Source organism: Dromiciops gliroides, chromosome 4, assembly GCF_019393635.1.
Source record: "Dromiciops gliroides isolate mDroGli1 chromosome 4, mDroGli1.pri, whole genome shotgun sequence".
Taxonomy (NCBI): Eukaryota; Metazoa; Chordata; class Mammalia; order Microbiotheria; family Microbiotheriidae; genus Dromiciops; species Dromiciops gliroides.
Window position 1 is genome coordinate 31,067,685 of NC_057864.1, and position 119,165 is coordinate 31,186,849.

A 119,165-nucleotide genomic window follows, 5' to 3' on the forward strand; every position below is an offset into this window, starting at 1 on the left:
TGCTATAACCCAGGATCATCTTTATAGAATAGGAGGGGACCTAAGAGGCCAATTAACCTAACCCCCTCATCTGACTGATAAGGAAACTGATGCCCAGAGAGATTAAATCATTTGTCCAGATTCTTGGAGGATGCGACAGAGCTGGGATTTGAAACCAGGTTCTCCAAGCAACATCCACAGATGTTTCTACCACTGCAATGGCATGTAAATTCCTTAAAAGCAGTCCTAAATTACTTAAAGTAGCTGTCATTCTTTTGTTTGTATCATAGTACATAGCACTTGGCACATAGTAGGGGATTTATAAATATTTGCTGAACGAAAGATTAAAACTATTTTACTGACGGGCAAACCAATAGTAGAAGCAGAAGATTGGGTCATTTCACCCACTCATGGATGATGATGAAGAAGAAGGAGATGATGATGAAAATGGTCATTTCTATAGTGCTATAATAGTCCAAAAAGCTTCTTTGATCTGGAAATCTTTCATTTCTTAAAACAAGCTGTCTCTTCTCCTTCTTTCTCCACCCCATTCTTCTAGAGGCATCCAGGTGTCGCAGTGGATAAAGCGCTAGGCCTGGGGGCTAGCTCTGTGACCCTGGAAAAACCACTTAGCCTCTGTTTGCCTCAGTTTCTTCAATGGTAAAATGAGGATATCTCCCAGGTATGAAGTGTGAAGATCAGATGAGATACTTATAAAGCACTTAGAACAATGCCCCTATTCCAAAACCCAGTGGTCTGGAACTCTCTCCTCATTGGTGGAGATGAATGTCCTGCCCTTCATGAGGGGTGGAGTGGGTGAGAGTGGAGCAGTCCCAGGCTTCTTCAGTTGCCTTGGAGATGACTCAATCTTGAAGTCTTCTTCAAGTATCCAATCACTTTGGGCTCCTCTGTCTTCTAATTTTGAAAGGGAAGATAGAAGAGGCCAACCCCAACTCAGGTTGCTGAAGAAAAAGACTGAGGAGATGTGAATGAAGCCAGCAGTCTCCATCAAGTCCCTATCTCCAGCTTGCTACTCCAGAGACTATGAAGAGTTTCCCCATAGTGAAACCTCTCTCTCTCTCTCTCTCTCTCTCTCTCTCTCGCTCGCTCGCTCTCGCTCTCGCTCTCGCTCTTGCTCTCGCTCTCGCTCTCTCTCTGTATGTGTGTTGAGTTGAGTTATCTCACTCCCAATGGACAAGCTTCTTCACTCTGTATTATCTAGTATATATTCTCTGATTTCTGTTTTGCTATGATTTGGATAATTATTTTTGCTATTCACTATGTGAATTTGTTGTGGCACTGGTATTAGGTAAGGAAGGGGTCAAGCCTTGAATATAGAGCATGAGGTCCTCCTTCCTCCCGCTAATGACACAGCAATCATAAGTTAGATTGAAGCTGACCAAGATGACTTCAGAAAGGCCTGGAAAGACTTGTATGAACTGATGTAGAGTGAAGTGAGCAGAACCAAGGGAACATTGTGCACAAAGACAGCAATGTTGTTGGATGAAGAACTGTGAATGACTTGGCTATTCTCAATAACACAATGATCAAAGACAATCCCAAAGGACTAATGATGAAACATACTATCTACCTCCAAACAAAGAACTAATATTGATTGAAAACAGACTGAAGCATTGTTTTCTTTTATTCAAGTTCCTTGAACAAAATGACTAATATGGTAATGTTTTACATAATCATGCATGTATAACCCATATCTGATTCTTTACCACTGCAGGGAGGGGAAAGGGGAGGGGGGGAAGGAAGGATAAAAATTGGAGCTCAAAACTATAAATAAAAATGTTTATTACTTAAAAAAAGATTGAAGCTGATCATATCCCCTAGACTGATAATATTTAAGCAAACAGATAACTATAATCCTAGCCCAGTATCTCTTTGAGGAGAACAGTGTGGCCTTTGGTCCCAGCTTCCTGCTTCTCATCCTGGTAAGAATTAGTGTCCCTTGAAGAAGGGTGGGGAGAGAAGAGGCTAGAGGTGTCCGTTTTGCCTCCCTTCGAGCCTCCCAAGGACAGCCCTTGCAACCCATGAGGCCTTGTCACACAGGCCTCACTACACTTAAGGTCTTCCTACATTATGTAGATGCTCATTCCCTGCTCTTCCCTTCTTTCTCAAAGTCTTTGCTTTCTTGAGTAACCCCAGGCAATTTTTGGTTTTAGAATTGGTGATGATGATTCAGGCCAAGTTTGACATTCTGCCTGGAAACCAGGAGGTGCAGAGAGAGAGGAAGGGCATCTCAGTCAATCAATAAGCATTTATGAAGCATCCACTCCGGGCCTGGCCCTGTGCTGAGCGCTGGGCTAATTGCCTTTGCTTCCCCTTAAACAGACAATCTAGAGACCCCTGTGTTGGTCTCTCCTCTCCCTTCACTACCTGTTCCTCCGTATCCTCATCTCCCTTCTCCCTCTCCCTCTCCTTTCCTCTCTTCTTCTTTTCTCTACCCTGCTCTCCTCTCTCCCCTTTCTCTTCATCTTCCTTTCCCCTTCTCTTCTCTTCCCCTTCATCCTTCTTCCCTTCGCCTCCCTCCTCCCCTTCCTCCTCCTCCTCTTTCTCCTTTTCCTTCTCTGCCTTCTCCTCTTCTCCCTCTTTGTCTTCTTTGTCTTCTTCTCCTTCTTCTCTTCCTTCTCCTTCTTCTCCTCCTCTTCTTCCTCTTCTTCCTCTTCCTCATCTTCTTTTCCTTTTCTTTCTCCCTCTCCTCCTTTTCTTCTTCTTCCTCCTCTTCTTCCTCTTTCTCTTCTTTCTTCTTCTTCTTTTTCTTCCCTCCTCTTTCTCCTCCTTCCCTCTCTTCTCCTTCCTCCTTCCACATACTTCTGTGGTACTTTACTAATTAACAGAAAAAAATGAATTGGGAGTCTTTTGTATTAGGCTGGAAGCCTCAAGCCCTCCATCTATTTGTGCTAAACCCCATAGAGCTATTCTAAGAGGCTCTCCATTGGCCCCTTCTATTGTCAGTTACTAGCCTGGGATGTTGGCAATTGGCCAGATAGTAGGAATATTATATTGTTCTCTTTTTTGCCAGGTAGAAGAAAGCCAGTTCCCCCACCCACTCCTCCCTACTGATAACATACCTAGCCAAACGAAAATTTCTCTGCCCTGGAGAGAAGCCCACTACAAGCCTGGGAAGAGAGGCATCATTGACTTCTCACCACTTGCTTGGTTATGAAATGTATGTATGTGTAAAGGGGTTTCCTTCAATTGAGCTTTAGTGGTACACAGAGCAGAAGTTAGGGCCCAACTTGGGAGATGGGAAGGAGCCCAAAGAGCCTTGAACAAATCATTTGAGTAAAAAGGACAAGTGCCCTGAATAGTCTGAGAGCTTTTCCATCTGATGTTCCAACAACCCGGCTGTCTGAGGAATGTATGTAGTGTCTTCTATTAGCCTTGAATCTCTATATTAATGCAAAAGTATTGCTGTTAAATAAGAGGCACCTAGGTGGCACCCTGGGTAGAGTGTGGAATTTAGAGTCGGAAAGACCTGATTTCAAATCCAGGCTCACCTTGAACAAGTCACTTAAATATCTGTCTGCCTCAGTTTCCTCATCTGTAAAATGGGGATAATAATAGCACCTACCTCTCAGGATGTTGTGAGAATAAAATAATGTTTGTAAATTATCTTTCAAACCTCAAAGAGCTCCATAAAGGAATGCTCACTATTGATTCATTTTAAGTCACCTTTTTAGCCCCTTCCTCACACCAGGAAGTGAGCAGTGTGGTCCTTCAAAAAGGCTGCTCAGTCACCCAGAGGGTTTACCAAATCCCACTGCTGCTTCAGTCCAGTGAGAAGAGGATCCTATGGCCTGGGTCACCTGTGTGAAGGGTTGCAAAGACAGCTCCCAGTGTATCTGCACCCGCTGCTTTTCACTTGCCCATTACCACAGGATTTGAGGTAGGTAAAAATGGTTTTAAAAAATGGTATAGGGGCAGCTAGGTGGCACGGTGGATAAAGCACTGGCCCTAGATTCAGGAAGAACTGAGTTCAAATGTGGCCTCACACACTTGACACTTGCTAGCTGTATGACCCTGGGCAAATCACTTAACCCTCATTGCCCCACAAAAAAAAAATGGTATAGGTGATGTCTTTTGATTCATGCATACATTGGATTTAAGTGAGGCAGAGTTGTGCGATGTCCTTAGCCTCACTCTTTCTTCCAGAGCCATCACAGTCCAGTAGTAAGACATAAGTCAAGATGACTGGCGATGGCCCAGGATGCAGTGGATGGCCGCGGTGTCTGATGTCTGACCAATCTTAAGAGCTCCACAGTGCCAGCTTTATTTGCCTTCATGGACACTGGAACAAATTGCTCTCATCCTCCCATTCCACAAGGGGAAGTCTTCACATACTTGGGGTGGACACCCCCTAACTCACCAATGAGCTTGAGGTTTGTCAGTTGCCCCTGGGTTAGCCCATGAGCTGTGGGGCATGTCCCCCCTGGGAGCCTTCCTCTCTGTTCTAGGTCTTTGTGAGGTCGTCGAGTTGGACTTTTTGCTATTGGAGGGTCTATGTGTTCAAGCATATTGCCCTGAGAATAGCCAACCTGTTGAGGGGAATGATGGTATTCCAAAAAAAAAACCAAACAGCCTTTCTCTGGTTTCTGGACTTAACCCTTCTTGAGATGGGTTATCTCTAATGTAAAAAGATGTCTACTCTTTTCTGGAGCTTCTATGCCCAAAACCTCCCATGATAGAAATGTCCATGCTTCAAGCTCTCTCACTAATAGTGGACTCCCCACCTGTGGCATCAGAAGCCAGAAACCAATCAGATGCACCTGCTTGAGCCTCTTCCCTTTCCTATAAAGTTCATGGCTGTCACCCGCCCTCCTGAGCAGCCCCATGGTGTGAATTGGGACTTAGGCATTCTCCATAAACTAGATCAAATGCCAAAAGCCTTGCTTGGCCTGAGTGCCAAGTCTGGAGAGTGCTTCTTGAAAGGTCATCCATCCTTTTCTTCTTCCTGCTATAGCCTGAAGACCATTTCACTTAAAACCTAGAGATCTCCTCCCCTCCAGCCACCCCACTGCCTTTGCAGAATGTATTACAGATATAAACATAGAATTGTAGGCTTTAAGAACTAGAAAGGATTTCCAAGACTATCCAATCCAACCTATCCATACCCCCCAAAAGGACCCCCCACTAGACCATCCTTAACAAGTGGTCATCCATCCTCTGCCTGAAGACCTCTAGAAAGGGGGAGCCCACCCTTCTTTTTTTTTGGTGAGGCAATTGGGGTTAAGTGACTTGCCCAGGATCACACAGCTAGTAAGTGTCAAATGTCTGAGGTCGGATTTGAACTCAGGTCCTCCTGAATCCAGGGCCAGTACTCTATCCACTGTGCCACCTAGCTGCCCCGAGCCCACCCTTCTCAAAGCATCCCATTCCTCCTTGGACAGATCTCACAGTTAGGATGTTTCTGCTGAAATCTACTCAAAAGTTGCCTTGAACAGAAAAACTGTTTCCTGTAGGTTATGCATGTTCATGCTGCAATTATTTTTCTTTTATTCTGCCTGATCTTCTCTAGGGGATCTTGCTTAGCAGCTGAATCTAGGCCCTTTCCTTCCTTCTCCCCTCACCCCACCCTTCACCTCTGTTATTAATTAAAATCCCTTAAAGGGTTTTAAGGGAACAGCCAGTATTCAGGACAGTCTTTCTGGCCTTCATCAAATTCACTCTGTCCTTGGACAAAAGCCCTTCTTTCCTGCATCTTACATCATGGACCAGGAAGCCAAAAGCCTTTCATACTACGTTCTATCCCAGCCATATCTTTATATCTATCCTCATATTTGCTTCCCATATCCTTCCTCCTCTGCCAAAGTTGCAGCCTTCACTGAGCAGAAAGGAGAAAAACATTGCCTCTGCTCCTCTGACCTTCGCTTCCCTCTGAAAGGCTTTGAAATTCCACAAGTCTTGCCAGTTCCTCCTGGTAGTAACTTTAATCCTCCTAAAATTACCTTGTGTGAGTAGCAGCCTCAGATTTGATGGATCTTGGGAGGCTCTCTGTCCTATTCTAAACATAGTGCCCCAGAGACAGCATACCTCCTGTGTGTTTCTCAGGTCTTTTTTCTGTCAGAGCAGCTCCTTCAGCCAGGAGTTAACCCAGCTGACAACAATCTGGCCCTTCTTCCCAAGTGGCCACAGTAGCAAGTTTGTAACCCTTTTCATCCTTCCATAGAGCATGAGAAGCTGCCTCCTTCCCTCAAAGCTGAGACTCCGCATTGCCAGGAAGAACTTGAGGCAGATTTCAGACTCACATAAAAGAACACTTCCTACTACTAGAGCCACTAGCCAAAAGTCTCCCTCTCCACCCTAATCCTGCCCTCATACTAAGCAACTTCAACCCATACATTGTTGCTCTCTCAAAGATCCTCATTTCCCACTTCCTCAAGCTATCAAATTCTCACGACCTGGTCCTCCACTCTGCCCCAGCTATATCCTAGGATGGTCCTCCTTTTGATCTTTCTTTCATTCACAGATGTTCCACTTCCATGATCAAGTACATTAACACTTTTTGATCTGTTCACAATCTCCTATCCTCCCATCTTCTCCTAAGCCTATTCTTTTTCCCATGAATGTCAACCATTCCATCCCTTAGTACTTGTCCAGGCCATCCCTCCCCACCCCCCACCCCCCACTCTGGTGATACTCTCCTAACTTTCTAATCTCAACTCCTTGGATAACCAGAAATCCTCCTGAAGCACAGATCTGAAACAAACTGGGAAGACTTGTCTGAACTGATGCAGGGAAGTGAGCAGAACCGGGAGAAGAATTTACATATTAATAACAATGCTGAAAAAAAACCAAACCACTTTGAAAGACTTGGGAACTTTGATTCAATGCAACAGCCAACCATGATTCCTGAAACGATGAAGCTTTCTCTCTACCTCCTGAGGGAGAGGTGATGGACTCAGAGTGCAGAGTGAGGCACACGATTTTTGGACTTGGCCAAGGTGGTGATTCATTTTGCTTGAATATGTTTGTGTAATGGAGCATCCTAACATTGAGACATCCTGCTTCTCTGCACTCCCTATCCCTTGGGGAAGAGTAGCCTCCTTTAATTGGCTACAGAGCCGGAGCAGGCTGCATTTTCAAACTGCTTACTGTTACTCTTATTTATCTCCAATTTCCCCAATGTGCAGCTTGTTTGTACCTGGTTGTTTACATGTTGTCTGCCCCATTGGACCAGGAGTCTCTTGAGATCAGGGACTAGGTTTTTGCCTTTACAGACCCAATATATAGCACAGTACCTGGCACATAGTAGGCTCTTAATAAATGCTTTTTGTCTAGCCAGCTTCTCCAGGAGAGTGCCCTTATCATCTCTACTCTCTCTTGAGTTCATCTATGCTAGGAAGAGGAGTAGGATGAAAAAAACCTGGGGCCTGCCTTCCTCAGATTTCTGCAGTGTTTTATCATTTACATTTGTACATATTAACATGCACCCACTGATACACTTTTTTCTTTTTTAATAAACATTTTTATTAAAAGTTTTGAGTTCGGGGGCAGCTAGGTGGCTCAGTGGATAAAGCACTGGCCTTGAATTCAGGAGGACCCGAGTTCAAATCCAGCCTCAGACACTTGACACTTAACTAGCTGTGTGACCCTGGGCAAGTCACTTAACCCTCATTGCCCAGCAAAAAAAAAAAAGAAAGATATGTACATTGAAGTCAGGATGACCGGGGTTCAGTTCTCCCTCTGACATCCTGGCCCTGTGACCCAGAATAAGTCTTTTCATCCACCAGTGGCCCAGGTAACTAAGATTAAAATTGACAAAGACAACTCGTCCACCTGTGACAACAGAGGAAGCTCCCATACCGGGAGGTCTGTATATCGATGGAATCACATGTACAAATTAAAAAAGAAAAGTACCAACAATCAGACCGGGACATCGTAAACCCATCAGACAGGTACAAGCAAGGTGTTCTTGCAGGCTCAGAGGGTGGAGACGGCGCTTCCCGTTGATGTGTAAGAAAAGGCTTTATGAAGGAGGAGGTAACATTCAAGGCTTAGCTTTGTTATAGCTCTTCTTGTTGCGTTCTAATTCTTGTGTTATATTATTGCATTGTATTATAACTTTGCATTGCTATCCCATCCACTCTTCAACTATGAGTTTCCTGAGAGCAGCCATTGTATCTAACTTAAAATTTGGGTCTCCTCCAAAGCCAGCCCAGGGCATGCATATGGTAAGTATGTAATGGTTGTTTGGAGTATCACTGATTGATTTGGAGTATACTGAGAACAGAATGGATCCTGTGTCTTAAACACTCCAGAAATGTTTTCTCTATTCACAGCTGCCTCTTGGAATCTCTGGCTCCCTTCAAAACCCAGTTCAGGGGGCAGCTAAGTGGTGCAGTGGATAAAGCACTGGCCCTGGGTTCAAGAGGACCTGAGTTCAAATCCAACCTCAGACGCTTGACACTTACTAGCTGTGTGACCCTGGGCAAATCACTTAACCCTCATTGCCCCACAAAAATAAATAAATTAATTTTTTTTTTTTAAGTTCAAATGCTAAATTCTACCTGGGGACTTTGTGGCAGCTTCTGGATTCATCTTCCCCAAGATTCCCTTCCATCCACTCTGTATGTTTCTGGCATGTACCTAGTATTTACAAGTTCATCCACCCCCATTCAAATGAAAGATCCATGAAGGCAGGGACTTTTTGCCTTTCTTTGTATACCCAGTGCTTAGCCCAGGAATTGACAGGCACATTAAGCGCTTTAAATAAAATAAATAAAAACAAACAAATAAATGGATGGATGGATGGATGGATGGATAGGTGAATAAATAAATAAATAAATAAATAAATAAATAAATAAATAAATAAATAAATAAATAAATAAATAAATAAATAAATAAATAAATAAATAAATAAATAAATAAATAAATAGAAGCTTGTCAAGTGACTGACTAAGGTATTGCTGCCATCTGGTGGCCATTCTTGGGATCGCAGGCAGCATCCCCAGATTTAGAATCCAATCCAACAAATCTTTATAGCACCATACTCTGGATACCAAGGCAGTCTCTTCCTTCTGGGGTTATATCCTATGACGAGAACAACATGTGCACGAGGCAACGGAAGGAGGCAAGGCAGTTAGGGGAGTAGGAAAGGCTTCATGTAGGACGAAGCACTTAAGCTCAGCCTTGAAGAAAGCTAGGGATTCCAAAGACTGAACTGAAGAGAGCGTGGATTTAGGCATTGAAGACGGACTGTACAAAAGCTTGGAAGTGGGAAATGAGTCTCACACGTGAGAAGTGACAACTAGGTCAGTCTGACTGGAATATAGAGTACTGGAAATGAAACAATGTGATATTTTCCTAGAAAGGTAGGATCCATACTGGAACAGGTTTTAAATGGCAAACTTCCTCCCTACTCCCTTTACACACACACACACACACACACACACACACACGCTATTCTTAGTTCTGTCCTCTAAGGTCAAGAAGAAGAAATAGAATCCTTCTTCTCTGTGACAGCCCTTCGAATACTTGAAAATATCTTCTGCATTCCCCCTAGTAAATCTCTTCTTCAAACTAAACACATCCGTTTCATTCAACCCATCTCCACAGGGCATGGTCTCTGATACCCTCCCCATCCCTGTTGCCCTTCAATGAATGCTCAACATGTATCCCAAAGTTTAGCCTTTGAATGGAACCCAATCATCCAGGTGGCTTTTAACTTCTTCCTCCTTCCTTCCTTTTCCTTCCATCCTTTCTCTATTACTCTTCTCTCCCATCATTTCCTCACTACCCTTATTCTTTTTCCTCTTTACAATACAGGAGAAGGAATGACACCCCCCAGCAGTGTTCTAGATTCTGATCTGTGGGATCTTTATTATAGCCAAGAGTGAAAGTGGGAAGCAAGAGAAAGCCCTAGTTGGGCAGGTAGACAGTCAGTCAGATGACTGGTACAAAGGGAGGGCTCCTCACCCTCTTCTCTCTGGGGTAGTGTCAATGGAGTCTTTTCAGCCAGAGGTGGATCCCATTCTGGGACCTGAGAACCACCTCTGAAATGGGCAGGGGAGGCTTCATGGTATCTGGCTTCAGCTCAAAAAGTAGCAGAGTCAGAGCAAGAACCACCTTCATTTCATTCATGGCAAACTTCTGTCCGATGCAGTTCCTAGAGACAAAGAGAAGAGATGGAGAGAAAAGAGGTTCCCTTAACCCAAGACCTAGCAGAGATTCATCTGGTCTCAGTCACCCAATCTAGCTTTTAAGATTTCCCACAACATGGTCCCAGATACAATTCCAGACTGACTGCCAGGGCCCTTGGCTCTGGACAGGCATGTCCAAAACTAAGGGGGAAAGACCAACAAGTGTTATCAGTTATGCATCTGACATTAACCTTGTGTCCAAGGTTATCACCACCAAACATTTCTGTATTTTCTTTGTGCAAGACATCAGACAACTCTTGGTGTGACCCAACACCCCAAGATGTTCCCAGTAACACACACAACACGGCAAAACACAACACAGACAACTTAGGAAAGTCATCTAGGGGCACTCCACCTCCACAACCACATTACTTTATCACAGGAAAGTCTTAATTAGCGCTATATATTTTCTTCCTTCCAAGAAAGCAATAGCAGTAAAGTGGCCCAACATAACAAAACCAGCAAAGAACCTCAGCCTTCTCCCTATTTTCCTGAGCTGGTTTCAACATTAGAGAGAGACTTGAGGCTAGTGTCTTCAGGACTTTCAGCAGTAGATATTTTCTTCTTACCCCCACAGCTACACTAAACTGTTTCTTATGGTGGAAACACTGAACTCGCATCACTACAACTTCATATCTTTTATGGCCCCAGTAAACCAAATAACAATAATTGCTGACATTTAAATAGTCAGCCAATTGCTAAACATTTGTTAAGAATTTCCTCTGTGCCAGGTGCTATGCTAAATGATGGTGGTATAAGAAAAGGCAAAAAATAGTCCCTGTGCTCAAGGTGCTTGCATATTAATGGGGGAGAGAACACTGCAAAGTACACTACATTCTATTTACATGTTTTAAACTAAAATGTATCCATTGCACTAAAACTACTCCCCCCCTTATAACTCCTATGACTCCCTCTACCTGTTTGGGAGAGTCTGAGATTTGAATCATGGGGCTTGACTGGGAAATACTAGTTTTGATGACTGATCTCTCACCGTACCTGTTTAATTGTGGATTTCTAGTTTCTAATTCCACAAATAGAATTCTGAGGTAAGAGGAGAGAATAGTAATCAAAACTAGTGTTTCCTAGTCAAGACCCATGATTTAAGTCTTAGATTCTCCCAAGCAGGTAGAGGGGCCAGAAGAGTCAGGGGGTATAATCAAGGGTAGTTTTAGCGTAATGGAAACATTTTAGTTCAAGAGAAATTCAATATATCTCAGGATGAAGACAATCATTCAGTCCTAGATATGAGAATGAGTTTTTTTTAAAACCTGCTTTTTGTCTCCCCTTTATATGTTGTCTTCCCTTGATAGAACGTAAGTTCATCAAGGACAAGGACTGTTTCTTTTTTAGTTCAAATAAAAAGTATGCTCTTGAGGTTATGATCAAAGCTTCCATAAGACATTACTAGAGTTCACATTAAGGGTTGAGTTTCCATCTTTTTCTTATGTCTTTAGGCTTTTGTCCAAGTTCAGAATTTCATAGTTCTGAGCCAGATTGATCCCAACCACATCTCTAAGTATAAATCCAAGGAAAATCTGGATTACGGTGATGGCTTATTTGATCTTCACAGCAACCCCACAAGGGAAAAATATTTCAGTCATTATTTTCCCCATTTTACAAATTAATAAACTGAGGCCCAGTGGTTTAGTGACTTTTGCATGGTCACAGAGCACAATAAATATCAAAGGGAAATCTGAACCCAGATGTCTCCCAGTCCTCTGCTTGCACCATTATGCCATATTCCATCCATAACTAAATTAAACAAATTACCATCCTCTGCATACATGACTTCCTATGTTCATTCATATCTTCATTAATACCTTCTAGAATGTCCACCCTCAAGTCTCACCATATCCACGTGGAAATCCTACCTATCCTTCAAGGTATAGTCTCCTTTGGAAAGCCTTCTTTGGATAATTATTTTACATGTTATTATGTCATTCAATTTGGCCACATGCAAAGGGGAGAATGATACGAGAGAGTTGGGGCAGGATAGTGGACCCAACTTGAGTGATTCAGCCCCCCAGATTCCCTGGTTTGGCCCTAACCTTGGATTTGAATGGAGCTTGTGGGCAGAACCAGGAAGCAAGGCAACCTAGAGAAGTGAAAGGGAATTGCAAGCAAGAGACATGAGTGTAAAGCCATAAAGAGCCTACTGTATGGCTTGAGGGAGCACAAGTTTATGCCTGTAATAATTCTAGAATGGGAATGAATAGCACAATTCAAGCCCCAAAGATCCCCTGGATGAAACCTGAACTGCTAATGGAGGACAGGACAGGACAGCACCACTGACACTTCCTCCATCCCAGGGAATGATACTGGGGAAAACTCAGCCCTTTCCTTATCCCTTCCTTCTCTCATTCCACAGAAAGGTATGGATCTACCCCAGGTTATTTGACTCATTTTAGATTCTCTGTTTCTCTCTGAACTCAAGAAGTGTTAGACTCTCCAATGCTTACTTTCTCTCTCAAACTATTCTCAGTGGTAGTATGTCTTTATATCCCTAACATCTGGCACAGTGTTGATTGGTTGATAAATAAATACTTGTAGGATCTGAATCAGAATTTCCCTGGGACACTGCCTGCAATCCAAAGAATGGCCACCAGGGGGTAATAAGTGCTATCCAATTCCTACGGCAGAGGGAATTCAAAGAAATTGCTTTCATCTGTCCAGTTGGATCTTAACAGCTTGAGAGTGTGCCTCAAGACATCTCAAGGCACCTGCTACGTTCCAACTGGTGCTGGAAAAATTCAGACATGAATTATCCCCAAACCGCTGGTGTTTCTAGAGACCTCACTATCATTGGAAAGACCAGCCTATCACTCCATGGGTGACCTCTCCACCACCACCCAACCTCCGTTCTTCTCATGCTGGTTCATTTCTCATTCATGCTGTGTTCAAACACAGACCAGCCCATGACTTCCTGAAGTACTTCCCCTTGCTCCCACATGAGAACCTCCCTCACCCTAAGCCTACTTTTCAGCTCCCTTTTGTGTGTCCCCATTCCAATGTAAGCTCCTCAAGAACAAGGACTGTCTTTCTTTTTGCTTGTATTTGTATTCCCAGTGCTTAGTATGGTGTCTGGAACAGAGTAAGTGATTAATAAGTGTTCTGTCATCTTTCTAACTACCTTGTTGTTGTTGTTGTTGTTGTTTGTACTTTGTTCTTGAAGAGGACCAATGACTTCACAGGTGATGTCCTGACTTACAACTGAATTGGATTTAAGTGAAGCAGACTATGCAAAGTCATTAGCCTCACTCTCTCCTCCAGAGTCACTGGGGTCCAGTGTGAAGACAACTGGCAGTGGTCCCCATCTATCTATCTATCTAAGACACTGGAAAAATGTAACAGATTTATTAAAATGTTGTACTGTCTTACAAAAAAAAAAAAGCTGTTTGGAAGCTATCAGTTAACAAGTGCCCATTCTGTAGCCCCTCCATCAGGTATGTGGGTCACATAGTGTCATAACAAAGCATGAGCACTAACTCAGAGAAGATGAAAGAACTTCTGAATTTTCCATGTCCCCAGAGCCTCTGAGGTCCAAGAACTTTTCTAGGATTTGGCAGTTAGTGTTACAAAATGTGTTAAGATCTATGCTTCCATTGCTAGATGACTGGATGGTTACACTCATCCATACATGATCGAAGAGAATTTGAAGCAGAAAGGTCAAAGCATTTAAAAACCTGCAAAGTCATTTGGAGACCAATGTGTAGATAATGTGAACATTCTTTCAAAGACTTTGTCACCTGCCTCACACACACACATGAGTGTTAGCCTGTGCAAATCCAAACAAGCCTTTCATCTGGTGTGTGGACCTGGGAACAGTTCTATCCCAAAGGAGTGTCAGTTGCCAGGAATTAGTTGCTTTTGCTAAAAGAGAACTCACTGAGAAACAGGGCCCCACACATCAACTGATTCTTTGCTTAGAAGCAGGTTGTAACTAAAAAGTTCAAAGCCGTATGCCTGGAATTAACCTTCCAAGTATGAACTGACAGCAAACCTCTGATCTGAATGTTGACCACATCAAGTTATACGCTGCTTGCCACAGATGGCTTAGCCATTTGTGACTTCATCAGACACCACTAACCAAGGAAGACTAATGTGGATGTAATTGTTCTGTCACAGAGATCATGAATAAAAATGAGGGTGTGATACTGAAAGAAAAAAACAAGTTCTATGTGACACCCAGGCAAGTGGGCCACAAATGGAAGCGTGACTGAGAGATGGAGATTTCCACCAATGCATCATCAGTAAGCATGAACTTTATCTCACTGAATCAGCCTTCACTACCTGTGTTGTCTGTAGAAGACAAATAGTTGGTGAAAGGCTATTAGAAGTGATCCCAAAAACAAAAGTATGATGCCAAAGGCCTCAGGTTTCAATCCCAAGCAGGAGCCCTCCTGTTGAGGCAATAGCAGGCATTGGAGCTGCTCAGTGGAGCCCTCTACCTGAATGTGACTGATCACACATATGGCACCAGGAAGCTGTTGATGCTAGCTAATGCATATCATTCTATGGCTGTAAATGTACTACATGAAGACTTCAATGTATAGGTCAAGAAAGGCCCCTGGAGTTACTAAGAAACGAATTTTACTGGTCTAAGATGTCCCTAAGAAGTGAGAGACTTGGGGCACAGAGTATTCAAAAAAATGCACTGAAGACTTTAACCCCAAGCCAGGCTTTAGACCTGAGCTGTGGAAGGAGACAGAGAAAACATCCATCATATACATTAGTATCAACCAATCATTTCACTACGGATGAGCAGGCATATCCAACCAGGAATGAGAAGCACCTGTGCTTAAGAGAATCTAATGTGTTGTGGGAGAGGTCCTATTCAGGGTGTGGATTCCCCACCAGGATCCACTCTAACCATAGCAGACATTGATAACAAGCTACTCAAAGAAATGTTAGCCTCGGCAGGCAGCCTGAAGCCATACCCTGCTGAAGGCGTGGGGAACAATGAGACGAAGACAGAAATCTCAAGGGAGTTAATATAACCTTTCTAGTCCGCCACCAGGAATGATGGCACAGGACTTACTTACATCCCGGCCACTAATATTGGAGGGGAGGGGGAGAATACCAGTCTACTGCTTTGTGCTCTGAAGTCTCAGAGGATGGAGGGATACAAACATGCATGACCAGTCCATCTGGTGACTAAGAGGGGCTGAACAAAGCCTACCACCGATCCATGCCTCCTGCTTAGAAAAGCTCTGACAGAAATAAACTGGCATGAAGGGAACAAGTCTTTATTAAGCACCAACTGTGTGCATAGCACTGTGCTCAGTGTTTTTAAAATATTATCTCATTTGATCTTCCCAACAATCCTGTGAGGTAGATACTGATATTATACCTATGTAACAGTTGAAGAAACTGAGGTAGAAGTTAAGTGCCTTGGCCAGAATCACGTAAATATTAAGTGTCTGAAACCTGATTTGAACTCAGGTCTTTTTTTTGCAGGGCAATGAAGGTTAAGTGATTTTTGCCCAGGGTCACACGGCTAGTAAGTATCAAGTGCCTGAGGTCGGATTTGAACTCAGGTCCTCCTGAATCCAGGGCTAGTGTTTTATCTACTGCACTACGTAGCTGCCCCCTAAACTCGGGTCTTCTTGACCAGGTGCTATCCACTGTACCACCTCACAGCCTTTGCAGGATTTGGTGTAGCTTCCCTTGCTGGTTCCTTTTTCCTTCAGGGGATAGAAGATGACCTACACTCCCCTTCATCTTCTGTGTCTGTCTCTAAGGGTCATCCATTCACTATTTCATTCATTCATTGCTCACTTATTCATGCAACACCTATTTACTCAGAAGGAACTTATGCTGGTCACACTGACTTACCTGGATCCTGCTGAGAAGGGCAGGAAGGCGTGGGAATGCTGGAATGCCTGGTTCTTAGGGGAGAACCGGAGAGGATCAAACACCTGCCAAAGGAGCACCTGGGTCAGTGGAGTTGGGCTGGGGGCTGGTCACCACACATACACACACCCACTCATACACATACATATACCATGCCCATTTGTGCTGCCTTGAACCAGCCAACCCAGGACAGCAGTCAACAGAGACAGGATTGCGGGACTAGCAGTCCCAGAGGGGGCTCATCTCTCCAGCTTAAGAGGGTCTTCCTCCAATGCCTTAAAAAGTCCACACATCAGATGCCACCTCCCCTGAGTCCCATTCCCAGCACGGGGCCGACATACTTCTGGATCTGACCACACTTTGGGGTTGTGGTGAAGAGCATATATGTGCAGTGAAACTGAGTTTCCTAGAGAAAGAGGAAAAAAAAGATAAGTAAGGGAAACTGTGAGCTTTGGGAGAATGGCAGCAGGAGACAGGAACAGAAGGCAAAGGTTGCCAGTTCTTCCCTTCTCTATCCAGGGTTGCTCAGTTCCTCCTTAAGACTTATTGAAGGGGGCAGCTAAGTGCTGCAGTGGATAAAGCACCAGCCCTCGATTCAGGAGTACCTGAGCTCAAATCCAGCCTCAGACACTTGACACTAGCTGTGAGACCCTGGGCAAGTCACTTAACCCTCATTGCCCTGCCAAAAAAAAAAAAAAAAAAAAAGACTTATTGAAGGTCCAAGGCAATTGACCTAGCCCAGCACTTTTGTTGTTTAGTCATTTTCAACTACGTCCAACACTTTGTGACCCCATTTGGGGTTTTCTTAGCAAAGATCCTGGAGTGATTTGCCATTTCCTTCTCCAGTTTACCAACAAAGAACTAAAAGATATCTATTTGCAGTCCTGAGACTGACCAGACAGACCCAAAAAAAAGGGTGATGAACACCTCTGCCGCTGCTGCCACCTTGGCCACAAGATGAAGGACCCTCAGCTGCAGATTACATCTCTAGCAGATTGTTCCCGGATGGTTTATTACAGAGAATGCACTGGACGGGGTTCAATTAGTATTTGCATAATTATGCTTATCTCCCAAATACCCCACTGAATCTTGGGTGACAAGGGCTTCTAGAATTTCGTGGGACTCATGTTACAAACAAATGGACAAAGTTAAGTTATGTGGGAGTTAGGGAAAATGAAGGGAATAAATATTTATGTAGCACCTACTGTTTGCCAGCACTGCGCTAAATGCTTTTATTTGCTTATTTGCTCATTTTACAAATATTAACTCATTAGATCCTCACAATAACTGTTTGAGATAGGTTCTATTATTATCCTCCATTTTACCATTGAGGAAACTGAGGCAGAGGTTGTTATTTGCCCAGGTTCACACAGCTAGTAAATGTCTAGAGCCAAATTTGAACTCAGGTCTTCTCAATTCCAGGAGAGAGCTCTACCCACTGTTCCACCAGCTGCCTTAGCTCCCTCACTGGGGGCTCCCAGCATGACAGAGATAAATGATAATCATTGCTATTGGTGCAAGGCTTTGAGGTTTACAAATGTCTATGCATACTTTGTATTATTTGACATGTAACAACCCTGTGAAGTAAGTGCTACCGTATCATCTCCAACCCACAGTCAAAGAGAGGTGTGCACGTTAGTGGCTCTGGGGCTTTCAGAAGGACCCTTAAGGAATAGACACTGGTTGGGGGTGGGAGTGGGGGAGGTGAAGATCTAAGTCCCTCCCCCACTCTAAAAGGTCTTTCTTTTGAGGAAGAAGAAAGTGCTCAGGGTGGACAGGATGCCTATAATGGATGATAAAGCTAAGACAGAACAGTTCAAGTCTTTTTTCACTTCTGTTTTCTCTGAGATGAGAGATAAGCTCTGAATTAGAAAGGAAGAAACATAAAGGACTGAGGGAGACTGGGGGTACAGGGTAACTGTGGGACATGTTTGGGACATGGACAAGTCCCTTTGACAGTCCCCTTCCCCTCCCTAGGTCTTGGTTTCCCCACCTTAAAAATGGGGAGATTCAACGAGATAGTTTTTATAGTCACTTCAGCTTTCAGTCATTTTGACTTGGCATTTACTTGAATACCACATTCCCTTTTTTCTCTACTTTGGTTCAAAAGAGAGGGAGCAGATGCTGTTGGCTAACCTTAGTGAGTTAGTAAAGAAGGGTAGGAGTTGGGGCCCAGTACAGTACATGGACCTCTCTGGGAATTCACTTTGAGCTTGAGATCCCCTTTGAAGTGAAGGGTAAACGGGTCAGAACATTACTGCCCCAAGTGTGACAGCTGTAAGGATAAAACAAAGGAGATGACCTCTCTCTTCCCAGGAGCAGGAAGGAGCTTGCCTACCTGGCAGGATTTTAAAAGAAAATCCGGCAAAAGATACATTCTATTCTCATTTGAAACTGGAGTGCAGCCTGGACCTCACGGTTGAGGAGAGAACCAGATAATTTTATAATCTTTGATCTCAAACAATCTCTTTTCAGAAGTGGGAGGGAACTCCGAGGTCATCACCTCTGACCTCTCACTCTTCAAGCAGGTGCCCACAAATATGTAGCATTAGTGAAAGGAGGAGACTTGGTACCTGCAGTTAAGCAGCGTCCATCTGGAAAGGTGATGGTCTCTTTGAGATTCCTAGAAATAGATGGCACAGGAGGATAGAGACGGAGGGCTTCTTTGATGCACATGGTGGTGTAGGGAAGCTGGCCCAGGTGATCCCTGAAGTCAAATAGGAGGTAAAGAAGGTGATAGGCCTTTCTATGCCAGGTACAGTGCTAAGTGCTTTACAAATATTATCTCATTCAATCCTCACAATGGCCCTGTGAGGTAGGTACTGTGAGGTATTATCTCCATTTTACTGTTGAGGAAACTAAGGCTAACAAAAGTTAGGTGACTTGCCCAGGGTCACACATAGTAAATGTCTGAAGATGGATTTGAACTCAGGTCTTCCTGACTCCAGGCCTACTGCTCTGCTGACTTCACCATCTAGCTACCTAGGATCATTGAAAGTCTGAGGAGTAGAGTCTATCACGGAATGGGGATTTGAGCCAGAGTGGTTTAAAGAAAAACAGGTTGACTTGTCATGACCAAAGAACATATATCCTAGGAGCCAACATGTTCTCAGTGAGTGCATCAGTGCATACCAAGGCTGGTCCTCAGAGAGTAGCCTACATCACAGAGCTTGCCATCCAGTGATCCAGAGCTTGGCCTTCAGTGCATTTGTCTTAAACTTCAGATGGCCAATGAGCCAGACCCATAATCAAATAGCATACATTGACTGGATTGTGTTTGGGAAATTGTCCAGAGATTTTACTGAAGCCCAAGGCATTTCCCAACAACAAAAGCAATCAAAGCCATCTTCTAAACTCTTTCTGGGGCTTTCTGCTCCATGGCTTCTCACAGTTTTTAATCCCAACATTTCCAGTAACCAGAAATTTTTCCTCAAACCTACCAAGGTCATGGGTTCACTCAAGTTAAACTTGAACCTAAACTGAAACAGTGACAAAATTTTACTTGAATGTTTCCTAACTGGGGGCTCTAAACCTTTAAAAAAACCTACCTTTAAAAAAAAAACCTCCATAAATATGGCAGCAGAAGGGATCACATGGACCTGAAAGGTAATTGTATTACCTTTAGGCTAAAAAACAATAATAATCGGGCAGCTAGGTGGCACAGTAGATAAAGCAGTGGCCCTGGATTCAGGAGTACCTGAGTTCAAATCCAGCCTCAGACACTTGACACTTACTAGCTGTGTGACCCTGGGCAATTCACTTAACCCTCATTGCCCCACCACAAAAAAAAAACAACAATAATAATCTAATTCTTGTATCAATTGTTGTGATTAAACATCCAGAGACTAGGAAAAGTAGGGAATAGAAGGTGGTAAAAAGGTGGTAAGGACCATTGGCCAACTGCACCCTTCACAATGACTAACCCACCATATCCAACAGCATTGCCATGGTCAACAACAACAATCACAACAAAAGAACAGTGAAAACTTATATCCTCCATCCACATATTTCAGTCAATTATGTGACTGTAAATGTGTTAGTTATTTTAAAATATTGTGTGTGGAAGCTTAACTTTTTCCTTCTTGTGCCTTAATCAAGGATGTCCCTGATATATAGAAAGAGATAGAGATAGAGATAGAGATAGAGATAGATCGAGATAGAAATAGAGATAGAGATAGAGATAGAGATAGAGATAGAGATAGAGATAGAGATAGAGATAGAGATAGAGATAGAGATAGAGATAGAGATAGAGATAGAGATAGAGATAGAGATAGAGATAGAGATAGAGATAGAGATAGAGATAGGTAGATTATTGTCATCAATATTTTGTAGAAATGGTAAGGAAGCAATTGGATTGTGAATTATTAATAGTTATTTAGTGGCCTTTTTTCCCTCCTAATATTGTCTGTGATTTTTTTCCATGCCTTAATTTCCTTGTTCGGGTATATTAATTTCTTGATACTCTCAAAATTGTGTTACATCTGGCATGGATGGATGGATGGATGGATGGATGGATGGATGGATGGATGGATGGATGGATGGATGGACAGATGCTAGTCTGGCTGCTCTTCCCATCTAGTTTTTCTTTGGTGCCATTTCCAATTTCATTATCAATAGTCAATAACTTTTTTTTTGTCTTTTTAGGTCTGACTATTGTGGAGATTGATGTAGATCAGTTATACTTCCTTAGGAAGCAGTGATATTCTCTTTCGATGTTCTTCTATCCATTTCCCATTTGGGGCATCAACAGATTGTTTAAGTAGGTCAAACTAGAATTATCTAAATTGTTTTCCATCTCTTCTCATTTTTGTTCTCTTGTTCTAATTTGGTATTGATTTTTATCTTTGCTCTAACACATTGATAGTCTGACTATATGCAAACAGCAAATACAGAAATTAATCCCATATCAGGGACCAGTTTCCTCATTGTATTATTATATTACAATTTGATCAAATTTTGTATAGATTATATAATAGTATATGTATTATAATATCACTTTCATTTTTAGAAATATTATTTGTATAAATTATATTATCCAATTATGTAAGTTTTTTATTAAGCACTTAGGAAGTATTAGTTGCTATCCTAAGCACTGGAAATGAAAAAAAAAAAGGCAAAGTCTAATCCCTGCTCTCCAGAAGCTCAAACTCTAATGGGAGAAATAACATGCACATAATTATATACAGTTAGGACATACACAATGTGAATGTAGGAGTGGTCGAGAGGAAAGGGCACCAGGAAAGACCTTCTGCTGAGGACAGTATTTGAGAAGCATCTTGAAGAAAACCAGAAGGGAAAGGTTAGAAGAGAGAAATAAAGAAATAAAGAGGAGAAACCTAAGCCAAAACTTCAAACAATCTTGGCCCCTGCCCAGCTCCCATTCAAGCTATATCAGGGAAAGAGGGGCTACATGAGAGAAAATGTAGAAAGAAGTGATACTTAAGGAGTAAAAATAGTGGAGGTCCTAGAAGAACTCATGGAGAGTCTTTGGCATGAGGGTGCAGGGGAGGGGAAAGGAGCATAGATTCTGATGGAGATCTTTTCATTTTTCCTGAAACAGATGTCCTTGACCCAACTATCCCAGTCTCTACATCTCCCAATACCAATGAACACCATGTCTCCCTTAAAATTGATGATATGATTTATGATTGTTTATTAGACACTGAAGTTTCTAATTCATTTTTATAAGAAAACCAGGTTCTGACTATACTTCTATTGGATCTTTTAATGCTGTTGGGATCTCAGGGATGCCTCAAAGCATCCCCAGATTGTCTCCCCATATGATAATTGAAATATCAGGGATTTTTCTATTTGATCATAAAGGTAATAGTGGTGGGGAGTGGGGGTGGGGTGATAACATGATCATGTCCATGCTTCAGGAAGATCACTTCAGTAGCTGAGTGAAGGATAAGACTTGAGACAGTGGGATCAATCAGAAAGCCATTGCAGTAGCCCAAGACAGAGATGACAAGGGTCTGAACCAGGGCAGGCGGTAGCTGTGTGAGAAGAAAAACCATATTCCTACCTCTTCTTTTATTACTTACACCGTAAGCTCCTTGAGGTCAGGGACTGTTTTCATTTTTGCCTTTGTATCCATAGCACTTAGAGAAATGCCTGACATGTAGGAAGTGGGGAATAAATGTATGTCCACTGACTGATTCATCCCAAAGGAGCAACAAGGAAATACATCTAGGAGCAGGCAGCATTCCAATCACGTCAAAAGACAGCTGCACTCAACATACCAGGTTCCTGTCCTGCCCCACGACAGTCACAAAAGTCGGACCACAAGAAAGAATCTCTTTTCTTTTCTTTCCTGAGTACTTACCAGGTGATGGAGCGCCCATCCCCCAGGACTTCCCTGATCTCCTCCCGACATCGCTGCTGATGTTCAGGATGTGTGGCCAATATATACAGGAGCCAGGAAATGCCACTGGCAGTGGTGTCATGGCCCTCAAACATGAACGTGTCCACCTCAGCCCTCAGCTCCTCATTTGACAAGCTGGCCCCGCTCTCTGTCTGGGTGAAGAAAAAGCCTTTCTGGTCAGTCAAGGTTAGGGACTTCAGGGTGACCTCCCGCCAAATTGAATTAAATGGGTGCAGCCAGCCTATGAACAGTGATGGAAGTCTAACATGAAGAGCAAGAGATGCCAATGTCCCATTCCTTCTTCCCTGGTAAAACTCCATCTAGAGCATTATGTTCAGTTATGGGCATCACAAGCTACCTAGAGAGTCCCAAGAAGAGCAAGCAAGGTAGTAAGGAGGACCTGATACTACACCATATCAGGGCTGCTTCAAAGAGCTGGGAATGTTCACCTTGGAGAAGACTAGGGGTGTAGGATATGGTTGCTATCTTCCAGTATTTGAAAGATTATCCTATATTAGGACGTAAGTTTCTCTGTTTAACCTCAGAGGCCAGAACAAGGACCGAAGGGTAGGGGTCACAAAGGAACATTTTTACTTGAGCGAAGGGTAAATATCCTAACAGTGAGAGCTGTCCAACAATGGAGTGAGCTGGCTCCCCATCAAGAGGTCTTAAAGGGGCAGCTAGGTGGCGCAGTGGATAAAGTACCAGCCCTGGATTCAGGAGGACCTGAGTTCAAATCCGGCCTCAGACACTTGACACTTACTAGCTGTGTGACCCTGGGCAAGTCACTTAACCCTCACTGCCCTAGGGGGAAAAAACAGGTCTTAGATTAAAGACCCAAATCACGTGTCAGGTAGACTGGAGACTAAGGGTCTTTAATCTTTCCTTGTGTCTCAGATCACTTTGTAATCTGGCAAAGCCTATGGACTCCTTCTCAGGATGCACAAAATAAAATTCAGAGGATTCTAAAGGGAACCAAACAGGAGTGAAAACAAAGATGTAATTTTTCCCAAAACAAGTTAAGACCCTGGGTTAAGAAGTCTTGCTATAGAGGGAGTTTGTGCATCAGGAGTAAAGGTAGGGTAGATGCTCTCTCGTGTCCTTTCCATCTCTGAGATGCTACAAAAACTAGATATAGATGTTTATAATGAAGTTAATAGGGCATGGACAAGTTCTGCCCCCAAGCCCTCCCCCATGGGATGAGCCCTCAGGCCCCATAATTCTCACCCTGGCACAGAGAAGGATGTCCAGGAAATCCAAATGTCTCTTTTTGGAGATGGATTCCAGTTCTCCTTTCTGTTGGAGTTGTTGTTTTCTCCTCTGAATCACCTGGTCTGTTCCAGGAAAGCAGATTCTGGTCATGGAAGAGGAATCCCCAAACCCCTAGGAGGTGACCATGCACGTCTAGAGAGCTTTGCCCTTCCCCAAGCTGCCCCACCAAAGGATAGGGCAGATGCTCCTTGGAGCTTCAGAGAGCTCAAAGTAGGATCAACAAGAGAAATTCCTAGAGAGCAGGGTGCTAAGTTGGAGCGACACCCCTATTGCTAGACGTGTTTAAGTAGAGCCTTAATTACCATCTCTGAAGAGACAAAACAAAGATTGCTACATGAGATGGGTGGCTTGACCAGAAACCCTCAAAGATCCCTCACAGCTCTTGACTTTCCAGACTTGAAAACCTTGTCTTTGCTGCTGTGTTATCTTGAAATGTCACTCAGCACCCAGGACCTCCTTGTCCTGGAACATCTACCCTTCCCTGTGGCCTTCTCACTGTGGAATATCCCTCCATCAAGCTTGCCTTCTCCCAAGGGTTAGTTTCTTCTGGGACTTCCATTTTGTGGAAATGTGTGAGCTTCCTGGCCTTCATTCCCCTCTTGTTCCTTACTTTCCAGACTTTAAAATCATTCCCCCATACCAGGTACCTTCATCTCCCCCTCCATCATCTCCCCCAGCTTTTCAGCTGCTTTTGGTGTGTTGTTTTTCCCCATTAAAATATAAATTTCTTGGGCAGCTATGTGGCAGAGTGGTTAAATCACCAACCCTGAATTCAAATCCAACCTCAGACACTTGACACTTACTAGCTGTGTGACCCTGGGCAAGTCACTTAACCCTCATTGCCATCAAAAAAAAGCTGTGTTACCCTGTCAAGTCACTTAACCCTCATTTCCCCACCCCACCCCACCCCAAAAAAGGAAATTTCTTGAGTGCAGGAAGTGTCTTTCTTTTTGCTTGTATTTATATCCCCAGAACTTAGCATAGTGCCCAGCACATAGTACAGGGTGGATCAAAAGTCACAATGTTTTGGGGGACTTTTGTTTTGTTTTTAGTTTTTATCGTTGTTGATGCCATTGGGTTAAATAACTTGCCCAGGATCATACATCTAGAGTCTGATGCAGGATTTGAATTCGGATCCTCCTGACTTCAGGGCTGGTGCTCTGATCTATCCACTGCACCACCTAGCTGCCCCTATGATGTTTTAATAACTTTTTGAAAAAATGTTTTCTTTATTTTTCACCATTTATGAAATTTGATTTTTCACATGTAATATAAATTCATTTCTTACACATACTGTACATGATGCTACAGTATTATACATTTAAAATAAAGGAGTTATTAAATATTGAAACCCCTTCATGACTCCTGGCCCACTCTGTACACACTTAATAAATACTTGTTTCCTTCCTTCCTTCCCTCCTGTAGGCTCTTACATTGCCTGGGGGTGAGAATGGTGGACCTCAGCAGCAGGAAGGGGAGCTGCCTGGAGAGAGTAAGGAGGAAAATCCTTGGTGTACAACAAGGGATGTGCCCATTTTCAGGAGGTGCTGTCTTACTCCTTGGTGGACTAAGGATTCCTTGTGCCAGAACTGGAGATTCTAACTGTTGGCTATTCCCTGTCCTGTCACCTGGGCTGCACACACATGTTTGTAAATACATGGGAAAGACTGACCACATGCCTGTGCCTGCTTGGTCTTGTATGGATGTACACGTTTCTGGATGCGTTGGTATAAGAGAGATTCTACAAAGTTCTGGGCCCTCCTCGAATCCCCATCTCCAGTGTTATCTCGGGGTACTTCAGACTGTGTGTGTTTAAGTGGGAGGGTTGATACTAAGAGTGGGTTCCTTGTGTTGACTTAACTTCAAGTCCTTTTTAAAACTCCTATGTGGGGCAGCTAGGTGGTATAGTGGATAAAGCACCGGCTCTGGATTCAGGAGGACCTGAGTTCAAATCTGACCTCAGACACTTGACACTAGCTGTGTGACCCTGGGCAAGTTACTTAAACCCCATTGCCCCACAAAAAAAAAACAAAAAACAAAACCAACTCCTATGTGAATAAATGGCCCTGACCAAAGGGGCAGAGGAGAGAGGAAGGAGTCTGAAGGAGATGGAGAGAGTGAAGAGGAGAGGGATGGGAAAATGAGGAATGGGTGGAAAGTTAGGAAAGGGGAATTTGGTGAAATAGGAAGGAAGAGAAAAGAATGGAGTTGAGGATGTAGAAGGAGTGGTTGGAATACACAGAGAAAGAGAATGAACAGTATGATCTGGGGAGATGAAAGGGATGGGAAGGAAAAAAGAAAGAGATGAGTGTGTATGCACATGTGTGTACATGTGTGTGCATGTCTGTATGTACGTGTGTGTGAGACAGTGTACTAGACAGAGCACTAGATTTGGAATCACAGGACCTGGTCTTGAATTCTGACTCTGCCACCTACCAGCTGTGTGAAGTTGGGCAAATCACTTCTCCTTTGGTCTCAAATGGCCTCAAACAACCTGTTCTATTATCCTAGGTTCCTTCCCCATCTGCGAGTCTATGGACCCCTGGGTTGTTGACAGTGTGCTGAGATCACCAACAGATCTATCCAGGGAGGCCATACCTGTGTACTGATGGGCCCTTCGTGCAGCCTGGCGGGTTCTGCGTCCCGCAGAGCTGAGCCAGTAGATGGTATCATTGTGGTGGAGGCCATTCTGCACTCGAGAAGTCAGCAGGTAGGTTAGGTCACGAACAGCTTGGATGTAGGAATTGGAATTCCTAAAGGAAAGAAGAGACAGAGGAGAGATGATGTGACCTCCAACTTCACTCTGAAGATGCAGTGTCTCTGAAGTGAGCTCCCTCCACACGTGGAATCCTCTGCCTCCCTACCCACTGTTTCCTCCTTCCTTCTGTGATAAAATAGTGGGATTTAGCAGATACTCAAAGGCTCACCTGGAGATTAATCTAAACTGATTGAATTAAGTGAGAGTGATTGACTGCTGATTAGCCTACTTCAAGTTAACTAGATTGTAAGCACACCTGGCCAGCCCTTAAGAAGGTATTGTTCTAAGAAGCTAAAGACTTTGAACTCAACTCAAGACCACCTTCAAGTCCAGTGAACCAATGGATTTGGATGACATGAACCAAGCAGCTTGAAGCAGTGTGTAAGGACTGCCCATGCTCCAGACCTATAAAAAGCTTCCACATTCAGTTTGAGAGGAGTTCATGGTTGAAACAGGTTTGTGGCGGAGGACTTGAGGAAGAACCCGACCAGGCTGGAACTCTAGGCTAGATAGGCCTTTTCTTAACTTTCTGAACTCCATGTGAATACCTGTATGCTTTAATAAATGCTTAATGCCCAAAGACTGGTGCTAAAGCTTCTAATTTAAGGTTTATAATTTTAAACATCACACTTCCTGACTGTCCTCTCCTTCAGACCTCACTGCATCAGCCCTGGAGCCATTGGTCCTATCCTGTAAGTCTTGAACCAAACAGGATCAAGAGCAGATCCCTAAAGCATTCCACCACAGACCTCCCAGAGGTGGGCATCACAGCCCCATAGAAAGGAGTCTAGTGACTACAGACCTCTGGCAGACGGGGAGTAAACAGGACCTGGTGACTGATCTGGATGGCATGATAGAGAAAAGAGACAAAGTTAACAGCAGCATTTCATGCATGAATGCCAGCTGACTCATTACCATCTCTTAGGGACCAGCCACGCAGTTGGTTCTCAAGGCACCCAACGAGGGCAGTGGAAAGCCCTGGCTTGAGATCCTGAGGACCTCCGCCCACGTTCTGGCTCTGCCACCTACTAACTGTATGACTTTGAATAAATCGTTGAACCTCTCTGTGCCTCAGCTTCCTCAACAATCAAAATGAGGGGGCAGCTAGGTGGTGCAGTGGATAAAGCACTGGCCCTGGATTCAGGAGGACCTGAGTTCAAATCTGACCTCAGACACTTGACACTTACTAGCTGTGTGACCCTGGGCAAGTCACTTAACCCCCATTGCCCCATAAAAAAAAATAAATAAAATAATAATCAAAATGAGAGGAAGCAGCTAGGTGGTGCAGTGGATAAAGCACCAGCCCTGCATTGAGGAGGACCTGAGTTCAAATCTGGCCTCAGACACTTGACATTTACTAGCTGTGTGACCCTGGGCAAGTCATTTAACCTTCACTGCCCCGCAAAAAAAAAAAATGAGAAGGGTTAGATAACCTCTAAGGTACCTTTTCAACCTGAAATCTTTGCTCTTATGACATAAGGGCACCTTCCACCTCCTCCGATACTGAGCTCTAGTATTATCTTCTCTGCCTCTGTCTGTCTGTCTGTCTGTCTCTCTCTCTCTCTCTCTCCTCTCCTATCTCTCCCTTCCTCTATATCCTATCACTCCATTCATTCTTTCACTCATTATTTCTCTTAAACCTCTCTATCCCCCAATATCCTTCCCTTCCTCCCTTCCTTCCCCTCCTTTCTCTGTCTCTCTCCATCTCTCTGTTTTTGTCTCTCCCTCTCTCATTATCTCTCCATCTCTCTCTGTATCTGTCTCTCCTCTGCCCTCTGTCTTTCTGTGACTGTCTCCCTCTCTCTGTTTGACTCTTGCTTCTCTGCTTTTTTCTGTTTCTGTCTCTCTGTGTCTCTCTTCTTAGCCTCTCCATTGACTCTTCCCCTATATTTAGAAGCACACTGATTGTCTGTCATAAAAAAGCTTTCCCCCAGCCCTGTCTTCTCTTCAATCTATCTTCCCATCTTTTTCCACTCCTTCTCTTGCAAATCCAAAAAACCACATACACTTTGTCCTTCCTTCCCCTCCACCCACAACCTACAGATCTGGTTTCTGTCCCAAACTACTGAAAACATGCTTTCAAAGATGACTACTGGGGGAAGCTAGGTGGTGCAGTGGATGAAGCACCAGCCCTGGATTCAGAAGGACCTGAGTTCAAATCTGGCCTCAGACATTTAACACTTACTAGCTGTGTGACCGTGGGCAAGTCACTTAACCCCCATTGTCTCCTAAAAAAATGACTAATGAATTGATTCCATTTCCTTTCAATGTACTCATTTTCTTAGATCTTTCTGCAGTATCTGATCCCATTCCCATTCTCCTCCCTTGCTTTCAGAGACACTGCACGATCTCAGTCCTCCTTGCCCTCAAATCACTCATTCATTCAACAAGCATCATTAAGTGCTTCCTATGTTCCATGCCCTGGGCTTCTGCTGCTAGAGATATAAAGACAAAAATGAAATGGTCCCTTGCCCTCAGAGAGCTTACAGGCAACATTCTGCTGTTTCTCTATCTCCTTCCTGAACCCTTTATGTGAGTTTTCCTTGGTTAGCTCATTCACTCAGACAGCTTGCCCTATGCTCTCTTTGTATACTGACATTACCCACCCACCCCCAACCCTTACTTCTCTAGACTAGATATTGCAAAACAACATTAATACAACACTTTGTTTGTTTTTTGTTTGTTTTTGCGGGGCAATGAGGATAAGTGACTTGCCCAGGGTCACACAGCTAGTTAAGTGTCAAGTGTCTGAGGCTAGATTTGAACTCAGGTCCTCCGGAATCCAAAGCCAGTGCTTTATCCACTGCATCACCTAGCTGCCCCAAGACAACACTTTAATTCAAAGGCCTTGGTCTAATCTGAATGAGAGACAATTATCAGTTTTTCCCTAACTCTCCATTCCAAAACAATGCATCACACCAACTCCCATGTCCTTACCAAAAACCCAACTTGTTTCTAAAGGGAAACTAAGTTAGAATTCAGAGCAGAACTCTGTTCTCCTGGCAGATAAGGTTGGTGACCAGAGAAGGACTGGGGGAGACCTCGAATAATGCCCTCGAGAACATTATGCTCCCTGCTCCCCCGTTGCTACAATAATGATCAGACAACACTGGTATTTTCTTTACCCTTACATCCACTCAGTCAACAAGGACATTGTATTCTGCTATCTGAGTACAGTTCTTTGTATTTATTTCTTGCCTGCCTGCTAGATTATGTGCTCCCTCTGAGGTCTGCTTGTTGAACAAATGAATTAAAGGCAACTTATGCTAGGCTATGAGGAGCTATTAAAGCTTACAACTGCACTAAGACTTTTGGGACATCTTGCATATCAAGATCATATTTCTAAACCCTAGGAAAACCAGACAGGCTCAGAGCTATGTCCCCAGGAGAAAAAATTAACTGTTCTGCTTTGCTCTGGCCACACACCCTTACTTGGTCCCAACTTCAACTGCATTTGTGTGACCATGGGACCTGCATAAGGGTTAGACTGTCCAGGGATAGGGACCTGTTTGGAGCCAGACTTCACAGTTTCTTCTAAAGATCAGGATTCAATCTGTTATAGGGATCAAGGTTCAGTCTGGGATTAGGGTTCATACCTGGCATCATTACTGGCACAATTCACTAACGCCCTCAGTATGGACAGTCTCTCAAAGGTGCCTCTACTAACCTCTCTGTCTGGCAGTTACTCTGATGACTGAAGGTGCACTTCATGAGGGAGTCCAAGGTCATTAGGCTGACATGCTCAAAGATCTCCAGGCTCGAACCCTGGTCACTAAGCTTCTCCCATTTATCCTAGGATAGAAAAAGAATGACAGGGGCAGCTAGGTGGTGCAGTGGATAAAGCACTGGTCCTGGATTCAGGAGGACTTGAGTTCAAATCCAGCCTCAGACACTTGACACTAGCTGTGTGACCCTGGGCAAGTCACTTAACCCTCATTGCCCGCACCAAAAAGAAAAAAAAGAAAAAGAATGACAATTCCCATCAAAGCCCCCCTCTTCCAGGAAGCCCCTCAGTCAGCTAGTCAGTCAATAGGTATTTATTAAGCACCTACCATGAGCCACTCACTGTACTGTCTTTACTTTCAAGTCTAATGGGGAAAGCTGGGGCACGTCTTAGAGTTAGGCTTGGAAGGTTCACAGACTAGATTTCCCTAAACATAATGGGGTCTAGCTGCCAGATGGGAGCTAGGTGGTAGAGGGAAAGTTCTGGCCCAGTATGTTTTCTCTGCCAACCTAGTCAGATTCAGGTAGCCTTAAGAGAAAGTGTCCCAGCTCTGAGATTCATCAATCCTGGGCATTCATCAGTGGTTTCATTTCACTACATTTCTTTTTGATACCAGAAAAGCCCTTGGAGAAGTCCTTGCTGCTGGTTTGGTGTGAGCTAAGAAGGAAAAAGAGGCAGTTAGGCCAAATTAGGGAAAGCCTTGAGGCTGTCAGAGACATTCTCTGCTACCCCAAGCTCTGATGACCCAGAAACTGACTGAGGTTTCATGTGTTTGTATTTCTGCCACACACAGTCAACAAATCTTGGATTACTGGATTCAAGTTGGTCCCCTTGCTCAAGGAGGAGATTCAAGGGAGGGAGGAGGAGCTCTGATATCTGGCAAGTCAAGTAGGATGAGGTCTCCTCTAGAAGTCTCTTTGAAGAAGTGCAAAGAATAGAAGAGCTAAGGAGATGAGGGGGACCAAATGTCGCCTGAACACCTCAAATCTGAATAAACTGCAAAGAGCATTGGGTATAGAGGATAGAAAGTTGAACTTTGAGTAAGGAAAACCTAGGTTCAGATCCCTACCTCTGACACCTAATCAGTACATCACCTGGACAAGACAATCCCTTTACCTTCCTGAAATTCCATTTCCTCTTCTGAACCATGAGACACAGTGGCCTCTACCTCACAGCATTTTTGCAAAGAAACATTCATGGGTGAAACATGTAAGAGCCCCAGAAATATCAGCAAGTCTTATTCCATCAGATATTAGACTGGTGAGCTCAATAGGAACCCTTCAGATCAAGTCTCAGAGAATGAGCTGGGGAGGGGGGGAGCCCACAAACTGTTTAGTCTAAGTCATGAGGAGGACTCCAGAGAAAGTCCCCTCTGCAGGATTGCTGACTAGTGGTCATGTGACCTCTGCTTGGAAACCTCCATTGAGAAGGACTCCACTTTGAGACAGCATTGATTGTTGGAAAGTTCTTCCCAATATCCAGACTAAATCTGTTTCTTTGACTCTGAGTCTTCTCTCTGGAGCCAAGTGGAACAAGGCTAATCCTCCTTCCACATAACAGCTCTCTAGATACCGTGAGTCTTCTCCACACCAGGCTCAGCATCCGGGCCCCTTCGCCTGATCCTTCTGACATAGCTTCCAATTTCCTTACCACTCTGGCTGCTGGTGGTAAATCCTGTGGAGTTCTTGTTTTTCATTTAGCAGCTTCTTAATTTCTCCATCATTTTCATCAAACCAATCTTGATGTTTGCAAGTGTTCCATCCCAGACGAGTAAATGAAGTGCTGTACACCAAATTTCTGAAAGCTGCCCACTACTTTTCTTCTCCACTGTTTCCGACCATGTGTAGGCTGGGCTTTCTCTCCAAATTAGCAACAAATTTCTCCCTGGGAAAAGTGCTGCAATCTGTTGACATTAAGTCTTCTAGTAGTCATCTTGCCTTTGGGCCACTGCTTTTGTTGAATGTGAATATTTATCTTGGAGAGGATAAGTCTATGATCAGTCAAGCCACACTCTGAACCACACATTGACTTCATCATTCTCACATCCTGACTCTCTTCTCCTTACAATCACATAGTCTATAAAATGCCAATGTTTGCTGTGAGGGTAGATCCATTAAGTTTTATTGCATTTAGGTAAATGGAAAACTGTTGGTGATGAGAAGGTCATGAAATATACAAGTCTTCAGTAGTAAGTGACCATTGTTGTTACTGTTTCTGACTCCATTGTTTCCAAGAACTCTCTGCCAAGTCTGGTTGTGTCTGCTTATTCTTCCATTGAAGGTCCCCAGGTCTTCATAAAATTTTTCTTTGACCTCATCAGAGTTCATCATAGTGGGATTATATGCACTGATAATGGTGGAATGGTGCTTTCCTGCAAGTAACAATCACATTGTCATGTGCCAGTCATTCAGTCTTTCTGGTAGGCAGACAAGCTTGTTGACCAGATCAGTTTTGATTGCAAAACCTATGCCAGATTCATGGCACTCCCCTTCATTGCGGCCACTTCAGCCCTGACTTCAGTAAGCTGGCCTTCATTTGCCAGCCTTATTTCACTCAGGGATGCTATTTGGATGTGATATCTGTTGAGTTCTCTCACAAGAAGAGCTGTTCATCCTTCAGGTCTGATGGATTTTGTGTAATCCTCAAGTGTGCACACATTCCATGTGCCAATGGTGAGTGTAATCATCTTTTCAAAAGTTTTTGTACATTTTTGTGTGTTTAGACTGCAAGGTAGGATCCCCACCTGCCACAGTAATCAGGCCAGGGTTGGGTAAGTAAACAATTTTAGGGCACCTTTTCTAGCCCCTTCCTCATACCAGGAGGCAGGTAGTGCAATTCCTTCAAAAAGACTGCCCACATACCCAGGGGACTGCCAAATCCCACTGCTGCTTTAGTTCAGTGAGAAGACAACCCTATAGCCTGGGCCACCTGTGTGCAGGGTTGTGACTGCAGCTCCCAGTGTATCTGCACCTGCTCCTTTGTCACTTGTGTGTTGCCACAGGACTTTGAGGTAGGTATAAATGGTAAAATGGTATAGCGATGGCTTTAGATTCATGCATAAATTGGATTTAAGTGGGGCAGAGTTACAAGAAATTGTCAGCCTCACTCTCTCTCTTCCAGCATCCTCAAAGTCCAATGGCAAGACAAAATTCAAGATGACTGGCAATGACCCAGAATGCAGAGGATAACCTTGGCATCTTCGATGTCTGACCAAGCTCTGAGCACTCCACAGCACCTGCTTCAGCTGCCTTCATGACCCATTGAAACAAATTGTTCTCATCTTACCATTCTGCCAGGGTAAGTCTTCACATGCTTGGGGTAGGCACCCCCTAACTCACCGACAGGTTTAAGACCCCTGGGTTACCCTCAACCTGGTTTAGCCCATCTGCCTGAATGTTTTACAGGGTGTGGCCATTCCACATGCTATAGCTTCTTGGAGCCACAGGTGAGAGTTAAGTGGATCAGGTAGACACCAAAGATGGGAAGGTAGCCCTGGAAAGGGCTCAGCAGCCCTCATGCCAGAGTGCTTGTTAACCCTGAACATACTGTACACCCGAACTGATCCTTCTGACATAGCTTCCAGTTTCCTCACCATTTGTCCTCTTGGACCCTCTTTAGCTCTCCAATGTCCTCCCCAAAACATGACATCCAGAACACTATGACATATTCTGACCCCAAAAAGAAGATGCCAAGGCCATAACCTATTGATTTATGTTGAACCTTCTGTCCACTGAGATATTTATAAAAGCTTTTATCACAATATCTAGTGCATAGTAGTCAGTTAATAAATATTTATTTCCTTCCTTCCATTGCAAAAGCTTCAAGGTCTTTTTGACTGTTGTCTAGCCTTCTTTCCTTTCCTGTACTCATGTAGTTAGGTAGTAGATATCTCATTGGCCTTCCTGCCTCCAGTCTCTCTCCTCTCTAGTCCATATTTCATACAGCTACCAAATGGATATTCCTAATCTATGACTCTATAGTTAATGCTATAAATCTAATCTATAAACCCATCACGTCCTTGCTCCAGAAGCTTCAGAGGCTCCCCCTGGCTTTTAGGAGGAAATATGAACTCCTCTCTTTAGTGCTTAAACCCTTCACAATCTAGAACCCCGCCATCTTTCCAAGCTGATTCCTCATTGCTCCTCCTCCTGATCTCTACACTCCAGCCAAACTGAGCTACATGACACTCTCTTTATATGACATTCCATCCCCCACCTCTGCACAGGACATCCTCCATCCCTGGAACACCCTCCCCCTCAGTGCCACCTCTTGGTATCTCTTGTCCCCTTCAAGGCTCAGCTCAGAAGTGCCGCTTCTTTCAAGATTCCCTCAGTTTTTAATCCCACCACCACCACCAAAATCATTCTGTATTTATTTTGTATAGATCCTATATTTACTTATCTATTGATATGTAGTACCTCTCCTTACTGTAGAATGCAAACTCTTTGAGGGCAAGGACTCACTTTTATATTTCTATCTCCAGTACCCAGAACAGTGCCTGGCACGTGGTAGACATTTAACAAATAGCTACTAATTGATTGATACAGTTGATTTTTAAACCCAAGTACAATATTTTTCCATATTACATTTCATCTCTTAGATTTGGTCCAGAGACACAGAGATAGATACAGAATTTCCATACATACATTTCCAGATCTTTTTTGCGCTCTGACTGTCCGCAGTCAGCCAATTAGTCAATGAACATTTATTGTCTACTGGAACTGTGCCGGAGATACAAAGAAAGACAGAAAGGAGCCCGTAGTCTAACAGAAGAGACAATGTACAAATAGCTATGTACCAATAAGATGTAAGCAGGATAAATTGGAGATAGTCTCAGAGAGACTAGCAGAGATTTGGAAAGGATTCCTATAGAAGGTAGGATTTTAACTAGGAATTGAAGTAAGCCAGAGAAGCCAGGAGGTGGAGATGAGGAGAGAAAGAATTCTGGACAAGGAGCACAGCCAGGGAAAAAATGCCCAGTGAGGAGAGGAGATATCTTGTTCAAGGAAGAGGAAAGAGACCAGTATTATTGGACTGGAGTATGGGAAGTATCAGAAGAAGAAGACAGTTGGAGGGGGCAAGTTATGAAGGACTTTGAATGGCAAAGAGGATTTTATGTTTGCTCCTGGAGGTCATAGGGAACCCTCCCTGCCAGCTTTGTGCCACTATGCCTCCATCCCTTAAACAGCACAGAGCCCAGGCTAGAAAGCCCATGACATGCCATCAGAGGTCTCTCTGCAGGTCGACATTGATGAACCATTTATGACCTTTCTTAGAGTTGTCTTTCAATCAGTTGCTAATTTATATAAGTGCATTATGTAGGTCACATTTCTCCATCTTTTCTAATTAATCAATAAGCAGTTATTAAGCCCATACAACATGCCAACAGTCAACATACAACATACAACATGCACAGTGCTACAGAGAGTGAAGTAATACCTACCTGCAAAAAGCTGGCATTCTAATGGGAAAGACAACAAGGACAGCTGCGCATAATCACCAAATAAATGCAAGTGAATTTAACAAGAGAAGGAGGCTGGGCCAGTGCCCCGATTGGAAAAGGCTGGGGAAGCTATTTCTGGCATGCATAATGGGTATATCCTGCTGCCCAGTTGGGAGCATAGGCAGTTCTAGAACTGATTCTGGAACCAGAAGAGGGGTGCATTCCCAAGGCACCAGGGAGGGTTTCCAGGGCCAGGTTCTTGGCTCTGGCTTCTTTCCTGGTTGGTGTGTTCAGGTGAGGACACAAGGACTAAGTCTTGACTGCGAGGCCATCACAAGATGTCTCATGAGCACAACAGCCCTACTATTACTTCTATGTTCTGTCTTTTCTTTCTTGATTTTAGGTGAAGGATGCTGGCGGTCACTACCACCTTGTGAGCCATGAAAGGTCACAAGAGTGAGGCACCAGAAGTCTTTGAGCAGAGTCCATGGCAGGATTTGACAAAATCTAGGTAATGAGGAACAAAGTTCTGAACAACCTGATCTACCTGGACAAACAGTAGTAGAGATGCCAACTCATCCATCCACTGGCCAAGCCACATTTAGAAGTGAATTGATGGGGCAAGTGCTCTGTAGAAACTGTTTTTCTGAGCCCAGTCTCTCCAGGGACTGAGGTGGTAGAGGGGAGACCATGCCCCTGGGAGTCAGGGGTAAGAAATGTTTGTGCTTCTATGCTCACTGTGTCTTCAAAGTGAATGTCCTTTTGTGCATGCTAGTTGATGTTAATGGTTACATGGAATTGGTGCTGATCCCTGGTGGCTAATTGTGGAGGGAACACATCAGAATGGGGCCAATAGCATAAGAGAAACTCACCCTACCCCATCAAAGGTACCCCTAGAGCCCTAAGGGGAAATGTATCTTGCCTTGGTGAAGAAGAGTGAGTCCAGAACCATCACTACATAAATACAAAGTGCTTAACTATGAAGGACACTCCCAGATGAGGAGACAGGTAAGGGCTTCATGTGGAAGGTGGTACTTAGTCTGTCTTAAGAGAAGAAAGGGATTCTGTGAGGTGGACGTGAAAATGGAGTGCATTCCAGGCACAAGGAAGAGGGTGAGAAATGACAAGGCATAGAAATGGGAGGTGGACATAGCATTCGAGGTACATAAAGTTAATTTGGCTGCAACATCGAATGGGGAAGAGAGAGTAATGTAAAATGAAGATGCAAAAGGCAATCATCAAATGCTTTGCCTAAATCAGAGGAAACTATTTCCCCAGCATTGCCTTGATCCAACCATTGAGTCACTCAGCCAGAAAAGAAAATCAGGGAGCCCTAGAGTCAGGAAGACCTGAGTTCAAACTCTCCTTCAGACACTTACTGGCTGTGTGAGCCTGAGCAAGTAATGTAACTTCCATTTGCCTCAGTTTCCTCATCTGTAAAGTGGGGATGACAATAAGCACCAGTGTCATTGTGAGGATCAAAATGAGATATTTACAAAGTCCTCTGTAACCCTTTAAGAACTCTGTCAAAACTAGCTATCATGATGCACGTCCATGAATCTGTGTGTACATCTACATCTGTGTGTACTTACGTGTATAAGCTTGAGTGTATGGGGCATGTGTGTGTTGGCACACATGTGTGTTATGCGAGTGTTCGAACACATGTCACACATGTGTGTGCCCATGGATGAGACTCACCAGCATCACTCGGACAGAGTCAGCCATCAGCCCCACATAAGGCTTCAGGATGTCACTGTGGAAGGCAGGTGTCAGCAGCCGCCGGTGCTGGAACCAGGCTGACCCATTAAGGACCAGCAGCCCTTTCCCTGAGGCCCAGGAGACAGACAGAGTTAGGAGTGCAGGAAGGGGCATGGAAGGCCCCAGACCTGGGTCCGTTGGATGAGAAACCTGTCTGGTGGGTCCTTTGCTGGGCCAAATTTCAGGCGGCGAATAGTACAGCTAGACAGCAGCTAGTCCTTACCTTAGCCTTGGACATGTGAAGCCAAGGGAAAGTTCCCTGATGTGCTCTTGTGCCCTCTGTCTACACTAAAGAGGGAGCCTGCTCATGCCCACGGTGGGCTCTATATCCCTGGCTCTGGGCCAAGAAGGCCTGGGTAAGAGAGTGCAGGGGGTGCCTCTACGTCTGACCCTCCCACCCCATAGGAGCTCAGAGATCAGCCTCAGCTAGCTGGTCTGCCAGTGTCAGTTTCCTGTGCAAAGGGTGGCCCGCTGGCTTGGCACATTTACCCATCAGCCTATGTGTGGGAGGCCAGGAGCCTCCTCAGTGTGCCAGGCATCCTTCCTTCCTTCATTCGACCTGCTTTTTCTGAGCTCCTAGGGCCCTAAGATGAGATAAGAAAGACGTACCAATCCAGGGGATGAGAAACCTATAGACGCCGTGAGCCTTCGGATCTGAAATGGGAGCCAAGAGAGAGCCAGTTACAAAAGGGAGCCGAGATATGTCCTGTCCCCTCCAGCCTGGATCCTATACATAAACACACACACATACATATGCACATACATGTATGTACACGCGAACATACTCACATCCACACATCACACATATACACGCTCACATCCACACATACACACATTCACTTATACACATACCTCACACATTCACACAGTCATACACATACACATACTCACACACCTCATACCTACACATACCACACATGCATCTCATACATACACACCTCAGGCATATACATATATTCACACATACACTCACACACATATCACACATATCACAGATTCACACACCACACACATACCACATACTCACACTCACACTTGTACCCACACCACATGCACACACACTCACACACTTATCACAGGAGTGACCATCCCCCCAACTTCCCACAACTCTGCAATTGGGTCTCCCTGAAGTACTGATGGAGCCAAGGAATAAAGAGCTCTTTGGGTCCCTCCTAAACTGAGCGCCACTAGGGCAGAGGCTGATTATGTTCCTCCCTTGTCATCAATCTGGGCCCTGTGCAGGGGGAGGAAGCTACTTGGGGCATGTCTGTGGGATGACCTAAGATCCCATTAGTTTTTTTGGCAACTACCTCACACTTTTGATGCATAATGAGTTTGTGGTCCTCTAAAGACCCCAGATCTTTTTCTGAGAAACTAGACTGTGATTCACAAACTGCTAGGGGCAGCTAGGTGGCAGAGTGGATAGAGCACCGGCCCTGGATTCAGGAGGACCTGAGTTCAAATCCAGCCTCAGACACTTAACACTTACTAGCTGTGTGACCCTGGGCAAGTCACTTAACCCCAATTGCCTCACCAAAAAAAAAAAAGAAAGTCTTCCTTTTGGGGGCAGCTAGGTGGCACAGTGGATAAAGCACTGGCCTTGGATTCAGGAGGACCTGAGTTCAAATCCAGCCTCAGACGCTTGACACTTACTAGCTATGTGACCCTGGGCAAGTCACTTAACCCTCATTGCCCTGAAAAAACAACAACAACAACAACAAACCAAAACCAAAAGCACCTGCTCTGTGCTGTCAGACGCATATCAGTTTCTGAGTAGACACAATGTGCCTAGTGACCCTCTGCCAAGGCTCTACCCCTGGGCCCCTAGGAGGAGTTCAGGGCCCCTGTCTCCAGGATATACACCCACTGACAGTTGGCACAAACTCAGGAGAGACTGGCTTGGGATAACAATGGGGTACAGTGGGGAAAATCAAGAAACCTAGGTTGGAACTCAAGGTCTGCTCTTTACTAGCTGTGTGACCTTAGCAAACCCCTTCTCTCTGCGCCTTTTTCCTTCTCTGTCAGACTTGTAGAGGTAGTTAAGTGGCTCAATAGATAGGTAAAGCACTGAGCATGGAGTCAGGAAGGTATGAATTCAAATCTGGCCTCAGATACTTCCTAACTATGTGACCCTGGACAAGTCACTTAACCTCTGCCTCAGTTTCCTCATCTATAAAATGGGCATAGTAATAGCATTCACCTCCCAGGTGTAAAGAATTAATTGTTATCTGAGGTTTTTATGCCTCCCCGAGCACTGGCCTGGGGCTCCGCAAACTGCACTGAGCTCCACCCACTGGTTGTAGCCGTTGCCATGGCACTGGCATCTCACTTCATCACCACTTGCCAACACCTACATGGGCCTGGCAAAATTATAATGATTGGAAGCCTAGTGAGGGCAGTCATGTGTCTGTCAGAGCGGCCATCAAATTGGCTGGGGCTGTGTGGGGTTTTTCTGGGATTGGGGGAGGATAATTGGGCATTCTAGCCGGAAGCTGGAATGACAGGAGGTCTGCTGTGTATTCTCAGCTGATTCCTGGGCTGTGGTATCTTTTAAGATTGTATAATTGCCCTTGATCCTACTGATCCCGTTTGTGGTTTTTTTTTTAAGTTCATTCTTGTTAAAATAAATCCCTTTCTGTTTTGAGGGAGGCTGCCAGTCTTCTTCCTTGCCCCAACATTGCAGCAAGCTGCTTAGCTAACACTCCCCAATTAAAAATTGGTCCCCACACGGGGTTGTGAAGATCCAGAGAGATAACATATGCAAAGAGCTTTGAAAGCCCGTACAAATGTTAGTTACTGTTGTTATTATCAGATGGTAACTATAGTCCCTTCTAGCTCTAAATCCTGTGTTCCCAGTAAAATTGTTCTGAGTTTCACAACATAAGGGAAAGAAATGAGTGGAGAAAAAAAGAGCTTTAAAGTATCAGGCCAAAGGCCAACTCTGCTGGATGTCCCCTCCCCTTGTCTTCGTCCCTAGGATGCCCCAGAATGAAGTGGGCTCAGTACACAGCCCTGTGTCAGGGCCAAGTCCTGTCATCTTCCTGATGCCCTGATTCCTCGACTCTACAACCCTGGGGGCGCTGAGCTAATGGGCACGGCATCATTTCAATTCCTGATGACTGTTTTTAGAATGGGCCTGATCGCTCCCTGGTCTCTGCTTCAGACCTCTGCCCACACCTTGGGCCAACCTGTTGTCTGATTCATAGGCTTTCTGTGGGATCATTGACCAGCCAATTGGTCTGGCTGCAGCCCCATCCTCTTCCCTATTGGCTTAATCTCTAGCTGAAGAGCTAATTATTGGTTAAACCCCCCAGGGCAAGTTCATGGGTAAAAAAAAGCTCAAGACCAGAAGGGGCCACCTTCTAGTCCCAAAGCCCCAGAGTGCTGTTCTCACCTTTCTTGGCCAATATCACCTTCATGTAGTCAGGGTCGTAGACCTGAAGAAAAGTCATGAAGCCCGAGAACCACCGGGAAAAGGCACAGGGGAACTTCTCCACCAAAGAAACTGTGTATTTTAGCTCCTCTTCCACTGGGAACTGCAGCCAGGAGGCAAACAAGCACATGGAGAGAGGGGAGGTCAGGCCTGACATAGTCAGTCTCAAAAGTGGATGGCTGAAGGGGGCAGCTAGATGGCGCAGTGGTTAAAGCACCAGCCCTGGATTCAGGAGTACCTGAGTTCAAATCCGGCCTCAGACACTTGACACTTACTAGCTGTGTGACTCTGGGCAAGTCACTTAACCCCCATTGCCTAAAAAAAAAAAAAAAAAGTGGATGGCTGAGGGGAGGGGAGGGCGGGAATGAAGTTGGGGGGGGGCAGGCTCCTTTGGAACAGTCACTGATCAGGGAGGGCATCCTTGACCCAGGCTTACATCTAGCTGCCAGTGTTCTGCTATGAAAAAAAATGTATATTCTTCATATTTGTCCCTGGTCCTGAAAGAAACATGAACTGCTCAAGAAAGGAAGTGGCAAAATCATCAGCTCTTAGAGACATGGAACACTTGTGCAGAAATTGACCCCAGACATCATCTAGGAGGACACCAAGATCTAAGGTCACTCAGTAGCAAAGCTCCCTAAAGGGATGGAGGTAAGGGGAGAGAGTAGAGAAGAGAGAGACAGAGAAACAGAGAAGTAGGAGGTAGGTAGATAAGTGGGTAGGTAAATAAGTAGATGATAGATACACACATACATACATATGTACATATGTAGATAGATAGATATGTAGATCAATAGGTATGCAGATAGATACATAGATGGGTGGATGGATGGATACATACATAGATAGATACATAGATGGCTGGATACACACATGCATGCATGCATAGATATGTAGATAGCTAGACAGACAGACAGACATCTACTCTCAAATTCTCCAAAGAATCTCATCTACTACTCAGGAGTGTCTGCAACAATTCAAGCCACTATTCATCTTGTGTGACTCATGGGTCCTGCAAAAGTTCACCATTGGGGGGTCTATCCCATATGCTGAAGGTCTTCTTCACTGATGTTCTCTCATTAGCCATTTTTTTGGTATTAATAGGATACAAGTTGTTGTTGTTGTTGTTGTTGTTGTTGTTGTTGTTTTTCCTGTCCCTTTGATATCTTCCATTCCTTCAACTTAAACCTGAACTATTTAAATAAGTAATTGAAAAATCAAAAAGTTTCATTTAACAATGGGAAATGGGGGGCAGCTAGGTGGCACAGTGGATAGAGCACTGGCCCTGGATTCAGGAGGACCTGAGTTCAAATCCAGCCTCAGACACTTAACACTTACTAGCTGTGTGACCCTGGGCAAGTCACTTAACCCCAATTGCCTCATCAAAAAAAAAAAGAAAGAAAGAAAGAAAAAAAAAAACAATGGGAAATGGACAGCAAAAACAACATCAACACCAACTATAATAATTTCATATGGAAGCTGACCCAACATGAGTCATCAGTATGGTTTGGCAGCCAAAAGTGGTAATGTGACTTCAATTACATTAGGAAGGGCGTAGCCTTCAGAAATAAGGAGGTGATATTCCTACCTTCCCCTTCTGTTGTTAAACGTTATTGGAAGTATTGAGCTTGGCTTTGGCTAGGTATTGGGTATCTCTACTTCTCTCACTATATTCTTAAACTTCCACAATCTGATTCCTCATTCAACCAAAACAGTTCTCTCAAAAGTTACCAATGAGGGGCAGCTAGGTGGCTCAGCAGATAGAGCACCAGCCCTGGAGTCAGGAGGATCTGAGTTCAAATCCGACCTCAGACACTTAATACTAGCTGTGTGACCCTAGGCAAGTCACTTAGCCCCAATTGCCTCCACAAAACAAACAAATAAAAAAAGAGGAAAAAAGAATAAATAATCATTTCTCGCACACACAAAAATTAATTTTAGAAAATTACAACTTCCAATTCTGAAATTCTATATCATTTGAAGGGTAAGTAACTTGACTCTCACTTATCTCATCTGTAAAATGGAAATAACATTCCTGTCCTGACAATTTCATGGGCATCCTCATGATTATCCAATGAGATGCCATCTGCAATGAATTGTTGTTCAGTCATTTCTGTGGTGCCCAACTCTCCATGACGTCATTTGGGGTTTTCTTGGCAAAGCTACTGGAGTGGTTTGCCATTTCCTTTTCTCACTCATTTTACAGATGAAGAAACTAAGGCAAACACGGTTAAGTGGACTTGCCTAAGGTCACACAGCTAATAAGCATCTGAAGCGGGATTTGAACCCATGAAAATGAGTCTTCGTGACTCCACGCCCCCGGCACTCTATCCACTGTGCCACCTAGCTATGCCATCATCTGCAGCAGGGCTTTGTAAGCTAAGAAGTTTAAGTATGGCATGAGTTGGAGTCATTCGTGGTAGGATTCTCTTTGGGTGCAGTCCAGACACTGGGCAAATAGTCTCTTACAACCCCTCAGAGAGCTAGTGTGGCTTTGTAGCCAGCTGATATTAGAGACAGGAATAGCTGGGTTTGGGTCCTTCTTTCACATCCTGGCTGGGTGACCCTGGAGAAGTCACTTCACTTCTCAAGGCCCCAAGGTGATTCTCTAATTCTAGGAGTTAGAGAAAGTACTGCTCTCTTTTGGGAGAAGGGGGGGGGGGCCTTACAGAGAGCTCTTTGCCCTGATGAAATCACAGGTCTAGTGAAAGCAAAAAGAATTCTCCTGAGTCCTCTTGCTCCATCCTGAGACTAAAGCTCTCTGACACTTTGTTTCCAGATACCATGGGGTGATCATCTGGCTATTAGAGTGTATCTGCTAAACATCTACCAAAATCCCTTGGGTACCAAACAGCCTGGCAGTCTTGGTGCCTTATTCTAGGCAGAGCATCTCTCATTGGCTCAGGTAACAGAGTTGCCAATCTGAGATCATTCTTGTCTATGGTAAGTTGGCAAGGTTGCCATAGGCAACAGACTGGGACCAAGCCAAGAAAGGTAGGAACAACCTGGCAGGGGTTCAGGGTCCAGGGTGCCCCCGCTTCCATGATTTGGGAGTGGCTTGTGAAATCTGAGAGGTCTTTGGATAGACCCCAAGCTTAATTTCATCATTCATGATTCATTTCTTTTGGATGAACATTATGCCCTATGAGCTTCCCCTTGAAAAGGCAAGAAGGGAGAATAGAGTGAGCCCCCAACATTCATTCCACCAACATTTATTAAGCACCTAGTGAGAGCTTAGTGTTTGGAATTGGGAGGGTGGGGGAAGACAGGGGTAGAAAACACAGATGAAGGAAATAGGGCCTGTTTCCTCGCAGATCTCAGTGTTCCGATGGGGCAGATAAGACAATCACCCAAGGGATAATGAAGTCAGGACTACCAGGGAGACTATGAGCCCTCGAATTCTGGAGGAGAGAAAGATGACATCTCACTAAGACAAGGCTCAGGGGGACAAAGAACAGATCTCTTCAAATACTCGGAGGGCTATCACATAAGAGAGGGACTGTGTGGCCCCAGAGGGACGACCAGTACAAAAAGTCTTTTTCTGGCTCAATGTCTGGTCAAACATTCTGAGAATGAGAGCTGACAATGGAATATACTACATGTAAGGTAGTGAGCTCCCCGTCACTGGAAGCATTTGAAGGATGGAGCAGCTGTAGTGTAGGAGAAAGATCCAGATCATCTGGATTCTAATCCTAGTTCTGTCTGTAGATAGTTCTGTCATTTGGGAAAGTCAGTTTGAGTCCAAATGCCCAGCACTACAGCTGTTTACTAAATGCTCTTTGACTGACTGACTAACAGACACGGCCCTTGTTTTCCTCATCCACCAAGTGGGGAAGTTGGACTAAATACTAAAATCACAAATTTTGAGCTGAAAGCAACCTTGAAGGCCATAGAGTCCAGCTCCCTGCCTCGCTGGGCCATGGTCTCTAAAGGCTCCCGGATGGATGATTTCCTTTAGGCTTCTCCATTCTTTGTCTGGTGAAGGCTTGATGACCATGGTCAGGGGAATTGCAGAGAACATCCCTGCTGAAGCCTTGGCTGGACTCGGTGCCTCTGAAGGGTCTCCCACCTCAGACTCTATGGCTGACGCTTCAAGTCCCAGCCCCTATGCCTACACAGGACCCTCCATAGATGAGCAGATGGACAGATGCCTCTCACATCCAATCGCAGCCACACTGCCTCCTCCCAGGACCTCACCTACCTCCAACACGTTCCCATAGAGCCAGTGGGAAGAAGGGCCTGGAAAACTCTGGAAATCTCGAAGCAGCCTCTGCCTGCGCAGGTACAACTGGACCCCCTTCAGCATCAGCAGGCCCAGACCCAGCAGGAAGGTCGAGAGAAACCCAGATGTATTGTCCCTGAGCCAGTCAGAGGAGAGCAGAGAGCTCATGATGCCACTGCCCCAGTCACACTCTCTGCCCCACCTAGCGCATTCTTGTCTCTTCCATCCTTTATACCAGGATCTTTATAGCCTCTGTCAGCAGACTTGGCCCCAGTCACAAACCAGAGTTCACTGCCTCCACTCACATTCAGGGCACTGGGGAAATCAGGAAAACAGAAAAATCATCTGGGATTTGGAGTCTGAGGGAGCACCTAAGTCACCTCCTGGGGTGGTGGGGCAAAGGGGACAGTGCTAAGCCTTCCAGAACTCATGGAACAACTAAGCGGTCCATAGGTAGAGAGGGAAAGTATTTTGCAATTTCACTCAGAAGGGGAAAGATCTGCCCCCTCACTGGAGAGACCCACAAATGTATCTGCAAAGGAGGGGCCAGCCTGGGAATGGGGTGCGGTGTAGAGGCACACACCTAGAGCTATACAGCACATGAAAAGCCATCTAGTCCAGCCCCTTTATTTTGAAGATGAGGAAACTGAGGCATATATATCAAGTGACTTGCCCAACATCACAAAGACAGTAAGGATAAGAGGTAGGATCCGAACACAGGTCTTGTCAAGGGTAGGATTTGAATACAGGCCAGTGATCTTTCCATTGGGCCAGGAAGAGGAATGGGTAAGCCTTCCTGTCAGGACAGGGATCCTTTCTACAGGCTCTCGTTGACTGCAGTGGTGGAATAGGGTGCCTTTCAAAGATACTTGTCTGGCAAACAGCAGCATCGTGGCATGTGTGTGCATAATCCCTGGACCTTTGCTGAGCTGAATTGGACTAAAACTTTCTAGATTGAACTAAATAGTTAAGATTTCCCAGTAGGGATCATTGCAAACTTTCTGTTGTTTGTGGTTATCCCTACAATGCCAGCTAAGTGATGCTGCTATGTCCATAAAAGCACATGGGCAAAAACAGATAGGATCGTACTTTCATACTTTTCCACTGTTCTGACCCATGTTAATCCTGGGTCAGGCAGACGACGCTGGAAGCTTCCTATTGGATAAAACTCTTGACCGGCTGCAGTGAGTAATTTGCCTTAGAGAGTTAACTTAGATCTCCCGGTTTGGGCTCTCAATAAAGAAACTCCACCTACCTGAGCTCACTCAAGCTTGGTATCCATAAATGACCCTGAGAACTTCTCGGATTAGGAATGTCCCCTCCCACCTCTGGCACCAATCGCCTGTCCTCAGCCAAGCCCATTCTTGGGGTATACACTTGTACCCCAACTTGGAGCACGTTCTTTCCCCAGCACATCTCCCTCTGCCTCCACATGGTTGAGTTCCTTGAATTCCAGTGGATGCACTCACCTTCTTTTTCTGGGTGCCATTCACTGGATCTGGAGCTGAAATAGACCATTGAAGCCATCTGGCGCCTCATTTTGTAGTGGCATGTGTGTGCATGTGTGTGCAAGGAACTGCGGCCTTAGAGGGGGCCAGGAACACAAAGGTTGTATGAGGCAGAATTCGAACCTGCCTCTTCTCACTCCAAATCAAATGCCCTCTCTCCCCTTCACCACTCAGTCAGTTGATTAACAGTTTTTAACCATCTACTATGTTCCAGGCACTGGAGATACAAGGAGCTCACAGTCTAACAAAGGAGACGGTGTGCAAACAACCATGTACCAACAAGCTATGGAGAGAATAATTTGGAAAGAATCAGCCTTATTAATAGTGTTATTAATAACAATTCATATGAATATAATATAATCATATAATATAATATGTTATTAATAATCTAGCACCAAGGGGTAATTGGGGATTTTAGCCTCACACTGCTGACTCACACCAACCTTGCCAGGCACTAACATCCCCTACTCTTTCCCACATGAACACGAGTCTGCCATGTTATAGGTGTCAAGGTAAGGGGCAGGCGATAGGACAGCTCCCTCTGCTAGGTGACTCTCATTGGACAGCACCAGAAAATGAATCATCAGGGAGCTAGGTGGCACAGTGTATAGAGCACCGGCCCTGGATTCAGGAGGACCTGAGTTCAAATCAGGCCTCAGACACTTGACACTTACTAGCTGTGTGACCCTGGGCAAGTCACTTAACCCTCATTGCCCTAAAAAAAAAAAAAAGAAAGAAAGAAAATGAACTATCTGTCCCTGTCCAGTCCTCCAAGAGTGCTTCATTCCTTGCTTTCCCTGCTCTGGGGTCTACCCTGCCAGTGTCCCCATCCTCCCGCATACTTCCCTCTTTTCCTAATTGATGTCTCCTCTTCTTCCCTTTGCCCACAGCCACCCATCCCCCACAGAAAGCCATAGACCTGTGATCCGGTGATTGAATTTTTATTACAGATAAAAGTATTTGTGGGTAAACAGAGGAGGATGGAGGTGGGGCGGAGGATAGGTACACAAACACACCCCCCCAGCCCCAGCTGAGCCAGGGCAGGGCTGGCTGGCTAGGTCAAGGTTGGGGAGAGGGGCAAGGGAATGGGGGAGGGGAGGAGAGAGGGGAGGGAGTGGAGGAGGAAGTGGAGGAGGGAATGGGAGGAGAGAGGTTGAGAAGGGGAGGGGGAGGGGCGAGGGGCGGGATTAGGAGAAGGACGGCCATCTTCCTCCTTCAGGGTGGCATCCTCAGAGCCTCGTCAGCTTCAGGTGGATCCCGGTCTTGGATCTGAGGACCACCCTGGGGAAGCACTCTGGAGGCTGAGCGTCATCAGGGGCCAGGTGGAAGTGGAGCAGGGTCAGAGACATAGCCACCTTCATCTCGATCATGGCAAACTGCTGCCCGATGCAATTCCTAGGGACGCCGTGGGCAGCGAGAAGAGGAACCCACAAGCTCAGCAGAGGTTCAGGACCTTGGGGTCTTCTGCTGCCTATCTCTATGCCCAGCCCACCTCCCCAGCCCTGAATTCCCACCTTCGTCTCCTCGCCCTCACAGTCTGCTCCACCACACACACACACACACACACACACACACACACACAGAGCTCTCTTTGGACTCAGGTCACTCTTCTTTCCATCTGTCCCCGTCCTCCCCATCCTCCAAGGCCCACCTCTTCCAGGGAGTCCTCCCTGACTTCCAGTCACCACTGATCCCTCCTGTGTAGGAGCCAATGCTACCCACGTTGTCTCAGCCACACTCTGTCTTGTCTGGGTTTCCTTTTTGTAATTAGTGTCTCCCTACCCAGGAGCCCAAGCTGGATTGGACAGGGAAGGGGGATGGAGTCAGAGCTGGTGCCGTGGTCGTAGAGATAGAAAGGGTCAGATATGAGGCTTTTGTCAGCAGGCCTTGGCAACTGCCAGTGTGTGGTACAGAAGAGGGCAGGGGTGGGGAAGATGCCATTGAGGTTGCCAGCCTAGAAGCCTTCCTCTGAAGCTGATGGGAGGAAAAAGGGAAAGGGAACAAGCATCTACTATGTGCCAAGCACTGTTAAGCTCTTTACAAATATTATCCCATTTGTTCTCCATTTTACAGTAGAGAAACGTGAGGCAGACAGAGGTTAGGTGACTTGCCCAGGGTCACACAACAAATAAGTGTCTGAGGCTGAATTTGAACTCAAATCTTCTTGACTCCAGGCCCAGTGCTCTAACCACTGCATTACCTAGCTGCCTAGGAGAAGAAGATGGTCTCTGTTTGGAGCAGACTGTGATTAAGCAGCCAACAGCTCTGGAGGCAGCAGAAAATACATGTGGGTTTGGGGTTCAGGTGAGAGGTCACAGCTAAAGATGTATGTAGATGTGGAGTGATCTACCCACAAGCACATGTAATCACATGCACACATATACTTGCACACATATGTACATACATGCACAGATTATCTCCCAGAAAAACCCACCTGGAACCAGCAGAAAAGGGAAGGAAGGAGTGGGTGTGGCGGAAGGCAGAGTTCTCTGGGGAGAATCGGAGAGGATCGAACACCTGTCAATCAATGCCAGCATCAGTGGGAGGTTGGGGGGAGCTCCTACTTTCCTTGGCTCACAGGCCAAAGACATGGGAGGAAGATAATTCTCCTCCCCTTCCCCACCCTTCTACCAACTCCAGGCAACCTCCAACCTCCAACCTTTGGAATCCTTTGGTCGTCTGAGATCTCCACTTGGTTGTGATGCCATCTTGTGCCAACCACTTGACTGTTCTCCCAACTTGCTCAATGAGCTTAGCACCCAGCTCCCAGTCATCCTCCTTACCTCTTTCCCTACCCTCATCTTCTTGTGTTTCAATATTCATGTCAACCTCAGACCTCCCCATCTCTCTGAACTGCACCATGGCCAAAATTATGAAGTCTGAAATTCCTCTTCCCAACTACAACCACCTGTCCTGCCTCTCTCACTTCCATCCTAAGGCTGCTCTTAACCTTCATGGTGACCTTAAGTGCCCTGATCCATCTCTGATCCCATAGTCCATCTCCCCCCACCTCCAGATTTGCTTTTCTCCATATCCAGCTTGGACCCCAGGGTTTGCCTTTTTGATGTCTCATTGGCTGCTACACTAGACACTCTTGCCCATTTGATGAGGATTCCTTCACTTCTAACCTGTGGGTTCTGGTCACCGGGGACCCTCCCCTCACCCCCCCCCCCACTATCCACCTTTTCTGCTCTTAATCCAAGGCTACTGAAGCAAAGCATGACACGGAGCTGGTTTCATCAGCTGCAAATGCAGGGGCACCCCTGCCCTGGATGCTCAATGGTCACATCGCCTTTCTAGGCCTCAGTTCCCTCATCTGTAAAATGAGGGGATTGGCCTTTGTGGCTGCAGACAGAAGACTCTGTCACCCTCCCTACTCCACATTTCAAGGGAGCCTCAGCAAATGTCCCGGCCAGCTCCTGGCCAAGAATTCTAATGGAACCTTCGCCCCCATCCCCTCTAGGGGGCAGACACACCTCTGGCTCCGGCCACACGCTGGGATTGTGGTGAAGGGCGTATATGTTGAGAGAGACCATTGCTCCTGGAGAGACAAAAAAGAAACAGCCGGAGAGATACAAAGACTTGCTCTCCCCAACAATAACAACAGCAATAACAATGACTAGCTTCTATATAGCACTTTAAGGTTAGTTAATAAAGCGCTTTCCACATTATCTCATTGGACCCTATTATCATCAGAAAACTGAAGTAGGCAAAAGTTAAGTGACTTGCTCAGGGTCACACAGCTAGTAAAGCATCTGCGGCAGACCACATCCGACACTTTATCCACTGTTCTGTCTAATAACACTTAGGTGCTGGGCCCTCGGGCCACCAGCCTGGGAGTGATCTAAGGCCTAGTTTCATGGCAGGAGGCAGGCAGGCAGTAAGCTTGGCTATTTGGTCAGCAGAAGGGCTAATATCCCTATAGGTTCTGAGTGATAAAAGCTTCTAGGACCTAACCAGATCCCACTGGCACCTCACCATCTCCAGCCATGACTGGGGGTTGGGAGGGGGTGATACAAGCAGCCAGTGCATCAGGGTCAAAGGTTAGGGGAGGTCAGGTTGGGATCGAGTGAGTGACTAGGCCCTTGGAAATCCCTACTCAGCCTCAGAAGACCATGGGACTGTAGAACCTAGAACTGGAAGAAAGCCTCATTGAGTTCTACCTACTCATCTTATGGATGTAGAAATAAAGGCCCTGAAGTGACAGTGACTTGCCTAAGGTGACACCAGCGATGTCACCTGACTCCTCTGGAGTAAGGGGCAGGAGTATCACTAGAACCCAAGTTTCTAGGTGCCATCTAGGCTCCTTCCTCTCCACACCGCTAGCTCCTGATCACCTCTACCCTTTGGGCCTCCATGGCCCACAGACAGCCTGACACTAACCCAGCCTGGCTGTCAATGCTGGCTTCCCTTCCTCCTTGGCCCCATGTGAGGATTCCTGCAACCTAACGAAGTGCAAACGGACACAGAATGGGGAATTTGCCTAGTCATTGGCATGTACTCCTCTCATCTTGAGAAAGAGGAGACACTCGGGGCTTAGATGGAAACTATCAATCTAGACCAGGACTGGGAAGAACAAAAAATAGGATGAAACAAAGTACACTCTCAGGACAAGGGTATTCTCTGCCTGGACATCAGGGTCACCTCTCCCCAAACCTCTCTCTGGGCAGGAGGTTAGTAAACTCCAGAGGGCAAAATCCATAAGGGCCAGAGGGGCATTGACTTTTACTATTGTCGCTGAGACAAGTTGATGATCACTGGGTCAGGGAGGCAGCAGAGATTGCCAACATTCTGAGAAGGGTACCAGCTTCCCTCACACTCCATGAGCAGCAGAGGCTCTCTGGCTTCCAAGATCTCTACCAGCTCTTAATCCAGGACAGAACGATTGACACACCTGGTGACTGCCCAGCTCTCTTCTGGACCTCTCTGACTCTGAGGAAGTTTTTCCTGAGATCAAACCTAAACATGCTATCTAAGACTACACCCCCACACCCCAAGAATAAGGCCAATCTAGCAAGGGACAGTCCTCCAGCCATTCAAAAACGGAGATCATATTCCTTCTCCCTTCTCTCCTCCAGGTACAGGGATAAAACTGCAAGGGGTGGTGGGAATGGTGGGAATCCATCTTGTGATTCAATTCTGGAGCCAACTCAGTTCCCTTTCTGTTCCTTTATGGGTCTAGTCCAATTTCTGTCTTGTGAGAAAACCTTATTGCATTGTTTGGACCTAGCCCTGCGTGGCTGGGAGGCTGGACTACCTCTGTCTGCTGCTTAGAGACCCTTAACTAAGAACCTGGGTTATGCTGACCAGAAATCCTGTCAGATCCAAAGACTGATGCAAGGAGTTTTCTCACAATTATGCATCTCAATCAACACATATGTGTATCTGCAAACTGGCCTCAAATTATTTAATCAGTTCTTATTTCCATGTTCTTTTCTTTTTTCTTTTTTTTTTGCTGGGCAATGGGGGTTAAGTGACTTGCCCAGGGTCACACAGCTAGTAAGTGTCAAGTGTCTGAGGCCGGATTTGAACTCAGGTCCTCCTGAATCCAGGGCCGGTGCTTTATCCACTGCACCACCTAGCTGCCCCTCCATATTCTTTTGACTGAATACAGACACTTGTGGGTAGTGAGGTGCCTCTTTTTCTGATTTCAGAGAATTGTATTTGTTCATTCTTCCCCTCCCAGCTTGGAAAGTTCCTAATCTTTCCTCCAATTAGAAATCAGATTACCTAATTTTATATCCTGATGAATTGTTTCCTTTTAATTAATTAGTCTTATTTTTAATGCATAAAAATCTGTCTCGCCTTGTATTCTGGGTCTGGTGCTAAAGCTGAGGGGCCTGGGCCCAGTTTGTTGGGCTGTTGGCATGCATTGCTTAATAAATTGATTTTTGGGGTGGCTAGGTGGCGCAGTGGATAGAGCACCGGCCCTGGAGTCAGGAGTACCTGAGTTCAAATCCAGCCTCAGACACTTAACACTTACTAGCTGTGTGACCCTGGGCAAGTCACTTAACCCCAATTGCCTCACTGAAAAAAAAATTAAAATAAATTGATTTTCTTGGAAACTTGAACCTTTGTTTCCTCAACCATTTCATCTCTCACCTGCTACATGGGGTAACCATTCCCAGCCCCATTCCAGTCAATGGCTTTCTGGCCTCATTTTGGTTCCCTGATCCTGATCATTTTGATCACCCTTTCCTGACACTCTTCCCTTGAAGGGGACCCTTTCCTGGAGCCATAAGTGGCATTGGGGTGAAACAGCAGGTAGAGCACTGAGCCTGAAATAAGTCAGGAAGACCTGAGTTCAAATTTGACTCCAGATACTAGCTTGTGACCCTGTGCCTCGGTTTCCTCATCTGTAAAATCAGCATAACAATATCACCTACCTCCCAGGATTGTCATAGGGATCAAATGATATAATATTTGTAAAGCACTCAGCGTGGGGCTTGGCACACAGTAGATAGATACTTTATTTGTTTGGTTGGTTTTTTTGGTGGGGCAATGAGGGTTAAGTGACTTGCCCAGGGTCACACAGCTAGTAAGTGTCAAGTGTCTGAGGTTGACACTGTTGAACTCAGGTCCTCCTGACTCCAAGGCCAGTACTCTATCCACTGCATTACCTAGCTGCCCCCAGTAGATAGATACTTAATAAATGCTTGTCCCCTTGCCTTCCCTGGGGAACTTTGTGGGAGCTGGAAGGTCCTATAATTCACTTGTTGAAGAGTTTTCATGACTGCACTTTGAAAGGTTGTCAAGTCCAACCTCCCCCAGGAAGCCGGCCCCACAGGCTTGGAGAAGGAACCTGTGGAACCCCCTTATTACCTGCAGGTAAGGAACGACCATCGGGGAAGGTGAGGGGCTTGCTGAGCCTCCTGGAGATGACTGGGACCGGAGGATAGAGGCGGAGGGATTCCTTGATGCACATGGTGGTGTATGGCATCTGGCTCAGGTGCTCCCTGGAAGCGGAGGAGAGTGAGAGATGAAGAGGCTGAAGACGGGCTCGGGAGAGGGAGCTTCAGACCGGGAATCGGACAACTCGGGACGGAAGCAGAGCCTGATCCTGCAGTCCTCACCAGCTGATTGATGTCCCGTCTCCAAGGATGCCCCTGAGCTCCTCCCGGCATTTCTGCTGGTGCTCGGGGTTCATGGCCATAGAATAGAAAAGCCAGGAGATGCCACTGGCGGTGGTGTCGTGCCCCTCAAACATGAAAGTGTCCACCTCAGCCCTCACCTCCTTGTCCGACAAGGTGTCGCCATTCTCTGTCTGTGGAAGAGAAGCCACTAATGTCAGGGACCAGCCCCCCCTTTATCAAGGGTCTGCCAAGTGCAGGAACTTGTGCCAGGGTAGGGAGGAAGTTTAGAGAAGACTCGGACCCCGCTCTCACAAAGCCCACAGCCAGCCCACTCAAGGGATAAGACTCAAATGCTCATAACTCCAAACTCCAATGAAAAGTAATGTTAAACGGAGCAAAGGAAAAGGCAAGGTCGACTGTGGCTTCGGGGAAAGTTTCTGGAAGGAGGTGACTCTCCATCTGGGCATTCAAAGAAGGCGTATTTATTTTTGTATCACGAGTGCCCAACAGAACGCCTCAGTGATCACTTACTAAGTGCTTAATGGAAGTTTTGTTTCTGTCTGCTTTCTTTCACAATCTGGCTAATGGGGGGGGGGGATAAACCAAATAAAATAAAATAAAATAAAATAAAATAAAATAAAATAAAATAAAATAAAATAAAATAAAAAGTGCATATTGGATTGAATTATTAAAGTAGGAAAGAGGTAGTTTGGGAAATAGAGATTATGAGTTCTGTTTGAGACGTTGAATTTGAGATTGCTACAGGAAACTCAGTTCAAGATGCCCAAAAGACAGTTAGTGATCCAAGAGAGGAGCTCAAGGGGGAGACTAAAGCTAAATAAGATAAAAATAAAGAGTTAAAAAAAATAGGGAGAGTGAGAATAATTAGTGATCAGCCTACATGCTTGACTGATATCCATGGATTTTCAAGAAATCTATATAGGAATGCCCTGACCTCTTGGGTGAACTCACTGAGGACTCATAGGAAGATATGGACAAGGATCTTGAAGGGTGAAAGGGCATGGATGGATCCCAAAATGCCCTGTTGAATATCAGCACCATTACATCAAGGTGGGATATATTTCTATCAAAATATGGGAGTATCAAAATCAGCTCACAAAGGGGCAGCTATGTGACTCAATGGATAAAGCACTGGCCCTGGATTCAGGCAGACCTGAGTTCAAATCCAACCTCAGACACTTGACACTAGCTGTGTGACCCTGGGCAAGTCACTTAACCCTCATTGGCCCACAAAACAAAAACAAACAAAAATCAGCTCACAAGATTTACACACACGCACACACGCACACACACACACACACATATCCATGGCTAAATACAGTAACAGGAGCTGCTCATGATAATGAGTGGCAACACCTAAGAGAGCAGATCACAGCTATGAAAAGATCAGATTCAAACTATTGACTAGAGAAATGCAAATTAATACAACCTTGAGGTACCAGCTCATACCTATCAGATTGGCTAATATGACAAAAAAAGGAAAATAATAAATGTTGGAGAAGCTGTGGAAAAACTGAAACACTAATGCATTGTTGTTGGAGTTGTGAACTGATCCTACCATTCTGGAGAGCAGCTTGGAACTATGCCCAAAGGGCTATAAAACTGTGCATACCCTTTGACCCAGTAGTACCACTACTGGGTCTGTATCCCAAAGAGATCATAAAAAAGGGAAAAGGACCCACATGTACAAAAATATTTTGTAGCAGCTCTCCTTATGGTCACAAAGAATTGGAAATTGAGGGAATGCCCATCAACTGGGGAATGACTGAACAAGTTGTGGTATATAAATGTAATGCAATACTACTATGCTATAAGAAATGATAAGCAGGCAGATTTCAGAAAAATCTGGAAAGACTTAAGTGACCTGATGCTCAGTGAAGTGAGCAGAACCAGGAGAACACTGTACACAGTAACAGCAACATTGTATGATGATCAATTGTGATAGACTTAGCTCTTCTCAGAAACACAATGATCCAAGACAATTCCAAGGGACTCATGATGGGAAATGTTCTCCACATCCAGAAAAAAGAACTGTGGATTCTGAATACAGATTGAACCATACTGTTTCTACTTTGTGTGTGTGTGCGTGTGTTTTTCTTTTTTTAGGTTTTTCCTTTTTGTTCTGATTCTTCTTTCACAACATGACTAATGAAGAAATATGTTTAATGTGATGGTACATATATTAGATTATTATTATTAATTATAATTATTAACAATAATATTAGATTGCTTTCTGTCCTGGGGAGGGGGCAGGGAATGGAGGGAGGGAGAAAAATTTGGAACTAAAAATCTTATGAAAACAAATGTTGAAAAATATCTTTTTGGGGGGAGCTAGGTGGTGCAGTGGATAAAGCACTGGCCCTGGATTCAGGAGGACCTGAGTTCAAATCCAGCCTCAGACACTTGACACTTACTAGCTGTGTGACCCTGGGCAAGTCACTTAACCCTCATTGCCCCACAAAAAAATTTTTTTTAAAAGAAAGAAAAAAGAAGACTATCTTTACATGTAACTGGAAAATAGTAAAATACTTTTATGATTTTAAAAAAAAGAAAAGATCAGATTTGAGAATGGTCCTGTGGGCCACAGAGACCCTACCTAGACACTCTGGCCCCACCAGCTAAACGGCCTCTCAAATCAGAATGACCACTCCCGCCAGGTGCCCCACGTTCACTCTGGCTTGTGTCTCTCATTACATCAACATAGGGAAGAGGGGGAAGCGCCAAAAAAGGGAAGGAGTGAAGAAGGGATGGGAAACTGCTTTCCTCCTGCCTAAGGGCAAACCACCCGGGGTTGGCCGCCTCTCACCTTGGCACAGAGAAGGATGTCCACGAAATCCAAGTGTCTTTTCTTCAAGACGGCCTCCAAGCCTCCTTCTTCATGGAGGTGCTGCTTCCTCTTCCTAATCACCTTGTCTGTAGGAAAGTGGTTGGTGGTCATGGACCACTGTACCCAAGCTCCCTTGGGAAGTAGGGAGCTCTCCATGCCCATGGGTAGTTGTGTTACCCACAGAAAACTCTCTGTGTGCTCCTTCCATGGTGAAGAAAGCACTGAACTTGAAGTCAAGAAGGACTAGGCTCCAATCCTGCCTTGGATATTTCCTAGCTGTGTGACCCTGGACTCTCAAACTATGCTCCTAGGAACTCTCACACCTCTATCTCCTCTCCACTGAGGAGTGCCGAGAGAAGTTGTGCATGTGTGTGTGTGCGTGTGTGTGTGTTTGAAATTAGGATTCTTTTTTTTTTCTTAGAGAGGCAATTGGGGTTAAGTGACTTGCCCAGGGTCACACAGCTAGTAAGTGTTAAGTGTCTGAGGCCGGAGCTGAACTCAGGTACTCCTGACTCCAGGGCCGGTGCTCTATCCACTGCGCCACCTATCCGCCCCTGAAATTAGGATTCTAAGTGCTTTCCTTCTGAAATTTCTACATCCTCATCTATATTACGTATGGCCATGATTGCATACATATTCTTTCCCCCATTGGAATGATAGTTCCTTAAGAATGAGAACAGTATTTGCTTTTCTTTGTATCCCAAAGGCTTAACACCATGCTTGGCACATAGTAGGTACTTAATAAATACTTGTTTACAGGATACTATCAGAAAGACCTGGGAGCTGCTAGGTGGTGCAGTGGATAGAGCACCGGCCCTGGATTCAGGAGGACCTGAGTTCAAATCCAGCCTTAGACACTTGACACTTGCTAGCTGTGTGACCCTGGGCAAGTCACTTAACCCCAATAGCCCCACAAAAAGAAAGAAAGGAAGAAAGAAAGAAGGAAAGAAAAAAGAAGAAAGACCTGGAAGGACCTGCATGAGCTGATACAGCAATATTGTGAGATGATGCGCTGTGAATGACTTGGTTATTTTCAGCAATGCAATGATCCAGGACAATTCTAAAAGTCTAATGAAAAATGCAATCCATCTACAGAGAAAGAACTGATAGTATCTAAATACAGACTGAAGCATAATTTTTTGTTAGTTCCTTTATCTAAAGTTTTGTTTTTGTCTGTGTTGTTTTTTTTCCACAACCTGGCTAATGTGGAAATGTTTTTGCATGACTGCTCATGTATAGCTTATACTGAATTGCTTGAGTTCTGGGGGGGGGAGGGGTTGGAAGGGAGGGAGGGAGGAAGAGAATTTGGAATACAAAGTTTAAAAAAAAGATGTCAAAAATAAAATAAAATAAATGCTTGTTTACTTATTTTTATTAATGAATGTGAGTTGAGTATATTTGAGTATATGAGCATGTGTGTGAGTTCATGAATATATGTGTATGAGAGTGTCTGAATGTAACCAGGGGCTCAGTTGCTTACAACTCTCCTCAGTGATGTTGACATCCCCAAAGAAAATCTGGACTCATGAATCTTCTCTCTTTAAATTGGAAGCGAGAACTATGTTCTCCCAGACTCTTGCCAATTCTTGCCCTCATGCAGGAACAGAGCACCAACCAATCAGTCCCCACCAGTGAGCAGAGTCTTATACCACCAGGCTTGAACTTCTGGGTACTCAATTATGTGAGGGTATATGTATCCATCAATAAAAAAGCATTAATCACTGGCTCTGGAGTCAGGAGTACCTGAGTTCAAATACGGCCTCATACACTTAACACTTACTAGCTGTGTGACCCTGGGCAAGTCACTTAACCCCAATTGCCTCACTAAAAATTAATAAATAAATAAATTAAATTAAAAGGCATTAATTAGGCACCAACTGTGTGCCACCACATATTGTGTCATGAGCGAGAATAGTTGTGTTTAAATGATGAAATTTCAGAGCTGAATGGACCTTGAGAGGTCATTGGCCTCTCTTCCTCAAACCTTGCCAGGACCCAATCAAATACACAAATATACACACTGACACTGCCACAGCTTTAGTTATCAGTAGGAATTTCTTGTCCATCCAAAACTAATCTCGTAGTAGATAGGACGATTTGAAGAGAGCTTGTCCCTCTGAGATAGATGAAGGTCACTCTCTGGGAGATTTTTCATGCCCAGATATGACCCATCCTTCCACAGATCTTTTCCTGTGCCTAGACCCATGCTAGGCCCAGTGCAGGAGATGGAGAGGACTGAGACTCTCCCACTGGGGATTCAAAGTTGAGAGGATCATTTGCCTCTAGATGCTTATCCTGGAGAAAAGAGGGCCCAGGGGGATTAGGGTCACTGACTCCAACTCTCTGAAGGTCTGTGGGGTAGATTCAGCTTGACCCTGGAAGGGAGAACTGGGAATGATGGGTAGAAGTCAGAGGGCTTCTGATTTCTGCTCATGATAAGCAATAGGCTAGCCAGAGCACCTGTGACATCCCCATTAGGCAGAAGCTAGATGACGACCTCCCAGGCACACTGGAGAAGGGGGTTCTTTTGCTAAGTGGTATCTCACCCATTCTGAGATCCCACAATGCCCTGGTGAAAGAACAAATTCCTTTAGGCAGGGGCAAGCAGTACCTGTGTACTCATGGGCCCAACGAGCAGACTGGCGAGATTGGTAGCCCTGGGGACTGAACCAGTAGATGAGGTCGTTGTGATAGAGGCTGTACCGAACCCGCTCAAACATCAGGTTCCCCTGCTCCCGCACGGCTCGGATGTAGTCATCAGCGTTCCTGTGGGGAAGAAGGGTGCAGGGTGGATTAAGGTCCCATGCCAGCCAAAATGGGAAAAGAGCATTTTGTCTGACAGGAAAAGCAGGGACAATATGATGAAATGACCCAACACATCAATCACTTTGCAAGCCCCAAAGTGCCACATAAACACTAGCCATTAGTGGTATTATCATTTCATTGGCTTTAGGGACTCCCTGGTGTGGAAAGTCCCTCTACCAATGCAGGTCAGTACCTTGACTAAACTTAGAGTAGCCTGGGGCATTGAGAGGTGAGGCGATTTGCAAGGGGCATCAAACAACCATTTCATGTCAGAGGCTGGGCTTGATCCCAGATCTTACTGGCTGTCAGGTCAGCTCTAGCCATTGTCCCCCATTGCCTTTTGACTGAGCAGGGATGAAGTTCAATTCAAGAAGCATTTTTTTTAGTGAGGCAATTAGGGTTAAGTGACTTGCCCAGGGTCACACAGCTAGTAAGTGTCAAGTGTCTGAGGTCAAATTTGAACTCAGGTCCTCCTGAATCCAGGGCTGGTACTTTATCCACTGCACCACCTAGCTTCCCCCTCAAGAAACATTTATTGAGTGCCTCATGATATACTGGGTACTAGGCAAATGTATAAAGATAACAGAAATGAACCAGTCTTTGCTCTCAAGGAATAGGGGACAACTAGGGAGAGATAGCCTGAACAAAGAAAATTCAATCTAGACATATTAATTGGGGGGGGGGCAGGACTGGGAAGTAGGGGGGGGACACATCAGGCTGGGCTCCCTCTAGGAGGAGGTCAGAGAGCTGAACTTTTAAGGGAGAGTAAACAATGACCATTGTTGGTCAGCTCAGTGGTAGCCCCTGGGCTGCAGGGGAAGGTGGACAATCGGGCCATCACTGACCTCTCTATCTGGCAGTTGCTCTGGTGGCTGAAGGCACATTTCATGAGTGTGTCCAGGGTCATCAGGCTGACGTGCTCAAAGACCTCCAGGCTCGAGCCCTGGTTACTGAGCTTCTCCCATTTATTCTGGAGCAGAAGAAGGCATCACAGGCTCTAAGCATGCATGGCTCTCCTGCTGCAGGCAAACCAAGCCCTTTCCCATGTTCCCCATTCCTGGCCAACTGGATGCTCCCTCCATAGCCCACCTTGCCCCACCCTCTCCAGTCTCTGTATTCTGCTGATACCATCCACAAGGCCTGGAATGTCCTCCACTCCCCCCATCTTCCCAAGCCTCTTGCTTCCTTCTAGGCCCAGCTCAGACACCATAGCCTCCTCCAGAAAGCCCCCCATCCCCAAAGCAGAAAGTGATCATCCCCTCCTCAGGTTCCTCATGATCCTTTGTCTGGATGTTTTTGGCTTTCCCTTGCATTTGCTCAGAGACCCTCAGAGCTGGGGGCAGAGAGGGAAGGGGCCATAGAACAGTGAATATCAGAGCTGGCAGAGAGCTTAGAACAGTGAGTGTCAGAGCTGGGAGGGAGCTTAGAATAGGGTGTCAGAGCTGGGAGAGAGTTTAGAACAGTGAATGTCAGAGATGGAAGGGAGCTTAGAACAGAGGGTGTCAGAACTGGGATGGAGCTTAGAACAGTGAATGTCAGAGCTGGAAGGGAGCTTAGAACAGAGGGTGTCAGAGCTGGGAGAGAGTTTAGAACAGTGAATGTCAGAGCTGGAAGGGAGTTTAGAACAGAGGGTGTCAGAACTGGGGTGGAGCTTAGAACAGTGAACGTCAGAGCTAGGAGAGAGCTTAGAACAGACGGTGTCAGAGCTGGGAGAGAGTTTAGAACAGAGAATGTCAGAGCTGGGAGGGAGTTTAGAACAGTGAATGTCAGGGCTGGGAGATCCCTCAGAGGCATCTGCTACAAACCACACCTGATTAAGGATGTCTTTATCTGGTCATTCAACCTCTACTTATAGACATCCAGGAAAGATGTCTTGGAAGGAACACTACCTCCTGAGGCCACTCACCCCACCCTGAGAACAATCATTGTCATCGTTAGCTTTGTTCTGCATCTCCTTTGAATCAGAGATAGTTATCAACTTGGCCTCCCCACATTCAATTATCAATTCTTTGAGAGAAACGTCAGGGTCCGGTCTTTCCTTGTGTCCCCAGGAGCCATCTCTGGGCCTTGTATAGATTATTCATTTAATAAGTAAAATTTTAATCAAGTTATCTTTTTCAAGCCTGTGTCTGCAACCTGACCAGGTCTTTAAGGATATAAAAAGAAGTGCTCCCATACTGGAGGCAGGATGTGCTTGAAGTGAATTGTGAATTTTCAGGGGAAACTTTCCTCTCAGTGATTTAATGCAGTAATTTATTGATTCTATCATTTCACAATCTATATCTAGTGGGATAAGTGACCCAAAGTAACACACAAACACACACACACACTCATACATGTACCTGTTGGTGCCCAGTCTCTATCAGTCTTGAAAAGCTAGAACTTTCTAGGTAGGAAACTGTCCTTTTAGGGTACACACACAACAAGGTTCCCTCATGTCACTTGTGCCCTCCCTGATGCATGATAATCCTCTTGCTCTTTCCTGGTCAGTTCTGAAGTCTTTCCCCCAACAGCTGTCCTGAGCCTTCTCTTCTGTCCATCAGACTCCTACACCACCATCTCCTTCCTCCTCCCAGCTGAGGACCTCTCCTCATGCTTCCCTCTCAGTCTCCAGCTTTCTCCCCTACCCTTTAAAACAACAACAGTAATCCCTCAATGACCCTTCATGATCCCTCCAGTTGTTAGTGTCCCCCAAATCCCTCTCTTTATTTTGAACACAGTGCACATTTCCTGTCCTTTAAACAACCCTTTACTTGCCCTACCCTTCCCTCCAGGAATCAAGGATGGCACCTACAGAGTGATCTTGGGATGACTGGGACAGTAGTTGTACCCATAACAGCAACAGGGAAATTGGGAAAATGCCAAATCCAATGGCCTTTTTTCAGTCCCCATCCCTCTTGACCTCTCAGAAACCTTTGACCCTCTCGATCCCCTTCTTCTCCTTGATGCCCTCTTCTCTCCTGAGCTCCAGTCTGATATCACAAACTGTCTGTTGGACATCTCCACCTGGATCTCTTGCAGGCGTTTCAAACTCAATATGTCTAAACCTGAACCCATTATCTTTCCCAAAAACCCAACTCTACTCCCAGTTTCCCTGTTACTGTCAGGGGTGCTACCATTCTTTCAGTCGCCCAAGTTTGTAACCTAGGAGTCATCCCCAACTTCTCATGTCACTCACCCCCCACCATATTGAATCAGTTGCCAAGTCTTATCCATCCCACTGCTGAAACAAATCTTGCACCTATCTCTTTCCCTCTACTCATAACATAACCACCATAGTTCAGGGAATCGATACCTGGATTATTGCAATAGCTTTCTAACTGGCCTAAAGCCTCTTCCCTCTCTAATCCATCCTTCACCTAGCTACCAAAGTGATTTTCCAAAATCCCAGGTCTAACCATATTACTCCTCTGTTCACAAACTTTTGGGCTAGGTAAGATGGTACACACCTATAGTCCCTGAAGCTAGATCACTTACACTCAGGCATTCTAGGCTGCAGTAGAACTAAACCCAGTTGAGTATCAGCAATGAGTCTGGCACTGGCCTGGGCAAGACAGAGAGACCCAATGTCAAAAAGAAGAATAAAATAATTATCCAGTGGCTCCCCAATCCTCTTTAGAATAAAATACAAACTCTCTGTCTGGCTTTTAAAAACCTTTCACAATGTAACCCCAGCTTATCTTTCCAAACAAATCACACATAATTCCCTCTCATGTGTTCCCCTATCTAGCCAAACTTGCTCTTCCTGGAACATGATATTCTATCTTGTTCCCCTATTCCTTTGAACATACTGTCCGTCATGCATGGAATCCTCTCTCTCTCCTCATGCCAACTTCTCGGAACCCCCATGTCCCTGTAAGGATCAGCTAGGGTACTTCCTCCTTCGAGATGCTTTTCATGATCCCCCAAAACACTCCATTTGTTTTGAACATAGTGTCTATTTCCTTATTCTTTCATGTAAGCTTCTTGAAGGCGTGGGTTATCTTTGGTTTTGCCTTTGTTTCCCAGTGCCTAAAATAAACCAGGAACTTCCTAAGATATTGTTGGCTGATTGGTACAGGTGGACATATCATCAGGAGCCTGCCTACATAGCAATCCATCTTTGGTAGTATCACAGTTATTGCTGACAATACATTCTAGCTATTTGGAATGAGGGGTGGTGGTGGAATAAGGGGAGAGGGGAATAAGAACTCATTCTACTACATCTCTCCAGTTTTGAAGAAAGGGCCTGGCCCTTTCCCTTGTGTAAGAATAAGGCTCTGCAGAATCAATCAGCCAATCCATCAAAATGTAAACAGGTTTGTGAATAAATCTGTAATTTATTTGAGAAGATTGTGGGGTTCTTATCATTGGAAAAAATGCAGATAAAATAATACAGGAGGCATCTTATTATTGGTTGGAAAGGTCAAGTAACGCTTTTTAGGCTACCTATAAAAACAACAAAACCATTCAGAGTTGGTAAGTCAAGTAGAGCCAGTCAAAAATGGAAGAATTCTATTTTGGATAATCTCCATATAAGAGTTGGAACCAAGGCCCATATGGGGTATTGACCTTTGGTGATAATGGTGGTGGGAAGTAGTTGAGAGTTTCTTTCTTTCTCACTCTACCCACTGACCATGTCATTGGAAAGACTGAACCAGTAGCAGACATAGGAAGTGCATCTATCTGGGATCAAAGAGACTGGAGGGAGTAGCAGAAGACAATATATCCGACCAGGAGCAATAGTATCAGGGAATATGACCCCTCATGGTGGAGAGAAGTGCTGGCTCTGGACTCTACAAGGTACTGACCCTCAGAACCCAGGAGAAAGCCAGGCCTAAAGGGAATTTCATGGGCACTCAATGAAGGGAGCAAGAGTTGTGAGTTAATCCTTTGTCCCTTGTGTTCTCTACCTGTATGCCTCACCATTTTTGTGCTTTAAGACTGTACCCACGGGGCAGCTAGGTGGCGCAGTGGATAAAGCACTGGCCCTGGATTCAGGAGTACCTGAGTTCAAATCCGACCTCAGACACTTGACACTTATTAGCTGTGTGACCCTGGGCAAGTCACTTAACCCCCATTGCCCCACAAAAAAAAGACTGTACCCACTTTCTCCAGGGGTGTTACGTGTATTTGTAGGAGAATATGCCCCAGACTAGGGAAGAGAATGTTTTTTGTAACTACTATTCTTATTATACCATCTTAGCAAATGTCTTTGCTAAAAGCTAAATAAGACTGCCTGATTGTTAGTGGGTAGCACACCAGTGGGGGTTCATGAGCAACAGTACTAGAAATCTCACCCCTCTAGGACCCTGAGGAGGAGGAGGAATAAGCAGCCCCACTGGGCACTCAACCCACCAATACAAATGCGGGTTGGGGGGAGTCACCTGAGTGGGGCGCTACACTTAGCAAGGACCACTCCTTTACAGAAGAGCCAAAACAACTGGTCTGAGGAAAATCAGGCCCCCAAAGCCATGTGATTACACTGAGGAAGCAGCTTCCTGTTAATAAGTCCTTCTTGATTCAATACCAACTTTTTCCTTGGAGTGGGGGGCAGGAAAAGGACACCTCTCCTGCATGGCTACCCTCAGCTCTCCTGCTTTGCGCCCAGTCTCAAGCCTGCATGGATGCCAACACATCTACCAGGCTCCAGTCCCTGTTCAGCTCTCATGCCTAAGTGTATGGATCTCACCTCACAGTGGTCGCAATTGTCAGCGCCCTTTCTATCACTATTCCCAATGGCCCTTGGTGGCTCCTTGCTTCTTACTGTCTGTCTCAGCTCCCACAGCCCTTCCTTGGACAGAAAATGTCCCTTCAGGCCATGGTGAGGACCTCCCTACTTGCCTTGAGCAACTCTTCCCACTCTCTCACTAGTTAACATGACTGAATTGTATTACCCTTCTTCAGCTCAGACCTCAGACAGAGTGCCGACCACTGAGTCAACACCTCTGACTAAATCTTTGGGGACTGGAGAAAAGCATAGACACCAGTTCCCATCTGTCTTTTTCTGCCTCCCATCATCTTCCTATGCCCTGCACTGGGGCCAGTCCATGAATAGTACCCTGGGGCTCAGAGAAACTCAAGAAAGTGTGAGAAGCAGCATTTGGGGGAGAAGGGACATGGGGTGCCTACCACCAAAACCTCAGCACCCCACAGCAGACTTCCTGAGGGTGTCCAATGCCTGTCCCAAAGGGGAACAGATGACCTCAGGAGGAAGCCACTGAAGATTCTCTCCCTGGAGGTCCGTAAGCAGAGACCAGGCGGCCTCTTGTTGGATATTGTAGCAATAAAGGGTGGGCCAGCTGGCCTCTGAAGCCCCTTCCAACTCTGGAATCCTATGAAGCATCACCAGGCATGGGTTGTGCCTGTGTGTCTATATGTGTATGTGTGTGTGTGAGTGGGCACGTGAGGGATTATATGTGCACATGGGCAGCCCAGGGGAGACTCACCAGCATCACTCGGACAGAGTCAGCCATCAGCGCCACATAAGGCTTCAGAATGTCATAATGGAAGGCAGGTGTGAGCAACCGCCGGTGCTGGAACCACACTGGTCCGTTCAGGATCAATAGCCCTTCCCCTGAGCCCAGGAGACACAGACAAAGGGTCAAAGCAGAGGCATAGAAAGGGCCTCAAGAGTCTGGGCCTGAGGAGAGGAAGTACATGGGAGGACTCTCCAAGGAGAAGCTTGAACACATTCCTGCCACTGACCTTTACTGACCTTAGTCTATGCATTTGGGACTCCTTCTTCTCATCTCTGGTAAAATCCTACCCATCCTTCAGGGGGCCAGGTGTCACGCTACCTCCTCCCAGCAGGAGGCCACAGTCTCTGATTCCTCTTAGCTGGGCAAGGACTTCACCCCCCACCCCACACCCATCCAGCACTCTCTTTCAGCCTTTCTTACATCCTGCCTGACATGGATCATGGGTATCTCCCATATTTGGGGCAGGGGAGGCAATGAGGGTTAAGTGACTTGCCCAAGGTCACACAGCTAGTAAGTGTCAAGTGTCTGAGGCTGGATTTGAGTTCAGGTCCTCCTGACTCCAGGGCCAGTGCTTTATCCACTGCACCACCTAGCTGCCCTCCCCCATATATTTTCTAAGAAACTATGGTTTCTCTGTGATGATAGAGACAAGGAATATTTCCATATTCCCCTAACCAACACACACACACACACACACACACACACACACACACACACACACCCTAGCCCCCTACCCAAACATGACCATCATGGGAGATCAGTCAGTGTCTGTGAAATAAATGAATGATTAAATAAAAGATTGGTGGGGCGGCTAGGTGGCGCAGTGGATAGAGCACAGGCCCTGGAGTCAGGAGTACCTGAGTTCAAATCTGGCCTCAGACACTTAACACTTACTAGCTGTGTGACCCTGGGCAAGTCACTTAACCCCAATTGCCTCCCTAAAAAAAAAAAAAAAAAAAGATTGGTGCCCTGGGCATTTTGACAAACAGAGATGTGGGGTTTGGGAGGTGTGAAGAAGCAATGGTATTTCAGGCAAAGGGGTGAGTAAAAGTGCTTTGAGCCCAGGGTGTCTCCAAGAGATGAGGAAAGGGGGCCTTTGGAGAAGCAGGGTATGTGACAGAGAGCACGAGACCATATGAGGCTGGAAAGGATATTGTGGAGTGTGGACTTTACCCTGGAGTGAGAAGGGGAGGAGAAAGAAGGAAACAAGTATTTATCAAGTGCCTACCCTATGTCAGTGGGGAGACAATGAAGGGTTCTGGGCAAGGGGAGGCAGGATTGGAGAGAGGACAGGCAGCAGGTGGGGAGGTTGATTAAGAGACTAGGACAAGGGACAGCTAGGTGGTGCAGTGGATAAAGCACCGGCCCTGGATTCAGGAGGACCTGAGTTCAAATCCAACCTCAGACACTTGACACTTACTAGCCATGTGACCTTGGGCACTTAACCCTCATTGCCCCAGAGAGAGAGAGAGAGAGAGAGAGGGAGGGAGGGAGGATGGGACAGCAGTCCAACAAGCATGAATGACAAGGTGATGGCATGGCCGGGGTGAGGGGTTGTGATGTAAGGGAAGGATAAGGACTTGATAGATCACAGACAGCAAATGGGGGCCCCCAAGATCATGGTGGGGTGAACATACCGATCCAGGGGACCAAGAATCTGTAGATTTCGTTAGCTTTGGGATCTGAAATACAGAGAAAGGGTTACACATGATCTGAAAGACAGCCCCTCCCGAACTCCCCTTCCTCTGGAGAAACTCCCCAGGGGCAGATGGGGCCAGACTTTGGGGAAATTACCTGTGATGCTGAGGAGGATCCTGCAGGGGAAGAAAATGGGAGGGGTTGGAGTAGTGGGGATTGAGCAGAGGCTATAGGGAGTGGATGAGGAGAGGATGACTGTCAGAGAACTGAGAAGGAATCTTTGAGGAGGGTCCTGAGGGGGAGCGAGGGACATGTTGGGGTGCTCCTCTCACCTGATCTGCCCAGCAGAACTTTCATGTAGTCAGGATCATAGACTTGGAGTAACGCCATGAACCCGGAGAACCAGCGGGTAAAAGCAGAGGGGAATTTCTGCACCCAAGATATTGTCACCTTTAATTCTTCTTTGTTCTGAAACTGACAGAAGCACCCACAGGTGAAGGGAGAGGCTCCACAGTGTCCAGGGGCAAAGTGGGACAACTCATCTGTGGGATTTGTCCTTGCAATCTCACCAGACTCCAGCTCTCAGTCACTGTGAGGGTAACCAGGGCAGATGCCAGTCTGCCCCTGGTTCATTCCCCAGCACTGAGCCTTGCCTGTAGCAGAAGCTCAGGACCTCCTGCATTGATCAGTGGAGATTATTGATTGAATGGAGTTGATGATGATAGCATTTAGAGAGTGCTTTTAAGTTTACAAAACACTTTACATGTTATCTCAGTTGTGTGGAGAACCCAGAAGGCTCTCTGTCGCCCCTCTGACTGAGTTCCCCCTCCCCAGGCTTGGGCCGTGGTCACCGAAGCAGCAAGTCTCCTAGGAAACTTTGTGGTCAAGGCCTGAATTCCAGAGACAATGCTTGACCTGTCTCCTAGGTCTGAGAGAATCAGGTATACAAACTTTGCTCTGCCTAGGCCTAGAACAGGTGCTGACATGTCGAGGCTGAAAGGTTGAAAAATTATTCCTATTCTCAGAATTATTCTTGCAGAGAATTTATTTGATCTCTTTGTGGTTTTTTGCTATAAATACTGGGCTATCCCGAATACTGATCACACACAGTCAATCACACATAATGTGATGCGGATGTGTCAATGATTAATCGTCTCTGATCCCCAACCTCCGGCAAGGGAATTGGACCCGCAACCCAACACAGTTGATCCTCATAACCCTGTGAAGTGGGAGTTTACTATTATCCCCATTGTACAGATAAGGAAACTGAAGCCGAGAGGGAGGTTGATTATTTCCTGTCTATACAACCTAGAGTTTGATTGTACTTAGTTGTTGGCATGTTGTCTTCCACCTATTCGATTGGAAACTCCTTGAGGGCATCAAGTGGAAGACTCCTTGTCTTTTACCCCTTTCTGTAGCACTAGCATTTAGCACAGTGCCAAGCACATAGAAGGTGCTTAATAGATGTTTATTGACTGACTGCTTTTCATTTTGGAAGGAAAGCTTGGGTTTTTTTCCTCTTATCTTGTCTTTTTTCCTTTGTTGTTAGTCGGCCATTCAACTCTTACTTATTTTTACATTTCTCACCTAATTATTGGTTGGAGGTGGGGAGGGAAGGTGTTGAAATAGGCCTTTGCAAGTACCAGGGCAAATGTGAGCCTAGAGAGACTTTACAAAAGTTTGTTGAGTTAAATGTTAGGGAATCTGTAGAAGCTCAGCCCCCTCACAAGATGCTATTGGCTTGATTTTTTAAGTGTCTCAATGAGAGGCCCTAGAGAAAGGGATGAGGAAGGTATATGTGACACCTGGCAAATTTTCTCATGCTGGAGCTTTCCCAGGAAGCTCAGAGCTATCTAAAAGTACAGATGAAATACTCAAAGGCATGCCCCGTTAGATTTGCTGCAATCAAAGCTATCTATTACCGTATGAAAAAAATGCTCTAAATCACTATTGATTAAAGAAATGCAAATTAAAACAGCTCTGAGGTGCAACCTCACACCTATCAGAGTGGCTAATATGACAAAAAAGGAACATAATAAATGTTGGAGAAGCTGTGGAACAATTGGAACACTAATGCATTGTTGGTGGAGTGGTGAACTGATCCAACCATTCTGGAGAGAAATTTGGGACTATCCCCTGTGACAGTTGGAGTGATGCCACCTGCTGGAGAATTACTGTAGAAAGCTCCACCATGAGAAGGCATCTGAGGGCAAGCCATGTGGCTTGGAAAGTCAGTTTCTTGGCATCAGGAAGTGACGTTTGTTCGTGGGTACTGTCGATCAAAGCTACCAGACAATTAGCTTGGAGCTTTGTGTACATGTGGATGGGATGTTCCTGGTTTCACAGGAGGCTTGTGGGACAAAGAAGGAGTGAGGCTCTCTCTCTCTCTCTCTCTCTCTCTCTCTCTCTCTCTCTCTCTCTCTCTCTCTCTCTCTCTCTCTCTCACCAGGACCTCAGAGGGGGGAGTGGAGCAGGAGATGCTGGCTCCCTGAGATAGATAGCTGAATCTAGGGCTCTTTCTCTCTCTCTTCACCAAATTCTTATGCTCCTTAATAAATGCTTAAAAGTCTAAACTCTTGCTAAAGCTTCTAATTTATTGGCGACCACTCATTACTTAGCCACTGTACAGATAGCAACTTTACACCCCAAAGGGCTATGGGACTGTGCATACTCTTTGACCCAGTAATACCACTACTGGGTCTGTATCCCAAAGAGATCATAAAAAAAGAAAAAAGGACCCACATGTACAAAAATATTTATAGCTGCTCTCTTTGTGATGGCAAAGAATTGGAAATTGAGGGAATACCCATCAATTGGGGAGTGGCTGAACAAGTTGTGGTATATAAATGTAATGCAATACTATTGTGCTGTAAGAAATAATGAGCAGGCAGATTTCAGAAAAACCTGGAAAGACTTAAGTGGCCTGATGCTCAGTGAAGTGAGCAGAACCATGAGAACATTGTACACAGTAACAGCAACATTGTGTGATGATTGACTGTGATAGACTTAGCTCTTCTCAGTAGTACAATGATCCAAGACAATTCCAAAGAACTCATGATGGGAAATGTTCTCCACATCCAGAAAAAAGAACTGTGGATTCTGAATGCAGATTGAGCTATACTGTTTCAACTTTTGTTTTCGTTTTTACTTTTTTGAGGATTTTGTTCTTTTTTATTTTTTTTATTTTTTATTTTTTTTAGTGAGGCAATTGGGGTTGACTTGCCCAGAGTTACACAGCTAGTAAGTGTTATGTGTCTGAGGCCAGATTTGAACTCAGGTGCTCCTGACTCCAGGGCCGGTGCTCTATCCTCTGCGCCACCTAGCTGCCCCTTCCCTTTTGTTCTGATTCTTCTTTCACAACATGACTAATGCAGAAATATGTTTAATGTGATTGTACATATATAACCTATATCAGATTTTTTTCTGTCTTGTGGAAGGGGGAGGGAAGGGAAGGAGGGAGAAATATTTGGAACGAAAAATCTTATAAAAACAGATGCTGGGGGCAACTTTGCAAAGAAAGCCCCATGCACTTACTAGGTGTGTGACCCTGGGCAAGTCACTTAACCCTTATTGCCCCACCAAAAAATAAAAATAAAATAAAATAAAAACAGATGCTGACACTCATTTGGATGGAGTAATCCATCTAACCCTGCAGGAAAGTAGGAGGGGAAGGGGATAAAAAGGGAGGGGTGAAAGAAGGGAGAGCAGAGTGGGAGAGGGGGCAGTCAGAAGCAAAACACTTTTGAGGAGGGATAGGGCAAAAGAAGATAGAAAATAAAGTAAATATCATGGGGAGGGGCAGCTAGGTGGCGCAGTGGATAGAGCACTGGCCCTGGAGTCAGGAGTACCTGAGTTCAAATCTGGCCTCAGACACTTAACAATTACTAGCTGTGTGATCCTGGGCAAGTCACTTAACCCCAATTGCCTCGCCAAAAAAAAAAAAAAGAAAAGAAAAGAAATATCATGGGGAGAGAATAGGATGGAGGAAAACAGTTAACAATAGTAACTGTGAAAAAAATTTTTGAAGCAGAGGCTTGTGGAAATTTATTTTGGGGACCCTACCTTTAGGCTGAGATTAGAAAGCCTTAGGCCCTCAGGGTCTCTTCTGTGTGGGAGGTGCTGGTGCCCCTCCTCCTCAGCTTCAGCTGAGTCAAAAAGCCCCGTGGGCTGTATAAGATGCCAGGTCAGACAGCTGGCAGGGAAAAGCCCCCAGCTCCCTCTAACCTGAGCGGAGGTATCTGAGAGATGCTGGGTTCTGGCATAGCCTGTGCTGAGGCATGTGAAGCTGAAGCGTACCCCCCACCACCACCACCAGCCACAGCCCTGGCTAGCGGATTAGCTTGGTGTGTGGGCGGAGGAAGCCCTGAGATTTTAGTGGAGAGAAGAAAAGGTATATATACACCTGGGAGTTAGACAGCAAGGGGTTCGGTTCAGACAAGGAGACAGAGGGCTGAGAAGAGGACTGGAGGCAGCTGACGAGATTAGAAAGGTTCAGACAGATGAGACGAGGCGGAGAAGAGGTCAAGAGGCAACTGAGGTCAAGAGGCAACTGAGGGAGACAGCAAAGATTGGAGACTAGAAACGGGTCTACAAGGACGCAGGAGAAGACGAGAAGGACTAGGAACAGAGAAAAGAGAGGCCGAAGGGCAAACTGACGGAGCAGACAGACAGAAGGTCGGTGAGAGAGAAACACAGGGGTTCAGCGGTAGAAGTAAGGAGAGGAAAGTTAGAAGCAGGGGGATTTACAAAGGGAAAGGGGCTCGGAGTTAGAATAAAGGACCTGAATACCCTGAGGCGAGAGGTGGCTAAGGCCCTTATTGTATTCAAAAAGTTCGAAGAGCAGCAGGTGGGAAAGAGAGGCAGTGGAAAGAGACCGCAGGAAAGCAGTCGGGTTGTACACTTTATTTCCCTGTATTCCTAATTTGAAATAGTATCTCCTAAATAAACTCTGCTTGGATTATTTAGTTAAGAGGCTTCTTAATTTTTTGCTTTTCAATTTGGGGAGTGGAGCAGTGCGAGGGAACTTTATAAACGGCCCACATTCAATTAACGAAGTCAGCTAGCCAGATAGGCAACAGTCCCCGGATCAGTCCTCCAGTCGGATTAGCCCCCGAATTAGGCAAATCATTTAAAAATATTTTTACAGGCTAGAGTAATGTAAGATGACAATGATTTCTTGATTGCTGACAATTGGAGGAGGATGAGGACTGAATGATGATAAGGAGCATTGAATGATGATGATGCCCAAACATATAGTACTTACTTTGCTGGGCTATTGTGAAGATAATTCTTTGTCAGGTATAAGGTACTATATAAATGTTATCTATTACTGTTGGGGCAATAATTGACCTCATGGGTTTATTATAAGGAAATATCTCTTTAAAGTACTATATAAACGTAGTTTACTATTTTTTTTAAATAATGAGCAAGATGCTATCAAAAAGACCTGTAAAGACCTGCATGAGTTGATGCAAAGTGATATGTACTGTCTACAAAATAACAGCAATATTGTAAGATGATCTGCTGTGAATGACTTGGTTATTTTCAGCAATGCAATGATCCAAGACGACTCTGAAAGTCTTATGAAAAATGCAGTTCATCTACAAATAGAGAACGGGTGGTATCTGAATACAGATTGAAGCATATTTTTTGTTAGTTCCTAAAGTTTTGTTTTTGTCTGTTTTCTATCACAATGTGGCTAACGTGGAAATGTTTTGCAGGACTACTTATATATATCTCATATTGAATTGCTTGAATTCTTGGGGGTGGGGAGGGAGGGAGGAAGAGAATTTGGAACACAAAGTTTTTAAAAATGTGATGTCAAAATTTGCATTTTACATGTAATTTGGGAAAATAAAGTTCTAAATATTAAAAAAAGAAAACAAATGCTGAAAACTATCTTTACATGTAACTGGAAAATAATAAAATACTTTTATGATTGAAAAAAATTAAAATTTAATTAAAATTTTAAAAAGATTGGCTGCAACTACAAATTTGGGGGTGGGGAGGGAAGAGTCTAAAGGACATTAATTATGGAAATTCAGTGATCAATTTAAAGGTTTCTTGGGAGAGCCTTTAAATGGCCTCTTCACTATTGAAATAGTCAAGCCTAGGGGCAGCTAGATGGCGCAGTGGATAAGCACCGACCCTGGAGTCAGGAGTACCTGAGTTCAAATCCGGCCTCAGACACTTAACACTTACTAGCTGCGTGACCCTGGGCAAGTCACTTAACCCCCATTGCCTCGCCAAAAAAAAAAAAAAAAAGAAATAGTCAAGCCTAATGGAACATTGGCAAGAAGACAAGATTCAGCTCCTGATTAAATCTCAGTGCCTGGAGCTGCCCCAAGATGAATTGGTTGTTTTGGAAATGTGCCTTGTATCCTCCATAGAGACAGATTTCAGTGACTAGAGCTGCTTCTGTAACTTAATGAGTTAGGGTTAGACTGAGGAGGAGGGGGCAGCTAAGTGGCTCAGTGGATAGAGTCCTAGGCCCGGAGTCAGGAAGAGCTGAGTTCAGATCCAGCCTCAGATACTTACTAGCTGGACAAATAACTTAACCTCTGTTTGCTTTAATCCACTGGAATAGAAAATGACAAACTACTCCAGTATCTTTGCAAAGAAAGCCCCATGCATAGCACTGATGGACTATGGTCCACAAGGTCACAAAGAGTTGGACACGACTGAATGACTAAACAACAACAGACTCAAGAGTCTGAGTGAAGTGAGCAGAACCATGTGAGCATCAAGGTGACACAATGGATAGAGTTCTGGGCTTAGAGCCAGGAATACCTATGTTCAAATGCTACCTCAGATGTTTGCCATCTGTGTGACCCTGGACAAGTGACTTAAACTTCTCAGACTCACTCGCTTCCTCCATAAAATAAGATTTACATTCCAAGATTGCTGTGAGGATCAAATGAGATATTTATAAAAGGCTCACTACAGTGCCTAGTGCATAACAGATGCTAGAGAAATGATAACTCTTATTATTATTAACGTACATAAGATGCTATATTAATGCTAGCTATTATAACCTACTTGTCATGCATTATTTTAAACTAGTTACCTGTATTTGAGTCCCATCCTTCTACTAGAACTGTGTGCCCATGAGGACAGAGACTTCAGTCTCTGAGATTTTGTGTCCCCTGTCACTCAATACAGGGCTCTGAACACAGTAAGTGCTTAATAAATGCTTGCATTTCCTACCACTAAATGTTCATCAAATGTACAAGTAGAAGAAATGTTACACCTTGTCCGACCCTCTTATTTGGCAGTAGAGGAACTTGAGGCTAGAGAAGGGAAAGGAGCTGTCCAAGCTAGTCAGAAACTGAGGCAGAATGCCAGCCCAAGGCCTCTGAACCCAAACACAGCACCCTTTGCTCTATGTCACTCCCTCTTCAAGTATAAGCTGCATGATGGCTCAGTGAGAATGTCCTTGAAAGAAAGCCAGCCTGGGTTGGAGGATTAGACTAGCAACCCTCTGAGGTCCCTTCTAGCTCAGAAATTCTGTGGTTCTAACATTGGCATGAATCCCAGGACAAACAACAGCCACCCTGAGTTCCCTCCAGTCTGCTCCTCTAAGAACCTAACATGGAAGCACTATTTGCAAAGCCCTTCATATTTTTTTTAATTGCCATTCTTTCTCTTGACTTTTTTTTTCTTTTTTGCAGGCCAATGAGGGTTAAGTGACTTGCCCAGGGTCACAGAGCTAGTGAGTGTCAAGTGTCTGAGATCAGATTTGAACTCGAGTGCTCCTGAATCCAGGCTGGTGCTTTATCCACTGTGCCACCTGGCTTCCCTGCATCACCTAGCTGCCCCCATTCTTTCTTTTGTTTTTTCTTTTTCTTTTCTTTTCTTTCTTTTCTTTTTTTTTTTGGTGAGGCAATTGGGGTTAAGTGATTTGCCCAGGGTCACACAGCTAGTGAGTGTCAAGTGTCTGAGGCCAGATTTGAACTCAGGTCCTCCTGAATCCAGGACTGATGCTCTATCCACTGCACCACCTAGCTGCCCTCCATTCTTTCTTTTGAAAGAGGATGATCAGGGGCAGCTAGGTGGCACAATGGACAAAGCATCGGTCCTGGATTCAGGAGGACCCTAGTTCAAATGTGGCCTCAGACACTTGACACTCACTAGCTGTGTGACCCTGAGCAAGTCACTTAACACTCATTGCCAGAAAGAAAGAAAGAAAGAAAGAAAGAAAGAAAGAAAGAAAGAAAGAGAGAGAGAGGGAGGGAGGGAGGGAGGGAGGGAGGGAGGGAGGGAGGGAGGGAGGAAGGAAGGAAGGAAGGAAGGAAGGAAGGAAGGAAGGAAGGAAGGAAGGAAGGAAGGAAGGAAGGAAGGAAGGAAGGAAGGAAGGAAGGAAGGAAGGAAGGAAGGAAGGAAGGAAGGAAGGAAGGAAGGAAGGAAGGAAGGAAGGAAGGAAGGGGATGATCCCAACTTCAGAATCACAGACCCTTGGAGTTGGCTGGGGAGACCTGAGATCACCTCACCCAACCAAGACATGAAAGACTCCTATCTACAACATCCCCCCAAAATGACAGTCAGCAGTCAACAAGCACTTATTAATCACCTACCATGTACCAGACACTGTGCTAAGCACAAAGAATACAAAGAAAGGTAAGACAGTATTCTTCCAGTCTCTACTTGAAGACCCACAGTGAAGGTGACCTCCCCACCTCCTCAGACAGCCAATTCCTGGACACCTTTCAGGATTACTTGACATCAAGTATAACCCTGCCACTCATTGGAACCACTTTTTCCCTAAACTGCCATTGGGCATTCTTCTTGTCCAGCGCAGAGAATCAGGAAATGCTCTGTACTTTTGTAGCACTAGTAGAGAATGTAAGTTCCTTGTAGCCAGGGGCAATTTTATTTTTGTCTTTGTTTCTCCAATGGACCAAATGGCCTTTCACACTATAGACACTTACCCAGTGAATGGAAGTGATATAAAGAGGTAGAGCAAGAATGCAGAAAGGTTGCTAAAACATGGATGAACATATGGATAGAGAGATGGATGGTAACTGACTGAATGGGAGTCCTACCAGATACAAAGGATTGGAGCCACCATGGGTTGTCCAGAATGGCTACTGATTTCCTGTGTTATTGTTTTCCAAATATAGCTATGTCTTGATTTTCCAACAAGAATGTGAGCATCATCATTTCCCTGCCTCTAAGCAAAGGATCCCATTATTTTTCAGTCACTTCAGTAATGGCCAACTGTTGGTGACCCCATTTGGGGTTTTCTTGGCAAAGATACTAGAGGGGTTTGCCATTTCCTTCTCCAGTTCAATTAAAAGATGAGGAAACTGAGGCAGAGTTAAGTGACTTGTCCAAGGTCACACAGCTAGTGTCTAAGGTCAGCTTCAAACTCATGAAGAGGAGTCTTCCTGATTCCAAACCCCAGTGTTCTATCTATTATTGCATCTACTGCCCTTGAGGACCCTATAATTTATTGGAAAAAAAAGTTGAGGCCATGGGTCTCAATCTTCTTCATCTATCCCACTCCACATTTGAAATCCCAACATCATCCCTTATCCTCTCCTTTTCTCCAATTTCAGAGGAAGAGAATCCTCCTTGCCAATTCTAACTCCTCTACCTGTATTCTTTTGTTTTTTTTTTATTTTTTCCCATTACATGTAAAGATAGTTCTCAACTTTTGTTCATAGAAGCTTTCCAATTTCAGATTTTTCTCCCTCCCTCCCCTTCTTTCCCCCTCCCCTAGACAGCAGGTAATCTGATATAGGTTACATATGTATATGTATATATATAACATTAAACATATTTCTGCATTAGTCATGTTATAAGAGAAAAATCAGAGCAATGAGGAAAGACCTCAAAATAGAAAAACAACAGCGTCAAAAACAAAAGAAGTAGTATGGTTCATTCAGCATCTATACTCCACAGTTCTTTTTTTTTTTTTCTTGGATTTGGAGATCCTCTTCCATCATGAGTTCCCTGGAACTCTTCTGTACCATTGCATTGGTGAGAAGAATATAGTCCATCACAGTAGGTCAACACTCAATGTTGATGATACTGTGTACAATGTTCTTCTGGTTCTGCTCATCTCACTCATCATCAGCCCACGCAAGACCCTCCAGGTTTCTCTGAACTCCTCCTGCTCATCATTTCTTACAGCACAATAGAATTCCTTTACATTCATATACCACAACTTGTCCAGCCATTCCCCAATTGATGGGCATCCCCTCAACTCCCAATTCCTTGCCACCACATAAAGAGCAGCTATAAATATTTTTGTACATGTGGGTCCTTTTCTCTTTTCCATGATCTCTTTGGGGAAAAGACCCAAAAGTTCTACCTGTATTCTTTATCTCATCCCTTCCCATCTCTTTTGGAATTTTGCCTCTATCATTCCTTTTCCCCCAATTTTATTTTTCTCCTCCTTTCTTTTATTTTTACTTTCTCCTCTTCAAAGTCCTAGTCAAATACCTTTAGTACACCTCTGAATGTATTTTCCAAGGACCAGCCTACTTAATCATAGAGAGGCACATGACTTACCACTAGGTCATGAAATTTTGATTGATCGTGACAATGCATAAAACAAAAAATTGCAAAATGGCCTTCCATTCTGGGTGGCCCTCCTCCATTTCCACAGTGGTGATAATGGTTGGGTTGGGTTGGCTGGAAGATGAGCAGGGTAAGCCAAGAATCACCATTTTTTTAGAGCATCAGCACATTTTAGTAGATTGATGATACTTCAACTTTGAGAATCTTGCCCAATAACCAATTATTGGCTATATTGCCATAGGAAGTGAATCTTATTCATTATGATATTCTTGATATAAGCAAAACCAAAATGAAGAAGGATGTTGCAGCCAAATACAAGGATGGCTTACAAGTATACCTTAGAGAAGAAAAGGAAGGAGTTGGCAAAGTAAGCTTCACTGTACACCCAAAAGCTACAAGAATATTATTTTATAGAACATTTGATCATAATGTATTGCAATGCTAATCATATGTATTTGGGTGGGAGAAGACCAAAGGAAAAATTATCACGGCTTAGAAAACAGCAATGACTGCTTTTGGCATTTAAAGCCTTGACACCCCTTCCTACCTTCCTAGTCTTCTTCCACTTCGTGATCCAACCAGACTGACCTACAGACCATCTCTCATATGTGATCCTCCATCTCCTGCCTCTGTGCCCTTGCATTAATAGTAACTTCTGTCTGAAATGCTTTCCTTCCTCACCTCCACTTCTTAGCTTTCCTGACTTCCTTCTACACAGCTCAAATCACACCTGCTGTAGATGGCCTTTCACGGTTCCCTCATCTGCTGGTACCGTCCCCTCTGAAATCACCCCCAATCTACTCTGTATATTTCTTGTATGTACCTATTTATACACTCCTTATCTAATAGTTTATGTCATTTAAAATTTACTTATTTTAATCAATCACTATTAAATTAATTTCTTTAAATTTAAATTTGTTATTTAAAATTATATGACATTTTAAAATTTATGTTATTTATATATTACCTCCTCATTAGAATGTGAAATCCACTTCTCACCCATGCAATGGCACAGAAGAGTTCCAGGGAACTCGTGATGGAAGAGGATCTCCAAATCCAGGAAAAAAAAAAAAAACTGCGGAGTATAGATGCTAAATGAACCATACTATTTCTTTTGTTTTTGATGCTGTTGGTTTTTTTTTCTCTATTTTGAGGTTTTCCACCATTGCTCTGATTTTTTTCTCTTATAACATGACTAATGCAGAAATAGGATTAATGTTATTATGTGTGTGTATATATATATAACCTATATCAGATTACCTGCTGTCCAGGGGAGGGGGGAAGGAGGGGAGGGAGGGAGAAAAATCTGAAATTGTAAAGCTTGTATAAACAAAGGTTGAGAACTATCTTTACATGTAATGGGGAAAAAATAAAATACTTTATTAATTTAAATTTTAAAAAAGAATGTGAAATCCATGAAGAAACAGACTGTTCTTGCCTTTCTTCTTCATCCAGAGCTAAGCCCAATTCTTGGCATATAATAAGTGCTTAATAAGCATTTGTTAATTGATGGAATGATTGGTTCATTTGGAGAGAAAGTCTAAGAAGAATTTGAGAAGACCCTCCAAATCATCAGTATATACTCGGATACTTGGTGACTTCAATGCTAAGGAGAGGAAAGGTAAGGATGGGGGAGAAATATACAGGAAGGTATGAGTCAGGAGAAATAAATGAGTTCAAAGACTTGTAGCTTATACAGCAGTCATACACCTCTATATGACATACTTTCTTTTTTTATTTCTTTTAGTGAGGCAATTGGGGTTAAGTGACTTGCCCAGGGTCACATAGCTAGTAAGGGTTAAGTGTCTGAAGCCGGATTTGAACTCAGGTCCTCCTGAATCCAGGGCCAGTGCTCTATCCACTGCGCCACTTAGCTGCCCAAATTTTTACACCCTTCATTTTTTTTTTTTTGGTGAGGCAATTGGGGTTAAGTGACTTGCCCAGGGTCACACAGCTAGTAAGTGTTAAGTGTCTGAGGTCAGATTTGAACTCAGGTCCTCCTGAATCCAGGGCCAGTGCTTTATCCACTACGCCACCTAGCTGCCCCCCTATGACATACTTTCTTAAAAAAAAAAAAATGATGCATTACTAAGTACCAGATATGGTAACCACAAAGAATGAAACTGACTACATGTTGACAGACAGGAAGAGACTTATTATGAATATGACTGTTAGGTCTGAATCAGTTCTATGCATAAGCAGACTATCAAATTGCTCAGAGCTAATTCAAAAACTGATAACAAAAAAGAGGAAGAATAACCTTGTTTACAATTTTACACTGTTTACAATCAAACAGATTTAACCATGAGTTTTTTAAACAAGCTATTTGAAAATCAAAAATAAGAAATGGGTAACAGAAATGACATCGGCACTGTCTATAATAGGTAGCTATGTGGTGCAGTAGATAGAGTTCTGGATCTGACATCCGGAAAACCTAACTTCAAATCCACCTTCAGATATTAATTAACTTTAAGTCTGGAGTCACTGACACCTTAAAACCAGTCACTTCAAGCAGGTGGGGCTCATTAGCCTTGACAGGCAACCCACCTAGGGGAAGGAAACCCTGATTTTAAAACTCCGCTGCTTTGTGGCTATACCCATATATGGGAAAGGCTTCGGGAGTTAACCTGGAGGAAAAACCAGGAGTCGGAGTCCCTCAGGCAGTTGGATGTTGGACATCACAGCCCTCTGGCAACTCCTGCGGAGGCACTGGTGCCAAACTGTACTGGCTCTGCCTCTACTTTGGATCCACCAATGTCGCGGAGAGGGAAAACCTGCTGCATGGGCAACAGCTTGTTTTCCATATTGATTCACCCAGGCCAGCGCCCTGGAGAGGACACTCCAGCTACTCCTCATGGGGTAGATACAACACGGGATGTGGCAGTTACCGGTTATAAGTCACTCAGGAGCTGCGGCTCCCTTATCAGACTGCATAGCCACACTGCGGCCTGTGGCTCTTCAAGGCGCTGATCCATGGTCGTCCTCGACTGGTGGAGGCCTAATACTACTATAAGTCTGGAGTAAGTCATTTAACCTCTATCTACCTCCTTTCCTCACCCGTAAAATGGGCATAATAATAGCACTTACCCTTGTAGAGTTGTTGTGAGGATCTAATGAGATAACATTGGGGGCAGCTAGGTGGCACAGTGAATAAAGCACTAGCCCTAGATTCAGGAGGACCTGAGTTTAAATCCTACCTCAGGCACTTGGCACTTACTAGCTGTATGACCCTGGGCAAGTCACTTAACTCTCATTGCCCCACAATAGATAGATAGATAGATAGATAGATAGATAGATAGATAGATAGATAGATAGATAGATAGATAGATAGATAATGAGATAACATTTATAAAGCACTTGACATAGTGCCTGGTACTTAGTAGGTGCTTAATAAATGCTGGTTCCCTTTTCCAATCATCTTATCTAGCAGTTTAATCATTGTGAAGCAACTGTTCCAACAAGGAAAACAAAAAGCACTCTCTTCAACAAACATCTGACTTGCCAAATGGACAGAGGTGAGTGCCAAAGGCAATATCTTCTTAGAATATAAATTCATGGCTCTCTTCCTAAAGGTGAGATGAAGCCTTTCTAATCTCCTTTGCAGGTTCATAATCCACATCCTACAGGTGTCTGAATGTCCCCCCAGGCTCTGTGCTGGGCCCTCTTCTCTCCTCCCAGGGATTTAATTACCATCTCTATGCAAATGTCTCCCAGATCTGCACATCCTACTCTACACAACCCTACTCTTTCTCTCTCCTGAGCTTCAGTCTCCCATTTATAACCACTAATTGGACATCTCCACCTGGTTGTCCCATAGGCATATCAAAGTTGGCGTGTCTAAAACCAAAATCATTATCCTTTCCCAAAACCCTTCCTTCTTCCTAACTTCCCTTATTGTGAGGGCACCAAGATTTTTCTAGACTCTCTGGTCCAAAACATTAGAGTAAGCATTATCCTTGACTCTTTGATTCTCACACCCCTCCATAGCTAAGTAGTTTCTAATACTTACCAATCTCACTCCAACATCTCCAGTATCCATCCCCTCCTCTCCAGACTCCATCCTAGTTCCAGTCCTCATTACCCCTTACCTTAACTCTTGCAACAGCTTCCTAAGTGATCTCCTCCTCCAATCTCTCCTCTCTCCAATATATCCTCCACAAAACTGCAAAATTAATATTCCTCCAGCCCAGATCCGACAAGGCATGTCTCAGTTAAAGAAGTACAGGGTGTGGCAGCTAGGTGGCACAGTGGATGAAGCACCAGCCCTGGATTCAGGAGGACCTGAGTTCAAATCCAGCCTCAGACACTTAACACTTACTAGCTGTGTGGCCCTGGGCAAGTCACTTAACCCCAATTGCCTCACTAAAATTAAAAAAAAAAAGGTAAGATAAATGAGAAGTCATAAGAGCCTCAAGCATCCTGATCATCATTTCCAATAGCACAATAGCATTTCATCATAATTACATACCAAAATTTGTCCAGCCATTCCCCAATTGATGGGCATCCCCTCAATTTTGAAGAATCATTTATGCTTCAGCTGAAGCAAAAATGGTAAGTGTAGCAATCATGATCTCAGACAAGGCAAAAGCAAAAATAGACCTAATTAACAAGGAAACTACATCTTGCTAAAAGGAACCATAGACAATGAAGTAATATAATACTAAACATATGCACCAAATGGCATAGCATCCAAATTCTTTAAAGGAAAAGTTAAATGAATTATAAGAGGAAAGATATAGTAAAACTATACTAGTTGGGGACCTCAACTTTCCCCTCTCAGAGGTAGATAAATCTAACCATGAAGTAAATAAGAAAGAAGTCAGAGACAAATTGTATCTTAGAAAAGTTAAATGGGATAGACCTGGGGAGAAAACTGGAGAGGACCTTCACAAAAATTGACCATGTATTAGGGCATAAAAGCCCTAAAAAAAGAAAAGCAGAAATATTAAATGTACCATTTTTAGATCAAATGCAATAAAAATTACATTTAGTAAAGGGCCATAAAGATATAGATTAAAAGCTAATTGGAAACTAAATAATTTAGCCCTAAAGAATGAGTGGGTCAAAGAGCAAATCATAGAAACAATAAATAATTTCATTAAAGATAGTAACAACAATGAGACAATATTCCAAAATTTGTAGGATGAAGTAAAAACAGTAATTAGGGGAAAACATATCTATAACTGTATATATGAGTAAAAGAGAAAAAAGAGCAGATGCAAGTAAAAGAAAAAGACTAGAAAAAGAACAAGTTAAAAATTAAATACCAAAATGGAAATCCTGAAAATCAAAGGAGAGAGTAATAAAAATGAAAGTAAAAATGCTATTGAACTAATAAATAAAACTAGGAGCTGGCTTTATGAAAAAAGTCAATAAACCATTGGTTAATTTGATTTAAAAAAGAAGAAAACCAAATTACTAGTATCAAAACTGAAAAGAATGAATGCACCACAAATGAAGATGAAATTAAAGCAATTATTTGAAATTATTTTGCCCAATTATATGCCCATAAAATTGGCCATCTAGCTCTTGGGGTAAGAACTCAAGATTTAACAAAATTGGGGGGTGGAGACAAGATGGTGGAGGAAAGGGTGTAACTTTCAAAGCTCCCCACAATCCATTCACATACCTGCAAAAAAATGCCATCTAGGTGAAATTAATGACTATATACAAAAAATATATAAATGGTCCAAATTAACAGAAGAGGAAATAGAATACTTTAAAAAGCCTATCTTAGACAAAGAAATTGAACAAGCCACAAATGAACTCCCAAGAAAAAGTCCCCAGGACCAGATGGATTCACAAGTGAATTCTACCAAACATTTAAGGAACAATTAATCTCAATACTATATAAACTATTTGGGAAAATAGTAATAGAAGGAGTCCTACCAAGTTCCTTTTATGACACAAATATGGTTTTGATACTTAAACCAAGAAAGAGCAAAAACAGAGAGAGAAAAATACTATAGACCAATATCCTTAATGAATATCAATGCAAAAATTTTAAATAAAATACTAGCAAGGAGATTACAGCCATATATTACAAAGGTCACATGCTATGACCAGGTAGGCTTTATACCAGGAATGCATAGCTGATTCAATATTAAGTAAAGTATCAGCATAATTGACCACATTAATGACAAAAACAACAAAAATCATGATTACATCAATACAATGCAGAAAAGACCTTTGACAAAAATACAACACCCATTCCTATTTTAAAAACACCAGAAAGCACAAGAATAAATGGAGCTTTCCTTAAAATGAAAAGTAGTATCTGTCTAAAACCATCAAAAAGTATTACCTGTAATGGGAATAAGCTAGAAGCCTTCCCATTAAGGTCAAGGGTGAATCAAGGATATTCATTATCACCATTATTATTCGATACTGTACTAGAAATGCTACCTATAGCAATAAGGGAAGGAAAATAAATTGAAGGAATTAAAATAGACAATGAGGAAACAAAACTATCACTCTGCAAACAATATGATGGTATCCTTAAAGAATTAAAGAGAATCAAGTTAAAAACTAGAGGAAATAATGAATAACTTTAGCAAAGTTTCAGGATATGAAGTAAACCCACATAAATCATAAGCATTTCTATATACTACCAACAAAACCTAACAGGAAAAGATAAAAAGAGAAATTCCATTTAAAATAACCTCAGATAATATAAAATAATTAAGAGTCTACATGTCAAGACAAATCCAGGAATTAGATGAATGAAATTACAAAATACTTTTCACACAAATAAAGACAGACCTAAACAACTCAAGAAATGTTCATTGTTCATGGTTAGACCAAGCCAATATAATAAAAATTACAAATCTACCTGTTCATTTACTTATTCAGTGCCATACCAATCAAACTACCAAGGAATTATTTTTTAGCAGTAGAAAAGATAGTAACAAAATTCATCTGAAAGAACAAAATGTCAAGAATATCAGGGGAATCAGTGGGGGGAAAATGTGAAGGAAGTCAGCTTAGCAATACCAGATTTCAAACTATATTATATTATATTATATTTATCTTTGGGGGGCAGGGGGCAATGAGTGACTTGCCCAGGGTCACACAGCTAGTGTCTGATGCTGGATTTGTACTCAGGTCCTCCTTAATCCAGGGCTGGTGCTTTATCCACTGCGCCACCTAGCTGCCTTTCAAACTATAAAGAGGGAAACACCAGCTAAAAAACAGAGTGGTGAATCAGTGGAATAGATTAAGTACATAATACATAGTAGTAAATGACCATAGTAATTTAATATTTGATAAACCCAAAGATCCAAGCTCTTGGGGTAAGAACTCAAGATTTAACAAAAATTTCTAGGAAAACTGAAAATCAGTTTGCCAAAAACTAGGCATAGACCAACATTTTAGATCATATACCAATATAAAGTCAAATGGATAAATGATTTAAACATAAAAGGTAATATCATAAGTAAATTAGGGGAACCTGTAAAAATGTATCTGTCATATCTATGGATAAGTGAAGAGTTTATGACCAAAAAAGAGATAGAGGAGATTACAGGAAGTAAAATAAATAATTTTGATTACAAGAAATTTAAAGGCTTTTGCACAAACAAAATTAGAAAGAAAACAAGAATGTGTGGAGGGGTGGGGGTGGAATTTGCAACAAGTTTCTCTAATAAGGGTCTCATTTCTCAAATATGTAGGGAACTGAGCCAAATTTATCCTCACTTAGTAAATGGTCAAAGGAACAGAAAGTTTTCAGAAAAAGATCAAAGTTATCAATAGACATATAAAATTAGAGAAATGCAATGATTAGAGAAATGCAAATTAAAACAATTCTGAGATATCATCACACCTATCAGATTGAATAACATGGCATAGAAGGAAAATTACAAATGCTGGACTAGAAAAATTGGGACACCGATGCACTGTTGGTAGAGATGTAAACTGATCCAACCATTCTGGAGAACAATTTGGAACTAGACCCAAAGGGCTACAAAATTGTACATATGCTTTGATTCAGCAATAACCACTACTATGTCAATATTCCAAGAGATTAAAGGAAAGGAGAAAGGACTTATATGTACAAAAATGTTTATAATAGCTCTTTTGTGGTGGCAAAGAATTGGAAATTGAGGGGATATCCATCAACTGGGAAGGACTGAACAAGTTGTGGAATATAAGTGTGATGGAATACTGTGCAATAAGAAATGATGAGCAGGGGCAGCTAGGTGGCGCAGTGGATAAAGCACTGGCCCTGGATTCAGGAGGACCGGAGTTCAAATCCAGTCTCAGACACTTGACACTAGCTGTGTGAGCCTAGGCTAGTCACTTAACCCTCATTGCCCTGAAAAAAAAAAAGAAGAAGAAGAAAGAAAGAAAGAAATGATGAGCAGAATGGTTTAAGAAAACCTGGGGAGACTTATATGAACTGATGCAAAGTGAAGTGAGCAGAACCAGGAGAATATTGTACACAGTGACAGCAATATTGTATCATGATCAACTATGAATGACTTATCTACTCTGATTGAAACAATGATACAAAACAGTTCAAAAAGACCCATGATGAAAAATGCTATCCTCTTCCAGAGAGAGAACTGATGAACTCTGAATGCAAATTGAAACACACTTTTTAACTTTATTTTTCATTTTATCATTTTATTTTGTTTGTGTTTTCTTTTGCAACATGGCTAATATGGAAATGTTTTTCATGACATCACATGTATAATCAAAATCAGCATTGGTCTTCTCAAGGAAAGGGGAGGGGTGGGAGGGAGAGAGAATTTGGAATTCAAAAGTTTGAATTGCTAAAAATATTTTACATGTATTTGGAAAATAATTAACAAAATAAATAAAATTAATTTAAACAACAACATTAAACAGCTCCCATTTCTATGGTACTCTAAGACTTATAGTGTTTTTCCTCAGGCAATATGAATGTTATTATCCCTGTTTTACAGATGAGGAAACTGAGGCTCAGAAAGTTTCAGTGATTTGCCCAAAGTTATATATCTCCTTATGTGTCTCCTATGTGAAGGTCTCTTCAGACAACTTTGAAAGACTTTCTAAGTGGTTTGCAATAAGTAACTTTGTAAGTGGTTTGCAATAACAAGCCACTGAATCCAGAAGATTGAAGATGAAGCATATGACTTGCCCCATGCCAGAGAGGTAAATATAAAATGCAGAGAAACAAACATTTTAGGGCATGGCCAATGTGGGGATTTGTTTTGCTGTACTAGGCATGTTTATGATGAAGGTTTTATTTCTAAAGGTTTTTTTTTTCCCACAAGGATAGGTCATAAGGAGAAAGACAGACAGACAGACAGACAGAAAAGACAGAGAGAATTTCTCTAAAGAACAAATTCAGGGGGGCAGCTAGGTGATGCAGTGGATAAAGCACCAGCCCTGGATTTAGGAGGACCTGAGTTCAAATACAGCCTCAAATACTTGACACCTATTAACTGTGTGACCCTGAGCAAGTCACTTAGCCTTCATTGCCCCACCAAAAAAGAAAAAAAGAAAAAAGAACAAATTCAGGTTTCTTGATCCTGACTCTCCACTTCTTAGCTATATGACCTTGGGGTGGTCTTCCAGCTTCCTCTCTCAGGAACTCAGTGTCCTCATCTTTAACATAATGATGACCTAAATGATCTCTAAGGTCATTTACAATTCCACATCCTATAATCTTCTGTGATTAGGACCCTCAAAGAGTCACAAGCTCAGTCCAATAGGAATTCAGAAGAGGGGTCGCTGCTAGCTAGGAAAATCAGGGAAGGCTTCCTGGAGGCATTTAAGGACCTTGACCATTGGGTAGAATATCCACAATGGTGAGTGTCTAAGGGATAGGGAACCATCCATTTTGTCAAGAGCATGTGAATAGGAAGTGGGAGAGGGAGGATGGAGTAATCACACAAATCAGATTGACTCAGGTTTACACAGTGCTCCCCTCACAGCTACTCTGTGATATGGGTAAAAGTAAAGGTAGCTAGCAAACCGCTTTACTCATAGTCTTCATCGTGCCCCCAAGAGCCTCAACATCTTGTGAGATCCCAACAGCCCTGGTGCTCATACCTCTCCTGAACCCTCTTCTCCTGGAGCGCCTCTGAATGGATTGTGGATAGCAGAACTGCTCCCACAACCTCCATCCAAGGACAACCCAGAACAACCATATCTTCATTACTTCTCCCCATATTCCTTTTTAGCTTCTTTTTGTGTGTTGTCCCCCCCCCCCATGTAAGCTCCTTGAGGGCAGGGATTGACTGTCTTTTTTGTGTTTGTATTCCCATGACTTAGCACAGTGCCTAATATATAACAAGCACTTAATAAATGATTGTTGACTAATTTACTTTGGCACATTCTGTCCCCAACCCACAAGCACCCAAGCTACAGGTCACAAGGCTAATTTAGTCCCTAATTCAGTTCCTGAAGATCAGCCAAGATCAATAGAACTTTCTGGGGATTATCTGTGGGAGAGAGGTCAGAGTATCTCTAATACTAACCCCAGAGTGCTACAGTTCCAGTCTTTGGCATCCAAACTCATTTGTTCTGTCCAGTTGAGTGCAACCCATTGCCATTCTTGGCAACGGATCTCAGAAATTCAGGTCCCAAAACCTGGTGCCTCAGGAGTATCTTCAATGTACTGTAGTAAGAGAAGGGCTTTTCCCCTGCCCAAGTCAAGTAGAACTGGCCTTCAGCCCCCATCCCTGCCACTTACCAACTGGATGACCATGGATAAGTTAGTTTAGTCCCATCAAACCTCAGTTTCTTCATCTGTTAAACAAAATGAACATAAGCCACCTCATAAAGAAGAGAATTCCCCATCATTGAAGGTCTTCAAGTAGAGAGGAGATGACCACCTGTGGATGATGTTGTGGAAAGAAATTCTTGCATAGGTATGCATTGGACCAGATGAAGAAACAGAGGCATGGGAGGGGAAAATGCACTATCCCTTTTTTCTCAGCATCCAACTTTGTGTCATTTACAAATCTGATAAGCCTCACACCAGTCTCCATGCAAAGCACTTATTAAATATTTAACTCTTCAGGACTAAGGACAAAGTCCTTCAGCACCCTACTAGGGACCCTCTTCTAACACCACATCAATATCCATTAGGTCCAGTCATTCAACCGACTCCAAATTTGCTTATTTCTCCTGTTATCCAGTCCATATCCTTATATCTTATTCACAATATGCCTTAAGAGACATGGGCTGGGGCAGCTAGGTGGCGCAGTGGATAGAGCACCGGCCCTGGATTCAGGAGTACCTGAGTTCAAATCCGGCCTCGGACACTTAACACTTACTAGCTGTGTGACCCTGGGCAAGTCACTTAACCCCAATTGCCTCACTAAAAAAAAAAAAAAGAGAGAGACATGGGCTGATGCCTTGTTGAAATTCAGACACACTAAGAACATGTCATTTCTCTGATCTATGAACCGCATGAACCCTTTTCTGTTTCCTCACCCAGATTTTGTGCCTTTTCCATCCCACATTACTCAGTACACATTTATATTTCCTTATATACATAAGTCATGGTGCACAGTGCCTGGGAATATAACAAGTCCTTAGCAAATGGTTGTTTCATTGATTGATTGATAGATTGATTGATTTAAGCAAGTTACAACTTCCCTAGGCCTCCATTTCTTCATCTGTGAAATGAGGGGGCTAAATCATAGAAGACCTCTGAGGTCCCTTCCTGCTGTATACCTATGATTCTAAGTTATTTTGCTTTGACAGGCCTCAGTTTCCTCACCTGTCAAAAGAGAGGATTGGACTCCATCAACTTTGAGGTCTCTTTCAGCTCCAAATGTATGACCCTCTAATCCAATGGTGCTCACCCCTCAGAAGAACACAAGCAGGCACATTTTCTTTTCTTTTTTTCTTTTTTTGGGGGGTGGGGTGGGGCAATGAGAGTTAAATGACTTGCCCAGGTTCACACAACTAGTAAGTGTCAAGTGACTGAGGCCAGATTTGAACTCAGGTCCTCTTGAATCCAGGGCCGGTGCTTTATCCACTGCACCACCTAGCTGCCCCCATGGCAGGCACACTTTCAAAAGAGGTATATGGATGAATGAAATGGCCTGGGACAGTGGGATTCCATAGAATGAATGCATTGCTGAGGCCAGGACCTCACACTGGTATGGATATTTTGTTGGTGGCCATATGAACTGGCTGATCTCTCATACATCACTCCAGTGCCCTCTCTCCCTGCCCCATCCTCCCTTCTGGCCCCGCTTACCTCCAGGAGGTGCCCATAGAACCAGTGGGCAGGAGGACTTGGGAAGCTCTGGAAGGTTCTAAGCAGCCTCTGTCTCCGCCAATACAACTGGGATCCCTTCAGCAGCAGTAGGACCAAGCCCAACAGAAGTGAGGTCTTTAGGAGGCTGGAGAGGTCTCCCAGGAGCCAGGCTGATCCCAGGCCAGTGCCCATAGTACTGAATGAAGCTTGTTCCCAGGAGTACACAGAGATGGGTGACTAAAGAATAGGGTGCAACCTTTGTCTTTTATATCAGGTCACAGGATCTGGCCATGGGTCAGTGATAAATTCTTTGTTAGGATCAATTCATGGCAAGTTACCTTCTGACTCTGCTCTGGAACAGGGCAGGGGAGGAGCTGAAAGCCCTATGGGGAATCAGTGCTAGACAGAGAGGACCCACCTACAGGCCTAGCCAATGAGAGGCAGGGGAGGTGTGGGCCAGGAGCAAGGGCGAGGGGCACTGGGAGAGGAGGGTACACAAAGGGCCTGAAAACTAGCCCCCTGGAGATGTAGCCCCAGGCTCTGGTCAGCCCTCCAGAACCTGTTTGGCCGGGCCCAGAGTAAAGTGCCCTTTCAATGGGGCACTTGGCAGCATGAGGTAGAAGAAGGAGCCACCAGTCTGCTCTGTGCAGAAACAGTCCTGAGCATCTCCCTTCCCTTTTCTGGCCTCAGCTTCCTCGTGTGTAAAATGAAGGGATTGTACTGTTCAGACTTACAGAGAGGCAGGGAGATTCCCAAGAGCCCAGAATTAGAAGGGGCCTAGGCATCTAATCCGACCCATGCTACTCTGAACCGGAAGCTTCTGTTTGGAGACCATTCATGACCAGGGTCCCTCTACCTCTCAATGCTGTGGGACCCCAAGAAGTCTAAAGATCCCAACCCCCAAGGAATCCCTAAAATTTTCCCAAGGGAAAAGCAGCTCTGTCTCCCACCTCAGGAATAAGGTGTGGCCAAGCATGACCCTGGTATGCTGAGAAGCAATGCCAAGGTCTACAAGAAGATATGTAGGATATGGATGGATGCTGCATATCCTACTGATACCCCAGTATTCAAAGATCCCCTCCCAGTTATATTGCCCTTCCCTCCCATTTGTAAAGATACAAAAGACCAGGTCTTCTCTTACTCCAGTGGGACAGCTTTCCATAATGATCTGTCCCCTGGCCACGTATTCCTCTCTGCTAATAAATCTCTTTTTATTTTATAAGATTTGTGATGAGTCTTCAATTCTTTGGATGAGCTAGCCCCCCCCCATCCAGGTCACAAGTTCCCCCCAACATTATGGTGCCAAAACCCAGGAAAAGTAGTCAGACAAAAAACACTTCTGAGGAGGGATAGGGTGAAAGAAGATAGAAAATATATAGATGGCAGAGGAGAGGCTGTGACTCCCACAAGCTCTAGATAAACCCATCCACTCACTCCCAAATAATGCAGTTAAAAAAAACAGAGCAGCCTAATGCACATAAGAACAGAGTAAGATTATTTTTCAGCAAAAGAGGGCAATTGTGATCACCTACTGATCAGGCTGAACAGCTCAACATGCAGTCCAGACCCAGCCAAGAACAGACAGTGCTTCTAGCACCCATCAGAGTCTTCAGCACCAGCAGCTTCTGAGGCTCTGATTACGGACTGGTGAAAGGGTTCAGCGATAGGCCAGGGTGAAGTGGAGGCAGTCTCTGCTAGAATTGGGCCAAAGTGCCCTGGTTCTGAACCAGTGGTCTGAATCAAGTGGTGGTGGCCCAGTAGTGGAGGGGCACAGGCACGCCAAGCTTCCAACCATAGAGAATCAGAGTTCAATCAGATTTCTGTTTCTGGGTCAAAGAGAAAGTGGTTACTCACAGGCCAGGCAGGCTGAGAAGAAGCCCAATCACCCCCTGGCCATGTTGTAGCTTGAATAGTGTGTCCTGGAAGCAACACTACACTTTAAGAAGGAGTTAAAAGCCAAGAAATAGCTGGCCAAGATGAGTAAGCAGAGAAAGCAGCACACCATTGAAAACTTCTTTGGGGGAAAGATAGACCACAATATACCCTCAGAAGAAAAAGATAATAACAAGGTCAAAGCTCCAACATTCAAAGCTTCCAAGAAAAATATGAATTGGTCTCAGGCCATGGAAGCACTCAAAAGGGACTTTGAAGAGAAAGTAGGAGAGATAGAAAGATTTAGAGAGATGGAGGAAAGAATTGAAAGAGAAATGAGGGCAATGAAGGAAAGTCATGAGGAAAAAGTCAACAGCTTGAAAATCCAAATGCAAAAAGAAATAGAAAAGCACTCTCTAGAAAATAATTGCCTAATAATTAGTATTGAACAAATGGAAGCTAGTGACCTTATGAAAAATCAAGACACAGTAAAGCAAATCTACCTGAATAAAAAAAAATATAGAAAGGGGCAGCTGGATGGCGCAGTGGTTAAAGCACCGGCCCTGGAGTCAGGAGTACCTGAGTTCAAATCCGGCCTCAGACACTTGACACTTACTAGCTGTGTGACCCTGGGCAAGTCACTTAACCCCCATTGCCTGCCATATATATATAGAGAGAGCCCATATATATATATATATATATATATATATATATATATAGAGAGAGAGAGAGAGAGAGAGAGAGAGAGAGAGAGAGAGAGAGATGAAATATCTCCTTAGAAAAACAGCTGACCTGGAAAACAGATCCAGGAGAGATAATTTGAAAATCATTGGACTACCTGAAAACCATGACCAAAATAAGAGTTTAGAAACCATCCTCCAAGAGATTGTCAGGGAAAATTGCCCTGATATTCTAGAAGCAGAAGGCAAAATAGAAATTGAAACAATCTATTCATCACCTCCTGAAAGAGATCCCAAAAGGAAAACCTCCAGGAATATCATAGCCAAATTCCAGAGCTCCCAGGTCAAGGATAAAATACAGCAAGCAGCTAGAAAAAAAGGAATTCAAATACTTGGAAGCTCCAGTAAGGCTAAGAGGATCTAGAAGCATCTACATTAAAGGACCAGAGGGCATGGAATATGATATTCCAGAGGGCAAAGGAAATGGAACTACAGTCAAGAATCATGTACCCAGCAAAACTGAGTATACACTTTCAGAAGAAAAAGTGGGACTTCAATAAAAAGAGGACTTTCAGGTATTTGTGATGAAAAGACCTGAACTGAATAGAAAATTTGACTTTCAAATACAAGACCCTGGAGAAGCATAAAAAGGTAAACAGGAAAAAGACTTGATGAGGAATATTAGAAGATCAAACTGTTTACATTCCTGCATGGGAAGATAATACTTTGAACTCATAAGAACTTTCTCAGTAAGGAATTCACAGAAGACACGGGTCTGAACTGAATATGATGGGATGATATCCGTAAAGCATTTATGTTTTGTTCTTTGTGGGGCAGACAGGATGGGGTGTCTTATGTCTGGGACTCGATTTGGGCTTGGGGCCTCCTGGGTCCAGGGCTGGTGCTTTGTCCATTGTGCCACCTAACTAATCTATGATGACATCATTAAAATAGGGTTAAGGCGTAGGAGGAATAGACTGGGGGAAGAGGAAGGGGAGAGATAGTCTGGGGAGAGGTAATTAACATGAAGGAAACAAGAAAAAAGCTTATAGAGGGGAGGGGAAGAGAGGGAAGGAGTGGGGGAGTGAATGAACCTTAATATCATCAGAATTGGCTCAAAGAGGGACTAACATACATACTCAAGTAGGTATAGTAGGGAGGGAGATAAGGGAGGGGGGGAGAAGAGGGTAAGGATTGAAGGGCAGACTGGGGGAGAGAGCAGTAAAAAGCAAAACACTTTCAAGGAAGGTGAAGATGTTCTGCATTACTGCACAAGTATGACATATTGAATTGCTTGATTTCATAGGGAGGGTTGAGGAGGGAGGAAGACAAATTTAGAACACAGATTATATTAAATTAAAAAATTTTTGTACAAACAGAAGCAATGCATCCAAAATTAGAAGGGAGGCAGAAAGCTGGGAAACAATTTTTGAGGCCAGTATTTCTGATAAAGGCCTCATCTCTAAAATATATAGGGAATTAAATCAAATTTATAAGAATCCAAGTCATTCCCCAATTGAGAAATGGTCAAAGGATATGAACAGGCAGTTTTCTGATGAAGAAACCAAAGCTATCTATTCCCATATGAAAAAATGCTCTAAATCTCTAATGATTAGAGAGATGCAAATTAAAACAACTCTGAGGTACCACCTGACACCTATCAGATTGGCTAAAATGACAAAAAAGGAAGATAATAAATGTTGGAGAGGCTGTGGGAAAATTGGAACACTAATGCATTGTTGGTGGAGCTGTGAACTGATCCAACCATTCTGGAGAGCAATTTGGAATTATGCCCAAAGGGCATACCCTTTGACCCAACAATACCACTTTTGGGTCTTTTTCCCAAAGAGATCATGGAAGGGGGAAAGGGACCCACATGTACAAAAATATTTATAGCTGCTCTTTACGTGGTAGCAAGGAATTGGAAGTTGAGGGGGTACCCATCAATTGGGGAATGGCTGGACAAGTTGTGGTATATGAATACAATGGAATACTATTGTGCTGTAAGAAATGATGAGCAGGAGGAGTTCAGAGAAACCTGGAGGGTCTTGAGTGAGCTGATGATGAGTGAGATAGCAGAACCAGAAGAACATTGTACACAGTATCATCAACATTGAGTGTTGACCTACTGTGATGGACTATATTCTTCTCACCAATGCAATGGTACAGAAGAGTTCCAGGGAACTCATGATAGAAGAGGATCTCCAAATCCAAGAAAAAAAAAAAGAACTGTGGAGTATAGATGCTGATTGAACCATACTATTTCTTTTGTTTTGGGTGCCGTTGTGTTTTTTTTCTATATTGAGTTTTTGCATCACTGCTCTGATTTTTTCTCTTGTAACAGGATTAATACAAAAATAGGATTAATGTTATTATGTGTATATGTGTGTGTGTGTGTGTATATATATATGTATATGTATATAGATATATAGATATAACCTATATCAGATTACCTGCTGTCTAGGGGAGGGGGAGGGAGGGGAGGGAGGGAGAAAAATCTGAAATTGTAAAGCTTGTATAAACAAAAGTTGAGAACTATCTTTACATGTAATGGAAAAAATAAAATACCTTATATGTAAAAAAAAAAACCAAAAAACCCACAAACAGGATCAGTAGGATCAAGGGAAAAGAAATAAAATGGGGAAAAGGAAATTATACAACCTGAATAACACTACCACCCAAGAATCAGCTGAGAATACACAGCAGCGTCCTGTCGCCTTCTAGCTTCCAGCTAGAATGGCGAATCTCCTCCCCCCTTCTTCCCAGCAGACCCGACAACCCCCAGCCAATTGGCTGGCTGCTCTGACAGTCACATGACTGCCCTCACTAGGCTTCCAATCATTATAATTTTGCCAGGCCCATGTAGGCATCAGTGAGTGGTGATGACATGAGGTACCAGCACCATGGCGATGGCTATAACCAGTGGGTGGAGCACCATGCCATTTGCAGAGCCCCAGAGGTCAGTGCGTGCGCTGAGGTTTTGTTTTTTTTTAATTCTAGCCAAAAGATGGGGTCATAAAAACCTCAAATAACAATTCTTTACACAGGTCAGAGCTCACAATGTCCCTCCCAGCAGGGGGTGTCATTCCAATTCTCACAGCATCCACATCTGAAAGACTCCCTTTCCACAACTACACCCAGAGGATATCCCAAGAATCATCTGAGAAATGTACTGTATACAAAATAACAGCAATAGTGTAAAATGATATGCTGGATAAGCACATGGTTATTTTCAGCAAGCCAATGATCCAATATAACCCTGAAGGACTTTTGAAAATTGCAATCCATCTGCAGAAAAAGAACTGATTGTATCTGAAAACAGATTGAAGCATTTTTTGACAGTTCCTTAATCTGAAGTTTTGTTTTTCAGCTGTTTTCTTTTGCAACCTAGCTAATGTGGGGATGTTTTCCATGACTACTCATATATAACTTATATTGAATTGCTTGAGTTCTTGGGGGTGGGGGTGGGAAGGGAGGGAGGAAGAGAGGTTGGAACACAAAGTTTTAAAAAATTGATGTCAAATTTTTTTTTTTTTTTAGTGAGGCAGTTGTGGTTAAGTGACATGCCCAGGGTCACACAGCTAGTAAGTGTTAAGTGTCTGAGGCCGGATTTGAACTCAGGTACTCCTGACTCCATGGCTGGTGCTCTATCCACTGCACCACCTAGCTGCCCCTCAAAATTTGTTTTTACATATATTTTGGAAAATAAAATTCTAAACAGGAAAAAAAAAGTTTTAGTACCAGAAGGGCCTTAAGAGAAAATGTCACATCTGAAAGGGGTCTCACAACAAAAAATATGAATCTTGGGCCTTGAAAAAGTGTCCTAGTAGAGACTTGGGTCTCAGAATAAATCAGAGCTGTGAGGGACCTGCTTATCAGTGTACCAGGGTCATGCTTGGCCACACTACATTCCAGAGGTGGGGGCAAAGCTGTTTCTCCCTTGGAAAAGTTGAAGGATTCCTTGGGGGTTGGGGTTCCTCATCCCACAACACAAAAATTACACTGTGGTAGACCAGAAAGAAAGCCAGATTTATAGTCTGTGAACCATGAATGTCTTGAAGCCAAGGCTGTGGCTCCCCCTTAGACAAAGGACTTCCCAGGATACAGTTGTGTGTTCCCAGTAGTGAATGATCCCCAACTGCCTTTAACATTCATTCCTCTTTGGGGAAGCTTATAATTAGTGAAAATACCAGATCAATGGCTCCAAGTTAAAGAAAAACAATCTAGAAATGGACCAGGGATTGGAGTTCTCAATATGGAAAAGGGAAGAAAAACTCCCCAATCAGTGTCTTTCTGTGTGACTAAAACTACCAGATGTGATAAAAATTATTGGAATTTAGCTGACTCATGTGGGAGGGGCCACACCTGGCCCACCCTGAAGTTATGTATGCTACTGAGGTCAGAAGGAGAACTCTCCATAGGCAGTTTTTGAAGGACCTCCCCTTTTGGGGGAGGGAGATTGAGGGGAGGCGAGGAGTCACTTCCAGATGTTGGCTGCGCTTCTCCCTCCCCCTCCCCCTCCCCCTCCCCCTCCCCCTCTCCCCCTCTCCCCCTCCCCCTCCCCCTCCCCCTCTCCCCCTCTCCCCCTCCCCCTCTCCCCCTCCCCCTCTCCCCCTCTCCCCCTCTCCCCTCTCCCTCTCTCCCTCTCTCCCTCTCTCCCTCTCTCCCTCTCTCCCTCTCTCCCTCTCTCCCTCTCTCCCTCTCTGCCTTTCCTGTGGCGCGAGCTGCTAACAGACTTCCCAGGTGTGGTGAGTGTTAAAAACCCCTGCATTCCTTTGAATTAGCTTAATTGGAAATGATCTGGGGACTGCATAGACTTAGATTAGAGTTAGGAGAATTTATCTGTATTTCTTTTTCTCTATTTCCTTTTCTTTGATTTTTTTATTAATTTCACCTTTGCTGTTTAATTAATTCCCAAGTAATAAAATCTGATCCTTTTGTGGAAAAGAAGCTGTAAGGCTCCTTTCTTAATAGCCTGGGAGAAATATCTAAAAGGGCAGTTCAGAGGGGAGGGAGCTTTGAACCTAGAGGTCCCTCATTATTTCCGGGACCCAAATAGTTTGGTGAATCACCCAATTAACACTCCATATATTAAATTTGGGCCCAACACAGAGATGTCCCAAAGTACCTTCAGAACAAAGGAACCCAAGGAAATGTTAAGATCTGAGGCACACCCAGTCCAATGTTCATGAAAAGGAAGACTCGTGGTAACCTAGTCAATGAATAAGTTGAGAAGTGGGAACCAGGCATGCTGATCAAAGTGAGGTAAGGGATGAGATTGAGGACAGTTGAGTCTTTCCTACTCACTGCACAATATCTGCTTTTTTTGCAGGGCCATGAGGGTTAAGTGACTTGCCCAAGGTCACACAGCTAGAAGTGTCAGGTGTCTGAGGCCAGATTTGAACTCAGGTCCTCCTGAATCCAGGGCAGGTGCTTTATCCACTGTTCCACCTAGCTGCCCCACAATAACTGCTTTTAACAGTGCTCCAGTTATAGAGTTGAACAACCTTGACTAAAGCCCTTGCTGCCTCAGTGGTCAGTTCTTCCTGTGGTCCTGGGAGGGCCGAATCCACTGTTCTTGGTACTGCTGCTTGTAATGGCAGTCTAGTAGGCCTGGGTCAGAGAATACTCTGACCATGGAAAAATATGGTCGAACAACTTGCTGGGGTCAGTTGGAGAGTACTCTCCTTGGAAAAGCAAAGCAGTTCATTAACCAGAGGGCATATGGTTACTATATAACCATTTGTTATCTTTTAGTCAAATAGGTAACAAAGCAGACATGTCACGGTCACCCAGAAAGTTGGGCCCTTTGACATTTATAGCATGAGCCTAATGGAAAAAGGCACATGCACACGGGTTGTCCCATCCCCAGTAGGAACTTCCCTTAGGGGAAACAAGGGAGCAGGCAGAGGCAGAGACCCCTGCAGAGGAGCTGGTCTGGAGTCAGTGAGGGAGGGAACAAGGAAGCAGGTGGAGGCACTGGCAGTGAACCAGTTTGGTATCTGATTAGTGCCAGGTCGTAACAATAATCTCAAGTTAGGAATATGACATATTTACTATTTCATGTATCCCACTCCCCAATAGTGAGCATCCTCATTCCCCAAGCAGCTGTCACTTTTCAGTTCTAAGTCTCTCCCCACCGCCACCTCCTCACCCCCTTCTATCCTCAAAAAAATCATCACCTTTTCCTTTCTTCAGGGAGCTGACGTTTAGACTTCTTCCCCCAGCCATACCTCTGTGTGCCAAATAGAAACTTTTACTTCAATTTTAATTGGATTGCGTGTGCGAGTCATTCTCTGATAAAGGGATATTTTTCAGATCCAGTTTCCCGATGTCATAGCCCTGGTGCAGAAACCTGGACCTGGGAAAAATATTTCTTTCTTCTCACCACGATTCCCTGAGGAATTTTGTGTATTTTCTCCCTCGTACCCTGAACCCTCTCCCTTGCAGGGTGGCCACTGAAGGGAAGGGAGGCTGGGCTTCTGGGCCAAAGGAGTGGCGTCTCCCTTGCAAGGGGTCACACCTGCTGTCCACATGAGAGTGTAGGACACTCATGTTCAGACTTGGTGTCCGTATCTCCCTGGACGCAGGGATGATATCTGGGTAGCTAAAGGCTCGCACGACCCTGCTTCTCATGGGGCAGGGAGAAAGTATGCCAAGGGATTCCCCTCTGGGATACATTTTGTACAATTGGGCTAAATTCAACCTTGCAGACCTGAAAAAGAGGTGCATGGTCTTTTATTGTAACACTTCCTGGCTATATTATCAGTAAGGGGAAATGGACCAAGATCCCATATATACTGGCTTTTATCACCCTAAGCAATAACTCAGAGATGAGGGTACTATGTAAGCAAAGCAGGCTGGGCCCTGCAAAACCTTTACTGACTAAACCTAAGGAGGATGTTGAGGGCCACAACAAACTGCTCCCCTTACAGGATTCCACTGACCTTTTAACTGACCTCCTTCTGCTGTCTGGAAGCTTCGGTCCCACAGGACCCATGGGACTAGCAGGTCTTTCTGATTCTTCCTCCCCCTCTGAGACCTTAGTTCCTCTGTCTCTCCTCTTCCTTCCCCCTCCTCTTACTCCTTCTTCCCCTCCTATTTCATTATACCCCCCATTCCAATTGACCAACCTCCATCCTACAACTCTATATCTGCAGCTTTGACTGCTAACCCCAGCTGATCTTCTACCACACTCGAAGTGGACTACAATAGGCTTCTTACTCCTCAACTTTGCTGGTCCTGCCTCCATCTCCACCTGGTTCCCTGCTGCCCCTCCTGCCTCCTGCCTGGTTCACTGCCAGTGCCTCCACCTGCTTCCTTGTTCCCTCCCTCACTGACTCCAGACCAGCTCCTCGGCAGGAGTCTCTGCCTCTGCCTGCTCCCTTGTTTCCTCTAAGGGAAGTTCCTACTGGGGATGAGACAACCCGTGTGCATGTGCCTTTTTCCATAAACAAGTTGTCTCAGATTAAAGAAAAATTGGGACGTTACTCAGAGAATCCCACAAAGTTTGTAGATGGTTTTAAGTCCTTAATTTGACTTCTCTTGGGCAGACTTGCATGTTATTCTTGCCAGCTGTTGTACTCCAGATGAGAAAAAGCTGATTTAGGACCTAGCTGTGCAAATGGGTGATGGGCACTCACAGGCTGGGATTAGCTGGATGGGGATCCCTGGTGCAATAGCAGTTCCACCTGTGGAGCCAAGATGGGACTATCATGATAGGGCAGACAGGGCCAGCAGTGACCACATGATCACTTGCCTCTTTGAGGGAATGAATCAATGGATTAATAACAAATCAATTATGAGAAGGTGAAGGAGATCACCCAGATGTCTGACAAAAATCCAGCACTCTTCATGAGTTATCTCATGGACTCTATGAAGAAATATACTGATCTAGATCCATAAAAGGATGAGGGAATAACAGTCCTCAATATGCATTTTATTGGCCAATCTGCTCCTGACATTAGGAGAAAACTCCAGAAATTAGACTTGGGTCCCCAAACCCCACCCTCACAACTCCTTGCTGCTGCTTTTATGGTTTTTCATAACAGAGACTTTGCAATAGCTGAAAAGGAAGAAAAGAAGGAGTGTGCCCCTGCCAAAGGACAGGCCTCACTCCTAGCTGCAGCTATAACCTCTGCTGCCAGCAGACCTCCGGGCGGCTGTAGTTCTGTCAACTGCTTCAGCTGTGGTAAGTTGGGACACTGGAGCAGGGTATGGATTCCATCTTTTGGGATAATTGCCGAACTTCTAGGATGCCACAACTGTCCCTGATACAAAACCACTAGAATGGGGAGGGGTGCAAGAGCAGGCCTTTACAACACTTAAGGAACAGCTTACTTCTGCCCCTGCTCTTGCCCTCCCCAATTTAGAAGAATCATTTACCCTTTTTGTGGATGAAAGGAAGCAGATTGCCTTGGGCATGCTTGCTCAATGCTTAGGACATTTTGCTTACTTCTCAAAGCAACTTGATACTGTGGCTAGGGGATGGCCTGATAGCCTACGAGCTGTGGCAGCCACAGCTCTTATGATTGAGCAAGTGTCCAAACTAACTCTTGGTCAGCCTCTTGAAGTCTGTACCCCTCATCATGTCTTTAGTGTTCTGAAAAATAGGGGACATAGATGGCTTCCCATGGGGCGCATAGCTAAATATCAGGCTCTTTTGTTAGACACTCCAGGGCTCACTTTATAAGTTTGTAGACTTTAAATCCCACTCTACTCCTTCCTCTTCCTGAAGATGCCTCACCTCATGACTGTTTAGAACTGATAGAACACACATTCTCCAGCCACTCAGACCTATGGGATATCCCTATACTGAACCCTGACATTATCTGGTTCACTGATGGCTTCTCCTTTGTCAAAAATGGGCCCCGGGGCCTCTCCCCAGGGACTGCTGCTCAAAAGCAGAATTCATTGCTCTTACAAGGACCCTAGAGTTAGCTAAGGATATATCAGCTAACATCTATACTGACTCTAAATATGTTTTTCATGTTCCTCATACCCACAGTGCGATCTGGGAAGAATGGGGACAGTTAACTTCCAAGAATTCCCCTGTCAAACATGGATGAGAAATCATACACCTTCTTGAGGCAGTAGTTCTTCCTGGAGAGGTGGCTGTCATGCATTGTCAGGGACACCGAGCAGGAGACTCCTCTGTTGCACAGGGGGATCAGAGAGCAGATCTTACAGGGGAGGCTGCAGCCAGAGGGTGCCACGCCCTCCCTGTAATCCCTCTCCATCCCTCCATCCCCCCTGGAGTCTCTCCCTCTTACACACAAGAGGAAGCAAACTCCGATGTGGTGAAGACAGGCTGGTGCAAATCACCTACTGGGCAGCTTCTCCTTCCTGGCAATATGATCTGGAAGTTAGTTTCTGGTTTCCATCAGACTGCCCATCCAGGAAAGGAGTCATTACTTACCCTCATCAAGACCCTGTTTACTAGGAAAGGCATTGCCAAAACTATGGAAGAAATTTGTCACCACCGTTCCCAGGTGCCCAGACCAATGCAAGTGGAGGCTTGAACCTCCCCCCATGGGGGAGGGGGAGGCGCTACCTGGAGAAGACTGGCAGGTTGATTTCACTCATTTGCCTGCATGTTGGAGGTACAGGGTTCTTCTAGTGTTTGTTGATACTTTCACTGGCTAGGTAGAGGTTCCCTAGCAGATCTAAGAAAGTCTCTGATGTAGCCAAAGTCCTCCTAGGTGAAATAATTCCCCAATTCAGTCTCCCAAAATCCCTCCAGAATGATACTGGTGCCACCTTTACTTCTCGGGTTACACGATTCATAGCAAAGGCATTGGGCATTATTTATCACTTCCACTCTGCCTGGCACCCCCAGTCCTTGGGAAAGATAGAACATATGAACTAGACCTTAAAAAGAACTCTCACTAAGATCTGTACAGAAGCAAAACTTGGGGGCAGCTAGGTGGCGCAGTGGATAAAGCACCGACCTTGGATTCAGGAGTACCTGAGTTCAAATCTGGCCTCAGACACTTGACGCTTACTAGCTGTGTGACCCTGGGCAAGTCACTTAACCCCCATTGCCCTGCAAAAACAAAACAAAAAACAAACAAACAAAAAAACTTGACTGGGTCCAGGCACTCCCCATTGCCCTGACACAAATAAGGATGGCTCCATTTCTCACGGTGGATCCTCTCTGATCCAGACACATATGGCCATCACCAGCATTTCTAGGCAGCTTGGGTCAGTACATCAGGCCATCTAAGAATATGCAGACTTCCCTAAGCCCCTGGCTCAAGAGGACAGGGATTAAAGCACCAACCCTGGATTCAGGAAGACCTGAATCAGACTGGAGGGACAACACTCTTGGACTCACCTTTCTTGGGTTAAACCTTTTGTCCCTATAGCGCCTGATTCGGAAGACACTGCTGGATATTTATGTGAACCAGTAGAAGACCTGAAGTTTCTGTTTAAGAAAAAGAGCTGATCCCTGTGATGGCTGATCCTGCTTTGTTACCCAGCCTTTCCTTCACGTTCCTCCCCCTCCATCCTTTCATGCAGTTTGGCCCGGGCATATAACTTCCCCAGGCACTTGACCTTCCTGTTCCTGTCATTTTGTTGCTTCTCTTGGTTTGCTCCCTTTCTCCCTACACTAATATTGGTTCTAGTCCTTTTGATTTTTGGCCCTTGTCTCTTTAACCTCTTGGTAAAGTTTGTTTCATCTAGACTCAAGGCTCTCAACCATATGGCCTATAAACCTCTTCGCCCTCTGGACCAGGCCTGAAAAGATTTCTGCTTCTCCTACCAAGCCTAGGGGCAGCTCTATGACCCTAGCCAGCTTGAAGTAGTTTCAGAAGACAGACCTTCCCCCTCTTTTCTCTTAGCTATTAAAAGAAAAATTGGGGAAATGCAGTGGCAGTCTAGTAGGCCTGGGGCAAGTCAGGGATATTCTGACTCTGAAGAGAACACTCTGACCATGGAGAAATTGGGTTGATCACCTTGCTGGGGTCAGTTGGAGAGTACTATTTCCTTCAAAAAGCAAAACAGTTCATTAACCAGCTAGTGCTCAGTCAAACAGGTAACAAAGCAGACATGTCACGGTCACCCAGAAAGTTGGGCCCTTTGACATTTATTGGGAGCCAGACGATATGGTTGCTATGTGATTAGGACCAGGTAGTGACAATAATCTCAATTTAGGAATATGACATATTTACTGTTTCATGCATCTCACTCCCCACAAGCTAGCCTCCCCAACTACATAAGAATGTGGCCTATTTACTATTTCATGTATCCCACTCCCCAAGAGTTAACATCCTCATTCCCCAAACAGCTGTCACTTTTCAGTTCTAAGTCTCTCCCCACCCCCACCCCTACCCCCTAACCCCCTTCTATCCTCTATAAAATTATCACCTTTTCCTTTGTTCAAGGAGTTGAAGTTTAGACTTCTCCTGGCCATACCTCTGTGTGCCAAATAAAAACTTTTACTTAAATTCTGATTGGGGGCAGCTAGGTGGCGCAGTGGATAGAGCACTGGCCCTGGAGTCAGGAGTACCTGAGTTCAAATCCGGCCTCAGACACTTAACACTTACTAGCTGTGTGACCCTGGGCAAGTCACTTAACTACAATTGCCTCACTATAAAAAAAAAAAAATTCTGATTGGATTGTGTGTGTGTGTAATTCTTTGATAGAGGGATATTGTTCAGATCCAGTTTCCCTGTGTCATGCTGTCTTTTTTTGGTCTTCTCTTTTACTGCTGCTAGAAAGGAAACCACCTCTCCCCACCCCCACCCCCGTTGGTGTCTTTTGTCCTTTCCATGGGCTTCCCAAGTACATCCTAAAACTGTGACATATTATCTTAGCTCAAGAGACCACGAAAACCCCAATCCTGGAAATCTATGTAGATATAGACCATATCTCTCAGCCCATGGTTGGAGGCAGAATCTATCTTCCCTTTTGAGAGGGTTGTTAAAAAAAAAAAAAAGAACTAATGAATAGGGGAGGCAGGGACTACTTATTAAACTCTTGGTGACAAGCATTCTACTAAGTTCTGGTCTGAAATAAAAACTCAAAACCAGTCCTTCCCCTCAAGGACCTTACATTCTAATTGAGAAAGACAATAGGAAAGGAGTAGTACCCAAAGAGTGGGGTTGGGAGGAGGGTTTATATGGGGTACTGAGAGAGAGAGAGACTGAAGAGACCACCCTTGGCAAAGTTCATTACCTCATAGCTCCACAAGGAAGTTGTTTTACTTGACAAGCAAAAGTACATAAAGAAAACCTGAGAATCTCTGCAGGGGAGAGTTTGGGAGATGAAAAAAATAATCAGAGCCTGGAATTGACAAAGTCTGGTCAGCCTGCCAGCCAATTCATTGGCCTGGTAAGGGAGACCAGGTGAGGATTAGTCAGTTCTCAGTCACTTGTGTTTGTCCTTTCCTCCTCTTGCTTGAGATGAATTCTGGAATTCCTTTGATGACCAAAAAGAAGTGCCGAGGGTCCAATGTTTTGCTGGCACAAGGGTTATCCTGCAAAAGTTGACTTGATTTATAAAGGGGGTTGATTTTATGCATGTTTACCAACTTTGGAAAAGGAATTTGCTAATAGTAATAGATTATACACAAAGAATAACAACCAGGGTACATTCAGTGGCTGGTACAGGGTCAAAGGTTGTAAAAAATTTTAAGTAAACTGGAGTAAAGAGCACAGGACTGTCAGCCCATGTCCCATGTCCAGTGTGTCTTGGGAAAGTGGTCTGTCCCTGCTGTCTTCTGCTTCTTTTTCCTGGTTACTGGGAGATCCATCTGGGGATTGGAGCCCCTCTTCAGGTGAGAGATGTACCCAGTTATCAACTTCAAAGTAGAGGGATTGATCAGCAGGACCTGATAGGGCCCTTTCCACCTGGACCCAGTCTCTGGATTACAACTTGGCATTAAGCATTTATTATTAATTAATATCAGTAAAGTATTGCCCATGTATTTCCCTAACTTCTCATAGTCTCAGGCCTTTGGTTTTGCTTCTTTTTTGTTTTGGGTTGTTTGTTTGTTTGTTTTGTTTTGTGGGGCAATGGGGGTTAAGTGACTTGCCCAGGGTCACACAGCTAGTGTCAAGTGTCTGAGGCCGGATTTGAACTCAGGTACTCCTGAATCCAGGGTCAGTGCTCTATCCACTGCGCCACCTAGCTGTCCCTGGTTTTGCTTCTTACAGGAGAAACTTTTGATTTATCCTGAGCAAATGTCAGGAACCATAAGTATTCTGGGAATCACACAAGCACTTCCTGCCTGGAGATCTAGGACAAGACTCTACACCTTAACAAACAGGAAGGATCAAAGAATTACAAGGACTAGTGCAGGGGACTAAGAGGCCAGAGGGTAGGTGGTCTTTAATGAGAGGCCACATCCCCTCAATTATCTCTGGAGGGGGGGATACTGTTGTTGGGGGAACTTGCAACCTGGATTGGGGAGCTAGCTCACCCAAAGACTTGGAGGCTCATCATGAATTTTGTAAAGTAAAAAGAGATTTATTCGGAGAGAAGAATATATGGCTGAGGGACAGATTACTATGGAAAGCTGTCCCAGTTGAGTCAGAGAAGACCTGATTTTTTGTATGTTTACAAAACAAAGGGGAGGAAATTACAAAGCAAGAGGAAATTTAAAAATTGGGAAGAGCAAGATAACTAGGAAGGGATCTTTGAATAATGGGGTATCAGTAGAATATCCATATCCCACAGGTCTTCTCTGACTCAACTGGGACAACTTTCCATAGTGATCCATCCCTCAGCCATATATTCCTCTCTCCTAATACATCTTTTTATTTTGCAAGATTCGTGATGAGCCTCCAATTCTTTGGGTGAGCTAGCCCACCCCCATCCAGGTTGCAAGTCCCCGCAACGGTCTATAATTATCAAATATCCACATCACAGATTGGTAAACTGAAGTAACTTTTTTTTTTGGGGGGGGGCAGGGCAATGGGGCTTAAGTGACTTGCCCAAGGTCACACAGCTAGTAAGTGTCAAGTGTCTGAGGCCAGATTTGAACTCAGGAACTCCTGAATCCAGGGCTGGTGCTTTATCCACTGTGCCACCTAGCCGCCCTGAAGTAACTTTTTTTAAGATCATGCAACTAACAAATTTCCAGATCCCTGAAAATTTTAAACCCTTTGTCTTAATGCAAATATCACAATAAATCCTGACTTGAAAAAAAACAACACCTAATTAGAAGACATATTTCACTTAAAATAGAACTAGAATTAATTCAATTACAATTGGATCTATATTCACAGGTGGTATGATTCTCAATTTATCTAAGGCCCATCTACTATTAGCATTTCAATATGAAAGCATTATTATTAATTTCTACATGGTGATAAAAAAAACTCTGGTGACTGAGAAGCCAGACACTTCCCCAGATTTAAATCAAACCTAATCTACCAACCTGGATATAAAATTTCTAATATTGGAGATCAATTCCCAATTAAAGTTTTTTGGGTTTTTTGTTTTGTTTTGTTTTGTTTTAATTTTTGCGAGGCAATTGAGGTTAAGTGACTTGCCAAGGGGTCACACAGCTAGTAAGTGTTAAGTGTCTGAGGCTGGATTTGAACTCAGGTCCTCTTGAATCCAGGGCCGGTGCTCTATCCACTGTGCCACCTAGCTGCCCCCCCACCATTAAAGTTTTAACATATTCCTTAAAAGCAGGTAAAAAAAGGTCCTCCTTTAACTGCCTCTCTGTGTAAATGATCTTTCTGACAGTTCTACTTTGAGTGGCAGAGAGAATTGCATAACTTAGTGAAAGGTAAGGGACTTAGTTGGACAGCAAGGGGGAAGAAGAAAAAAACAGCTTGCTTTTAACTCAGGGACAGACAGAGAGAGAGAGAGAGAGAGAGAGAGAGAGAGAGAGAGAGAGAGAGAGAGAGAGAGAGAGAGAGAGAGAGAACATTTTAACACAAATAGCACTCCACAAGGACATTCACAAAAACAGTAAACAATAATGGTAAAGATTCTTAAAATAATTTAGCATGCACAAAGTAAATCCTCTATCTCCTCAAAGCCCCATTAATTTGAGCCAGACTAATTGGTCTCTTAGAGGGGGAGCCTCCTATCAGAGAAGGGAAGAGCCATTGGGAAATGACATCCCACTCAGGGCCCTCAGTCTTTGGCCCAGCAGAATCCAGAGCAAACTCAAAAAAGAGACCCCACTATGGCAATCAGTGTTGCAGGTCAGACTTAGTGAAATTCTGCTAATTTTCCAAGTACTTGCAATCATGTAGTCCATGATTTGAGAACAGAGCCTGGCAACTGTCCTTTTGGGACCTGTCAGAGGGGCCACATATGCTCCATAATCACAAACTATAGCCCTCCCTTGTTAGGGAGACCTGTCAGAATGGACCCAAGTTACCAAGACATCCATAGACATAACCAGACCCCAGATCAAAGAGTTCTAGGAGCTTAAGTGAAAAGAAACATGAATTCTGGATTTGAAAGACTCATTCACCCAGGTTGAGCCTCTGAGTTTGAGTCCAGACAAGAACACAAAGGATTCCTGCGGGCACCAAGCATTTGAGGTCAAAATGGGGGCTGGCTTTGCAGGGAGTCTTCTATTCTTGATGGGGCCTCCAACATGTTAACCTGAACATTAAAACAATCAATATAACAAAATTAATGTCTTTAATTGGGGCAGGGAAGTTGCATTTGAGGGTACTCCCATAGCAAGTGCTAGGAGTACCCAAAGAGTGTGGGGTTGGGAACAGGGTTTATATAGGGTACACAAACAGGGAGCACCTGGAGACTGCCTTGGGAAGAGTAAGCTTCTCACAGTTTCACAAGGTAAGTTGTTTCACATAACAAACAAAAGTACATAAAGAAAGCTTGGGAATCTCAGGAGGGGAGAGTTTGGGAGATCCACAAAATAAGCGCAGCCTGGAAGTGACACAGTCTGGTCAACCCTAGGCAACTCACTAGCCTGGCAATGGAGACCAGGGAAGGATCAGTCAGTTCTCAGTCAATTGTGTTTGTCACAGGGAAGTCACAGGAATGGTAAGGGGAGTCATGGAGCAAATAATTCGCTAGCCCTTCTCAAGAATGTTAGTTTTCAATAAGGAGCCTGGAGATTGGTGGTAGGTCTGGATCTGCTCAAGGTAAGATTAAAGCTAAACCATGGGAAGCTTTTTTTTTTTGCGGGGCAATGGGGGTTAAGTGATGCCCAGGGTCACACAGCTAGTAAGCGTCAAGTGTCTGAGGCCGGATTTGAACTCAGGTACTCCTGAATCCAGGACCGGTGCTTTATCCACTGTGCCACCTAGCCGCCCCCCATGAGAAGCTTTTGAAGGCTCTTCCTTCCCTCCTTCCTTTCTTCCTTCCTGCCATCATGAGGAAATGGTGGTGGGGGTCCTCAGGTATTCCTCTGTAAAGAATACACTCTCTCAGACACAGTCCAATTAGGATTAAAATGGTATTTTATTGGGTGCCAGAGAAAGTGACCAAGAGGGAAGTCAAAGACTCAGCCTCAAAGGGAGGAGGTGGCTTAGAAACATCTTCCTCCCAGAACAGAAGGAAGGCCAAAGCTTCCAAATGTCAAAGGGGATTATTTTTTTAGGAATGATGGTCCTGATTTCTAGAGTTATCTCTGTCTCCTAGCTCGGGTAGTAGCCATGCCTAACTGACTTTCCTGCTATAGAATTTTATCTCCCCTTACTTCTTTTTTTTTTCAGAGCAATGAGGGTTAAGTGACTTGCCCAGGGTCACACAGCTAGAAGTGTCAAGTGTCTGAGGCCAGATTTGGACTCAGGTCCTCCTGAATCCAGGGCCAGTGCTTTATCCATTGAAACATCTAGCTGCCCCTCCCCTTACTTCTTAGGTGAGTCTCTCCTGGTATCTACTTGGCCAGTTTAAACTTTAGTAGTCCCTTAATTCCTAGATATGTCTGTCTTGTTATCTGGTCATCTTTGGTTTTGCTTCTCACAGGAGAAACTTCAGATTTATCCTAAGCCCATGTCCATTCTTTTCTTCCTTCCTTCCTTCCTTCCTTCCTTCCTTCCTTCCTTCCTTCCTTCCTTCCTTCCTTCATTCATTCCTTCTTTCCTTCCTCCCTTCTTTCCTTCCTTCCTTCTTTTCTTCCTTCCTTCCTTCCTTCCTTCCTTCCTTCCTTGAATCTCTTCCTTTTAGATCAGAGTCCCCCAGAGCAGGTCTTTGCCTCGTCTGGACCAGAGACTGAACTTCCTCCATTGTGCTTCTTCTCCAGTGTATGTCTTCCCCATGGCCCACGTGAGTGGCAGAGCTGTACCTCCTACTCCTGGTCAGAGGGGCACTCCTATATGGTGGTCACCTATGGCTGAGAGGTGCCACCTGTCACTCCCAGACTGACTCCCTCTCTCCTCTCCTCTGTGCTCTTCTTCTACCCTTTCCATCCATTTTCAGAGAATCCCATACTATCAGAATGAATAGATCACCCCATCCATAAGTAAGGACCCTCTATACAAACTGCTGGACAAGTGTCCCCTTCCCAGGCTTTGGTTGACCTACCATGAGAGGGAAGCCCCAAGTCCTGAGACACCAAATACAAAGCACCTCATTTTACACAGTGGGAAACTGAGGTACACACACAGGTAGGTGGGACACGGGACCCCAAGAAACCCAAAGGGACTCCCAGGCCTACATTTTACCCTTCCCTATCTCCTGATATCTGGGAGTAGCAAAGAGAGTCTGGGGGCAATCAGAGGCTCTCTGAGGGTAGGTGTCTCTATGTTTCCCCCTCAGACCATGGGCTGTCCAGGACAGGGCTGTATCTCTCCTTAGACCAGAAGCTCCCAGCGTAGGCCTATTCCTACTTTTTGTCACCCTTCCCTATAGTGTCCTTCCTGCTTAGGGCAGAGTCGGTGTCTGGTGCTAAGGTCCCTACCCAGGGGCAGCAAGCACGGCAGAATGTCATCTTAGTGGTTCAGTGGGACAAGTATGGCTGTTTCTTTACTGTGACACTTGCCTTGCCCTCGGTGGGCCTCCATTTCCTTCTCTGCCATAGGCTGATCATTCACATCTCTTGCAGCTCTAATTCTCCATCTTTCCTGATTCTCTGATCTGCCCTGGCCAGCTGCAGGTGGAAACCTCCCTGTGTTTGCCCAGTGGGCAGCAGAGGGCAGCAGAGGGCTACAAATGGTGGTGAGCTCTGGAGGCTGAGTTAATACAGAAAAAATGACTAGTCATCACTCCGTCCCAGATCAGCACTTTGAGGTTCTCCCGTTTGGCCCATGAAGATTGCTTTGAGGATCCCTGAGGCCAGTTCAGCCTGTCCAGGAACCTGGAGATCATGATTACTTCCACAGCTTGCCTTTCTATAGCATCTCAAGGAGCACAGGGCACACTCCTCACACCAACTCTAGGAAGTATTCAGGAGAATCATTTCTATATCCATTCTACAGATGAAGAAACTGAGGCTCTGAGAGGGGAAGATACAAGACTGGGACTCAAGTCTTCTGATTGCAGACCCAGCAATCCCTACATCACTCTGAGCTGCCTCAGCAGAGGTCACACTCTGCTGTCCCCAGAGAAATGACTCTTCAGCCACTCCCCTATCTTGATTTTCCATGGGGTCAAAGGGGTTCAAAAGATGGAGATTTGACTAGACAAGTGTTGCATCTAGAGGAGACGAGGATCTGAGGGGACTGAACCTCCCATGCAATCCTCTGCTATTTTATTGCATCTGCCCCAACATTCAATCTGTTTCTAAACCTTGCCCTTTCTACCCTCATGCCATTTCTTTCCTCCCCTTTCTCCATGACTTTTTTCTTTGAAACAATATTTTTTTTTCCAATTGTATGTAAAGACATTTTTTTAGTGAGGCAATTGGGGTTAAGCGACTTGCCCAGGGTCACACAGCTAGTAAGTGTTAAGTGTCTGAGGCCAAATTTGAACTCAGGTACTCCTGACTCCAGGGCTGGTGCTCTATCCACTGTGCCATCTAGCTGCCCCCTAAAGACAATTTTTAACATTTTTTAAATAAAATTCTGAGTCCCAGATTTTCTCTCATTCTCCTCCCTAAGACAGTAAGCAATTTGATATGGGTTATATATGTACAATTTGATATGGGTTATATATGTACAATCATGTAAAACATTTCCATATTAGTCATTTGTATAAGAAGCAGAAAAAAACTACCAAAATAAAGTGAAAATAGTATGTGCTTAAATCTGCATTCAGATTCCACCAGGCAATAATGAGGGTTAAGTGACTTGCCCAGGGTCACACAGCTAGCAAGTATCAAGTATCTGAGGCCAGATTTGAACTCAAGTCCTCCTGAATGCAGGGCCAGTGCTTTATCCACTGCACCACCTAGCTGTCTACTATCAATAGCATTTTCCATCATGGATCCTTTGGAATTGTATCACTGAGAACAGCTGAGTCATTCATAGTTGATCATCCTAAAATATTGTTACTGGGTACAGTGTTCTCCTGGTTCTACTCACTTCACTTTGCATCAGTTCATGTATATCTTTCTAGGGTTTTCTGAAATCTGCCCGCTCATCATTTCTTACAGCACAATAGTATTCCATTCCATTCCTATACCACAACTTGTTCAGCCATTCCCAATGGATGGGCATCCCCTCCATTTCTAGTTCTTTGCCACCATGCCATGTCTCATATACATTCTCTCTCCTGACACTGCCACCACTCAGCCAGACCCTTATCATCTCACACCTGAACTATTGCATTAACCCTCTGGTTGGTCACCCTGCATCAAGCCTCTCCCCAGTGCAGGCTCTTCTGCACCTTGCTGCCAAGGCAATTCTTATAAAGTCAAGGTCTGACCCCCTCCTAAAGCCCTTTAAAGCCCTTCACCATCTGGTCCTTTCCTACCCCTCCAGCCTTCTCACTTTATGATCCCAAGACACTGGCTTTCTTGCTGCTCTATCTCACAACTCCATGCCTTTATTCTGGCTGGCTCCATGCCCAGAATGTTTGCCTCCCTTGCCTGGCATCTACTGGTTTTCTTCAAGACTCAACTCAAGTCCTACCTTCTGCTGGAGGTGCTTCCTGATTCCTCTTCCCAGAAGTCCCTTCCTTATGAGACGACCACCCGTTTCCACTGAATACATCTTGTTTGTACATGGTTGTTCATGGGCTGTCTCCCCATTGCAATGTGAGCCCCTTAAGAACAAGGATTAGCTTTTGCCTTTCTTTGTATTCCCGATTATGAAAATGGTGCTCACCCCAAAATAAGTCCTTGATAAATGCTTATTGACTGACCAAGGAATCCAAGAGAATAAGTGCCTAAGTTTGGGGATCAGAATTTGAGGCAAGGAGGGACTGTTCTTTTTTTGGTGGTGGGGGATGTTCTTCTTATCCATATACAAGGGATCACCCAGAGCCCTCGAGCCCAAAGGAGGGGCTTATAGCTCCCCCTCATCCTTTCTTTTTTTTTGCGTGGCAATGTGGGTTAAGTGACTTGCCCAGGGTCACACAGCTAGTAAGTGTCAAGTGTCTAAGGTCGGATTTGAATTCAGGTACTCCTGAATCCAGGGCCAGTGCTTTATCCACTGCACCACCTAGCTACCCCATCCCCTTCATCCTTTCTTCATGCTGCTGAGTTTGGGCAGGAGAGGTAGAATTGTCAATATAGAAGGAGTAGAAAAAGGAGTGAAGGCATAGATAGTTTAAGACAACTGTTCAACAGGAACTCAGTAGAAACCCCTCACCCCCCACTTTACAGATAGATAAACTGAGTCCCATAAAGGGAGAAGCAGTAATAGAGCTTGAAATCACAGAATCATAGCCCCTCACCATTGGAATGAAAGAAATGTCCTCTAAAATTGCCCAGTGAGGGGGAGAGGGTCCTGGCCTTTGCAAGAAGACTTCCAGAGAAGGGAACTCACTGCGTGCCAAAGTAACCCATTCCCCTTTGGGGCAGGGGCCATTATCAGTAAGTTTTTTCTAATCCCAGGGCTTTACTGATCACTTGCCTTCATGGCTCCTCCTTCTGCCCTTTGCAGCCAAAGTGAACGAGGCTGCTCCCTCTTCTAATAGATGACCCTCCAAATACTTGCAGGCAGCGCTCGGGTCCCCTCTGGGTCTTCTCTTCTCCAGGCTCCAGCCCCTTCATTGGATACCCCATGACCTTGCTCTCCTGCTGCCCTTCTCTAGGGAGAGGGCCAGCTGCCAAGTGGGAAATAGAATCCTGGGGTCCAAATGGTAAGAATAATCACCGGATTCCTTCAATAGCCTATCCAGATATAATGGTGGGAATGAAGGCACTACTTCCTCTGAGGGAGAGGACCATTGTTCTCAATATCACTCTTATTCCCTGCCCCCACCCCTCCCTACATACTCACTCAGCCTTTGCCTCCTGCAGGGCTGTAGGGCCTCCCTCACATCTGGGCACAGCTGTTTACCTGGAAGCTGAGGGGTGGGGGTGGGGAGGAAGACTGGGAAATTCCAGGAGCCCAACTACCTGCAGCTTGGCAAGGGGCCAGTCACTATGGGCTCCCCGAGGCTGTGAGACACCTGTGGAGGAGGGGGAAGGAGTTCCTCCAGCATCTCCCCACTTCCCTGGCTACCAGAACTTCCAGGGGAAACACTGGGAGTGGCCTCCCTGATCTGCCAACTGAAATTCTGTAAATATATGTGTCCTTCCATGATGAAGAAGGAGACACATCCCCCACAATTCCCAGGAAATTAGCCTTTCTCCCCCTAGCCCGCCCCCTGTGAGCACTGGAGTGCCAGCCAACCTTGCCACATCTCTGAGACTATTCTGAGAAAGTGCTAACTGAAGGGGCTGAAAAAACCCTCTCCGGGAAAAGTTCCAACCTGGGGGTCTGGATGTCTGGGTCCTAACCCTTGATGAGTCCTGCCCTGCCCTAGCTCTCCTCCCCCAAGGAAGGCACCAGTTCCTCCCTGGTACTAGTCCCCCAGGCCCTGGGCAGCTGCCCCCTCCTCCAGGAAGCCTGCCCTGAAAGGAATGGGGGTCTCTGCCCATTTTCTCAGAGCTCCTCGTCTGGATCCCCCCACTTTGCTCCCACCATGTGTCATACTCCCCTGTGTTCTCAATACACTGCTCCTAGTTGTGGGGGGTGGGGGGGCGGTTCTTGGGACAGGCAGCTCATCATTTTTTTTCCCCTTTTTCACAGTGTAGCTCAGAGCATGGCACTCTGCATTCCATGGGGCTACAATAGAACAGGTAGCACGTCTTGCCAAGCTTCTCTGTATTCATCATGTTCTTCACTTCTTATAACACCGTCAGATTTCAGGACATTCTCATCCCCAAGTTTGTCTGGTCCTTCCCCACTCGATGAGCACCCACTTTGCTCCCAATTCCACTACTAATAAAAAGTGCTACAAACACATGTTGGTGTATGTGGGCTCTTCTTTTTTTTTTCTCATCAACTTCCTTGGGGTATGTGCCTGGCACCGGGATCTCTGGGCCAACGGGTATGTCATGTTAGCTACTCTCAGACTTTCCAGAATGGTTTTCTGGAGAGCAATTTGGAATTATGGGAGGAAAAATAACATTAAACCATCCATACCCTTTGACCTGATAACCCGTTGCTCAGACGCCCCAGGGCGCTTGTGACAGCTCTCCTTGTGTTAATGAAGCAATGGGGAAAAAAAACAGAAACCCATTAACTGGGCAATGGGCATGAACATTATAAAATATTATGGAAATGGAATATTCCACCATAAGAAATAATAGCCATCGTTTATGTAGGGGCCGCTAAGTGGCGCCACAGTGCACAGAGTGCCTGGCCTGAAGTCAGGAAGACTCATCTATCTTCCTGAGTTCAAATCTGGCCTGGGACACTTACTAATTGTGTGATTCTGGAAAAGTCACTTTATGCTGTTTGCCTCAGTTTCCTTATCTGTAAAATGAGCTGGAGAAGGAAAGGGCAAACCACTCCAGTATCTTTGCCAAGAAACCCAGATGGGGTCACAAAGAACCAGACATGATCAAACAATAAAAATAATTTATGTAGCACTTTGAAGTTTGCAAAGCATTTTATATACATTATCTCATTTAATCTTCACAAGCCTGGGAGGCAGGTGCTATTCCCATTTTACAGATGAGGAAACTAAGGCAATCAGAGGTTAAGTGCAGGCTTACACAGCTTTTAAGTATCTGAGGCTAGATTTGAACTCAGCTCTCCCTTACTCCAGGTCTACTGCACCACCTAAATTTCTTTCTCTTTCTTTTCTTTTTTTTTCTTTTTCTTCTTTTTTTTTTTTTGTGAGGCAATTGGGGTTAAGTGACTTGCCCAGGGTAATACAGCTAGTAAGTGTTAAGTATCTGAGGCCAGATTTGAACTCGGGTCCTCCTGAATCCAGGGCAGGTGCTCTACCCACTGTGCCACCTAGCTGCCCACCACCTAAATTTCTTTAAGAAATGATATGCAATCCAGGGAAATAATGAAAAAAAATTCACAGGAAGGTGGGTTAGTGGTACCAAACCTGGAGCTTTACTATAAAGCAGCAGTCATCAAAACTATCTGGTACTGGCTAAAAAATAGAGTGGTAGATCAATGGAATAGGCTAGGCTCAGGAAATGCAGTAGTAAATGACACTAGTAATGTAGTGTTTGATAAACCCAAAGACTCCAGCTTCTGGGATAGGAACTCAGTATTTGACAAAAACTGCTGGGAAAACTGGCAGATAGTATGGCAGAAATTAGGCATAGACCACCCTTCTACTAAAATAAGGTCAAAATGGATACACGATTTAGACATAAGAGGTGATACCATAGGTAAATTAGGAGAGAAAGGAATAGTCTACCTATCAGATCTTTGGAACGGAAAACAGTTTTTGACCAAACAAGAGATAGAGTATATTATAAAATGCAAAATGGATGATTTTGATTACATTAAATTAAAAAATTTTTGTACAAACACAAGCAATACATCCAAAATTAGAAGGGAGGCAGAAAGCTGGGAAACAATTTTTGAGGCCAGTACTTCTGATAAAGGCCTCATCTCTAAAATATATGGGGAACTAAATCAAATTTATAAGAACTCAAGTCATTCCCCAATTGAGAAATGGTCAAATGATATGAACAGGCAGTTTTCTGATAAAGAAACCAAAGCTATCTATTCCCATATGAAAAAATGCTCTAAATCTCTAATGATTAGAGAGGTGCAAATAAAAACAACTCTGAGGTACCACCTGACACCTATCAGATTGGCTAAAATTACAAAAAAGGAAAATAATAAATGTTGGAGAAGCTGTGGGAAAATTGGAACACTAATCCATTGTTGGTGGAGCTATGAACTGATCCAACCATTCCAGAGAGCAATTTGGAATTATGCCCAAAGGGTGATAAAGCTGTGCATACCCTTTGACCCAACAATACCACTTTTGGATCTTTTTCCCAAAGAAATCATGGAAGGGGGAAAGGGACCCACATGTACAAAAATATTTATAGCTGCTCTTTACGTGGTAGCAAGGAATTGGAAGTTGAGGGGGTACCCATCAATTGGGGAATGGCTGGACAAGTTGTGGTATATGAATACAATGGAATACTATTGTGCCATAAGAAACGATGAGCAGGAGGAGTTCAGAGAAACCTGGAGGGTCTTGAGTGAGCTGATGATGAGTGAGATGAGCAGAACCAGAACATTGTACACAGTATCATCAACATTGAGTGTTGATCTACTGTGATGGACTATATTCTTCTCACCAATGCAATGGCACAGAAGGGTTCCAGGGAACTCGTAATAGAAGAGGATCTCCAAATCCAAGGAAAAAAAAAAAAAGAACTGTGGAGTATAGATGCTGAATGAACCGTACTATTTCTTTTGATGCTGTTTTTTTTTCTATTTTGAGGTTTTTCATCATTGCTCTGATTTTTTCTCTTATAACATGACTAATGCAGAAATAGGATTAATGTTATCATGTGTATATATATATATAACCTATATCAGATAACCTGCTGTCTAGGGGAGGGGGGAGGGAGGGGAGGGAGGGAGAAAAATCTGAAATTGTAAAGCTTGTATAAACAAAAGTTGAGAACTATCTTTACATTTAATGGAAAAAAAATAAAATACTTTATTAATTAAAAAAAAAAGAAATGATGTGCAGCAGGCAGCTAGGTGGCATAGTGGCTAGAGCAGCAGCCCTGGAGTCAGGAGGACCTGAGTTCAAATCCAGACTCAGACACTTAACACTTAGTAGCTGTGTGACCCTGGGCAAGTCGCTTAACACCAATTGCCTCACTTTAAAAAAAAAAATTGATGTGCAGCGCTCTTTCTTGGTCCCTTCCCACCATTCAGCACCCAAATATTACAGATTGGGTCCCTGGGGCCAACTACCACCCCAGACTCAAGGTATTCTGTGGGACTGGGCTTCTGAAGGTAGAGTTCAGAGCAGGGCAGTAAAGCAAGAATGGAGAAAAACAGGAACAAAAGTAATAGTGGGCAGGGTCCAGAAAGTGACTCAAGCCTTTCGAAGGATATTTTCCCAGCAGACCTGCTGGTAGTTGGGGTGGTGGCTGGATCAGACTGGTGATACCACCTGGACCTGTGCCCAGGGGTAAAGCCACATTCCTTCTGGTGGGTGGGTTGGGGGGGTGAGCAGTTGGTCTCTGTCACACGGTGAAAAGGTGTTGGGGATCCTTAGGTATTCCTCTGTAAAGAATAACACTCTCACACACAGTCCAGTTAGAATTAAAATGGTCCTTTATTGGGTGCTAGAGAAAGTGATCAAGAGAGAAGTCGAAAACTTAGGCTCAAGGTGAGGAGAGGGCTTAGAAACATCTTCTTCCCGGAACAGAATGAAGGCCAAAACTTTTATAGAGGACATGTGGGGTGACCACCTGACAATGGAAAGTTCCTTTTGGGGGTGTGGTGAAGAAAGATTCCTGAGAGTCAGGGGGATTTTCTGTTTTTTATTTTTATTTATTTTTTGTGGGGCAATGAGGGTTAAGTGACTTGCCCAGGGTCACACAGATAGTGTCAAGTGTCTGAGTCCACATTTGAAGTCAGGTCCTCCTGAATCCAGGGTCCGTGCTTTATCCACTGCACCACCTGGCTGCCCCTGGATTTCCTGTTTTTAGAATAATAGTCTCTGTCTCCTAGCTCAGGTAGTAGCCACGCCTTGATTTTCCTGCAATAGAATTTTATCTCCCCTTACTTTTTAGGTGTGTCCTTCCCAATATCTAGTTGGCCAGTTTAAACTTTAATAATCCCTTGACTCCCTCATTTATCTGTCCTGTCCTAAACCCCATATCACTTACTGTGGGAGAAAGAGGAGGAAGTGAGACCGAGGAAGGCTGGGCCCAGGGGCCAGCCTGGCAATGGCTTCCTGGAATGGACACTAGCTGGGCAATGGACCCAGCCTCGGTTTTAGGGCCTGAGTCCCCCCAAAGGTTTGCAGGCAGCAGGTCAGTCCGGTGACCCAGTTTTGCTTAAGATCACCAGGATCTGGAACCTGAGAACCTTTGGGTTGATTCCCAGCTGGGATACTTATTACCCACATGACCTGGGGGGAAGTCCCCTGGCTTCAGTTTACACTGATGTAAAATGAAGACATTGGATGGGGTGGCATTTAACAATTAAACAAGCAACAAGCACTTCTTAGCACCTTACTCATGTACTGTGTGGGGGAGCTAGTGCTGAGCTTGGCTATACAAAGGCAATGAGGAAATAGTGGCTGACCCAAGAAGCTTGCAAAAG

The 119,165-nt window shown here is 44.4% G+C and overlaps 2 protein-coding genes and 1 long non-coding RNA gene across 5 annotated transcripts; 1 reads left to right on the top strand and 2 right to left on the bottom strand.

Moving 5' to 3' along the window:
- Positions 1 to 9,930: 9,930 nt before the first annotated feature.
- LOC122755383 (cytochrome P450 4A11-like) lies at positions 9,931 to 45,128 on the bottom strand. Its single transcript, XM_044003757.1, has 12 exons — positions 44,940 to 45,128; positions 40,700 to 40,841; positions 37,915 to 37,959; positions 37,246 to 37,373; positions 30,048 to 30,172; positions 26,221 to 26,375; positions 23,578 to 23,684; positions 22,312 to 22,502; positions 18,560 to 18,693; positions 16,328 to 16,392; positions 15,969 to 16,051; positions 9,931 to 10,099 (listed from the first exon to the last, which is right to left on the bottom strand). The coding sequence occupies exons 1-12, from the start codon at positions 45,126 to 45,128 to the stop codon at positions 9,931 to 9,933; spliced, it is 1,533 nt and encodes a 510-aa protein (XP_043859692.1).
- Positions 45,129 to 47,393: 2,265 nt separating this feature from the next.
- Positions 47,394 to 90,350, bottom strand: LOC122725529 (cytochrome P450 4A6-like). Of its 3 annotated transcripts, none has more exons than XM_043962677.1 (12): positions 90,020 to 90,345; positions 67,626 to 67,767; positions 67,293 to 67,337; positions 65,623 to 65,750; positions 60,040 to 60,164; positions 59,001 to 59,155; positions 56,369 to 56,475; positions 53,542 to 53,732; positions 53,291 to 53,424; positions 49,945 to 50,009; positions 48,903 to 48,985; positions 47,394 to 47,863 (listed from the first exon to the last, which is right to left on the bottom strand). In XM_043962677.1, the coding sequence occupies exons 1-12, from the start codon at positions 90,209 to 90,211 to the stop codon at positions 47,698 to 47,700; spliced, it is 1,533 nt and encodes a 510-aa protein (XP_043818612.1). In that variant the 5' UTR covers positions 90,212 to 90,345; the 3' UTR covers positions 47,394 to 47,697. The 3 variants fall into 3 exon arrangements, with proteins under 3 accessions (XP_043818612.1, XP_043818614.1, XP_043818613.1); XM_043962678.1 differs by having other exon boundaries at positions 47,698 to 47,863; positions 48,903 to 48,957; positions 90,020 to 90,350; XM_043962679.1 differs by lacking the exon at positions 48,903 to 48,985 and having other exon boundaries at positions 90,020 to 90,350.
- Positions 90,351 to 97,709: 7,359 nt separating this feature from the next.
- On the top strand, positions 97,710 to 101,647 carry LOC122753665. Its single transcript, XR_006356300.1, has 3 exons — positions 97,710 to 97,836; positions 100,623 to 100,762; positions 101,579 to 101,647. It is a non-coding gene; the product is annotated as an uncharacterized LOC122753665 (long non-coding RNA).
- Positions 101,648 to 119,165: the final 17,518 nt, after the last annotated feature.

Excerpts from the sequence above, each read along its gene's own strand:
- LOC122725529 (XM_043962677.1), bottom strand. The coding sequence starts at position 90,211 with ATGGGCACTGGCCTGGGATCAGCCTGGCTCCTGGGAGACCTCTCCAGC. Across the intron at positions 48,986-49,944 it reads GCGTGTGGCCGGAGCCAGAG|GTGTTCGATCCTCTCCGATT; the intron begins GTGTGTCTGCCC and ends ATTGATTGACAG. Across the intron at positions 47,864-48,902 it reads CCCTTTTCTGCTGGTTCCAG|GAATTGCATCGGGCAGCAGT; the intron begins GTGGGTTTTTCT and ends CGGCGTCCCTAG.
- LOC122755383 (XM_044003757.1), bottom strand. The coding sequence starts at position 45,128 with ATGAGCTCTCTGCTCTCCTCTGACTGGCTCAGGGACAATACATCTGGG. Across the intron at positions 37,960-40,699 it reads GGTGATATTGGCCAAGAAAG|ATCCGAAGGCTCACGGCGTC; the intron begins GTGAGAACAGCA and ends CTCCCATTTCAG. Across the intron at positions 22,503-23,577 it reads ACATCCTTCTCTGTGCCAGG|ACAGAGAGCGGGGCCAGCTT; the intron begins GTGAGAATTATG and ends TTCTTCACCCAG.